Raw genomic sequence first — 144,179 nt, forward strand, 5'->3', positions numbered from 1 at the left:
TTTTGTTGAACATTGTTTTCGTTATTTGAGTATTTTTTATTCAACAAAGACCGCGAGATTGAGCCGAACAATTTTATGTCAAACATGTGAATATTGATTTGGGATTTTTAGTTTTTTATTAAAGTTATTGTTGTTGGATTTTTTTTTGTTTTGTGAATAATCTTGCCAATTATTTGCTTTCTTGTTAATTGATTCTGAGTCGACCTATTAGGAATTGATTTTGATCACCCCAACAATTGACATATGGTTAAACCGACTAAAAATAGTATTCGGTTTCAGTATGCGGTTTTAGGTGAAAACTGAATTCTCATATTTTATAATGCATTTGAGTTTGATTAGAATTATGGAATTTAATCTGTCATAACTCGAATAAGTTTAATAAATTCTACACGTAGAATTTTAACAGATTAGGAGAATTCGCCGTGATTTAGATTAAAATTGGATCTGATATTTGCCACTTGTTTGCATGATTTGTTCGGTACCTTCGTGTGTCTTGGTTGTCTCTATTTAATTGAATTTGTTCCTTACGCTTAGTTCTTAGCTATTTTTTTATAATTATTTATTTTTCTTATTTTTATTCAACTCGTCGCACTTTTTTTATTATTTTGTCTAGATTAAGTTAAATAATTAAATCTTGAGAATTAACTATAGTCTCTGTGTGATCGATACTTGGACTCTCTTTCAACTTACTATAACTTGATCTGGTACGCTTGCGAGTAATTTGTTTAATACCGATTTAAGCGGTCAGTTATCATCAAATTCAGGTTAAAACCAAAGACACTCACAAAAAAGCTTTTCGTACACATGAAAGGCATTATGAATATTTAGTGATGCATTTTGTTCTTACCAACGCTCTACCTAAATTCCAGGAAGCAACATATTTTGTCTTTTTTTGCAAAAATTTGTCTTGGTTTTTTATGCTATCTTGGTTTATAGTAGCAATTGGTCAGATCACTTGACTTATTTGCGTTTGGTTTTTCAGTGTCTCCTAGATCATCACTGCTTTGCTAAGAAATCCAAGTGCCACTTTGGTCGCCGCTATATTGAGTACTTGGGAATTTTTATATTTGCAACAGGAATTCAGGTATATAATTCCAAGATTAAAGCTATGACTGATTGGTCAGTACCTCAAACATGGAAAGCTTTGCGAGGCTTTCTTGGTCTCACGGGGTTTTATCGACGATTTATCTGAGGATATGCTTCTATTGCAAGACCTCGCACGGATCTTTTAAAAAAAATATCTTTTCTGGACTTCCAAGGCCGAAGCATCTTTCAATCAACTCAAGCACACTATGTCGTCTGCCCCTATGTTGTAATTACCAAATTTTGCTAATTTCACTAGTTCCACATTTTCTGCTCTTTTTGTGAAAGAAATTATACGGCTTAATGGTCTTCCTCGTTCTATAGTAAGTGATAGAGATATAAATTTTCTTAGTTCTTTCTTGCGTGAAATTTTTAAGCTACACGGAACCAAATTGTGTTATGGATTATACCGAAGCGATCATGACGATGATAAAATTGCGGAATAAAACAATCAACAAGAACACCAAGATTTACGTGGTTCACCCAAAATAGGCTACGTCCACGGAGCTGCTGCAAATATTTTATAACCGGAGAAATATTACAAGTGTGTACAAAACACTTTATTTCACCCTATCCCACACCCCGAGTATAACCGAGAAAGAATTTTTTCAACTCTCAAAACTCACTCAAGAAAACTCTTAGTGTTTTCTTTGTATTGCTCTTGAAGAAAAGAAAAGAGCTTGATGGGATGATTTTTCAAGGCAAATGACACAACCTATTTATAGGAAAAGTTTGGGGTACACAACAAAAATTAATACCTCATTGCTTACATAATATCAACTCAATAATTATGTCCAACTCAACCATGTGTGTTGTCCAACTCAATTATGAGTTTGATATTTGTTTTACCCAACATTTCTCCCACTTGAAGATTTGATGCCAATCATGTCTTCACATCAGTCAATGCAGCAACTCATACCTCCTCGCTTATACATGCAGTCCAACTGAAGTCGAACATAACTTCAGTTTGTCAGTGGTCACCGCCTTTGTGAACATATCAGCTGGATTTTTGCTTCCAGGAATCTTCTCAAGCATCAAGATTCCATCCTCCAAAACTGATCTGATGAAATGGTACCGTACCTGTATATGCTTCGTCCTAGCATGATAAACAGGATTCTTTGCCAAATGAATAGCACTCTGACTGTCACAGTGTAATGTGCTATCCTCAAGCTTCTGACCCAGTTCCTCAAGAAATGATCGCAACCAGATAATCTCTTTGCTAGCTTCCGTGACAGCAACGTACTCAGCTTCAGCAGTCGAAAGTGCAAAAATCTTTTGCATCTTGGATACCCAACTTACTGCCGTACCACCCAATGTAAACACATATCCAGTAGTACTCTTTCTGCCGTCTAAGTAACCACCCATGTCGGCATCTACAAAACCTTGTAAGACTGAATTTGTTTTTCTGAAGCACAGAGATGAACTAACAGTACCTTTCAAATATCTGAGAATCCACTTCACTGCTTCCCAGTGTTGTTTCCCTGGATTTCTCATAAACCTGCTCACAACTCCCACTGCATCTGCTATATCTGGTCTGGTGCACACCATTGCATACATGAGGCTTCCGACAGCAGATGCATAAGGAATCTTATTCATATAAGCATTCTCCTGCTCTGTCGATGGTGATTGGGCTTTGGTTAGTTTGAAATGACTAGCCAAAGGAGTACTAACCGGTTTAGCTTCATCCATGCTGAATCTGCTAAGAACCTTTTTCATGTACTCTGCCTGAGATAACTTCAAGACTCCGTTCACCCTATCTCTCAAGATCCTCATACCAAGAATTTGTTTTGCAGCTCCCAAATCCTTCATTGCAAATTCTTTTGATAACTCTCTCTTGAGCTTATCAATCTCCTCCAGTCACGATCCTGCTATCAACATGTCATCGACATATAGCAGTAGAATGATATAGGAATCATCAATCTTCTTCACATAACAACAGTGATCCGCCTGGCACCTCAGGAAACCGTTGTTATTCATGAATCCATCAAACTTCTTGTACCACTGTCTTGGAGCTTGTTTGAGACCGTATAAGCTCTTCTGAAGTTTGCACACCATTTTCTCTTTCTCTCGTACTTCAAATCCCTGTGGATGCTTCATATTCTCCACCATTATCAGACCGTAAACACTTCACTTTCAAATTGGTCTCATTTTCAACCATGGCTTTCCATTTTTTAAAGGTCTCATAAACATCAGATTTATTTTTCAGAAAATAAACCCAGACCTTTCTGCTCGAATCGTCGATGAATGTGACGTAGTATCTTGAGCCTCCAAGGGATGTCATAGGAGATGGCCCCCACACGTCAGTATGAACCAACTCCAACTTTGCTGCTTTCGGTTCTCTACCACCTTTCGAAAAGCTCACCCTTTTCTGTTTTCCAAGAACACAACTTTCACACAGTTTGTGTTCGACAGTTTTTAAATCCGGTAGTTTCCCTTTTGACATCAGCATCTTCATTCCTTTCTCACTCATATGTCCAAGTCTACAGTGCCATAGACTTGAGTTAGCTCCAGCATCCACGGCTGCTAACATGTCTCTGCAACTGGAAGTCATGTAGAGGGTTTCAGTTTTCTGTCCTCGAGCAACAATCATGGCTCCTTTGCTCACTTCCCAAGAGCCATCACCAAAGTTCACTTTATGGCCTTCGTCATCGAGCTGTCCCACTGAGATCAGATTCCGGGTCAACTTTGGTACATGTCTCACTTTGCTGAGTTTCCAGATAGATCCATTTGACATTTTCAATTGGACATCACCCATACCAGCTATTTCCAGAGGTTTTCCATCAGCCAAGAAAACTTTTCCGTAATTACCAGCAATGTAATTACTGAATACCTCACGATCACCGGTGGTATGAAATGAAGCTCCTAAATCCCTCCTTCGAACTTCTTCGCCAAGAATTCGATCTCGAACATCATTGAATTGTAACTTTTCTTTTCCAGCAGAATTGCTAACCGCTGCCCGCATCGGCTCCCAAGCATTTGGTAAAGACGCCAAAAGAATAAGTGCTCGAATTTCATCATCAAACTTGATTTCAATCGATGTTAGCTGGGAAACAATCGTGTTGAATTCATTGATGTGTGCTGCCACCGAAGCACCTTCCTCCATCTTCAAGTTGAATAACTTTTTCATGAGGAACACTTTATTATTTGCTGATGGCTTCTCGTACATGTCCGACAAAATGGACATCATCTCCTCCGTGGTTTTGGCCTCCGCCACGTTGTGTGCTGATCGAGCAAATACTACCACGAAAAATCAACGTAAATATATCTATCAATTAAGCTCGAATAAATCGCAAGTGCACGAGTCAAGTAATAATATAGTGTACAAAGTACGAGTATCGTCCCACAGAGATTGATTTATGACAAGATTACCTCAAGTATTATTCTTTAATTAATTAAAACGAGAGATGGAGAATAAATAAAAAAACTGAAATAAAAGAATAAAACAAAAGAGAATAAATAAAAAATAAGTTCAGAAAATAAATAAACTACTGTTAGGATCTTGGTTCACCTACCCCTTCTCTTCTCTAATGATTGAATTTTATTTCTCAAGTCATGCTTTTGACGGAATTCCCTAATCTATCAATATACTCTCTCGAGCTTTATTAATCTAATTAACAAATTGTAATAACCAAGTCTCCTTGCGTTATTTAACAATTGCAATTGCATTAACGATTTGTGGAATCCTCTAGCTTTCGACCTGGTGGACTATGACTATCAACATGTATCCAACCTCATATCTCTATGTAAGTTGTAGATCCATGGATTATATTACCCTATCATGTCATAAAATCTCCTCTCGGTATCAATTATAACACATAAAATCAATAAGAAGTTGATCAATCTCCAAAATTGCAATAAACACAATAATATAATCAAGAACGCTTAAAAACCCAATTCAATCTTCAAGAAGAAATCAAAACAAAGTTTTGGGGGTAGGATCCCCTAAATCCCAACAAACAAAAGAAAAAGAAAAGAGAAAACTAGTTTGTGGTTCTTGAGTTCTTCACGTTCTTCTCCCTCTTTTCGTTCTTCTCCTTGGATGGCCGCCTTTCTCTACGTTTCTGACGTGTGGAACCCTTAAAACGTAAGATTTTTATCTATTTAAAGTGCCCAAGAGTTCCTTCTATGTAAAACACCCGAGAAAATAATTTTTCCAACTTACGCGGGAGCGCCCGAGCGGTAGAAAAGTGCAGCTCGGGCGCCCAGGTTCTGTTTTGGGGAAAAAGTTCAAAAGCAGGTGCGCCCCCGCGGTAATAAATGGCAGCCCCCGCGCCCACTGTTTTTTCCAGCGCGCAACAATTTTGTAAAATTCATAACTTGAGTTTTAGCCGTCGGATTGAGCTGAAATTTTGACAGTAGCTTTAATACATCTTAAATACAATCTGGACGATGGAGATTTGATTTAGAGCTTCCTAAAATTAATTTTGAATTTTTTACCAAGGCTGATCCGCAATTCATTCTTCAAAAACTCATTTTCCTACAAAATTAACCCGGAGAGTGAAATGCTCATGCATGAGATTAATTACAAATAAAACATATAATAACACACAAGAAACCATATGAATGCATGCCAAATAGACATAAAATAATGCACACAAAATGCACTTATCAACACCCCCAAACTTAACTCTTGTTCGCCCTCGAGCAAGACATGCAAAAATAAAATGCAAACAAAAACATAAGTAAGGATGATTCAATAATGTGCACAGCCTCCGAGAAGTTCAATCACAAAACAAAATCACCGACATGCTCTCAACTTTTCATAATACACCTTCGGTTTAACGTGAACGTGTGTGTGTGAAATGTCATTCCAGTTTCATACAACTTAGACCGAATTCGTTTCAAAACTGCTTAGCAACCTATGACAAATTAGTGCAAGTTTCACTCTTCAAGTGCTCATTCCTTTCAACAATCTCTAGACTAAACCCACCTCCCTTGAGATAATGAATTATACACCTCCGGATTTTGCACCCGGTATTGCTTTAGCCCCAATAATTACCCGCTGACTTAGCTATAACTGGCTAGGATACGAAAAATCATTCTATTTTTTCTTTGTAATCCCCTCGTCTATAGCCCGGATGGAGCATCAATCCCATTTCATCCGCATACTTAGCCTTAAATTTATTTTTATTTTTTTTAGGATTTTAATCCTTTCAAGGCCCGGATGGAATTGTATATACTTTTTTCTAGGTGCGCTCAAGATCATAAGTGTAAACTAGAGCCTCATCAAAATTCATAGAGCACAATCAAGATCCACAAACCACCTATTGCCGTGCAATGGTCAAACAGACAGAAACTTCATCAAATCTTTCGCTACAATTCACTGGTCTAACATTAGTGCTTAAAAATATTCACGGTTCAACCTACAATTTCTCATGTCCAGTCAAGAGCAAAAATTTTCAAAAAAACATTTTTTTTTTCAAAAAAAAAACTTCATCATCATTGGCTATTATGACTCATCCTACCCATAACAATGCAAACAACAACAAACACAAACTGTATGCAAACAAATACGAAACACGAAAGATGCAACACAAACACATAGACAATGCAATACTAGTCTACCCCCCCATACTTATCCAAAGCATTGCACTCAATGCTTCAGAACAATGAACAGAATGCAAAATGAACAAATGCAAAACAAAAATAAACACAATGAAAATAAAATAACACTCCCCTGGTCAATCATCGTGGTGTATATCCATCTGCCGCTGCTGCACCACATTTCTTAGGCCATCAATATTCCAAAATATTCACCTTGCAAATCAAAAATTTTGAGGGATTAAACATGATCAACTCAATATAAAGCAACAACTAGATAAAAACTAACACTAAAAAAAAATTGATGCAAAAATCTTGGGTTGCCTCCCAAGTAGCGCTTGATTTTCAGTCTTCGGCTCAACCCTCAGAAGCACTCATCAAAGAGCGGTTGATGTCCAAAGTAAGTGTCATATGACACCACCAATGGGTGTTTGTTCCATGTGCCCTCAAGCTTGGCTAGATGTAAGCAGTTTATGCTCGTCACCTCAACAACACTCCATAGCAGCTGATAAACATGGGAGGAGAACATCTCTGTAGGTTCTCGGAGAACAAATTCTTGTGAAATTTGTGTTGGCGGTGTATCTGCATAAATTTTCTCCTTCAGAACTTCTTCCGGCTGAGGTTCAATGGGAAGAGAAGACTCAAACACCTCTAGATCTTTAGAATGAATTGATTCACACTCCAAATCATGGTTCTCTAAGTCATCATCATCGAACCAAATTTGGGGAATCACTGTTTGAGTATCTTTCTTCACTTCATGTTCTCGGTGGTCATGGAAAATTGATCTATTCACATTCTCTATCTGCTCGACAAGGTGGCACCGAGAACTGATTTGATCTTCTATAGCTGTCTCAGTCAGTGCCACGTACTTGCTCACCATATCCTCTAGTGACTGCAAGATCAATTGAGAACAACTTACCTCCTCCTCTTGAAACTCAAATGGTTGGTCTGAAAACTCTGGGTAATGAGTATCTTGCGGGTATTGGTGACTCCAAATCTGTGGTGTAAGATCCCAATACCCGTGGTAGTCAAATTCTGTCATATCATCTAATATGTGTATTGCACTGTCCTCATCGCGGCAAAATAGTGAACAACCAGTTTGCAAAGCTCCATTAATTACCCATCTCCTTGTCACTGCATCCAAACCATTAAGAAAAAATTTAAGAGGAGAATAATTAGAAAAATCATGATACCGGAAAGTATTCTCCAGATAATTGAATCTCTCCCATGCTGCGTAGAATGGCTCTCCATGTTGCTGGGTAAAACTCGTGAATACTTGTCGATGGAACATCTCAAAGTATTACACCAGATGAATTCCTGCAAAAATAAAATATAAAAAAAACGGCAGATCAAGCAGGAATATAATAGAATATAAAAATAAAATAAAATAAAAAAATTAACTAAAGATAACAAGAAGTAGAAATTGACTATTCAATCCCCGGCAACGGCGCCAAAAACTTGATCGAGCAAATACTACCACGAAAAATCAACGTAAATATATCTATCAATTAAGCTCGAATAAATCGCAAGTGCACGAGTCAAGTAATAATATAGTGTACAAAGTACGAGTATCGTCCCACAGAGATTGATTTATGACAAGATTGATTCTTTAATTAATTAAAATGAGAGATGGAGAATAAATAAAAAAACTGAAATAAAAGAATAAAACAAAAGAGAATAAATAAAAAATAAGTTCAGAAAATAAATAAACTACTGTTAGGATCTTGGTTCACCTACCCCTTCTCTTCTCTAATGATTGAATTTTATTTCTCAAGTCATGCTTTTGACGGAATTCCCTAATCTATCAATATACTCTCTCGAGCTTTATTAATCTAATTAACAAATTGTAATAACCAAGTCTCCTTGCGTTATTTAACAATTGCAATTACATTAACGATTTGTGGAATCCTCTAGCTTTCGACCTGGTGGACTATGACTATCAACATGTATCCAACCTCATATCTCTATGTAAGTTGTAGATCCATGGATTATATTACCCTATCATGTCATAAAATCTCCTCTCGGTATCAATTATAACACATAAAATCAATAAGAAGTTGATCAATCTCCAAAATTGCAATAAACACAATAATATAATCAAGAACGCTTAAAAACCCAATTCAATCTTCAAGAAGAAATCAAAACAAAGTTTTGGGAGTAGGATCCCCTAAATCCCAACAAACAAAAGAAAAAAAAAAAGAGAAAACTAGTTTGTGGTTCTTGAGTTCTTCACGTTCTTCTCTCTCTTTTCGTTCTTCTCCTTGGATGGCCGCCTTTCTCTACGTTTCTGATGTGTGGAACCCTTAAAACGTAATATTTTTATCTATTTAAAGTGCCCAAGAGTTCCTTCTATGTAAAACACCCGAGAAAATAATTTTTCCAACTTACGCGGGAGCGCCCGAGCGGTAGAAAAGTGCAGCTCGGGCGCCCAGGTTCTGTTTTGGGGAAAAATTTCAAAAGCAGGTGCGCCCCCGCGGTAATAAATGGCAGCCCCCACGCCCACTGTTTTTTCCAGCGCGCAACAATTTTGTAAAATTCATAACTTGAGTTCTAGCCGTCGGATTGAGCTGAAATTTTGACAGTAGCTTTAACACATCTTAAACTACAATCTGGACGGTGGAGATTTGATTTGGAGCTTCATAAAATTAATTTTGAATTTTTTACCAAGGATGCTCCGCAATTCATTCTTCAAAAACCCATTTTCCTACAAAATTAACCCGGAGAGTGAAATGCTCATGCATGAGATTAATTACAAATAAAACATATAATAACACACAAGAAACCATATGAATGCATGCCAAATAGACATAAAATAATGCACACAAAATGCACTTATCATGTGTCACGTTCTTTGTTAGGGTCAATCGTATTACCCTTAACACCTGTCGGTCAAGAAGCTCCCACTCATCATCCTCCATCTTTTCTGGCTTCATTCCGGATAGAGGTTGATGCAACTTCTTGCTATACAGATAATCTTTAATCTGTAACCGCCAGAAAGTGAAATCTGTATCGTCGAACTTATTGATTCCAGGTCCCGATCCGTCATTTTCGGCCATCGCTTCTCTTGCCTTAAAAATTAAAAATCGTTTCTGATGTGGAAGATCAGTCAAGGCTGCAACCACAGAGCATACTAAGAATTTTTAATCTTGACAAAATTTCAAAAAATCTTTTCTGATGTGGAAGATCAGACAAAGCTGCAACCACAGAGCATACTCAGAATTTTAAGAAATTTTTCACCAAGGCTCCCGTACACAACATAGCTCTGATACCAGTTGTTATGGATTATACCGAAGCGATCATGACGATGATAAAATTGCGGAATAAAACAATCAACAAAAACACCAAGATTTACGTGGTTCACCCAAAATAGGCTACGTCCACGGAGCTGCTGCAAATATTTTATAACCGGAGAAATATTACTAATGTGTACAAAACACTTTATTTCACCCTATCCCACACCCCGAGTATAACCGAGAAAGAATTTCTCCAACTCTCAAAACTCACTTCTTTGTATTGCTCTTGAAGAAAAGAAAAGAGCTTGATGGGATGATTTTTCAAGGCAAATGACACAACCTATTTATAGGAAAAGTTTGGGGTACACAACAAAAATTAATACCTCATTGCTTACATAATATCAACTCAATAATTATGTCCAACTCAACCATGTGTGTTGTCCAACTCAATTATGAGTTTGATATTTGTTTTACCCAACAAATTGTCTATGAGCACTACCTATCATCCTCAAAGTGATGAGAAAACGGAAGTGGTGAATCGTAGCTTATAGATGTATTTGAGATATTTTACCATGGATCAGCCGTGTACGTGGATGCATTTCATGATTGGCCAAGTATTGGTACAATACGGCCTATCATACATCGATGGGAATTACACCCTTTGAAATAGTGTATGGAAAAATCCCACATAGCATTCCTCGCTATATTATGGAATCAATCAAGAATGATGTTCTTTACAGCAATTACGATATAATTTGGAAAAAAAAAACACAAAATCGTATGAAAAATATAGCTGATAAACATCGAACTGGTGGGGTGTTTGAGGTCGGAGAACTGGTTTGGGTACGTTGCAACCTTACATACAAGGTTCACCCATAGGAGGGCCCTAGCATAAACTTGATCAAGTATGATCTGTTGCATATCGGTTCAGCTTCCCAATGATTCCAAAATTCACCATGTTTTTCATGTTTCGCTAATTAAGAAATTTGTGGGAGATCCAAACTCGTCTCTCGATTATCTTCTGGAACTTTATGCAGATTCAAACCCAGTACTTAAGCCTCGACAAATATTGGCTTCATGGGAGGTTTGATAAATGACACTAAAGTATTGCATAAATTGGTTCAATGGGAAAGACTGCAACCTAAATAAGACATGTGGGAAGACATGGAATCCTTGTCTTCGGACATCTTTAACCTTGAGAACAAAACACAATTAAGGGATAATACAAAACACATGCCCACCCAATTAATCACCACACGTGTGAATAACCGCACAAGGGGGCCATCAAAGCACCTTGAAGATTTTGTGACAGTGCTAACGGTTTCAAGAATATATTAGCAAGTTTTGGATGCATCGGAGCTAGAGAATATTGCCGCTCATTAAATACTTTCTTTTCGTTGAAGATATTTCATTCTTCCTCAAGTTTTCTTCTGTAAGGCAATGCCAGAACATTGAATTTCTCATTGTTTCTGTAATTGAGTTGTTGTTGTTCAATCTACATATATATTTGATTTGTGTACATAGACCTGGACAAGGGCCGGTTTGGACCCGAAGCCGGCCCATGGTCAACCAGCCGGTTAACCGGGTCAACGGGCTAGACCCAAAACGGGGACCGGACCCGCAATTGTCCGGTCCGGTTCCGTTTTTCCTATGGAAAACCGACAACCACCCGCCGGGTTGGACACCTGGGGCACCCATGGGCGTCCAGATGATCCAACGGCCACTTGATTGAGGTCGTTGGATCTCTCAATGGCCACGATTTCATGGCCGTTAAAACCCGACATGTCGACCCGACGGGTCTGCCGGAATTTTTTTAAAAAAATCTACTTTTTATCTATAAATACCCTCTTCCCCTTTCATTTTGTTTACACAATTTTCTCTTCATTCTCTCTCTTCTAAATTTCTTTTAATTTATTGAATTATAAAAAAATATCAAGTCTCGATTATTGGTTTATTGTCAATTGTTGATTTATTTTCATATTTATACAAATGTCCCGAACGGGATCAAGTTGTAGGGGTGATAAAGGAAAAGGATAAGAGCATCATATCACCCGAGGTCGAGTATCCTCAATTCAATATCGATGGCTTTGATCTTGAATATTCCGATGATGAAATTCAATAACTTCGACAAGAGGCGCAACAAAAAGACAACAAGTTGAACAACCACGTCATCATGCAGGTCAAGAAAGTATGAACGATCTGGCGGCCTCTCAAAGACAAACTCGAGCGGTGCCTCGCCCGACATTCGATATCTTCACCAAACATTTCGAAAAGGTGACGCTTCCCTCTGGTGATTTGCAAGCCAATGCAAATATTGTTCAAAATGTTACAAATTTAAACTAGGAGGTGGTTATGGAACTTTGACGCGGCATATCGAGAAATATCATCCGGTGAAAATTGGGATTGATCATGCTCAAACTCAAATTTCGGTATTCTCTTCTCAATCGGGTAATGAATCTCAATTATTTAAATTTAAATAAGGTATATTTAGAGAAGAAATGGCTAAATTTTGTGCGGTTGAACAATTTTATTTTTAATTTTAGTGATAAATTATCTTTTAAAAATTGGCTTTTTACAAGTGCAAATCCTTCTACTAGACGTATTCCAAGAAATAGTCTCAAACGCACAATGAAAAGGTTAGTTCTCGATCAAAATAAAGAATTAATTAAGTAATTTTATAGTTTGAATAATAAAGTTTCTTTGTGTTCCGATATTTGGAGTGATCATTGACAAAGTTAATCATATGTGGGTATTATATGTCATTTGATTGATAATAATTGGAACATTCAAAAAAGGTTGTTTGCATATAGATGTTTCAACGAATCACACACGGCACAAAATATTTCTCAACTTAAATTTGTTATTTCAGAAGAATATGGTTTAACTACTAAAGTTTTTTCATTGTATTTTAATAATGCTAGTGCAAATACCTCTAGTATTAGTGAGCTTATTGAAGTATGTAAATCATCACTAGGTGGAAATTTTTTTCATATTAGATGCACATGTCATATTTTAAATTTGTGTGTTCAAGATGGGCTAAAAATTTTAGGCACACATATTCAACCAATTAGGAATGTTATTCATTATTTATGGACGCATCCTCAAGTTATGAAGCAATGTAAAAAAATTTGTAGAGTAAATTGTATGAAGCCTAAGCGGTTTGCACGAGGCGTTCCAACTCGGTGGAATTCAAGATATAAATTGTTATTATCCTCTTTTGAATATAAAGATTTATTATGTACATTTTTTCATCAATTTGTTCAAGCTCGTGATATTTATTTGTTTTCAAATCAATGGAACATATTTAGTTTTAACACATTGTTGCAACATTGCTTGTATTTCTCATGAACATGTTAAATCTAATGATAATATTTTATCTCAATGTATTCTAGTCATGAAAGCAAAATGGGAAAAATATTTTTTGCTAATTCCTGAAATTTTTTATGTGCTTTTGTTTTGGATCCTAGACTTAAATTAGATGGCTTAAGCGACATGTTAACATTATATTATGAATCTTTGGAGCCTATTGCGAAACCGATTCCTATTATCTCATTGATTTTTTTTAATATTAAAAATCATTTATTTGATATTTATAATGAACATAACATCAAATATGGTGAAAAAATTGTTTCATATGAAACCAATCCACTGCAACTAGTAATGTTAGTTATAAACTTACTAAAGCACAACTTTTATTAAGGGAACGGACGAAACGTCCACGAGGATCCTCAAGTTCGAGTCAGAAACTTGAGAATTATTTTACCACTACTTTTGATTTTAGTGCTACAGATGAGAAAAACTTCGATATTTTGATATGGTGGTTGCAAAAAACACAAATATATCTAATTTTGTCTATAATGGCAAAAGAAATTCTAGCTTGACCGATTTCAACAGTTGCAGTGAAGCAAACATTTAGTATTGGAGGAAATACATTGGACGAGAGACGTTCTAGCTTAAGGTCGGCAAATTTGGAAGCCCAATGTTTGCTCAATGGTTGGTCAAAATCCGTTACTCGAACACAACATATTCAAAGTGATGAAGAAGACCAAGATGATACCGAAGGAACATCCGGAACTACGACGAGAGAAAATGCGAGTGAAGTAGAATAAAATTTAATAGATTTGTAATATAAGATGTTGAAATTCTAATATATTGTTTATTTAATAAATGTAAAAGAATTTTATTATGGAGATATGAAATATTTGATTGAGTTTATTGAAAGAATATGTCTTATAAAATTTTTAAAAAAAATAAAAAAATTTTGAAGTTGTTTGCGCGGTTGCACAGAGCCCCAGCGCTGAAAAAGCAGCATTGGGGGCGCTGCACCTTCGAATTTAATTCGAAGGGTCCAACGCAAATTCGAAGGCCAGCGCTGCAAAATCAGCACGAGGGCGCTGCAATTTTTTATTTAAAAAAAATTGCAAGGGTTGGCTCGGACCCTGAAACTGCGGTTAACCGGATCAGGACCGGAACCACCTGTTCACCAACCCGAACCAAAACCGGCCATGGGCGGGCCGATTAAGGGTTGGTAAAACACCAACCCGGACCCGAAACATGGCTAGGTCTATGTACATAACAGACACTAAACACATGTTTTCAAAACCAGATCGAACCGACCGATTCAACCAGTTTGATTACGAAAACACTTTCAAAAATCGTTTTAATAATTAAACCAATCATAACAGGTCGAACCAATCAATAACCGACAAAAAAATAGATTCAAATTATTTTCGTTTTTTTATTTTTTGAAAAATTAATTTTTTTAAATTTTAAAACCTTAATTTAATATTTTTTATACATATAAATGATTCTTTTAGTATTATTGAATTTTTTAAATTTATTAATTTATTTTCAAAAAATATATATAACTATAATTAGTATTTTAAATATATTTATAAAATTATTTATTTTTCAAACTATGATAAATATATTTATTTCTCTATATACATACTTCTTTTTAATTTTTAATTTTTAAAATTTAAAATATATTATTAATTATATTATATTATATCAACAGTTTTCTGGTCCGAACGTCCGGTTAAAACCGTCCGGTTAAAACCGTCTGATTGGTTGGCCTGTTTTTTCAAGATAGCCCAGTTACAAAAACATTGCACTTGACTCTCCAGGAGTCCACTGTATCAGCAAATCAAAAGACTTGAAAATTCTTGGTTATTAATCAATACACTATTCAAAAGTTAAGACAGTCAGAGTTTTTACACCAAGGCATTTCACTGGTAGACTAGTCAGTCAGTTCATTCTGCATTGTACTTCAGCTAAATGGAAGTAACATCTATACATTGAGTATCCCTTAGTGTCCAGAGAAGTTCAACTTCTTTCTCAAGCTCAGGAACAACAAGCATCGTCCTCCAACCTATCAAAAGGCGAGAAAATCTTTATCTTTAATCATCATAAATACACATGAGATTACAGATTCAAAAATCACTACATGTTTATTACTGCGATAGAGATGAATTCTTAGCTTAATCTAGCTAAAAAGAAGGAAAAACCCCTCTACTTAGCTCCAGCTCCAATTTGACATAACGGGACTTTTGCCATTGATTTTCAATAGGGAATTTCTTCATAATTTGGAGCTGATACAGGTAGCTGGCGATTTCCATAAAAATTAAACTCTAAAAAACTGGAAAATGATGGTTCAAAAGAACTCCAGATCTAGAATCCTCTTCGACAGTGGACCATCCAAGTTTAACGCCGACCATTTGAAATCTCACTGGCATTACAGTCAAATGGTGGCTTGATAGAACAAGTTCAAGAACTGAGAATCATTGTTGGGGACCATTAATTCCGAGTAGAAATCCCAAATATGAGATCTTAAAGGCATTCAATGGTTTAATTTAAAAGTTGGAGATCTAAGCAAGCAACATGAGCCAATTTAAGGCACAAGATTTGATGTTTATCTTCTTAATTGAAGCCCTAGACGAGTTAATTATGATCCCAAATATGAGATCTTAAAGGCATTCAATGGTTTAATTTAAAAGTTGGAGATCTAAGCAAGCAACATGAGCCAATTTAAGGCACAAGATTTGATGTTTATCTTCTTAATTGAAGCCCTAGACGAGTTAATTATGAGCTTGTTTCACATTAGTAGTTATTGTTAAGGCTCTATTGATGTTGATGGACCTTAATTTATTTATTTTATTCACATCATTATACTTGGATAATTTTTATGGTATAAACAGTATTTCATGTTTAGATTGAATGACTAGATATAAGTCTTAGAGTGTGTTTGGTTTCAGAAGTTTTTTTATTTAAAAAAGTGTTTTATTAAGTTAACTTATAAAATCGTTCTTTTAAATAAAGTTGTAGTACTTTTGTGATTGGATAAACAAATGAAAAACACTTATTTAATTGATACATGTGTTTGGATGAATACCATTTGTAGAGCTTTTTTACTAATATTGGATGTTTAGGTTAATAGTATAAATAAAAATTAAAAAAGCACTTAAAAAGCCACATTTTTGTACTTTTAAAAAAGCTCCGATTTTAGCTTAATTAAGTGCTTTTGAAAGCACTTAAAAGCCCATTCAAACACTAAAATAATTACAGAAGTGTGTTTTTTTTATTTAAAAAAAAAATGCTTTTCCTAAACTATCTACGCATACATAGATATGAGTTCTAACATAATTATTTATCCTATTTTTTAGGTATATTACATCTTTTGTGAGAAAAATCCTAAAATGCTTGAAAGCAATACAAACTTATCGAGATTACTTTTAGTTGGCTATCAAAGCAGACTTATCTTCTTTGATCCACAAAGAAGGAATGTCCAAACAAATCTAAATCTCAAGAAAATTTTTAAGATTGTTCTATAATTTTTAGATCAATCTTCCTAGCTAGTTAAGTTGAACATGCGGCTTCGTTATTGTTGCGTCTCCATTAACATCTTGAAAAAAGTGCGTAGGTTCTCTTCGAAATATTATTGAGATTCTTTTATTTTCTTTTCTTTTCTTTTTTTGAAAATATATTATTAAGATTCTCATCACTATTTAATATGCTTAAATCATTAACTTGAAGATTACATAAAGTTCCCACCACACCAGAGTTCTTCTTTTTTAATATCATAACCAGCATATCGAATGAGCAAGTATAAAAAAGACAAATCTGTTGTAATGAACTTGAAAGAGGTGTCCTGCGTACCTAAAACTCTTTTACTGTGCAAGATATCTCCATAGATGTGACCTCCAACGTAAAGTACCTAACGAATCAAATGTCCTTTTACGTAGTAAAATTATAAAAGCTGTAATAGAGCAAGCTGGTGAATATAACAAAAACTGCATCAATCCCACGCCAGAATTCAACAATATCACTCCCTCTGCACGTATATCACATTCATGCAGCAAACATTTCTCTTGGATAATTCCTTTGTAGCGTTTCCGAGCTTTGCAAATTTACTATTGAAGCATCATATCAGAAGAGTGACTTTGTAGATTTATCATTCATAAGTTGAAAGTGACTTCGTAGATTTATCATTCTTAAGTTGTTTGGTTGTTCTCAATCAGGATATTATTGGGAAAAAAAAATTTGTGATGAGAAACGATATTATATTAAATACACAAGAACTTTTAATTAAAAGAGGCGGACAAGCAATCCAGGCAAGACAAAAGGATTAATAGAGTAATAGACCATCATAGTTATATTACCAACAGTTGCAGTGAACTACGAATATCCAAAAATTCTTCCACTCTTACCAAGAAGATATCCATTATTTGTAGCGAATAAATTTTGCGTGGATCATGGAACTACCCAAACTAGTCTCATTTCCTTGAATGCTCGAACACACAAACAACTCATGAAAGCACTAGTCTCATTATTGGAATGTTGGGAACAAATCGCTCGTATTTTTATCTTAATGCTTGAGTTGTCTGAAATGAAAGTACCGCGTAAAAATAGGGAACATGGGATACTAACAACTTCTATACTTGGTATGACCATATTTTTTAAGAGATAAATCAGGACCCCAAAAAAAACACTATCCACAACCTATGTACATTGCAACATCAAGCAGATCGTCAAGACACAATCAATTATAACCCAGCAAGTCAAATATCAGAAAAAAAGGTGAATAGAACAAACATGGTCTGACTCTTGCACCTAAGTCCTGTTAGAATGGCATTTCATATTAACTCAGTTCAACAAGGCATTTATGATTTACCCTTTTACCAAGACAATAGTTTACTTTTTTTAAAAAAAAAAGCCTAATCCATTTTAGCTTCTTAAAAATTGCAAGGCATGCCTCTGTCAAGGAGATCTGTACAGTGCTTTTATCCTCAAGTTTACTAGAAATCATGGAAAAAGATATTCTCACTCCATGCATATGTTTATCCTCTTAAATATAAACAAGGTGAAGAACGATACGATTTACATTAACAATAAAATGTTTATTGCTTCACAAAAAGAATCAATGTACTCCCAATTAATAATTACAGAACAATGTGGTCTTGGTCTCTATAAAAACGTATGAGAATGCAGAAGTCAAAATCAACCCAATTCATATCCAAATCTTAAGACAACAAACCAAATAAAAAACAAAGTAAAATAATCCATAGATGAAAGAAGTGAAACCTGTGACTTCAGAGAAACATAGGCCAGATTCTGGAGTCATGCTTCAGAAAGTAGCTTGATCTTCACAGGGATCTCGAATTTTTCTAGTCGAGCTGCCTTTGCTTCCTGCACAGAAGATTAATGTTGCAAAACAATCTTAATCCACCAGAAAGGGAGAGAGGTGATTTGCAATTGATGCCCTCGAGCTCAAGTAATCAAATTGTTATCAAGAAAAGGTCGAGTTTGCACCATATTGAATAAACTCATTAATGCTGAAAATCGATCAGAATGATTAGTACCTTTTGTACTGAACTGGAGACTTCCTTCAAAGTCTCCTCCTCGCACAAGTCCAAAAAGTTAGAATACACGATCCCTTGGTTCGAAACCCAGGCTTCCAGAGTGGCCTGCGAAGCCACCACTAACGCTACATAAACACTATGGAAAGAGTTGGCACGCACCATTATGTTGTCGATATATGGGCTAATACTCACAGCAGCTTCGACCTGCATAGAAATTTTTTGAAATCTGAAATGAGACTAATCTTACCAAAACACAAATATAAATATAAAGCACTTTCAGCAGCAGAGCCAAGAGTAACAGCGAAACTAAGACTCGGTATTTTAAAGGCGGCCAAAATCAAATTTTTGGGGAACTTTACGAGACGATGGAGAGACCACCCATGACTACTACTCTGGCTCTGTCATGTTCTTCATTCGTACTTACCTTCCCTAAGGAAACATATTCCCCGTGTTGGAGTTTAACAATGTCCTTTTTACAATCCACGACATCAAGGCAACCATCGCCATGGAATTGACCAATGCCACCGGTGTAGAACCACCTCATCCCTCTCTCGTCCACCTTTGAGCAACAGAAATAAAACTTGACTGGTAAAACCATATGCTTAAAAGACATGACCTAAGAATAAGCAACAAACACAAATGATTACCTTGTATACTTCCTTTGATCTCTCCTCATTTTTTAAGTATCCAAGTGTAACGTTTGGCCCACCAACAACAATTTCTCCCCGTGGTTTTGGAGAATCGGTTATTAAATATCCTCCCTCAGGCCAATCAACCAACTAAAAAAATTTATATTTACTGTAAAAAACAAATTTAAAAAAATGTGTCCAGAAAAACAATTATAGAATATTGCAAACACGTATCCAGTATAAAGAAGACTTCATGCGGTGATTCCAGAATTCGTACACATGAATGCTGTGATTATTTTTTACATGAAGAAGATAACATCAAAGATGACTTTTAACCCGAAAAAGATACACACATGAACTGTTTTTTCTATCTCTTCAACAATTTAGGGGAAATAATTAACATTAAAATACGATTTTTCAAAAAAAAAAAATTTAAATACAATATTGAAGACCCAAGTTGTTTAAAGCTACGAATATTTTGTATCATAGATGGGAACTGACGCTAAATTTATTATACCTTGACAGGGCAAGGTAGAGGGACACCAACACAGCCAAATCACTTATCAATCTCTCTTGATTGCAAGCACATTACCAACCCAACATATCGACGAGATAAATCATAGAGATTCAAAAGGGACCAAATCTATTAACTAAAACATTAATAAAAACTGAACCAATTATTTACATGACATATTATTATTTTAACAGTGATTCTCATAAATAAAAATAAATTTTCTGACAGTCTTCACTGCTTTATCTTAAGTCACTGTGAGATGATCATGTGGTGCAATATGAGCAGCTGACATTTTCAGGTATTGAGTTTGCTGAGAATAGCATAGGTAGATGAAAGAAAAACTAGAAATAGAGTGAGAAAAGTTCATACCAGTGTTGTTGATAAGTTCTGAATGAACCCCACTCTCTGACTTAGAAGCAATTCCTTCTCGTTCAACTAAAGAAAAGATTAGAAACACTTATTCTGTAAACAGAAAAACTAAAGCCAAAATCTCCACTGTATAACACGCTCAACAAGAACAATAAAATTTAAAGCACGAAATCAGAACCACAACTCTATTTCAACTATTCGATCATAAAACTAAGTGCTCCACCAATCTACCAGAGACTTCACCACATATTCATTCAAGAATATATTCAAACACCAAGAGATCAATTTGCAGAATAAAGAAAACACAACAAAACAGCAACATAATTCTTTAAGCAAAGATATAGTCCAACACTATACTGTGTCTGAAACATTGAATACTTGTGACATCATTCACAACTCCCATGTACCTTATCCTCTGGATGAACCTGGAACGAGGCTTTCCAGTCAGAATTGGAGTCGTCGGGAGATTTGAATTTGAAAAATTCAACGGGTTTGATCTTCCTACACAAGTTAATTATCACAAATTACAAATAACATAAAAATGAAAGCACAAGTAGAAGACAGAAAATACATACTTGATTTTTTTGTGCTGTCGATCAGTAAGGACCGGCAAACAGAATGCATAGGGCAGATCAAAAGGAACGAGCACAAATCCGTGAAATCTAAACCTCTTTCCGTTACTACCTTGCAATATCAAATATCTGTGAATGTGCCCATCTCTCTGGATGGAGGTCGTCCCAACAGCTACCATCGCATGGAGAATTGGCAGTCCCTCTTCTACTTCGAGTGACCCCGGGCCCTCGTAAATGATTTCATTACCAACAGAAAAAGAGGGATAAACCCTAAGGCATACCACTACTGGGTAATGCCCAACGACACAGAAAGCTTCGTCGGCGTCAAGATGTGAGTAGGCTGGAATATGTATCCTCCATGCCATAGCAGAGAATTCTGCCAAAAGATCTCTGGGCACAGGACTTCTGAATTCTGTGGTCAGCACCAACCCTTTTTTACAAGCATATCTAAGAAAGTGAAATAGTGATGTGCCGACCCCCAGTCTGTCCCCCGCCGCAATTTTATCCTCATAGATCTTATCTATGTTTTCGAATGCTTCTTGTATGTCTATGTGCAGGTGAAACCCTTCCCCACCGTAAACACACAGTTTCCTATAAAGCATTTCCACGCATGTAGCCATGGCAACCAACATACAAGTCTTTGTCTTACCTTGGTTTCGCACACAAGATAGATTGTCTAATACATGCAGATCGATTATATGGTAGTCACATTTTTTCTCCCTAAAATAATCACCAACTGCATCATCGAAAATCGTCTTCATCGCTATATCGACCATCTTCTTCTTCAACCTCAACCTCGACCTCAATCCTAATCCTGCAGAATAGAGATTCAATCCTCCATATGCATTTCTACAAACAATATTCAATCTTCTAAAAGAACACGAAACTTACCAACAAAACAAGGAAATTGGACTTCTGAAATATAGCATAAAAAATAGTTTAATCGATGTTAGAAACAATGTTACTCAAACTAACTATGTCACACCTAAAACTTTCAAACTATATCGTACATTCGTACCAAGCAAATATGAAATTCGGTAGCAGTTTTACATAAAAAATTGGAACCATATCATAGCAAGAATATTACTCGAAACAGATTTGTGCCTACAATCTAAATTAGTATAAGAAAGTGACAGAAGCTACTGCCATATTTTTGTTTTGAAGTCGATATTGGTAACCCACCAGTTTGATATATCACACCTCTTTTATGTAAACTACATATAAGAGAAGTATTAGTTCGGTACATATAATCTAATCTCTGTGTAAACGCAAATGAATTGAAAAAAAAAATTACAGGCCAAGGAAGGACGAAGGACGCAGAACACGGCCTTGGTCAACACCTCGTCTCCACCGCACTACACTAGACCTGCATAAATCCAAAAACCTCCATTACAAAACGGCAGTCGATCAACAGAAACAGTGAATATGGCTAGCAATTACAAATATCATGGTCTAGGTGACGACGAAGAAAATAACAAAGAAAATATCGGAAATTGAAAACTTACCAACAAAATAATGAAATTGGACTTTTGAAATATAGCATAAAAAATAGTTTAATCGATGTTAGAAACAATGTTACTCAAACCAACTATGTCGCACCTAAAAATTTCAAACTATATCGTAGCAAGAAAATATGAAATTCGATAGCACTTTAACGTTAAAAAAATTGGAAACATATCATAGCAAGAGTAATAACCATATCATAGCAAGAATATTACTCGAAACAGATTTGTGCTTTGAATCTAAATTAGTAAAAGAAAGTGGCATAAGTTATTGCTATTTTTGTTTTGAAATCAATATTGGTAACCCACCAGTTTGATATATTACACCTCTACTATCTAAACTACACATAAGAGAAGTATTAGTTCGGTACAGATAATCTAATCTCTGTGTAAACGCGAATGAATTGAAAAAAAAATTACAGACCAAGGAAGGACGCAGAACACGGCCTTGATGAACACCTCGTCTCCACTGCACTACACTAGACCTGCATAGATCCAAAAACCTCCATTACAAAATGGTAGTCGGTTAACAGAAACAGTGAATATGGCTCGCAATTACAAATATGATGGTCTAGGTCACGAAGGAGAAAATATCGGAAATTGAAAACTTTCCAACAAAACAATGAAATTGAACTTTTGAAATATAGCATAAAAAATACTTTAATCAATGTTTGAAACAATGTTACTCAAACCAACTATGACGCACCTAAAACTTTCAAACTATATCGTAGCAAGAAAATATGAAATTCGATAGCAGTTTTAAGTTAAAAAAATTAGAATCATATAATAGCAAGAGTAATAACCATATCATAGCAAGAATATTACTCAAAACAGATTTGTGCCTACAATCTAAATTAGTAGAAGAAAGTGACAGAAGTTATTGCCCTATTTTTGTTTTGAAATCAATATTGGTAACCCATCAGTTTGATATATTACACCTCTTTTATGTAAACTACATATAAGAGAAGTATTAGTTCGGTACAGATAATCTAATCTCTGTGTAAACGCGAATGAATTGAAAAAAAAAATTACAGACCAAGGAAGGACAAAGGACGCAGAACACAACCTTGATCAACACCTCGTCTCCAACGCACTACACTAGACCTGCCTAGATCCAAAAACCTCCATTACAAAATGGTAGTCGATTAACAGAAACAGTGAATATGGCTCGCAATTACAAATATCATGGTCTAGGTGACGAAGGAGAAAATAACAACGAAAATATCGGAAATTGAAAACGCGGCGGAAATTGAAAAGATCTACCATGGACGGCCGATGCTTTAGAAACGAAAGGGAAGGAGAAAATAACAGCGAAAAGTAATTCGTTTGTTACACGTTTTCGTTTTCGTATACACGATAAAATAAATTATTTACTCAAAAATCCAAAAATACATTAATTATGGTTTAAATGCTAAAATAAATTTAAACCATGCATATAATTTACATAATAACACATAAATATCATTTAACTCAAAATGCTAACTTTTAAATAATTATTTTTCCTAATTATGCATGCGGATTTACGTAATCAAATTTCCGGGCGTTACAATTTTGCTTTTGTACAACATTATTGAAAACCTTGTATCTTTTTGACAATAACTTCAAATCCAAATTGGCCTAAAATAAATGATCTATGTTTACCTTCCGATGAAATACAAAACAAGCCAGATTTGATTGCAAGAATAGCCCTTGTATGAAAAATGGATCTTGTAAATTTAATTACCCCAAAGTATTCTCAGATAAAACTAAATATGGAGCCAATTCGTACCCAATATATCAACGTAAAAATAACAATAATGCTATTACTATTAGGGGCTCAAGGCTTAACAATCGATGAGTTGTACCTTATAATCAATGTCTTCTTGCTAAATTTAATTGTCATATTAATGTTGAAATATGTTCCACCATTCAAGCTATAAAATATATTTATAAGGGGCATGAAAAATTTTGTACACATTAGTCGGAGATGAAAAAGAATTCACTGTTGATGAAATTAAAAACTTTCAAAGAGCTAGATGGATCTCACCTCCTGAAGCAGTTAGGAGAATTTTTAAATTTGATCTTAACAAACACATCCTTCTGTAATTTGTTTACCCATCCACTTGGAAAACGAACAAACTAAAAATTTCTTTGCTAATCAATCCTTGACAAACATTACTAATAATCCTACAAATAAAAAAAAAACAATGTTGACACAATTTTTTTACATTAATAAATACAACAATTATGCTAAAAAAATGAATTGCTTATATGTTGAGTTTCCTGAATATTTTACTTGGCACAATGACTCAAAAGAATGGGAACCACGTAAAAAACAAGAAGTAATAGGTCGAATTTTCAACTGCCACTCATCAGATGGTGAGAAATTTTATCTAAAGTTATTGCTAATGCACATTATAAAACCAACTTCTTTTAGAGATTTACGAATAGTCAAAGGGAAGTATTTTACTACATATAGAGAAGCTGCACATACCTTGGGAATAATGGAGGATGATAGTATTGTTGAAATGTGTATTGAAGAGGCTGATGCTTACTTAATGTCTGCTACTCTACGACAATTATTTGCTACAATCCTTGTTTACTGTATCCCAAAAATCCCAAACTACTATGGTTAAATTTCCAGAATTTTTTATCACAAGATTTTGAACATAACAAAACTTTAACTCCATCTGTTATTGAACATACTACAGTCTTACAAATTATTGCTTCTTACCTCGATTCAATGGGATAAAAATTTAAGGACTACTTTTTTGTGAATGATAAATCGGTGATAAGTTATGGACATGGTGACAGCTTAACTAAAGAAATAGAAATTGAACGAGACATCATAATTCCGGTCGAAGATCTTTTAGCATCCCAACAACTCAATGAAGAACAAAAATTTGCCTACGATCAAATCTTATATCATGTTAACAACAACTTACCAAGAATATTTTTCGTTGACGGTCCTGGTGGTACTGGGAAAACATTTTTATATAAAGCACTTCTTGCTACAATTCGTTCAGCTGGACATATAGCACTTGCTACAGCCACTTTAGGAGTAGCTCCTTTATTACTTCCAGGAGGACGCACATCACATTCAAGATTTAAAATTCATGTTGATGAAAATTATTCTAAACCTTGCAACATTAGTAAACAAAGCACTTTAGCTAATCTAATAAAATCAACGAAATTAATTACTTGGGATGAAGCTACCATGGCTAAACGCTATATTATCTAAAAATTTGATGAAATGTTGAGAGATATAATGAGTTCAAATATTATTTTCAGTGGTAAAACTATTGTTTTTTGTGGTTATTTTCGACAAACTTTGCCAGTAATTCTAAAAGGTACAAAAGACGATATTATAGATTATTCAATTGTCATGTCTCCTTTATGGAACAAATTTCATAAACTAAAACTCAAGAAAAATATGCGAGCAGCCCTTGATCCTCATTTTTCTTCCTACTTGCTTAAAATTGGGAACATAATTGAAATTACTAATGAGAAAGATGAAATCCAGATACCTCCTCAAATAAACGTACCTTTCATAGATGATATGACATCTTTGAATACATTCATAGACATGGTTTTTCCAAATATTCAGGATAACAGTCTAGATTTCTCTTTATTTGTTAATCGAGTCATACTTACTATAAGAAATGATTTTGTCCATGAAATAAATGAAGTTTTAATTAACAGATTCCCTGGAGAAGAAACTACATATTTTAGTTATGACGAAAACACAAATACTTATGTCATACCAGACCAGGAAGAATTATTCCACTCTTTTAACTCCTCAAGGACTTTCTCCTCATAAACTAACTTTAAAATTAAATGCACCAATCATATTGCTAAGAAATATTAATCCAAACGAAGGACTTTGTAATGGTACAAGGCTTCTTTTCAAAGGTTTTGGTACGAATGTTATTTATGCTGAAATTTTAATTGGCGTCCATAAAAAAAAAACTGTATTTATTCTTCGTATTACACTGGATGCTCCACATGATCATTTTTCATCTAATCCATTTAAAAGAAAACAATTTTCGATACGGTTATGTTATGCAATGACAATCAATAAAGCACAAGGCCAAACCTTAAATTTTGTCGGGGTTTATCTAAAAGAACATGTTTTCACACATGGTCAACTTTATGTTGCATTGTTAAGAGCAATAAATATTGATCAACTAAAAGTTCTTATTAGACCATCGACTCCATTACTTCACAGTACTTCCTACACAAAAAATATTGTATATCACGAGGTTCTACAAGCTGCAGACACATTAACATAGGTAAGTCCCTGTCTTACAATGATATTTATGTATTTGTTATTATTCTTTCAGTAGTTTAATTGTGTTGAGGATATTTTCAAATGTAATTTTTATTCTCATTTTAATACTTTATATCAGCAGTCCTAATATTCGATTTTCGAACGCCTTTTTCTATATACCACAACTCAATATATTTAGTTGCATTCAGTTTCAAAATGGTATGAAATAACCTTATTATAAAAATTGATACAATTAATCAACATCAGTGTTCATTTGTTTCTTTTGGTAGACAAAAGTAAAGTTTAGGCATGTAGATGATGTGCAATTTATAGCGTTCTTTCAAAATTGTAATTAAGTTCAACAAGTATTGTGTTTCAAAAATAACCATGAAAATTTGCTGTCACTTATTCTTTAAAGTTTCCAAACAGTTGAGTCTTTACTCTTTACAATACAAGATATATGTTCTCTTATTAACGATTCAACCTTTTCCAGGATTAAATCGAGCAACGAATATGTTGAAACCATTTTATCTCAGAAAAAAAACTATGTGAAAAGCATCCAATACCATGGACCAACTCACTAATATTCTTTTCAAAAAAATCAGTCAAATCCTATGCTTGACTGGAACGGTTACTACTTACTATGCATGTACTTGTATCTTACTTAGCAACGAATTTGACAAATAACTATAACTTTGTTTGAATGCACATGTTAAATCATTCTAGATTAAAGCAAAGTTAAAATTACAAACCGAGGACATTTATTGTATTTTTTAGCTTGCCCAGGTTGTTCCAAACCTTCTACCGCTGCTTATGGATATGAATCACTTGTTTCTACTCCAACAATGATTTCACAAGTCCGAAAGCATTGTAAGTTAGCCTCAAAACCTAATCTAACTATAAACATAGGTACCGTTTGATTCGGTTGATAGGATAAATAGTATCTGGATAAGTAATGTAATGTAATAAAAAATAAATAAATAATGATAGTTAATATAATATTTGATTTGATTGATTAAATTTTATATAAAAATGATAAATTACCATTTTGTCATTTTAACAATAAATAAAATATGAATAATATTATTTATAAGGGGTAATATAGTAATTTAAATTCGATGATTTAATTGATGTGAAATAAATAATTAATGATTTGATTGATTTATAATAAATAGTTAATAGATGGATAAATAATACGACGAGAAGAACGCGAGATTGAACAAGATAACTATTACCAAGAATATTAGTAAAGTAACCAAACGAGCCCCATCGTATACTATTGTTTTTGTACTGGGTATAGCAATGTCATGTTATTACTTGTTACATTTGTCTAGGTTTCGTTTCCAGGAATAATTATGTGATGGAACTGGAAATTTATTTCCTTATGTAGAACATTGGGTGAAACATCCTAAAACTTCTACTGAATTTTTTTTTTAAATAATACTAAGTAAAATAAATGTACATACATGCTCATACATATATGCACAACAATAAACAGATTAAAAAAATAACTTAAAAAAAATGCAACATTTCATACTTAAATATCTGAGTCAAACTTAAATAAAATACTGTCAAAACAATTTACTTAAAAGTTTGCATGCAATAAAATTACTTAATAAAAATAGTATTAAAATTTGCTATTGAAAAGACTTAAAAGAAATAAATAAATAACAACGTTTAAAATTCTTAAAAATATTCATAATGACTCAGACGACGGCCGCGGGGGATCACTGTCTGTCTTCTCATACGTCCTCGCCGCCGGTAGGTACTACATCTTTCTCTACATACTCACCTGCACCATATAAGTGTAGTGAGCCTAGAGGCCGAACATGCTAACATAACAAGATTTTAAAATAATTTAAATCACTGAAATACTAATACATAACATATACATGAATGGGCATGCTTAAAAATCATGAATCATAACTTAAAATCTTGCTTCAACTTGATCTTAAATATAATCATATAATACATACTTAAACATTGTTGAGCATAACATTTTTTTTTACATCGCATGGTCGTATCCATAGTGTAACCTTAAACTTAAATGGTTCGACTGATCAGTCTCTTAAAACCAACGTACGCGGCGGTGACGAATCACCTCTTGCTGGTAGTAAACTACCCTTAAATTGACAGTAAACTGCCCTTAACATGTGGGGACTTGTCCCCCTTAAATTGTCACACTACTTCAACTTCCAACATAAAATTATTTTCTTGCTCAACCTTAAACATTAAATCATGCCATAAAATTATTTCATTAATGCATGTACTTAAATAAAAACGTGTGTCCTTCATATATATTTAATTTAATTTTTTTATACTAACATATAAATACTAAAATAACTTTCATGCATAAAATAATTAAATATATAATTAGGACACATGCAATTTCTCATGGTTTGTACTGAACTGCTGACCCTAACACTCAAGCCCATTTTCTTAAATTCTGGCCCATTAACGTTGAGACTGGCCCATTAACATACTTAAGCCCATTAACACATTTCTAAGCTCAACAAATCATTTAAATTCAACCCAAATAATTAAATAGAACCCAATTAAATTTTGGGATTTAATTAGGCCCATTTAACACTTAATTAAACTTAAAACTTAAAAATAAAAATACCCGAGCCCGACTAACTTAACCCGGACCCGGACCCAACTAACATAACCCATGACTTTTCTGACCCAACCCGGACCCAACAACCCGACCCGGATCCACTCTAAACCCTAAACCCGAACCCCCCTCTCTACAGCTCTTGGCCGCGAGCAGCAGCTACTCCATGGCTGCTGCCGGCCTGCTTCGGCCGCCCCTGGCCGGAGCGTCGCCGCCCAGACGTAGCCCACGTCTGGGCGGTCCTAACCTGACCCCAACTCTAGCCCCATGCAGCCCTAGCCACCTAGCCAATCCCCCTTCCTCTGAACCCTAATCTGCGCACAAAGGAGGCCGATCCTTGCACCAGCCCTTACCTGGGCTCGTTTGGCTCAAACCACTCGAGCCACTCGAGTCTAGGCCACCCTCACACAGCCTAGGAACCCTTGGCCAGCAGCTGGATGCACCCATGGCAATAAAGTTTGAGCATGATTCACAAATACATGAACAAGTGCATACATCCAACAAATCTCGATTATTTTCTGAAAATCCTTGAATAAAACTGATGCATACACACACACGCATGAACACTTATATGGCACAATAAAAACGAAAAGAAACATGCCTAGCACCGAAGGTTGAAGAGAAGTAGGCGTAGATGGCGATTCTGGGACGACGGGACGATGATCAACCACCTTGGAAGCTTAAAAATCAATCTCCTATGGAGTTTTCTGGCTAGCACGATGAAGAAGATGAAGAACAAGGGAGGGGGTGACGGCTGAAAACTTAGAGGCGTGGGTTTGGGTAGATTTAGGGTGTAACTTAAATAAAATAAGGTTTTGGGATAATTAAAATATTAATAAGAGTTTTAAATATATAAAATATATAACTTAAAAACTCTAAATAATAAGTAAAATCTGATAACTAATTTAAAATCCCGAAATATAAATTTTAGGGAATTTTAAAGGTAATTAAAAGTCAATATTTTGGCTAAATTTTGATAAAAAGGGGCTCCTAAAATTATATAAATTCAAATACTGAAAATTTTGAGGAAATTAAACTCAAAATAATATTTTTGGGCTCTAAAAAGACTCATAAAATAATTTGGATAGAAAGTTGTCATCTCGTCCGTCCACGGTCCCGTCTACGCGATAAAATAACTAAATTTCCATAAATCATGAAAACAAATCTCTAATTATGGGTTAAATGCTTAAAAATAACTTAAAACATGCACAATTAGTTTCACATAATTATTTAACCCAAAATCTAAAATTCTAAATAAATAAAATCCCTAATTATGCATGCGAATTTACGTACTAAAAATACTGGGTGCTACAATTCTCCCCCCCCCCCCCCTTAATTTGAATTTCGTCCTCGAAATTAAAGTACTTACCCGAATAGCTCTGGGTAGCAAGTTCTCATGTCTGCCTCGGTCTCCCAGGTGGCTTCCTCTTCGGAGTGATTCAACCACTGGACTTTGACCATCGGTATGACCCGCGTCCTCAATCTGCGCTCCTCCCTAGCCAAGATCCGTACAGGCCTCTCCTCGAATGCTAACTCCGGTGTCAACTGAAGAGGCTCAAAATCCAACACATGCGACGGGTTCGAGATGTATCTCCGAAGCATGGATACATGGAATACATCGTGCACTGCCGCTAGCCGTGGTGGTAGTGCTAATCGGTATGTCAAAGTGGAAACCCTCTCCAAGATCTCAAATGGCCCAATATATCTCGGATTCAACTTGCCTCTGCGTCCAAATCTCATCACCCCTTTCATAGGTGATACTTTCAGAAACACATGATCACCTACTACGAACTCAAGATCTCGTCGTCGAGTATCAGCATAACTCTTCTGACGACTCTGAGCTGTCCTCATACGATCCCGAATCTGAATCACAATGTCTGCTGTCTGCTGTACGATCTCGAGACCAAGTAGAATCCTCTCACCGACCTCATCCCAATGCACATGAGATCTGCATATCCTCCCGTAAAGAGCTGCGTAAGGAGCCATACCTATAGACGACTGAAAACTGTTGTTATAGGTAAACTCCACTAATGGCAGTCTAGTCTCCCAAGAGCCCTGAAAATCGATGACGCAAGCTCTCAATAGATCCTCAAGAATCTGGATCACTCTCTCTGACTGACCATCTGTCTGGGGATGGAACGCTGTACTGAACAATAATCTGGTCCCCAATGCTGTATGCAGACTCTTCCAAAACGCGGATGTGAATCTCGGATCTCTATCGGATACAATAGACACTGGTATGCGCAGTCTAACAATCTCCTTGATGTAAAGCTCTGTATACTGTGTCAAGGAGTAGGTAGTCCTTACCGACAAGAAATGAGCTGACTTGGTGAGTCTATCCACGATCACCCAAATAGCTGTACACCCTCTAGTACTCCTCGGAAGGCCAACTACAAAATCCATCGTGATGTTCTCCCACTTCCATACCGGAATGCGTAGAGGATTAAGCAACCCTGATGGACGCTGATGCTCTGCCTTGACCTGCTGACAAGTCAAGCACTCAGATACGAATCGTGCGATATCACTCTTCATGTCGGGCCACCAATACAATGTCTGCAAATCTTTATACATCTTCGTAATTCCTGGATGAATGGAATACGGAGATGTGTGAGCCTCTGTCAGGATCTCAGTCCTCAACTGATCAATGTTCGGTACACACACACGACCACGGTACTGAATAATGCCATCCACAACTGTAAAAAGAAAACCACCCTTGGCCTCATCTCTCTGCCTCCAACGCTGTAACTACTCATCAGTAGGTTGTCCATCTTTGATCCGATCTCGTAGAATCGGTTGCACCGTCAACACTAACAAGCTCGGTGCATGACCACTCGAGTAAAACTCCAAATCAAACCTCTGAATCTCGCTCTGCAGTGGTAACTGCACTGTCAAACACGATACCACTGACGACTTCCGACTCAAAGCATCGGCCACTACATTAGCTTTACCTGGATGGTAGCTAATGTCAAAGTCGTAATCCTTCACCAACTCCAACCATCTCCGTTGCCTCATGTTCAACTCCTTCTGAGTGAAGAAGTACTTGAGGCTCTTATGAATGAAAATCTTGCACTTCTCGCCATACAGATAGTGCCTCCAGATTTTCAAAGCGAAGACCACTGCTGCTAACTCCAAGTCATGTGTCGGGTAGTTCAGCTCATGAATCTTCAACTGCCTCGATGCATAAGCAATAACTTTACCACTCTGCATAAGTACTGCGCCTAAACCTAGCTTAGACGCGTCGGTGTACACCACTAACTCCTCGTGTGGTACTGTCATCGCTAAAACCGGTGCAGTAGTGAGTGCTTCCTTCAGCTAATCGAAGCTCTTCTGACAGTCTGAACTCCAAATAAACTTCGCATTCTTCTTGGTTAAGGAAGTCAAGGGTACTGCAATAGAGGAAAAACCCTTGATGAATTTCCTATAATATCCTGCCAAACCCAAAAAACTGCGAATCTCCGAAGCATTCCTCGGAATACCCCATTTCTGCACTGCCTCAACCTTTGACTGATCCACTGCAATCCCATCTCTCGAAATAATGTGGCCAAGAAATGCCACCTGCTCAAGCCAAAACTCGCACTTGCTGAACTCGGCATACAAACGATGCTCCCTCAAAGTCTGCAAGGCTGTCTGTAGATGCTGTCTATGCTCCTCAATGCTCCTAGAGTAGATCAAGATATCATCAATGAAGACTATGATGAACTGATCAAGATACGACTGAAATACCCGCTTCATGAGATCCATGAAGACCGCTTGAGCATTAGTCAGCCCAAATGGCATCACTAAGAACTCGTAATGCCCATAACGTGTCCGGAAAGCAGTCTTGGACACATCTGCATCTTTAACTCGCAGCTGATGATAACCCGATCGCAGGTCGATCTTGGAGAACACTGAAGCTCCCTGCAACTGATCAAATAAGTCATCTATCCTCGGCAGTGGGTACTTATTCTTCACTGTGACCCTATTGAGCTCTCGATAATCGATGTACAGTCTCATACTGCCATCCTTCTTCTTCACAAATAACACTGAAGCTCCCCATGGAGAAAAGCTAGGACGAACAAAGCCTTTCTCTAATAACTCCTGAATCTGCTCCTTCAACTCTTTCATCTCGGTAGGAACAAGTCGGTACGGTGCCTTTGAGATAGGCACGGTGTCTGGCACTAAGTCGATACTGAACTCCACATCTCTCACTGGTGGAATTCCTGCAACATCCTCCGGAAAGACGTCCGGAAAATCACGAACCATCTCTATCTCTGATAATGATCTGCTAGATGGTTCTGAGGCTGTGAAAATACTTGCTAGAAAACCTCGGCAACCCCGTCTCAATAGCTTCCTCGCCTGAATATAAGATATCACCTGAGGAATATCACTGCTCTGAGATGCATGGAAAGTTAACGGGTCGCCTTCCGACGGTTTCACTGATACTGTCCTCCGACGAAAATCAATCGAAGCTCCATTGACTGTCAACCAGTCCATACCCAATATCAAATCAAATCCGCTCAACGGCAAAACCACTACATCTGCGCGAATGGAGTGCCCCTGTAGCTCCAACTCCAGCTCTCTAATGACACTAGAGGTAGTAATAATCTGTCCTGACGGCATAGTGACATCATAACCACTGTCGGCAATCTCAGGTGTGATGCCTATCCGTCTGATAAACTCCAGGGAGATAAACGAATGCGTAGCCCCTGAATCTAGCAACGCAAACGTGGAGTTTCCTCCAACTAGAATTCTCCCTGTACGCAGAAGAATCCCAACAATTTCATACCACTACTAAACTTTCCCCCAAAAATGAGTCACTAATAACCCTTAATTCTAATCACAAGTAAAACATGCTTCTTATTCTAACATGCAGATAGGTAACCCAAATAACAAATTATTCCACAAAAAAAATCGAAATTCTTAACCAAAAGAAGAAATCATAAAATACTAGGGGTAAGATATACCGGTGATCAAGGAGGTATCTGGGTCTGCCTCCTCAGCATGCATCACGAACACTCTCCCTGTAGTGTTCTTATTCCTCGGGCAATTGGCCATCTGGTGCCCTGGCTCTTTACAATGAAAACAGATGCCTGCTCCTAGAAGACATGGTCCCGGATGCATCTTTTGGCACTTCAGGCAAGTAGGATGTCCTCCAGTATTAGGGGCCCCGCCCCTAGGCTGCTGTGGCTTCTGCTAGTTCGGGCCCTTAGACGGCCCAGTAAACTGCTTCTTCGCAGGAGGCTGCGAAGATGATCGCTGAAACCCAGACTGAAACTGCCTCTTACTCTGTTGTTCCCTATGAATCTCCTTTCTGCCCTCCTCAGAACGCAACCCTCTGCTAACTGACGCCTCATATGTAGTGACGTCCATCATCCGAACGTCATGCTTTACTTTCGTCCGCAATCCCTCAACGAACTGCCTAAGCTTCTCTGGTGCACTGTTCGCAATCAAGGGCACAAAGTGACAGCCCCTCTCAAACTGATTCACGTACTCCATCACTGATTTGTCCCTCTGAAGGAGACTCATAAACTCTCGGATCATGCGACTGCGCACATCCTCCGTGAAGTACTTGGCGTAGAAGATACACCTGAACTCTGCCCAAGTTAAGGTAGGAAGCTGTACTCCCCTGGCAGCTCCCTCCCACCATAGAGCTGCATCTCCCTTCATCATATAGGTCGTACACTTGACCCAGTCAGCATCAGTAATCCCCATGTAATCGAAGATGGTCTCGAGGGATCGAATCCATCCCTCAGCAACTAGCGGATCTGTAGTGCCCGAAAACTCCTTCGGTCCCTTCTTCTGGAACCGCTCAGCCACGCCCTCCTCATGGGAAAGCCTAGGACGCGCCGTCTGCTGCTCCAACAGAGCAGTAATCCCAGCCATCATGTTTGCATTGGCCTGCTCCAATGCTTCAAGAGGGTTCTGCGGAGGTGGCGGTGGAGGTGGAAGTCCTCCGCATCTATTCATCTGTCTGGGAGGCATTCTGCACCACCACGTTATTTTTTACGTAAATCGCAATGCATAACTAAGTACTTAAAAATTTTTTGCTAACATAAATGCTTAAGTCTTAAACATGCTACTACTAAATCATACTAAAAGCAATTAAAACTTACAGACCAGTAGCGTGGATTTCTGAGCTCGCATAGCAGTGATGACCCCTCCAAGAACGCGGCTTTGATACCAATTGAAACATCCTAAAACTTCTACTGGAAATATTTTTTTTAAATAATACTAAGTAAAATAAATGTACATACATGCCCATACATATATGCACAACAATAAACAGATTAAAAAAATAACTTAAATAAAATGCAACATTTCATACTTAAATATATGAGTCAAACTTAAATAAAATACTGTCAAAACAATTTACTTAAAAGTTTGCATGCAATAAAATTACTTAATAAAAATAGTATTAAAATTTGCCACTGAAAAAACTTAAAAGAAATAAATAAATAACAACGTTTAAAATTCTTAAAAATATTCATAATGACTCAGACGACGGTCGCGGGGGATCACTGCCTGTCTGCTCATACGTCCTCGCCGTCGGTAGGTACTACATCTTCTTCTACATACTCATCTGCACCATATAAGTGTAGTGAGCCTAGAGGCCAAACATTCTAACATAAAAAGGTTTTAAAATAATTTAAATCACTGAAATACTAATACATAACATATGCATGAATGAGCATGCTTAAAAATCATGAATCATAACTTAAAATCTTGCTTAAATTTGATCTTAAATATTATCATATAATACATACTTAAACATTGTTGAGCATAACATTTTTTTTACATCGCATGGTCGTATCCATAGTGTAACCTTAAACTTAAATGATTTGACTGATCAGTCTCTTAAAACCAACGTACGCGGCAGTGACGAATCACCTCTTGCTGGTAGTAAATTACTCTTAAATTGACAGTAAACTGCCCTTAACATGTGGGGACTTGTCCCCCTTAAATTGTCACACTACTTCAACTTCCAACATAAAATTATTTTCTTGTTCAACCTTAAACATTAAATCATGCCATAAAATTATTTCATGAATGCATGTACTTAAATAAAAATGTGTGTCCTTCATATATATTTAATTTAATTTTTTTTATACTAACATATAAATACTAAAATAACTTTCATGCATAAAATAATTAAATATATAATTAGAACACATGCAATTTCTCATGGTTTGTACTGAACTGCTGGCCCTAACACTCAAGCCCATTTTCTTAAATTCTGGCCCATTAACACTGAGACTGACCCATTAACATACTTAAGCCCATTAACACATTTCTAAGCCCAATAAATAAATTAAATTCAACCCAAATAATTAAATAGAACCCAATTAAATTTTGGGATTTAATTAGGCCCATTTAACACTTAATTAAACTTAAAACTTAAAAATAAAAATACCCAAGCCCGACTCACTTAACCCGGACCCAGACCCAACTAACATAACCCATGACTTTCCAGACCCGACCCGGACCCAACAACCCGACCCGGATCCACTCTAAACCCTAAACCCGAACCCCCCTCTCTACAGCTCTCGGCCGCGAGCAGCAGCCACTCCATGGCTGCTGCCGGCCTGCTCCAGCCGCCCCTGGCCGGAGCGTCGCCGTCCTAACCTGACCCCAACCCCAGCCCCATGCAGCCCTAGACACCTAGCCGATCCCCCTTTCTCTGAACCCTAATCTGCGCACAAAGGAGGCCGATCCTTGCACCAGCCCTTACCTGGGCTCGTTTTGCTCTAACCACTCGAGCCACTCGAGTCCAGACCACCCTCACACAGCCTAGGAACCCTTGGCCAGAAGCTGGACGCACCCATGGAAATAAAACGTGAGCATGATTCACAAATACATGAACAAGTGCATACATCCAACAAATCTCGATTATTTTCTAAAAATCCTTGAATAAAACTGATGCATACACACACACGCATGAACACTGATATGGCACAATAAAAATGAAAAGAAACATGCCTAGCACCGAAGGTTGAAGAGAAGTAGGCGTAGATGACGATTTCGGGACGACGGGACGATGATCAACCACCTTGGATGTAACACCCGGTATTTTAAATACGTAAATCCGCATGCATAATTAGGATATTTAATTATTTAAATTTTAGATTTATGGGTTAAATAATTATGTGAATTATTTGTGCATGATTTAATTTAGTTTTAAGCTTTTAACCCATAATTAGTGATTTTTATGATTTTTAGTATTTTAATTATTTTATCGCGTAGACGGGACCGTGGACGGACGAGATGACAACTTTCTAGCCAATTAATTTCATGAGCCTTTTTAGAGCCCAAAAATATTATTTTGAGTTTTATTATCTCAAAATTTTTAGTATTTAATTTTATATAATTTTAGGAGTCCATTTTTATTCAAAATAAGCCAAAATAATGACTTTTTAGTATTTTTAAAATTTCCTTAATTATGTATTTCGGGATTGTTAAATTTATTATCAGATTTTAATTGTTAGTTAGAGTTTTAAGTTATATATTTTGAATTTAAAAACCCTTATTTATATATTTTAACTATCCTAAAAACCTATTTAATTAAAATAAAACTCTAACCTAATCTACCCCAAAACCCATCGACCAAAAGCTCTTAGCCGCCTCCCTCTCCTCCATCTTCATCTTCTTCCTCGAACCAAAGCCAAGGTGACTCCATAGCTCGAAAGGCATGATTTCTTCTCTATTTTTAGTACAATATCAGTGTTATAATGTGTGTGTGTATGCATCGATTTTTTTATTTATGTTTCTTTAAGAAATTCTATCGGTTTTGAGGTATGCATATGGTGCTTGAAATTGTTGATCATGTTCACGTTTTTTTTTTTACAAGCCATGGATCGTTCTAGATGCTGGTCAAGGTTGGTAGGATGTCTAAGGTGGGTCTAGGCTCAAGGGGCTCGAGGGGCTCGAGCCAAATGAGCCTAGAATCAAGCCAAGAGGTGATCGGCTCCATGGTAGACGCAGGCTAGGGTTTCGGATGAAGAGGCTTCGGGTTCGTAGGTCTGGGTGCATGGGGCTCGAGCCAGCGTATGGTTCGAACCGGCAGGACCCTGGGAAGGTCCTGCCGGTGGCGCTCCGGTCGGTCATAGCCGGAGCGGGGCGGCAGCAGGCTATGAAGGCCTGCTGCCCGTGCGGCGCGGCAAGGGAAGAGGGTTGGGGTGGTGAGTTCGGGTTTAGGGTTAGGGCTGGGTCCGGGTCGGGTTCTTGGGTCAGGGTCAAGTCAGTGGGTCGTGGGTCGGGTTAAGTGAGTTCGGGTCCGGGTTTGGTGGGACGGGCTCGAGTTTTTTTATTTTTAAAACATTTTATGAATTAATGGGTTTTTGGGTCAATTAATTTGAAATAAAATTATTTGGACTCCCGAATAATTTTATTTGGACTTTTAAAATTTTAATTAAGTTAGTCCATAAATTTTATGGGCTTTTGAGCCATAAAAGTTATTGGGCCAGTCTTTGGGCTTTTGGGCCCATTGGGCCAGTTTAAGTTGTTTTTGGGCCTAGAATGTTTTATGGGCTTTAAATTATTTTAATTGGGCTTAGAACAATTTTATTGGGCTTAAGTATTTTAATGGGCCAGATTTAAGTAATTGGGCTTGAGTGTTAGGGTCAGCAGTCCAAGACCATCCATGAGAAAATTGCACGTGTCCTGATTATATATTTAATTATTTTTATGCATTGAAGTTATTTTAATATTTATATGTTAGTAAGATATTTAAATTAAATATATATGAAGGACACACATTTTAATTAAGTACATGCATTCATGAAATAATTTTATGCATAATTAAATATTTAAGGTTGAGCAATAATAAAATATTTTATGTTGGAAGTTGAAGTAGTGTGACAATTTAAGGGGAATTCGTCCCCATATGTGAACTATTGAAGGGCAGTTTACTGCCAATTTAAGAGGTGATTCGTCACCGCCACGTACGTTGGTTTCCACGCTGATCAGTATTTAATGTATGATTTAAGGTTACACTACGGATACAACCATGCGATGTTAGAAAATTACCTTGCTCAACAATGTTATGTATTATGTATGTCTATGTTATTTAAGTTAATTTAAGTTATGTTTATGCCAGGATATTTTTAAGCATGCTCATTCATGTATATGTTATGTATTAATATTTAAGTGTTTTAAATTATTTTAAACCCTTGTTATGTTAGCATGTTGGGTCTCTAGGCTCACTACACTGGTATGGTGCAGGTGAGTACGTTGAGGCTGAGGTTGTACCCACCGGAGGCGAGGATGTATGAGCGGACATGCATTGACCCCGTGACCGTGATAGTTGTCTGAGTCACATTGCATGTTTTATTTATGTCAGCATGTTACATTTATTTTTAGTATTTTTCAGTGGTTGGGTTTTGGAATGTTACTTTTAAATATTTTTAGTGCATGCAGTTTTTAATTATTTTCTCATGACAGTATTTTAATTAAATGTAGACTCAGATATTTATTTTATTAAAGAATGCATTTTGATTTAAGTATTTATTTATTTATTTATTTTTAAATCTTTTTATTCTGTGCATATATGTATGGGCATATATGTACATCTTTTATTTAGTAAGTATAAAAAAAAAAAAGAATTTCCGCATATTTATTTATTTAATAATTATAGAGTTAGGGTCGTTTCATTGGAAGCTTAAAAATCAATCTCCTATGGAGTTTTCTGGCTAGCACGATGAAGAAGATGAAGAACAAGGGAGAGGGTGACGGCTGAAAACTTAGAGGCGTCGGTTTGGGTAGATTTAGGGTGTAACTTAAATAAAATAAGGTTTTGGGATAATTAAAATATTAATAAGGGTTTTAAATATATAAAATGTATAACTTAAAAACTCTAAATAATAAGTAAAATCTGATAACTAATTTAAAATCCCGAAATATAAATTTTAGGGAATTTAAAGATAATTAAAAGTCATATTTTGGCTAAATTTGGATAAAAATGGGCTCCTAAAATTATATAAATTCAAATACTAAAAATTTTGAGGATATTAAACTCAAAATAATATTTTTGGGCTCTAAAAAAACTCATAAAATAATTTGGGTAGAAAGTTGTCATCTCGTCCGTCCACGGTTCCGTCTACGCGATAAAATAACTAAATTTCCATAAATCATGAAAAAAAATCCTCTAATTATGGGTTAAATGCTTAAAAATAACTTAAAACATGCACAATTAGTTTCACATAATTATTTAACTCAAAATCTAAAATTTTAAATAAATAAAATCCCTAATTATGCATGCGAATTTACGTACTAAAAATACTGGGTGCTACAATTGAGGAGGCGGGAGTGATCACCGGTGCCAAGAGGTTGCACGGACAATGAGCGGCTTCTGGTAGGCTTCTAGGCGGAGGGAGACATGAATGAACCAATCCTGCCGGAATGAGAGGGATTCTGAGACTGTGTAGGTATGGGACTACATAGTTGAGGAGAGCTTAAAAGATTTCATATGTACTACTCATATCAAGAAGGTGCATCTTCTTTTCGGGAGCTCATCACATAAGAACTCTAAAGTTAAGCGTGCTTGACTTGGGGCAATTATAGGATGGGTGACCCCCTGGGAAGTTTTTCAGGGTGCGTGTGAGTGAGGACATAAGCACGTTGAAAAGATCCGTCTTGATACAGTGGGTCGTTACAAATGGTATCAGAGCCGACCTCTCTTAGTACGGTATGGTTCGGGGACGAACCAAGCGGAAGTTGGGGGGCATGTGACGCCCGGGCCTGAGGAGGCGGGAGTGATCGCCGGTGCCAAGAGGTTGCACGGACAATGAGCGGCTTCTGGTAGGCTTCTAGGCGGAGGGAGACATGAATGAACCGATCCTGCCGGAATGAGAGGGATTTTGAGACTGTGTAGGTATGGGACTACATAGTTGAGGAGAGCTTAAAAGATTTCATATGTACTACTCATATCAAGAAGGTGCATCTTCTTTTCGGGAGTCATCACATAAGAACTCGAAAGTTAAGCGTGCTTGACTTGGGGCAATTATAGGATGGGTGACCCCCTGGGAAGTTTTTCAGGGTGCGTGTGAGTGAGGACATAAGCATGCTGAAAAGACCCGTCTTGATACAATGGGTCGTTACATTAGGTGTCAAAAGTGTTATGCGTCTTGTGCTTCTCACTCCACGGCTGTTGTGAAAAACACGCATCAAATGGAATGGGTTAGGGCAAGAGCTTCTCACCTCTTCTCCCATTCTTGGATTCTCACCGCATCTTCATCCTCTTAAAATTCATTCGCCTTTCTATCCTCTTGATGTTCCCTCTCATGGGATTGAAAATCTTCGACTGGGTTAGTTGTGTCTTCGCATTTTTGAATCATTTTTTTGGGTTTTCGAATATTCTATGTGTTCTGTTTCTCCACGTCGCTCTTCTTTAATTTTTTGTTGTTCTCAAGGAAACAAATTTGTATAAATTCAGAGGAAAGCTTGATTTTTTTGGAGTTTTCTTTCTTGTGTCTTTTCATCAACTTTACGTGCATAGAACCCAGGGTTTTATCACAGTATATTAGCCAATTTTGTTGCATTTTTATTATGTTATTATTTTTTAGGATTTTTAGAGTATGATTGGAAGGCATAATATTTTGTTACATCAACTCAGCAATGCTTTGAAGATTGTGTTGTTACTCACAGGGGCAGATCCAGAATGTAAAATTTGGGGGGACCGCATATTAAGTGACGGTAATATGCGGCGGTATTAAAGATACCAATTTTCAACGATGACTATTAATTTCGCTCTTTGACTTATGGTTCATGTGGTATTTTCCTAAAACTTTTTCTTTGAAGATGAGATATAAAGAAAAAAAAAATTGAGAAACTTTATGTTCGAGGGCCACATAGATTTGTCATTATTAACGAAATCAAATTTTAAATTAATAAAAATCCTAATTTTATTCACTTTATATTTAATTTTTTAATTTTAATTTAAAGTTCAGAAGTATTTTTTAAAAATAATTTTTTAGACATTTTTTAATACGAAAAAAGTGAGGATAAAATAAAATTTTAAAAGTAAAGTTTTAATTTTATAAGAAATGCTCACCCTTAACGTCTATACATGAAAAAAAATCTAATTTAATTTAATAAAGACTAAATGATAGACATTAAAATGATCTCAATTAAAAAAGATAAAATATGGGTCCAAGACAAATAAATTAAAAAATTAAAAACCAAAACAAATATAAAAAAAATTAATACATGTGTCCAAATAAAATAAAATAATTAAAAATTAAAAAGCAAAGGAAATGCGGGGGAGGAGGTCGAACGGGGCACATTGCCCAAAATGGAGAGTGTATGCCATCTAGGCTAGGACCAAATTGTTATATTAAATAGTTATTAAGATATATATACGCATTTTATAAAAATATTCATATATAATACTAAAAAATTTTACTTTATTGTGAAGTTAATAAAACTGAGTCCAGACAGCCTTTAATTATTGAGGAGTTGCGTAGTAGATTCTATAATCAACCCAACGTCAAATGTGGATGAACAAGTCTTTTATGGCAGTTATTACTTTACTTACTTTTATTATAAAATGATGTTTTGATTTCCTCTTTCTGCTGGCATTGTACATACAAGACGAATCGATCATTCCTGTGGGTCTTGTTTGTCAACACATTGGTGAAGCTATTCCTACAGATGATTTAACACTGAGAGTGGCGTTAGACGAACATGATTATATTTTATCTTGGCATTATAGTTTATTTTAGCTGATACAAACAAACCTCATTCCTTAACTACTCAGGCCGGTTATGTGGATACGTCTTTCTCTGTTCAAAATTAAAACTCGGTGAATCGAAACTAATTTAGTTATGATTAGTAACTTTGTCACAAGTTCTAAAATAACCTTACATTTTATTCGAGTATGTGGTGATTGATGTTAAATATGGATTAACCATCTTAAATTTTGGTCCTAATCCCATGCTCAATTGCTGCAACCCTACCTTTGCTACTACATGGTCATTTTTTTTATATTTATGATCCTCTCTGAATTGCACTGAAGTGACATAAAAAACATGTAAATAAATGCTTGGTGAAATATACTTTTAGGCTCAGTTTGGTACATGTGATGAGATAAATAATATATAGATAAGTAATGTAATGTAATAAAAAAATAAATAAGAAAGGATAGTGGATATTTAATTTGATTGATATATTATAGTTTATTTGATTTGATTGATTAAATTTTATATAAAAATGGTAAATTACCATATTATCATTTTAATAATAATAAAAAATATAAATAATATTATTTATAAGGGATAATATAGTAATTTCAATTCAATGATTTGATTGATGTAAGATAAATAATTAATGATTTGATTGATGTAAAATTATGATTAATAGATGGATAAATAATATGATGAGAAGAACGTGTGATTATATAGGATAATTTTATACATAGATTATTAATAACGGTACCAAACGAAGCCTTACATGATAATGTTTTTACTTGTTTTCTGTGAAAACAAACACACATATATTTACTAGAGCACTTTGAAATACAAGTTCATAGCTTATTTATTGGATATCTCAAACTGCAGGTAAAGCTCAAGGAATTCTCTTTGAAGACGAAGGTGACAGGTATGAATACACAAGTTGAGGATATCTCTTGACGACATACGTTGCTGAACAACAGTTTTCTGTTGTCACTGTTAAGGTTTCCCAGACTGAAGAATCTTGGAAGAGACCAAATCATTGTTTGCCTGTGCAATTGTTGCTTGGAAAAGGTGCAATGGTATGTAATTGTCAGTTTCACTTGTTTGGAAATCGAGATTTTTATCAACTCAGCATTTATGCTATTATTATATCCATTGGATTGAGTTAATATGTTGTTGCCTTTTGGGATTTGTTACATGACCCTATAGATCAAATCTTGGGGTACTCATGGAAAAATTCTGCAAATTCCAATGCCTTCAGAAACTGAAGTGTCTGATTTAGTGTCAGCCAGTGACAAATGCTTCAAATTTCGAATAGCTGACTTTATTGGTTCTTCTATCATAAGTTCTCATCTTTTGGTTCAATTGTTGTCACTATCATTTTAAGTCTAATTCTTGATTTTTTGTCATTTTTCCAAGAAATTTTTATGTATTCTGACCACTTTTCTCTGACAAGAGAAGGTATTTGGCACGAGTTAGGGACATATACACTGAAATTTGGATCTCTCGAAGGAGCTAAACACTTCCATTTATACAAAAAAGAACACATTGATTTTGCATCTGGCTTCAGAAAAAGCTATAAGTATTCCAGTTTCTGATATCGCATCTTGTGGAAAGGGAACAGAACTTTCTCGAACTCCCGTGGAAATGAGAAGCAAGGGGTGGTTTTTTAAAGGTGGTACCATGGGTTGGCGGTAGAATAATTTCCATTGAGCACCTTTCTTCAGGTAAACTAATGCCTATAACATGCATGTCTCTTGATGTATTGTTCATGGTATGATTTCAACTTGCTAATATTTTTGTACTGATACTGTAATTCTACTTGTTTTTGTGACAGGAATTCAATGGCTTCATAGTCAAGTTTAAATAAATGGGTATGAATAATATACTGACTTGGTGTACAGATCTGCTGGTTGATTTGAAGAATATTCTGTCATTAAGTACGGGAAAATCCTACTTTACGAAAATGCAATTCCTCTCCAGCACACACAGACCAATGCAACCAGTTGAAGTATCGATTTTCTTGAATTAATAAGTACTGATGAACGAAAATCCAATTACAACTAATTATGAAGAATGGTGTATTTTGCTGATATGATATTAGCTTAAATCTGATATTATACTTATGTAAATAATGCGAAAAATGACAAAATGATCTAACCTAGGACAAATTCTATTTCTTTTTCCTTTTTTTAATCAAAATAATAAATTAACGGGTTTCTCTGTTTTTCCATCAAACATGGCCAAAAAAATTGATAGATGAAAGAATATATAAGATCCAAACTTTCAATTGTGTGTACATTTGAACATGGAAAAATTCTGCGGGCAGCTACTATGGAGGTTGGGTACAACAACAGCTGATTCTAGCACACCCTTTCGTCGGATGCTTCGTCACCCATTGCGGGTCGGGTTGGTTATCGGAGGCGATGGTGAACGAATGCCAGTTGGTGCTGATGCCCCATGTGGGTGACCAAGTGATCAATGCAAGATTCATGGCTGGAGATTTGAGGGGAGGAAGATGGGATGTTCACGAAAGATGGTGTGATGAATAGCATAAAATTGGTTATGGACGAAGAGAGTGAGATTGGGAAAGAATTAAGGGGGACTCATGGCAAGTGGAGGGATTTCTTAATGACAAAAGGACTCGAGAGTTCTTACATGGATGATTTTGTTGGCAACATGCGAAGCCTTTTGGAGTGAGACTTGAAAAACGTAACAACCGGTTTCAATCTTTATATACTTCTTTATGAAAAATGATTTTGTATTATGAAAAATGATTTTTTTTAAAAAATTATCCGAGGATAAAAAATTAATTGATGAATAACTTAGAGAGATTCGGTTATTATATTTGAAAAAAAAAAAATGTAATCATCCTACCTATTTTCGAATAACTCCGAATTCCAAATTGAATTCCAAATGCTAATTGATAATATATATATATATATATATATATAAATATAAATATAAAGAAAGACTCGTAAACAAAAAAGAAAACAAACAAAGAAAGACCCGGCCGTATGAAAGATAGGTTACGAAATCTGTTCAAATATGATCGATCGTCTTGAAGTGCATAGTTTGGGATCAAGAAAATAAGAATAGAGAGAGAAAAAAAAAAAAAGGAAGAAGAAGACCGCTGAAGCTTTAAAAGTTGAAACTAATATAAAAATTAAAATATGAATAAACGAGAAAGTGAAAATCCTACCCCGATTTCTTAAGAATTTAGGGTTATTACTTATTAGTTGATTTTTGGAGATTATGTAATAAAATACTTATAATTCATGCAATAATCGATTCAATATGATTTTTAATTGGATATTTGTTGAAATTTTCTTTAAAATTATAGTAAAACCTATTAAGTAATTAATAACAAATATATTAAACTTTATTTACTGTATAAAATAAAATAATATTAATTTTTATTAATTCAGTTGAACAGTCTTACTGGCCGACCAGTCCGATTATTGCATTTTCTCGAAAATTTGAGTGTGATCTGTGAAAATTGGTGGAATTTCTATAAAAACCTGGGTGAACACCTCAATTGTGTTCTTTACCTAGTAAAACATAAACCCGAGAAGTAAAACAGGACGAAACATATTAAACTTCATGCTCAGCTCAGAACACACCATTCACTTCCTTTCTCTCTTCTTTTGCAGTCATAAAAATTTCTGGCAAAAAAAAAGAAAAAGGATAAGGGTTTAGGGTTTTGCCCGTTTGACAAATTTCCCCAGAATGGGAGGTTCTAGATTTCAATTAAACAAACATCATAAATCCCGATTTGCTTCTAAATCTTCACGGAATGTTCACAAAGTTTCTTCAAAAGGTGAAGATGTTGGTTTTCGAATTGTTTTTATCTATCTACAAATAGTCTCAATTTCGATGGTTTTTTTTTTTTTTTGTTTTCTTTCTGTCAGATAAAATCAACAAGTCAAAACCCGAACTTAATGTTGTCAAAGGAGCGAAAGCTGCTCGACTTCAGCGCAACAAGATGATATCATTTACATTTATGTAGATTACTGCATGCTTTTTACTAGATTTTCTATGTCCATAGGTGTAAGTGCACTGGTTTATATCACAAATTACTGGTAAATCGAGTCAAGTAGCGTTAGTTGTTGAAGTGTACTGAATCGTTCCACTAAATTCTAGTTAACAAACATGCCTCTGCAGATAAGGGAACAGAAGAAGGTCGCGGTATTGAAAGAGAAGATGGCATTATCTGGAAACAAGATTTTCGACTATATCACTTGTGTTAAGGAGAATCTCCTTATAAAAAATCAACACAAGTGGGGTATCGCGTTTTTGTATGCACTCCTTTTAAGCAACTACCCTGATAAAGTTTCCGCTTGTTTGAGTTATTTTTTTAATTTATTTTTAATTACGTTGCGTGTATGTATCTTAGGTGTTATTTGGCCTTTCGGCCTCTGTGAACTTGAACTCACTTGAAGAAGACATCCTAGCTCTGTTGTCTGGAGAGAGAAATGGAGAAAAATTTCCTGCTGTTGCATCACCTGATTACAAGATGAGAGCCACAGTATGTTCGCAATATGGTCTATATCCCCGAACTTTTGTGTGTATGTCAAGGATGGATTTTATTGACAGCCCACTTTCTTCTATAATATTAATGTGTATGGTAGCTTAAAAGTTTACTGTTTACCTTTTCGTGGTTGCTTTTGTGCTAGAAATATGTAATTTTGTGGGCATGGTTCGGTTTTTTAATTTGAGTTTGGTCTTTAATTGAAAGTTGAGAGCTTCAGTGGGGTTATGGCTGAAACTTTGGACTTTTATTCCATCAAATTCACCACGGATAGAATATATATTAACTTAAGTACCAATTTAAGTTCGGAGCTTGTGCCTGTTCGTTACCAGAAAATATGTGAACCGTGATGAAGAATAACAAATAATTTCCTTGGTAATGTTGTTTGAAATCGATAATGTTAGCGTGCAAGTTGAAGGGTATTAATTTCATGTGTTTGCATTAGGTCTTGAAAGCACCTCCTGGTGATTTGCTAGCGTGTATGGAAATGGCCAAGGTAATTACTGGTTCATTTTTTAATTTGCAGATCTAATACTTGTTACTATCGAATTATATGTAGTTTTTATGCTGACACGTTTTTTTTCGTAGATTGCTGATTTGATTGCATTTGTAGCATCCCCGAATGCATTTTCTGAAGAGAGTGACTCTGGTTTTTTAATTGATCCATTTGTATCTCAATGTCTCTCTGCATTCAGAACACTTGGTCTCCCAAGCACCATGGTGCTAATTCGGGTATATGATTTTTTCCATTACCATCTCTCTATGCCCAGCCAGCCGCTCATACTGTTAGTTGTAGAATATTGGAAGGAAATTATGTGTTGAAACCTCAGAGGTGTCTGTAGGATCTTCCTGATGACTTGAAAGGGGAAAATGAGCTGAAGAAGATGTGCATGTCTGAGCTTGCTTCTGAGTTTCCAGAAGATTGCAAGTGTTATTCCGCAGATAAAAAGGATGAATTGCATAAGGTCTGTAAATTGTTAACTAATTACCCTTTTTCATCGCAATGTCATTACCAAACTGAGGCAACTAAAGCTGTCCGACAATCCTCAGTTTTTCTTGGCTCCTGATACTTGTACTCTTTACTTCGTTTGTGGTCATAGATCCTTGAAAAGGAACAAAGGCTTAAGGTGCCGCATTGGCGAAACCAAAGGCCTTACCTTGTGGCTCAAAAGGTACATTATGGCAAACTTTTAGGCTGTCTTGTAGAATTTTCAGTTCCTTTTAGTTGCTTGAATTGCTTGTATCATAGTTTTCCCATTTGATTTACTAATCTTCATTTAATTTATTTTGCACTTGAATAGAGTTCTGTTTAAATCCCCCTGAAGCCCCCTTGTGATGCTGCTAACGAGTTTGAGATGCATGGATGTGGTGAAGCCGACTTACTTTTCTCTATTAACATCGAGATTATTGTTTTTAACTCTTATTTAATTTACATTAAAAAATGAATTACTATTACTTTATAATTGTTTCGGGTGAATCCATGTCCTATTGAGTAATTCTTGATGACAAATTGTAAGGTGGTGTTCGTGTCAAATTGTTGAACTTAGTTTTTAAATGTGACAGCGTTGGGAGCTTTTTTTTGGTAGCAATTTGTGGGAGATATATTTGAATGTGATAAACTTCCACAAGGGAAGGGTACTAGGCCAATATCTTCCGTGAAATCAAATGACATAAAGCAAAGACAACCATAAAAAATAAAAGTTACAATTAAACTTTGACCAAGAACCCACCCAAGGACGGGCTTCCTTGTATTTTAGCTCGACTTCAAGTGAGCATGTTAGAATTGCCAGAACCACCCGGAATGGTTATATCTTTGAAGATTATCCATAGAGCCAACTTTGTCATCTTTGAAGTGGATATTAAATATTTTAAATCTTCCAAATCTTTATGACTCATCTCAAAATTTTGTGACCCTATAATTGAGGACGGGAACATCATTGGTGGCATATCATGGTATAGGGAGATGGCAATTTGCATGCATGGGTGAGGAGTTATGTCAGGGACCCAATAGTAGAGGCCAGAGGGCCCAATTACTAACAATGAAAATCCCATTATTAAAATAAACAACAAGAAGAATATACTAGAAGAGAGTAGAAAGGGGGTCACATGGAAAGAAGGGGTTGTTCTCTTGTAGAGAGTGTTAACTCTGAGATTATATTTCTTTCAGTGCCATTACATTTGAGTATTTCATCTTGAATCTTGTTCTTCATTTCTGTTAGAATTGTAGAATTTCTTGGGTTGGGTTGCAACAAGTTATACGTAAGATGTTAGGCTGGTTCACTGATTACCAACAATAGCAATAACAAAGAAGAGATGGAACAATAATGGAAGTAATTATATTAAAATATAATGATTCTGAAGAACAAAGAACTCCCAGATTTGGAATCTGTAACCCCCTAGCCAAGCTAGTACATATCAAAATATTTCATAACTAACTCAACGCCATCCTCATGCTGACTTTTATATTTCCCCCTATACACGTGTTAACTAAATGGGCTTTTTATGCCTTCTAGTATAAACAAACTTGATATTGGGCTTGGGTTGGTCCTCCAGGCCCCTAACAATACCCTCTCCCTTCAAATTAGCCTTGTCCTCAAGGCTAAAGTGAGGAAACTGAATTGCCATTTCTTCTGCATCCTCCCATGTTGCGTCGTCTGCAGCTTTATCTTTCCATTCAACGAGTACTTGCAACTTGTCTTCAGCGCCCACTTTCTTAGTCCTTGTGGACAATACTTTGTGGGGTTCAAAACCCATAATGAAATCTGTCTCCAACCCCCGCGGAAGTTCCTGCAGTGTATGCCCCGTCCCAACTGCTTGTTTTAACAACGACACATGGAACACCGGATGAACCTTGGACTCCACCGGTAGCTGCAGCTTGTAAGCCATACTGCCCACCTTTGCCAATACTTTAAAAGGTCCATAATACCGGGGAGCTAATTTCTGAAACACCCTCTTACACACCGATTGCTGCCTATGAGGTCTCAGCTTCAAATAAACCAAGTCACCTACCTGGAATGTCATATTTGTCCTTCGAGCATTGGCATATTTGGTCATACTGTTTTGAGCCCGCTGTAGATTATATTTGAGGTGCCGTAAAACCTCATCTCGATCACGCAACTCTTGCCCCACCGCTGCCACCTTCGTCTCCCCAGATAGAAACTGTGTGAGCACAGGGGGTTGTCTCCCATACACTGCCATAAAGGGTGTCATTCCGGCCGAAATATGATAGGTAGTATTATACCAATACTCTGCCCAGGGCACCCAGAGAGCCCATGCTTTGGGTTGCTCAGATGAGAAGCATCTTAAGTATGTCTCAAGGCACCGGTTCAACACTTCCGTTTGGCCATCCGATTCTGGGTGGTAGGCCGAACTCATCGCCAATTTCGTGCCATACAATCTGAATAATTCTGTCCAAAAAGAGCTCATGAAAATAGGATCTCGATCACTCACAATAGATCGAGGGACCCCATGTAAACGAACAATTTCCTTGATAAAATGTTCTGCCACTCCTTTAGCATTGAAGGGGTGTTTGAGCAAGATGAAGTGGCTGTATTTGGATAACCTGTCCACCACCACCATTATCACATCAAAGCCCCGCGATTTTGGTAACCCAACTATAAAATCCATGGATACATCTTCCCACACCGCCCTTGGAATAGGAAGGGGTTGTAGCAAGCCGAAAGGTTTCATTGCTTGGTATTTTTGTCTCTGACAAATGTCACATTCCGCCATCATTTTAAGAACATCTGCCTTCATTCCCTCCCAATAGAAATTTCCTGCCACCCGTTTTAGTGTACGCAACCCACCAGAATGGCCCCCCGATGGTGTCGTATGACACTCTTCCAAGATCTTCTGGACCCAAATAGACCCCTTAGGTAGCACCATTCTTTCTTTGTGGAGCAAATTTCCATTGACCAGCGTATAGGGTCCAATGGCATCGGTGGTTGAACCCACCCTCTTCATCACCTGCTGTAACACGGGATCCTGATGTACTGCCTGGCGCAGCCCCTCAAACTCCACCCAGAATGGCAGTGACACATTACATAACTCCGTCGTCTCTTCTCTCCTAGACAATGCATCCGCTGCCCCATTGTGCACTCCCGCCTTGTACTTAATCTCAAATTCATAGCCCATCAATTTGGCCAACCAATGTTGTTGGTTAGGTGTGGTGATTCGTTGATGAAGCAAGGATCGTAATGACTTATGGTCGGTCATCACCACGAACTTGCGACCCAACAAATAAGGACGCCAATGTTGAATAGCCAAGACCAGGGCCATCAATTCTTTTTCATACGTGGATTTGGCCAATGCTCGTTCTGCCAACGCTTTGCTGTAAAAAGCCAAAGGTTTTCCATCTTGAGAAAGAACAGCCCCAATGCCCCTTCCTGAAGCATCACATTCAATTACAAAATCTTTCTCAAAGTTGGGCAGCTGTAGCACAGGGGTGGCACTAAGCACTTATTTTAGCTCTTCAAAAGCCCGCTCCGCTTCGTCGCTCCATCCGAAATTATTCTTTTTGAGTAAGTCCGTTAGAGGTTTCGCTATCTTCCCATAATTCCTGATGAATTTGCGGTAATACCCTGTTAAACCCAAAAATCCTCGCACCCCCTTCACATTTAGAGGTCGCGGCCACGTGTGGATACTGTCGACTTTGCGTCGATCAACTGCTACGCCCAACGCAGAAATGATATGGCCTAGGTACTCCACTTCCTGAAGCCCGAACCCACACTTTTTCTTATTCAACAGTAGCTTCTCCTCCAACATTACATTCAATACCGTTTCAAGATGAATCAAATGTTCATCCCATCCTTTGCTGTAAATCAAAATATCATCAAAGAAAACCAATACGAACTTCCTCAAATAAGGTTGCAATACCTCATTCATTGTGGCTTGGAATGTTGAGGGGGCGTTTTGGGGCGTTTTTCAGCCCGAAGGGCATTACAAGGAATTCGTAATGTCCCATATGAGTGCGAAATGCTGTTTTAGGTATGTCAGCGGGCTTGACCCTGATTTGATGGTAACCCGATCGTAAGTCCAGTTTTGAAAAATACACCGCCCCATGCAATTCATCCATTAGCTCATCAATCACCGGAATAGGAAATTTGTCGGAAATGGTGATTTCATTTAATGCCCTGTAATCTACACAAAACCTCCAACTCCCATCTTTCTTTTTGACGAGGATTACTGGGCTAGAATAAGGACTTTGGCTTGGTTGTATAACGCCAGCTGCAAGCATCTCTGCCACCAACCTTTCAATCTCATCTTTCTGGCAGTGAGCGTATCTATAAGGTCGTACCTGGGTAGGCCCGCAGCCCTCCTTAATTTGGATGGTATGGTTGTGCCTCCTCTCCGGGGGTAAGCCCTTAGGTTCGACAAACACTTTGGCATACTGCTGTAATAGATGTTGGACCACAGCTGATTGAACCGTCTCAGACTCCACTGCTAAACCAGCAGCCCCCTGGTGGTGCATGGAGTACAAAGCAACACAAAATGCAACATCTGTGGTCTTAGTAATGGAACGAAGAGAGACCACAGAACGTTGAAGTGTCGGATCCCCTTGTAATATCACCTCCTGCCCTCCTTGCTGAAACTGCATTCTCATCTGTCCCCAATTCACCATAACATCTCCCAAAGTTCGTAACCAATCGATCCCGAGAATCACATCCACGCCACCCAACTCAAACAAATACCCGAGGACTGTCAGTTTGCACGCCTCAAGATCCACCCCTAACTGAGGACAAACCCCTTGACAATCTACACGGCACCCGTTACCCAGTAGAACCCCAAAACGCACTGAATCATCAATGGGAAGCCCCATTTTCTCAACCAATTTTCTGGAGACAAAATTGTGGCTAGCACCACTGTCGATCATCACCACTACTCCTTCAGTGGCTACCGTTCCTCGTAACTTCATAGTCTGGGGGTGGGAGAATCCACCCACCGAAAATAATGGTAATTCCAGAGTTCCATACTCTTTGTGACGTTCGATTTCAGCCTCACTCCCCGTCGTACCTGTCATCTGCTGCGCTTCGTCCAACTCGGTTTCTTCTTCATCCTCGGCCAAAAGTGTTACGCGTAGGGCTTTGTGAGCGCATTTATGTAGAGGATGAAACGGCTCGCCACATCTGAAACACAACCCTTTATCACGGCGATGTATATATTCTTGGTGTGAAACAATTTTGCCTTCTCGTGGTTTTAGATTCTCACCCTTGACTACGCTGCCACGATCACCAAACGTTGCTCCGCCCCCGGTAGATGATTGTCGAGGGACACCGACAGAGTAATGGGTCTGGGTTTTCTGATTCAGCGATCCTCCTCCTTTCTCATATTTTGGGTTGTGGCCCAAATTAGTATTGGGCCTATATTTGTCTCTGTCCCATGGTGGAGGACGGCCCGAAAGCCCATCCCATAGATCTCCCCCTCTGTTTGATCGGACACCCATGGTTGCCGGCCCAATGCGATACTGCCCCTGGTTCCCAAATACCTCTTCTTCAATGGCCCGAGCCAAATCCATCGCCTTCAAGATAGTGCGAGGATCGTGGATGCCCATCCGCCGATTGATTTCCTCACGCAATCCCGACAGAAAATATCCCAAACACTGATCCTCCGGTAGATCACCCACCTGAGCCAGTAATATCTCAAACTGTTCAATGTACGCTTCGACCGACTGGGTATCTTGCTTGAGGGAAGAAAGTAAAACAAAAGGGTTCGCCGCTTTCCTCCCTCCATAACGGCGAATCAACTCCTGTGAAAATCTGTCCCAAGTGAGGTTCGGGATCTTCATGCGAAGCCACTGGAACCAGTGATATGCTGGTCCCTCCATGTGCATGAGGGCAAGCTTGAGGCGATTATGCAACGGCGTATCATGAAGCTCGAAATATAACTCCGCTCGGCCGAGCCAAGCCCGAGGATCGACCCCATCGAAACCCGGAATGTCCACCCTTCGTAACGCTAGACGCATTTCATAGTCTGCACCGCCCCCAATATCGTAACAAGAGCCACCACCTTCCTCTTCGTGCACCCCTCCATCGTTTTCCCCCCGTTTCCGTTGTTTCTCATGGATGAGGGAGAGGTCGCGATCCTCTGTAGTCTTTCCCAATACCCACTGCTCCAAACGGGCATGAGAGTCGGCCATTTTCGCTTGTGCTTCCGCGATCGTGGCTACTGCCTTGGTAAGTGAACCAATATTCTCCTGCATCTCGATCATCGATTTCTCCAGAGCTTCCATCTTAGCTTCAGAACGAGTGAGAGCCATCTCTTCCAGGGCAGGTCGGACCAATTGTTAGGCTGGTTCACTGATTACCAACAATAGCAATAACAAAGAAGAGATGGAACAATAATGGAAGTAATTATATTAAAATATAATGATTCTGAAGAACAAAGAACTCCCAGATTTGGAATCTGTAACCCCCTAGCCAAGCTAGTACATATCAAAATATTTCATAACTAACTCAACGCCATCCTCATGCTGACTTTTATATTTCCCCCTATACACGTGTTAACTAAATGGGCTTTTTATGCCTTCTAGTATAAACAAACTTGATATTGGGCTTGGGTTGGTCCTCCAGGCCCCTAACATAAGATTGCCAAGTTACAAGGCCACCTATAGTTTATCACTAACAAAATAGTAGATTGCATGTGAATTGGCTTCTAACTTGTGGGAAGAATTAGATGCAGCAGAACTCAGAGTCTCAGATTCAAGGAATCTCGCTTTTCTTATATCGAAAGCTTCAATGTTGTCTCAGGTTGACCTTGTGGCCAATGATTGCAGCTCAAAGCATTGTACCATTGTCCTTACGGGTTATCTTCGTGCTCGTGGTCTATCAATAAATCAGCTGGTGACACCCTCAGCCTCAGTAGTTGATTTACTGCTATGATATCTGTTAGTGTCTTGAGTTTTTCTGGATCAGGTACATGTAACTGGTGCAGGGGATTTCCAGTTGCACAAAATTGAACTTCTCAAGGATCCGTGTACTCTGAATGTACAAAAAGGAGGGGACTTAATGGATTCAGAGGGAGTAAATGATGTACAGGTATGCCATTAGTTTAAACTTTAATGCAGATTTTTCAGATGGATCACATATATGATGTGATTACTTGCAGTTGCTGTAACTGACCCTCTTCCATGGACCAAAGGACGTACTATGTCCAATCAATGCCCAGGCCCATAGTTACACAACATGATATACGATAGAATTTGGTTATCTTTGGGGCTCCATGTCAACATGTTTGGTGGTTATTTATGTATCTGTTTTATCTTAAGGAGGATTTGGATGGTCATCGAAGGAGTAATCCATGCTATTATACTTTATTTACGTGAGTTTCAGTCCGGTTCCTTTCGAATGTAGCGTAGAAAAGACAAATCTAGGATAGACCAACTCTATGGATTTTCAATGTGAATTGGCTGTCAGAAACTTAGCGAACAATTTTGTAGGGTAACATGCTACTGTTATGGGATCTTTAGTCGCACTTTAAGTTGTTTAATATGTCATGATTAGAACTTGGGTCTTTCCACAGGTGGAGGGTGTTTTATCTTCATACTTCATTTGACATTGAGCACTTGTCCTCGTGTATCCAGTTGTATTCAGTTTGTTATTTTTCTTGCATATTACAGGTTGTGAGGAGCCTTACCCCTGATCCTATGAAGCAAGAACCTTTAGTCGTTGAAAATATCCCAGATCTATTGGCAGGAAAACAGGTTGATATCTTGTGATTGGTGCTCCATGCATTTTCAGCTTCTGGATAATTGATTCTGTTCTATATCTTTTGCTTCTATTTGGACCTCACATCAGGAACCTTGACTTCAATTTCATGGAATGCTGTCCTCAATAAAATTATAAGTTGATTTCTTACCTATGCATCTTGTGTGACAGTTGTTTGCTATGTCGGCAGGTATCTGAGATAACTTGTTGTACACTTGAAAAGCACGATTCTAATATTCGTTAAATTTTCTTCTGATACGTATCTCTTTCCGTCATCTTTATATTATCTCTACCAAGTACCTGTTGATATTTTCTTAATTCAGACATGGCCAACAGAGGCAGAAATGGCTGAAGCTGACAAGTATGAAGAGGAGATAAGGGTGAAATAGAAAAGGCTTCCTAAAGGCACATCTGAGTATCAGGTGTGGCCATGCTTGTTTCCTTGTTTAATCTACGCTTTTCTTAAATGTAAATTTTTTTAAAGGGGAGATTGGTAAACACACTAGGTCACTTCCTATGCATTGTTATTAAATGCTATTACTGTTGTAAAAAAATTTACAGGCTGCATGGATTATGGATGATTCTGGCGATTATTATCCAGCCAGTGATGAAGATGGAGCTGATGATATGGTGGTGGAAGATGGCGAGGCCTGCTCTTCTGATCAGAAAGTCGAGAATGGCTTTGAGTTAGACGATGATCAGGCTTCACTGAATTTGAGAGATTTTGATGAAGAAACTGACTTAGATTCTTCAATGATGGTAATAGTTGATCTTATCGGCCCTAAAACCAATGTCATTAACCTCTAACAGCACTATAAGCAGGAGGCATACCCCTAAATGCATTACAATGAAGTGATACTTGGCATGAGTTCCCTTCACTGAATTTGAGAGATTATGATGAAGAAACTGACTTAGATTCTTCAATGATGGTAAATATGTGATCTTGTCGGCCGTGAAGCCAATGTCAATAACCTCTACAAGCACTATAAGCAGGAGGCATATGTCAAATGCGTTACAACAAAGTGAGAGGATATCCATTCCAACTTCCAAGGATTTAAAACTATACCATAATCACTCTAATCATGCCAATTTAAATCCAAATCAACCAAGAAAAAACGAATCAAGATAGAACAGATGAAACCATTATCCAGAATCCAAATATAAACCCAAAATTAAAAAGAGACAAGGGGTTCAGTGCAAGAACTCCCTGATTACCTGCAGTTGCTTATTTCATTCTTGCCAATGAACCCAAAGAAGGGACCTTGATCAGCCTCCTCAAGCTTCTTCTCCTTGAAATATTCTTGAAGTTCTTTAGCCCTCTGCCTTTGAAACTCCAAAGTGATCACATTCTTGCCCTCCACACCACCGTCGTCCGCCTTCTTGGGAGCAGCACTCGGCGGCTGATAGAAGCTTGTTCGAGAAGCTACTCTCCTAAGAACAGGAAAAGAAAGATTGCAGAAGAAATGGGACAATTGAGAATTTCTATTTCCAAAAACATAACCGTTCATACAAGGAGTCAATGTATTTATATGCTTTGCTATCTTCCACACGTGTCTCTCTACCCTACCACTAACTTGGCTACATTCTTTTGCACTTACTCATTTATTTATTTTTAATTGACTACTTTGCAGTGGTGATATAGTCCACTAACTTTCTTGGAACACTTTTCATCCTTGTGCCCTGAATCTCCTTCTCTTCCTTGCCTTTAATCGTATCATTACCCCCTGTATTGGAAAGCACCTTGTCCTCAAGGTGAAAGTGAGGATAAGCTTGTTGAAATGAATTGAGGTCCACCCATGAAGTTTCCTCCAACGGTAAGCCATCCCACTGAACCAATACTTGAGAACTCCAAGACTGATCCTTCCGAATTCGTCGAGCATCCAGATTGCTAAAGGAGTAACCAATGGTTGGTTGTACACTGAAGTGGAAGGCAACTGCAACACGGTGACATCTTCTGGATTGGGACACCATTTAAGAACAGAAACATGGAATATAGGATGAATCCTGCTGTGAGCTGGAAGGGCGAGTTTGTAAGCAACAGAACCCACTCGCTTCAAAATTTGATAAGGCCCATAAAATCTTTTACTGAGTTTAGTAAATTTCTGGCCAGAAACCGAACGTTGACGATGAGGTTGCAACCGCACATAGCACCACTGTCCCTCCTCCATAATAACGTCTCGGCGATGCTTATCAGCTTGCACCTTCATCCTGAACTGAGCTTTCTGCAAATTGTCACGTAGAGAAAGCAAGATGCGATCCCTATCCCTCAACCAATGATCAGCAGCCTCAACGGTAGAAGAATCCAGAATATACAAAGGTAAGGAAGGCGGAGGTTTCCCAAACACTGCTTCGAAAGGAGACATCAATATGGCCGAATGGAAGCTAGTGTTATAACAGAGTTTTGCCCAAGGCAACAAGATAAACCATCTAGTAGGAGTGTCAGAGACAAAACTGCGAAGATATTGCTCCAAACAGCGATTTAAGACCTCCGTTTGACCATCAGATTGAGGATGGTAGACACTTGACATTTGTAAAGAAGTACCACTGTTTTAAAACAAATCTTGCCAGAAGTTGCTTAAGAAAAGTGGATCACGATCCGAAACAATGAACTTCGGAAAGGAGTTATGTTTAACAACAATATCAATGAATAAAGAAGCCACTTGTGTTGCCGTAAAACGCTCCTTTAAAGCACCAAAATGAGCATACTTGGAAAGACGATCAACAACCACCAAGATGACAGAAAATCCTTGAGACAGGGGTAACCCAGTAATGAAATCCATGGATACATCCTCCCAAATATTTTGCGGAATTGGAAGTGGTTGCAATAACCCAGCAGCTTTATCTGTACTGTACTTAGTTTGTTGACAAACATGGCAACTAGCATCATAATTCCGCACATCCTTCTGCATTTTAGGCCAATAGAATACATGCAGCCAATCACAAAAGAGTTTTCTTAACTCCACCATGACCTGCCAAAGGAGTATTGTGGAACTCGAAAAGCACTTTGGGTTTTAAAGGAGATATGGGATTTAAACATAATCGGTGCTGTTTGTAAAGGAGACCATATCGAAGTTGGAAAGAGACCGAAGAAGAGCTAGAAGATGAAGTGGAGTTGAGAAGAGACTGATAAAATGGGTCACTACTTACCTCAGCTCGCAAGTCATCAAGGAATGGAAAAAGAGGGCCTGTGAAAGCAAGAGTCGAAGAAGGATCAGGATTGGATTCTGGGAGAACGTCGAATTGACGGGACAAGGCATCAACAACCACATTTTGTTTCCCCGACTTATACAACACATCGAAGTCATACCCCATAAGCTTAACAAGGTATTTTTGTTGATCTGGTGTATGTATAGATTGGGTAAGGATGCCCCGAAGGCTTTGGTGGTCAGTGATGATTGTAAAGTGGTGACCAAGAAGGTATTGTCGCCACTTAGTAACAGCGTGAGTCACGGCCAACAGCTCACGAACATAGGTGGAGGATTTGGCTAAACGGGAATGGAGCTTTTTGTTGTAATAGGCTATAGGATGATGAGCTTGCAAGAGAACAACACCAATTCCTGTCCCCCAAAGCATCGGTTTGGACTTGAAATGGTAGTGAAAAATCTGGAAGAGCTAAAACAAGAGGATGAGTTAAGGAAAGTTTTAGGGAGTTAAAAGAATTTTAGGCCTCTGGAGACCACCCAAAGTGATCCTTTTTCAGAAGGTCAGTAAGAGGGGCTGCCAAGGAAGCACGTAAGGATTTAATTGTGTTTGGTTGAGGCCAATCCTGGATAGCGATATGCTTGACGGGATCAGGTGACACACCTTGAGCAGAGACAACATGACCCAAATAGTCAATTGAGTGTTTCCCAAAAGAGCACTTAGACCACTTGGCAAAAAAAGAATTTTGCTGAATGCATTGCAAAACTGTGGCTAAATGCTCCAGATGAAGACTCCAAGTTTGGCTGAAAATTAAGATATCGTCAAAAAATACAGTAACAAATTTTCGAAGGTAAGGTTTAAAAAGGTTGTTCATGGAAGCTTGAAAAGTGGAAGGAGCATTTGTAAGCCCAAAGGGCATGACGACGAACTCATAGTGACCCTCATGAGTTCGAAAAGCTGTTTTAGGGATATCACGTGGATGAATACGAATTTGGTGATATCTCGCTCGCAAATCAATTTTGGATAACACAGTAGCCCCATGAAGTTTATCTAATAACTCATCGACAGTCGGGATAGGAAATTTATCCTTAACAGTAACATGGTTTAAAGCACGGTAATCGACGCAAAAACGCCAAGTGTCATCCTTCTTTTTTACTAATAGAACTGGAGAAGAAAAGGGGCTTTGACTAGGGCGGATCAACCCTGACCTTCCATGAGGCCAAAGAGGCCTCCGCCTCAGGTCCCGACCCTGGAAGGGGCCCAAATTTGTTTTTTATATATATATATATATATATATATATATATATATATGCTAAATTGGTGTTCACTGAAATTCCAAAAAAAAAAAAAAAACTAACCAATCTTTAATAAAAATAATAACAACTTTAATTTATTTTTTTAAATAACTGATTAAGCATGATTTTCTTTTAAAATTCTGTTTGAATAATTTAAGCAATATCAAGAAACTTTAATTTGAGTTTTTTTAATTTTTTTTTTTGGAGAAATTAACAAATAAAAATTGAAATTGAAGGAGTCTTGTATGAATCTTTAAATATTTTTTAGTAACAATGGATGAGAAAATTAATGGTGGCGAGTTGTGTTTGATGTTGATTGTTGTAAAATGCTATTAAACAAATGAAAAAGAGTAACTGACATGCTCCAATATTAAACAAAACTAAATAATTTATTTCTAAATACTGATATTGGCTATCAAATTTTTTAATCACCAAGAACAGTTGTATCAGAAAAAAAATTCTCAAGTTGAAGTAATCAAGAATTATTTTTGATAAAAAATGTTATAGGGTATTCTAAAAAGCTAGTTATGTTGTATATTGACAAATAAATAGTTTGTGAACTAGATTACACGGATTTTAAAAATATTATTGCATCTAAAACATCTATACATGAGTAGTATTTATGTAATTATTTCAAATATTTTTTGACATATGTAACATATTTTTTTATGGTGTATTTATGTATTGTTTATAATTTGTTATTTGCGAATCGAACTTTACAGTTATTGTAACAAGAAGACTCATATTTTATTTCTCGCCTCAGGCCCCATCGAACTCAGGTACGGCTCTGCCCTGACTGCAGCATTTCTGCCACGAGTTTTTCAATCTCGGATTTTTGAAAGTGTGGGTACCTATAAGGCTTGACATTTACAGGTTTAGTGCTTGGGAATAGATGTATGTGGTGATCAATGACACGGTGGGGAGGAAGTGCTTTTGGTTCTTCGAACACATCCTTGTACAAGTCAAGCAAAGTACAAAGCTCCTTCATGTTGTGGCTAACCGGTGTATTGGACCTGCAGCTGCTGCAAAAGAGAGCAAGTGAAAGCACTCAGAAATACCATCAGCTTTGACCAACTTACGGACTTGATGCAAGTGAAGTTGATCCCACTGTAATAAAGGTTCTCCTTGCAGCCGAACCAATCGATTCTCCCACAAAAATTCCATATATAGTTGCTGGTAATCAACAATGATGCGGCCCAACAACTTCAACCATTGCACTCCAAGAACTATATCAGCTCCTTGAATATTTAGAACATAAAAATCGATACAAAATAACTCGGACCCCAATTGAATGCTCACTTGAGAACAGTAACCTTCACAAGATAAAGCTTGACCATTACCAACCAAGACTTGAAAATGCGGAGAAGGGCAGACATGTAATCGCAAGAAATTTGCAACACGTTCTTGAATGAAATTATGGGTGCTTCCACTGTCAATCAAAGTCTGAAACCCCAGAAATTAGCGCTTGAATTCACAAAGTCTGAGGTGATAAGTGCCCTTCCATTGCATGAAGACTAATTTCTGGAACATTGAATACATCCCCCTGAGTCTCCCCTGGAGGCAAGGGCTCCTCTTCAAAAATTTCGTCCTCCTCCATGACGAAGAACGAAAGACGTCCTTTACATTTGTGGCCCATCGAAAACTTCTCGTCACAGTTATAGCAAAGACCTTTCTCGCGTCGTGCGACCATTTTGGAGGGAGACAATTTTCTGATGATCCCAGGGAGTTTTGGTTTCGGAACTGAAGGTAATAGTATAGAACTCGGAGTCGGTAATAATGGTGGTAGAGGTGGAATCCGAGAAGAACCAGTGAAAGGATCCGATCTAGCCACCTTGCCCCACGGTTTGGGACTCCATTTCATATCCAAGGACTTATCATCAAACAGTTTAGCAAGTCCCATAGCTTGAACAAGTGATTGAGGTTTATAAACCTGAATTTCTTTCCGTAACTCGGTTCGAAGCCCAGACACAAAACAACTAACTAGGGCATGCTCTGGAACTCCTGGAATCTTATTGGCAAGCTGTTCGAACCGATGTTGATATGTTGCCAATGTTCCTGTTTTCACCAATTTAGTCAATTTGCCGAATGAATCCTCATACTCCGATGGACCAAAACGCTTTTCAACCGCAATCAAAAAGTCACTCCAACTATCGCACAACTTATTTTTACTCATCCAATCGAACCAATCCAAGGCGGCGCCATCGAGATGAAAGGACGCAATCAATAGACGTTGCGGATCCAGTGTGTTATAAAAATCAAAGTACCTCTGTATCCTGGAGATCCATGCTAATACATTTTCACCCGAGAATCGAGGAACCTCCAAACGCATTGTGCGGAGCTGATTGCCGAGTCGATAATTGTGTTGTTGCCCGGTGATATCAGATTTGAGTTATCAGATCCGAAATTGACTGGATCATCAGATACTGCCGCCGATTTGCGAAGATGTTGCTCTACCTTCGCATCCAAAGTCTGTAAGCCGATCGCGAGATCCTTCAATGAATTCGAAAGAATTTCCATATTGTTGTTTTGTTTATCATGGGTTGCTGTAATTTTGGACAAAATTTCTTCAAATTTAGCAAGTCTCGTGCCTTCTGCCATCGAAGAATCGACGAAAACGAGAGCACCAAAATGATAGAAGCTTGTTCGAGAAGCTACTCTCCTAAGAACAGGGAAAGAAATATTGCAGAAGAAATGGGACAATTGAGAATTTTTCTATTTCCAAAAACATAACCGTTCATACAAGGAGTCAATGTATTTATATGCTTTGCTATCTTCCACACGTGTCTCTCTACCCTACCACTAACTTGGCTACATTCTTTTGCACTTACTCGTTTATTTATTTTTTAATTGGCTACTTTGCAGTGGTGATATAGTCCACTAACTTTCTTGGAACACTTTTCATCCTTGTGCCCTGAATCTCCTTCTCTTCCTTGCCTTTAATCGTATCAGCGGCGGAGCGGCTGCCGGAGGAGACGGTGGGACAGGCTTTACGGGTGCAGGAACCACTGGTCTTCTCAAAGGACCCTCGGACTGGGAGCTCTTTACGGTAAATTTCACAGTTGATGTCGAAGAAGAAGAAGAAGAAGAAGAAGAAGAAGACAATGAGTTGGGAGATGAGGGTTGCGGAGCTTGATGCATGAAAATGGAGGTGGCGATGCTAGTGACCTTTTTCCCTGCCACAGATTGAAATTCTCTGTACAATTTGACTGTTTTTCTTGTTATTTGTTATTTGTTATTATTTTCTAGTTTTGTGTGGTTAATAAGTTCGGAGAAGATCGTGCAGTCGTGATGGTTTCGGAGGATTTGGATAAGTTGACATGGCTATATTATTATTTTTTTTTTTTTTTGTAACGCGGGAACTCGCAGCTGCTACCCTTAGATGCGCTCTGGGTAAACCCCGAACTAACGCAATAGCCTGAAAACTAGGCTAACTAGGCTAGTCAGGTAAACCACACTGGGCAAACCCTGTGTGACAGACTAGCCCAAGAAAGTGTTGGCAGGGGGGAATCAAACTCCTGACCTCTTGCCAAAATTTCACCTGCTCCACCAATTTGAACACCTCATTGGGGCTGGCTATATTATTGCATGCAACGTACATCTATGATTATCATTAATAAATTTCGGATAATTTTATAATTTAGGAAACGTGTAACTGTATGTCTATGTATATATAACATGATTCGCATTATGTATGTCGGTACTCCTGAGTAGGGATGTAAACGAGTCGAGCTACTCGTGAGCAACTCGCGAGTAGCTCGATTTGACCGAGCTCGAGCTCGAGCACGAGTAGCTCGAGCATACAATCGAGCTCGAGTCGAGCTTTGAAACTATGTGATCGAGTAGCTCGCGAGCTACTCGATAAGCCACATATATATATTAAAAAATAATATAAATATATATAAATATAATATAATATAATATAATATAATATTTATATATTAATTTATTTAAAATATTTATATATTTATTTATAATATTTAATTTAATTTATTTAATTTATTTAATTTATATATTTATTTATTTTATAATATATATAATATTATATTTATTTATTAATATATTTTTAATTTATATATATATATAATATAAAAACTCGAGCTCGAGTACTGGAACTACAACCGAGCTCGAGCTCATATTTTATTACTCGATCGAGCTCGAGCTCGAATAGTGAAATATGAGCTCGAGCTCAAGCTCGAGTAGTGTGTTACTCGAGCTCGGCTCGGCTCGATAACACTCTGCTCCTCCTGAGTTGTTAATGTAAAAAGCTTTAAAAAAATAATGTTTTTTAAAAATATAATTATCGAAAACTGATAATAGATGCACGTCAATTTCACAAATATGATTTTTTGTAAATAAAAACTTTAAATTAAAAAAAAAAAAAAAAAAGGAAATCAATAGCACCGTACCAATCCCCAAAGCTAAATATAATATTTTATATATATAGTATAGATATAATATAAAGAGATCTAGAGAGCAATAATAGTTCCATAGATTAATAATAAACTACAAAATATGAGACTTATTTATCCAATGACACATAAAATATTTATAGGCGTTTAGTAGCATATAAGACTAGATTTTACAGGACTACAAAAGAAGTACCACAGCTCACAACAATAATAAGTGAGTAAAAGATCACATCCAAAATCATATTAACACCAACATAATGCAAGCTAATAACAATTCTATCTTTCATCCTCGTGGTAGAAGATTCATCCCAGACTGATCCGAATCGAAATGATCAAACAGGAAACTAGATAAGAGAGTTATTACTGCGCAAACAGGAAACTAGATAAGAGAGCTATTACTGCGCCAACATGAGCGTCGACTGTGGCGAAAGGAAAAGGAATACAGCAAGAGTAGACACACCTCTCGCATAGACTCAAAATTTCCTTCTTCCATGAAGCTCAATGCATCTTTTGCAGTGATTCATTGGATCAGGAAAAAAAACCTCAGACTACATTATATTGCAAGAACAAGCCTTTTTGTTGCAATCATAAAATTCATCGTCCGATTCATTTTCACTGCAATCACATTGAATGTTTGATCGTTAAACTGGCTGGCAATGTTATCCAAAGAACAAATTCAACAAGTACAAAACGCACTCGTGCGTAATGGCACACAACAAGATTGTGAAGCATCAAATGGATTAAATGTGATGCACAAAGTACAATTGTTTGCGGACACCCAAAGATTAGAAACAAGGGCAGACAGGTTTATGCAACACGATGAATCCAAGAACAAACCCAACTCTTATGTGGATCTATGGCAATGAAGTCAGGTTTTTTTATGTCGTTCAAAGGTAAAACTATAGCAATAGAATGGACCAGCTCTCAATCCTTTTTCACAACTCCAAACTCAATCATTCTTTTCAATTCACATGTTCCTCACTTTAAAAACAACTATATTATTATGGTTTATGATATGATACTAATAACTCACCCCAACATCTTTTCAGATTTTAAAATATTCCACACATTACAAGAAATTATACATTACCTTATAATATATAAACAAAACGGAGTATATCCTGTTATTTTTTGGGGTGGTACTGCCAATTAGAACAAGCCTCAAGGGAAAATGAGGTGAAGGAATGCCCAAGATTGAGTTTTTCCCCCTTCACTTTCTGCTACCATAAATCCTAATGATATCTGAGGTTTATGCGAATTGTCCATGAACAACCAACATTGCTTCACTCTCACACACGAGTTTCAGAGATACGAAAGTTTACATGATCAACATTTTTAAATGTGATGCCAAACGTTGTAAAAGTATACATTAATTTACAAGATTCCAAAAACATGCAAGGCTGTGGTACCATTTTGAGATATACAGTTCCTGCATTTCCATATACACGATTATTTAAGTTCAAAATAAAATCCAATAAGAAATTAATAAGAAATTGATGGAAATTAGTGACACGATTAGGTTTCCGAGTTAATAAAGTTACAACTACTCTATCGAGACAACCGAAATAGGCCAGTGTTTGCAACCTCTAACAATAATTGATTATGGATTTTTTTTCTTTAACATATTTATCAAGAAAAAAAAATATAATCACTTATTTTAAGATGTTGCAAACACTAACAAGAGAGTTTCGCCGAGTATGAGAATCTACAACACAAGGTCCACAGATTGCGGTAGACCAGATGTGGCATTTCAGACCCTCAGTCACATGATGTCATTCAACAACTCCAAGCAAAAACAAGAAAACAGAGAACAATACAAAAAAAAAGGTAATTGCTGGTAGTTGGCGAGTAGCCAGTGTACTCATAGCAAACAACATAAATGACGCGAAAGAAAAGTGAAAGTGGAGCTAATTGGTTCGAATATCCATTGACAGGAACATAAAAAAATCAATGCACCAAAGTTTTCTTACCTCATCTCAAATTCCCGAACCTGAAAAAGCTCTCCTCCGGAAGTATCTGTCCACTGCACTTTCCTCCTCTCCATTTGACAAGCAGGATCGCCATTCTTTATGCAAAATGCCATGTGATCCTTGGTACGGCCACCACCACCTGTGGCAGCAACTGAAAGATCTATTGGTTTCTTCAAACTACTCTTAAGACTTATAATCTTTCTAACGCTGCTATCATCACCATCACCATCATCAGAGTGTGGTAGATCTTTGTTCTCACAAAAAACAGCAGGTCCCGGCAAGACTTCCTGGCTTTGCACAGGTCCAACTTTCAAATGACATGGGCTCTCAAGTCTGGCAGATGGACGACCAAAGCACACAAAGAATGTGCACCTGCAGACAAGCCCCTTCTTTCCTGAAGCCAGCTGGATATCAGGATCAACCTCTTTATCCACCAATTGGTACTGATTCCACGGAGTCACTCTCATGGGTCTTTCCAATATTCTACGAACCTTAAGCAGTATAATCAAAATCGTACTGTATAACTGTACTTAGAAGCTAAAGAGGGGAAAATTTTGTTCCTACTACTACAGCCAATAACAACACCTATTCTCATCCGATCACCACCCAGCTGCTTGCATTTTTCAGTCTAATTTTCATCTAAAATGCATAATTCACCTGCTACATCCAATCGTACAGTAGTTAAGGTATATACAAAATATGAATAGTAATTCTGAAAGGTTCAATAAAAAGATCAACTTTCTGGTTAAGTTGGTTCCTCCATGAAATAATGAATGGAGTGATCCTCTCTTAATTGCTGGCATTAGTTCTTGAAGAAGTGTTTGTGATAGAAAACAAGCAAAAATGCATTGATACCTAAGATTTAATAAACATACAGGCATCTCCAAATATTCGAGAAAGTAACAAGCCAACAAGATTCTCAGATTCAACTAAAAGGATAAAACTTATGCATTACTACCTGAAATTTTAAAGATGAGCTAAAAGCCTAAAACAATAATTCCTTCGATCACAGTCGCTTAAAAGCAAATTGTTGGAAAGTGATTAACTTGTCTCTAAAACTTGCAGCATTTTAACAATTGAGAAGTCAATGATCTGACACATGCTCCAGAGCAAGTAAAACAACACACACACGCACAGACATATTCCTGCTGTTCAACAATTACATAACCCAAAATGGAAATCTTGGTATTCTATTTCTTAACATAAATTTCGTCCCAGCAAATACGCCAGGCCGCCACTCGCCCAAGCCACATACCAAGAAAAAGACACGACTGTCTATATGGAAAAAAGCAAAGGGACATACAGATCTGAGCGCGATGTCCCTTGACATTTCACCTCTCTTAAAACTGCATCTGGGAATGCCCCACAAATTCTTGCAGAGTACAGATTGAAGCATTGGAGTTCATCATGCAGATTATAGGTCGATAACTCTCAGAATCAAGTGCAAAATTGAATCTTTTTCAGGTTATTTGTATATTCTTTGCAAAGAGAGGAGATTCAATGAACTTTTGAGAATGCAGGAGATGAAACGGACCTGAATAATGATTGTAACAAGACAAGAATTGAAGGGGGGGAGTGCACAAACAATGTGGCGCATGATAGTATGGGTCCCTGCGAAGATTTTCTGTGTAATGTTCGAATATTTATCTTGCAACATTTACACGCAGAAGATGTTGGCAAACGTGAGGGAAGAAAGGGTGAATTTGGGGAAATTCTTAGCCGGCAGATCGGGACATCATAGTGACGTGTCAACGCCCGGGCCATTGGATTGCCCTCCAGGCACTATCCTGGAGGCCAGCATAGACATTCCGGTGAATTTCATAGGATTAACGTGATAGATATAAATATATATCTCGATAATTCATTTTTTTAAAAAAAATATGATTTTAAGAAAACTTTTTATTTTTAGCATACTTTGAAACGCAAGAATTCTTGTCTTTTTTAACTCACATTAATTATGAAATTTAATTATATATATTATTTAAACTCTATTATTATTATTATTAAAATAAATTAATTAACTATCTATGCAAAAATCAAAGACATCCATTTATTTTGTATAAGAATATGTGTCAAATAGGGATTATTGAAGGAGTATTTTGGTGGAGACTTTTTCATGATATTCTCTCGACTACGTCTAATCTTCGGAGACATCATGTTCCGGTTTTAGGCTTTTGTAAGATGTGTAAGTATGAAGAGGAGACGACGTGCCACGCTATATTTGAGTGTCGAGCTTTAAACATTTTTGGAGTACCAGTGTGGTGTGGAGGAAGTTGAAGGAGTACAAATTCCGAGATTCGATTGACCTTTGTTTGAGATTACGCCATATTTTCGAGAAAGATTGGGTCGAGGAGTTTGTGGTTCAAGCTTGGCAGATTTGGAATGAAAGGTGTAGGGCAGTACATTGTACAGAAAGTCAAGAGGTGAGGCAATCTTTACCAAGCCCAAACAAGTTACTGCAGGAGTATAAGAGAGCAATCTCAGTCTTTCCAAACCAGGTTTCGTCTGGTCCAATATTATCTCCAAATCTGTGGCTAGCCCCTCCAGTAAACTGTCTATGCTTGGATGTTGATGCTAGTTGTTTCTAGCGTGTACTTCAAATTCTGAATAAGAGTGCGTCAACAGCAGCAATAGCAGCAACAAATACGAACAAAGTCGAGGCGAGAGAAACTCTCTATCCGCAAGACGAAATTGCCCGTTAACAGTGCTAAACGTTGGCGGCAATCGTCTCTAAGATACAACGACTTCTTAACGAGATATGGCAGCACAACGAATATCTCGAACTTCAACGAACGAAAATATGTTTTAACTTTTCTTTGAGAAAGTGAGGGAGAGATCTTTCAGAAATCTGAAATCTGAAATATATGTTATCTGATGTTTCTCTGTCTTTCTTCTGTGTTATAACCACCATATATATAGTCTTATACACGAAACAACACGTTTGAAGGTGTAAGAATGCAACCCATGATAGAAAAAGGCCAGAAACAATCGTGACTTTTCAGTCTGCAGAAGGTGCGCTCGGGCGGTAATTTTCTACCGCTCGAGCGGCCAACTTTAAGCCAACCTACTGTCTCGCTATTTTGGTACCGCGCCCGCGCGGCAAAATTTTACCGCGCGGGCGCAAGTCGCTTTGAACTTACTGTCTCGCATGTGAGGTGCTGCGCCCGCTCGGTAATAATTTACCGCTCGGGCCTACTCAATAAAATAATAAAATATTATTTTAAATAAATTTTATTCAAAAAGAATAATCGGATCAGAAGACCACACCACGCCACACCACGCCACGCCTCGTCGCGCCGGCCGGCCGCGCGCGTGTGTTTGTTGCATCGATTAGCGTCTTGCCCCTTTACAAAACATCGGTGCCCTAAGGGCCCAATCCCATAGTTCAATGTTGGACTATATAAGGTGAGCAACAAATTGGAGTTGTTCCAATGTGGGACAACCAATTCCCCATTTCCATCCAATTTATTTCACCAAATTCAAATTATTTGTAACACTTTGGGACAAACTTTTCAAGCCTTTTTGGACAAGTTTTTCAAGCCCATTACTTCCACAATTCATTCAATAACAATTTCCAACAATCCCCCACATGAATGAATTTCACGTATATTAGCATTCTCACTAGAAAAATCATTTTGAGTTATTGTTACATCAGGATAGGTAGCTTGTGGCTTTGAACCTACCTTAGTAAAATACTATCGGATTTACTAGTTGCATAGTGACGCGATGTCTTGAACTAGTCAACCGTTTGTGTAAATCAAGACAATATTACTTACATAATAATACTCTTACATATTTTTTTGTTCTCACGTTGTGTCCATTTTGGCCCTGGACCATATCTTAGATTCATAAGTGTTGCAATCAAAGCGGCCAATACTTTGCACTTATATAGGTGATCTCCTATCAAGAGTATCATGCGTTACTCCACCTCATAGGTATATGAATCATTAAAAAAAAACTTAACATCGCCACATTTTGCAGGTCATTTAGACTTGGATATTTCAGGAATGAGCAAGTAACAATTCCAAGCTTTCAAACTAATATTTATAACTTAGTTGTCCCATTGAACCAAGGTTTTGGGATCTCCAATTCTCAAGGTTGGGTTACCGCTATAAATATTTTAATTTTTGGATTTTAAACCCATTCCTCCAAGTAGTTTGTACATTTGATCTCTATTTATACTTTTTGTAAGCGGATCCGCAAGGTTTTCCTTTGACTTCACATAGTCAACCGAAATAACCCCATTCGAGATCAATTGTCTTATGGTATTGTGTCTCCGACGAATATGTCGAGATTTATCATTGTACATACTACTTTGTGCTCTTCATATTGCTGACTGACTGTCACAATGAATCGTAATGGAAGACACCGGTTTATTCCAACATGGAATATCTTCTAGAAAGTTTCGAAGCCACTCGGCTTCTTCTCCAGCTTTATCTAGAGCAATGAACTCGGACTCCATTGTCGATCGAGCTATACAAGTTTGTTTAGAGGATCTTCATGACACTGCTTCTCCACCGATAGTGAACACATATCCACTCGTAGACTTGGAATCTTTCGTGTCAGAAATCCAATTTGCATCACAATATCCTTCTAGGACTGCAGGATATTTTGTATACACTATTCCATAAGTAGAAGTGTATTTCAAATATCCAAGCACTCTCATTAGTGCTTTCCAATGATCCTCACTTGGATTACTTGTGAATCGACTAAGTTTGTTTACAGTATATGCAAGATCAGGACGGGTACAGTTAGTTAAGTACATTAAACTTCCTATCACCCTTGCATATTCCACTTGTGAAACAGGTTCTGAAACGACCCTAACTCTCTAAATATAAATAAATATGCGGAAATTTTTTTTCTTTTTTATACACTTACTAAGTGAAAATATGTACATACATGCTCATACATATATGCACAGAATAAATAGATTTAAAAATAAATAACTTAATTAAAAATGCAACCTTTAATAAATTAAATATTTGAGTCAAACATTTAATAAAATACTGACAGAAGCAAAATAAATAAAATTTGCATGCACTGAAAATATTTAAATAAAATGTATGACATGATAAAAATATTCGACATGACGTAGACTCAGACAACGGTCACGGGGTCACTGCATGTCCGCTCATGGGTCCTCGCCGCCGGTGGGTACTACGTCCTCCTCTACGTACTCACCTACACCATACCAGTGTAGTGAGCCTAGAGGCCCAACATGCTAACATAACAAGGGTTTAAAATAATTTAAATTACTTTAATACTAATACATAACATATACATGAATGAGCATGCTTAAAAATATCATGAACATAACATAAACTTAAATTAAACTTAAATATCATAATAATACATAAACATTGTTGAGCAAAGTATTTTCTAACATCGCATGGTTGTATCCATAGTGTAACCTTAAATACATACATTAAATACTGATCAGCGTGGAAACCAACGTACGCGGCGGTGATGAATCACCTTTTAAATTGGCAGTAAACTGTCTTTCAATAGTTCACATATGGGGACGAATCCCCCTTAAATTGTCACACTACTTCAACTTCCAACATAAAATATTTTTTTTTGCTCAACCTTAAACATTAAATCATGCATAAAAAAATTATTTCATGAATGCATGTACTTAAATAAAATGTGTGTCCTTCATATATATTTAATTTAATTTCATACTAACATGTAAATATTAAAAATAACTTCCATGCATAAAAATAATTAAATATATATTCAGGACACATGCAATTTCTCATGGGTTGTATTGAACTGCTGGCCCTAACACTCAAGCCCATTTACTTAAATCTGGCACATTAATACTGAGACTGGCCCATTAACATACTTAAGCCCAACATTACATTTCTAAGCCCAATTAATTAATTAAAACCCATTAAAACATTTCTGGCCCAATAACAACCTATTCTGGCCCAATGGGCCCAAAAGCCCAAAGATAATTAAATTTAACCCAAAATAATTAAATGGAGCCCAAATAAATTTTGAGATTTAATTAGGCCAATTAAACACTTAATTAAACTTAAAACTTAAAAATAAAAATACCCGAGCCCGACTAACTTGACCCGAACCCGGACCCAACTAACATAACCCCGGACCCACTGACTTGACCCGGACCACCAACCCGACTCGGACCCACCTAGAAACACTAAACCCGACGCCCCCTCCCTTGCTTCCTCTCGGCCGCGAGCAGCAGCCCTTCTAGGGCTGCTGCCGCCCTGCTCCGGCCGTCCCAGCCGGAGCCCCGCCGCCCAGACGTAGCCCACGTCTGGGCGGTCCAAACTAGCCCATGGCCCCAGCCCCATGCAGCCTAGACCACCATCACCGAACCCCCTTCTCAGAACCCTAATCTGCGCACAAAGGGAGGCCGATCCTTGCACCAGCCCTTACCTGGGCTCGTTTGGCTCGAACCACTCGAGCCACTCGAGTCCAGACCACCCTCACACGACCTAAAGAACCCTGACCAGCAGCTGGACGCACCATGGATGAAGAAAACGTGAGCATGATCAAGCAACATACATGAACAAGATACAAGCGTCCAAAACCGCTACCTTTTCTGAAAATTTTTGAAGAAATTCGATGCACACACAACACCCACATATAACACTAATATGGTATGAGAAAGGAGAAAGAAAAACATGTCTTGCACCGTAGAATTATTAGGGCAAAGTGCGTAGAACGTTTCCGGGACGACGAACGGACCAAAAACTCGATAAATCTTCAAAAGAATTTGAGGTTGATCGGTTAGGGGTTGAATTTCTGGAAAAGAACGTGAAGAAAGGCTGATGAAGATTATAGGAGGCGGCTGATGAGGTTTAGAATAAGTTTAGGGAGTGATTTAGGTTTAAATTTTTGGTAGATAATGTGTTAATAATAGATATTACTCAATATAAATAATTTATACCTTAACTTAATCTTTAAAACTCTTAAAAGTAATAATAACAATCTGATATCAAAGTATAAATCCCGAAATATAAAATTAAGGGAATTTTAAAGATAATAAAAGTCAATATTTTGGCTAAATTTGAATAAAAATGGACTCCTAAAATTATATAAAATTAAACATTGATAATTTTGAGGAAATAAAACTCAAAATAATATTTTTTGGCTCTTAAAAGGCTCATGAAATAAATTGGATAGAAAGTTGTCATCTCGTCCGTCCACGGTCCCGTCTACGCGATAAAATATTTAAATTCCATAAATCATGAAAAATCACTAATTATGGGTTAAATGCTTAAAAATAACTTAAAACATGCACAAATAATTTCACATAATTTAACCCATAAATCTAAAATTTTAAATAAATAAATTTCCTAATTATGCATGCGAATTTACGTATTAAAAATACCGGGTCGGGGACATCCGATAAAATTGGAACGATACAGAGAAGATTAGCATGGCCCCTGCGCAAGGATGACACGCATAAATCGAGAAATGGTATCAGAGACGACCTCTCTTAGTACGGTATGGTTCGGGGACGAACCAAGCGGAAGCTGGTGGGCATGTGACGCCCGGGGCTGAAGAGGCAGGGAGTGATCGCCGGTGTCAAGAGGTTGCACGGACAATGAGCGGCTCCTGATAGGCTTCTAGGCGGAGGGAGACATGAATGAACCGATCCCGTGCCGGAATGAGAGGGGATTCTGAGACTGTGTAGGTATGGGACTACATAGTTGAGGAGACATTAAAAGATTTCATATGTACTGCTCATATCAAGAATGTGCATCTTCTTTTCGAAAGCTCATCACATAAGAACTCCAAAGTTAAGCGTGCTTGACTTGGGAAAATTATAGGATGGGTGACCCCCTGGGAAGTTTCTCATGGTGCGTGTGAGTGAGGACAAAAGCACGCTGAAAAGATTCGTCTTGATATAGTGGGTCGTTACAGGTTCTCCTCTATTTTTGGCTAAATGTGTACCCAATTCCATAGGTGTTCTAGCCGGAGGACGATTTGTGGCATTAAATCGTTCAAGAACCTTTTCTACATAATGAGTTTGGGATAACATAATTCCAGCATGAAGTCTAGAGACTTTAATCCCTATAATTATATCACACAATCCCAAATCCTTCATATCAAAATGTTTTCTCAACATTTTCTTGGTTTTCACAATCAATTCATGGTTGCTTCCCATGATTAACATGTCATCTACATAAAGACAAACAATTACATATGCATTTGTAGTACCTTTAATATAGAAACATTTGTCACATTCATTTATTGTGAAACCATTTGACAACATAGCAGTGTCAAACTTTTGATGCCACTGTTTAAGTGCTTGTTTGAGTCCATACAACGACTTGACAAGTTTACACACCTTTCCTTCTTTTCCGGGTACAATAAACCCTTCTGGTTGTTTTATATATATTTCTTCTTCCAACTCTCCATTCAAAAATATTGTTTTAACATTCATTTGATGTATCTCAAGATCATGCAATGCTGCAATAGCTATGAGAACCCGAATGGATGTTATTCTAGAAACCGGAGAGTAGGTATCGAAGAAATCATATCCCTCCTTTTGTCTAAAACCTTGAACCACTAGTCGAGCTTTATATTTATCTATAGATCCATCTTCTTTGTATTTCCTTTTAAGAATCCACTTGGATCCCAAAGATTTACATCCTGGAGGGAGATCAACCAACTCCCACGTATGATTGTGCATGATGGAATCTATTTTATTTTGTATAGTTTCCTTCCAAAAAGGAGCCTCAGGATTTGATAAAGCCTCTTGAATAGTTCTTGGTTCATTATCTAACATGTATGTTAGAAAATCAGGACCAAACGACTTTTCAACTCTTACACGCTTGCTGCGTCATGGTTCCTCGTTGTTTAGTGGAGTTTCAGTTGTGTTATCATGAGTTCGCTTGTTCGAACTAATTTCTTTCCTTTCTTTACATGGAAAGATATTTTCAAAGAATACAACATTCCTTGACTCCATAATTGTGTCTTCATGTACATCAGAAATCGTTGACTTATGTACTAAAAATCAATATGCACTACTTTTTTATGCATAACCAATAAATATACAGTCAACCGTTTTAGGCCCAATTTTTATTTGTTTTGGCTTAGGTACTTCTACTTTAGCCAAACACCCCCACACTTTGAGGTATTGGTAAGAAGGTTTACGACCTTTCCACTGTTCATACGGTGTTACGTCTTTTCCTTTGACTGGAATTTTGTTTAGAATGTGAGTTGCTGAGAGAATCGCTTCACCCCACATATTTTGAGGTAAGCCAGAATTTATTAACAACACGTTCATCATTTCCTTTAATGTTCGATTTTTGCGTTCTGCAACGCCATTGGATTGAGGTGAGTAAGGGGCTGTCGTTTGATGAATGATGCCCGAAGTTGAGCAAAATTTTTCAAAAGGAGCCACATACTCTCCACCTCGATCACTTCGAATCATTTTAATTTTCGAACTTCGTTGATTTTCAATCTCAGTCTTATATTTCTTGAAAGTTTCAATTGCTTCATCTTTGCTTTTCAATAAATATACGTAACAAAATCTGGTGCAATCATCAATAAATGTTATAAAGTACTTATTTCCACCTCGTGTTTGTACCATTTTAAATCACATACACCAGTATGTATTAATTCAAGTGACGTAGTACTTCTCGTGACATTATGAAATAGAGCTTTAACCATTTTAGCTTCAACACAAATCTCACATTTGTTTTGTGGATTTCTTTTAAACGTATGTATTACATTTAAGTTTGCAAGTCGTTTCAACGTATTGAAGTTAACATGTCCTAATCGTTCATGCCATAATTCATAGCTTTCAAGCAAGTAAGCAGAACCAACAACTTTATTCTTCGCCTCAGGGCGGATAACATTCATTACATTCAATTTAAAGAGACCACTATCTTGGTACCCTTTGCCAACAAATACACCAGATTTAGTTAATACAAATTTATCAGATTCAAAAACCATTCTAAATCCAGCCTTGCTCAAAAGTGAACCAGAAACTAAGTTCTTCCGAATGTCTGGCACATGCAGCACATTCTTGAGCGTCACCTCTTTGCTCAAGGTCATTTTCAACACCACATTTCCTACTCCCACAACTTCAGACATTGCGGAGTTTCCCATGAACAACTTTCGATCCCCAACGGTGGCATAGGTGGAATACATGTCTTTCTCGGCACACACGTGACTCGTAGAGCCGATATCAATCCACCATCCTCTTGGATCATCCACCATGTTGGTCTCACATATAACAACACTAAGATCAATATCAAAAAGTGCTAAAGGTACATACCTTTCTTGAACCATATTCACTTGCCTTGGTTTCTGATTTTTGTTATTTTTCTTTGGAAGTCGGCAGTCCCTTGCCATATGATTCGGTTTGCCACAGTTGTAGCAACATCCTTGGAATTTCTTCGCTTTCCCCTTTTGCTTTCCATCATGGGGGCGCTTCCTCTTTTGACTCGTACTAGATTCCACCAGATTTGCTTTGGCCTCGGTTTCCATCATCTTTTTACTTGACTTGGCCTCAGTATTCCTGTTGTTCTCCTCAATGCGAAGTCGCACTATAAGATCTTCAAGTTTTAACTCATTACATTTGTGCTTCAGGTAGTTTTTGAAGTCTTTCCACATAGGAGGCAATTTCTCAATGATAGACGCGACTTGGAATGGTTCATTGATTTCCATCCCTTCGGCCAATAAGTCATGCAAGATGATTTGTATCTCTTGCACTTGACTCATTACAGTTTTTGAGTCTATCATTTTGAAGTCCAGAAATTTGCCAACCACGAAATTCTTTATACCGGCATCTTCAGTTTTGTATTTCTTTTCCAAGGAATCCCAGAGTTCCTTGGTCGTCTTGACTGATGAATAGACACTATAGAGAGTGTCATCAAGGCCATTCAGAATATAGTTTCTGCACAGAAAATCGCTGTGGTTCCATGCATCAACAGCGATCCTCCTTTGGGTGTCAGAATCGCCTTCAACGACGACGGGGGGATCCTTCTTCAGGAATCTAGACAGATTCAATGTTGTAAGATAGAAGAGCATTTTCTGCTGCCAACGTTTGAAGTCGGCACCAGAAAACTTTGGCGGCTTTTCTCCATGTGCAGGGGCGGAAGCGAGTGGAGTGAATGAAACGGTAGACATCTTCAGAATCCGAGAAATACAAAATTTCGTCGTGCGATTGTTTCTAGGGTGTACTTCAAATTCTGAATAAGAGTGCGTCAACAGCAGCAATAGCAGCAACAAATACGAACAAAGTTGAGGCGAGAAAAACTCTATATCCGCAAGACAAAATTGCCCGTTAACAGTGCTAAACGTTGGCGGCAATCGTCTCTAAGATACAACGACTTCTGAACAAGATATGGCATCACAACGAATATCTCGAACTTCAACGAACGAAAATATGTTTTAACTTTTCTTTGAGAGAGTGAGGGAGAGATCTTTCAGAAATCAGAAATCTGAAATATATGTTATCTGATGTTTCTATGTCTTTCTTCTGTGTTATAACCACCATATATATAGTCTTATACACGAAACAACACGTTTGAAGGTGTAAGGATGCAACCCATGACAGAAAAGGCCAGAAACAATCGTGACTTTTCAGTTTGCAGAAGGTGCGCTCGGGCGGTAATTTTCTACCGCTCGAGCGGCCAACTTTAATCCAACCTACTGTCTCGCTATTTTGGTACCGCGCCCGCGCGGCAAAATTTTACCACGCGGGCGCAAGTCGCTTTGAACTTACTGTCTCGCATGTGAGGTGCTGCGCCCGCTCGGTAATAATTTACCGCTCGGGCCTATTCAATAAAATAATAAAATATTATTTTAAATAAATTTTATTCAAAAAGAATAATCGGATCAGAAGACCACACCACGCCTCGCCGCGCCGAGCCGGCCGGCCGCGCGCGTGTGTTTGTTGCATCGATTAGCGTCTTGCCCCTTTACAAAACATCGGTGCCCTAAGGGCCCAATCCCATAGTTCAATGTTGGACTATATAAGGTGAGCAACAAATTGGAGTTGTTCCAATGTGGGACAACCAATTTCCCATTTCCCTCCAATTTATTTCACCAAATTCAAATTATTTGTAACACTTTGGGACAAACTTTTCAAGCATTTTTGGACAAGTTTTTCAAGCCCATTACTTCCACAATTCATTCAATAACAATTTCCAACACTAGTTTTCATGAGTTGACCAACCGTTGTGGGGTTACAGGTGTTTTGCGAAACCATCTGGGGATTGTTATGGCTGCTTTTGGTAAGCCGATGAGTAATCCAGGTTTGGTGTTGCTAGGGGAACTGCTAGCTTTAAAGGAAGGCTTGAAGTGGGTTAAAGATCGTGAGTTTTCAAATATTTTAATTTTTTCTGATTCACTTTTGGCAGTGCAAGCAGTCACGATGCCAAATTGTGATTTGAGTTATGCTGGACTATGTGCAATGGAAGTGAAAGCTTTATTGTCGGAGCTCAATATTACATCTCTCTCTCATGTGCGGAGAACGGCAAATATTGTAGCGCATTCTCTTTCTAAGTTTGCTTGTTAATTTCCAGAACCATTTTCTTGGTTTCCTGGGAATTTTCCTTATTGGCTTATTAATCTTGTAATGTCCGATTACTCTATTTGAAATAAAATTACAAGGTTTGTCTGTCAAAAAAGGGTGAAAATTAATCAATATACGTGGGGTCCACTGAAAAAATGATGGACCCCGCATGTATTGATAAATCTGCGCCATTAGATGCTCTTTGGGGCTACCTATACATGTAAGATCTCATTTACCGTCAAATAGTTGTCAGTAATTAATGTTCTCCACAATAATTTATTATTATTTTGTCTATAATTAATTGGTATTTCTATTTTTAGTATGAATGTTTAGGCGAAAAAACATGAAGTAACTATTTTTAGAGACTTGTTTGCTTTATATATATATATATATATATATATATATAGATAGATCGTTAAAAAATTTAATTTAAGTAATACATCTGGTTTAATAATTAATTTTGTATGCAAAGATAAATTAGTTTTTTACTTTAAAAATTTCAAATTATTTAAACTAAATTATATTGAAAATAGATTGTAAGTGTTCAGATTGAATTTTTTAAAGGATTGCACGATAATCAAAGAGTTTTAATTATGAGGTTGTCTTATTACTTTTCTATAAAGTTTAGAATCTAAATTTTTTCAAGGTAATTGCACGCATGTACAGATAGGGGTGACAAATTTTATATAAATCCCGACCTGTCCCGATTTCCAATCTGATCCCGTCTCGAAATTTTCCCGATCCGATTAATTTCGGGATCGGGATCGGGATAGGCTACTCTTCCCGACGGGATTTCCGACCCGACCCAAATATAAAAATAATATTTTTTTAATAATATTTTTTAATTAAAAAAATATTTTTTTTTAAAATTTTATATTTTAATATTAATGTTTTTATAATTATATACCATATAATTTTTATATTTATCTTTTTTAATATTAAAATTGAGTTATAAATTTTTATTTTGTTTTTTTATTATTAGGATTCCCGATTCGAATATAAAAATAATATTTTTAATAATATATTTTTAATTAAAAAAATAATTTTTTTTAAAAATTTTATGTTTTAATATTAATGTTTTTATAATTATATATCATATAATTTTTTTATATTTATCTTTTTTAATATTAATATTGAGTTATAAATTTTTATTTTGTTTTTTTTATTATTATGAATAATTATATATTTTTTTATTAATTAATCAGTTGTTTAAGTTTATTTGTAATGTACTAAAAAATGTTTTAGTTTTTTAATGATTATATATAAAGAAATTTTAATTTATTTATAATTTATTAAAAAATTGTTTGTTTTTTTTCATAATTTTTTTTAAAAATATTTTCATAGAATTTTTTTTTTTAAAAAAATATTATTCGGGATTACCCTCTCCCGACTCGACGGGACCCCGAATGTTCGGGATCCCGAACATTCGGGTCCCGACACTTTTCGGGTGCGGGATCGGGAGAAAAAAAAATCTTAATTCCTATCGGGACGAGAATCGTGTAAGGGGTTACGGTACGGGTCCCGACCCGATTCCACCCCTATGTACAGAGAAGTAATGATCATTTATTAATAAATAATTTTCAAAGATATAAAACCCTTTGTTTTAACTTTGCACATAGAAGTAATGATCATTTATTAATAAATAGTTTTCAAAGATGTAAACTTTTTATTTTAATTTAAGTTATTAAAGAATATTCTATTTTTAGTAAGAATTTTAAGCGGAAAAGTAGCAAGTTTTTTTTTATGTAGACTTGTCTTGCTTTTTATATATATATATATCTACATACTATAAAGCCCCAATAATCTAAAATGGGCCAGTTTTCTCCCGGTGCCCGGTTAACACAAATACACGCGTCATTTCGATAATCTCCACCGACTACCACACAACACACGCGTACAAAAAAAAATGGTTGAGGACTTCGGTTCCACGCTCTTTCCTTTTTTTCTCTTCTTTTATCTTCTTCCGCTTTTGTAATCAATCAGGTGCTTGTCGTCGTCTTCTTCTCCGAGTACATTGTGTCTTCCTGCTTTTCATTCAGCCTTCAAAACGTCGTACGACTAACGGGTTTTCTCTCCGTATCTTTCTATTTCTTCCTTGTTTTGATCAAATGCTGTACTTAGATCTGTTCCTTCTGTTTTTATATCCGAGTTTTTGCCTGCTTGCAATATCTTCTAATTTTATTTTTGTCGGACTAAGTTGTCTCTTTTGTTCTCGTTTTTCTTTTTTGTTCCTTTTCCTTTTCTCACAGTCTCGGTGTTCACTCTTTTTAATTTTATCTTCTATGGTTCTTGTTTTAGTTTTTTGATTTATTGATATGCTAATTTTATTTCAATCATTTTTTTGCAGCCTCTTGTTGTGGTTAATTTGCATTTTCTGGTTTTGATTCTCCGAGAATTACAGGAGTTTCTATGAGTTTCTATGCCGCATGATTTACTTATTTTAATTTCTGAAATGATTCGAAGACAAGAATTTACTTTAGATTCGTATGTCGTAACTGTGCTTGCTGTTGTTACATACGCTTGTTTAACTTTGGATTTCAAAGTTTCGGGCCAGTGATAAGTAATAGTATTAGTTACTCAGTTTATTATTAAAAAAAATAAGATTAGTTACTGGAGAACACTAGAAACCCCGGCCATAACAAAAACACAGAAGAAAAATACTAAAACCCCGTTTTTTTTACTGCTGATTCGATGAAGGCTGAAATTTTTAATTTTTTTTGCTTTCCTACTGATTAAATCAGATATTTCCAGCTTGAATCAACTTTGAGAAGATTTTTATGTCGAGAAAACAAAAAAAAAACAGGTCTATAAGGTACACTTCGAAAATCATCTTAAACTGTGATATATCTCAGTATCTATCAATGCAGTTAAAATCATCTTACTTCTGATTTCAATTTTCATTCCTCAAATTCTTTTAAATACGTGAGCTTCCATTTTGAAAGGATTATTACGATTAAAAACTGAAATTCACCTCATTCACTGTTTATATTACTTTTTTGGTACAAATAATTGGATTTCGTTGTAACAGATTATACATGCTACACTTGCCAAAGGTCAACAAATAAATAATCTTCAGTTATTCGACTCTGCTGTCGTATAGGTTTGTTTTTGGCCTACAGTTTTATTACAAACAACTTTTTTTCTCTATATGCATGTTCTCTTCCTCAGTTCCCTGCTCAATTTTATTAAGTATTAAACTATTACAGTTAGGTTTTTCAAACAGAGTGTTGTTCTGTAGTCTCTAAGAGCATTAAACAGACGAATATTTAGGTTACCTGTTTTACCCAGTAGCTTTTTTCTCACCTTAAATAAGTAGTCTACTAAATTAAAGAGTATTTTATTCGGTGTTTTTCACCAAAATTAAACTTACGTATATTTAGGATTTAATAATTGAATATATTTACTTGTTTAGTTTAATAATTGAACTGATAATAATGTCACAAAGTGGAGGACATGTCGTAGATGTTAATAAGCAAATTAAATCTCACAAAAGAAAATATTGTTGCTTAGAAAACCGTAGAGTAGCAAAAAATACTAGAAGAAGGGAACAAAGGCAAATGGAAATCCTAAATACAAACAATGAAAATCTAAAAAATGACCCATTAAGCTATATAGTTAGCAGCCCCGATTTACTGCCTGATGTTCCAAACTGTAAATTTTGTGATGCAAAACGCATTTACCTAGAACCACCAATGGTTTGTTGTTCACTAGGAGAAATAAATCTTTTACCCACAGAAATGCCTTCTGAATTTGTTCAGTTGTATGTTGGGAATAGTGAAGATGCTAAAGAATTCAATAATTGTGTTCGTAGTTACAACAACATGTTCGCATTCACATCAATGGGTGTACATTGTGACAAATCTTTAGCTACAAGAAATGCTGGAATTTATACATTTCGTGTTCAAGGCCAAGTTTACCATTTCATAGATCAATTAATACCATCAAATAACGAAAAACCTAAAAATCTTCAACTGTATTTTTTTGATACTGAACATGAGATCTTCAATCGGATGTGTATTACTTCAAAATTCAAGGAAACTCTTGTACATAAAATAACCCATATTTTAACAATAAATCCATATGCAAATTTCTTTCGGAATCTCAATCGTATTGAAAACTTAAATGACTATAAAATTGCTTTACAAGCTGATCCTATGATTGATCAACGCATTTTTAACAAGCCCACAGTGCCTCAAATTGCTGGAATATGGCTAGAATCTAATGAAGACGAGCAATATACAACTCAACACATACAAGTATATCCAAAAGATAGTCATCCTCAAATAATTAAACATTATTATGCTTGTTATGATCCTATGCAATATCCTCTTATATTCCCAAATGAAGAACATGGTTGGCATCGACAAATTGAAAAATTAGATCAAAGACAAAAAAAATGATTCCTACACCAAAATGTGATGGTCAAACTATCTACGACATCCGAAATTCCACAAATACAGATTACTTCATACACACCCAAAACCAAGGTAACTTCAAGAAAAAAAAACAAAGGGAAACGGTGTCGTGTCGTGAGTATTATTGTTATAAACTACAAATAAGAGATAATGACAAATCTTTCTTATTGCATATTGGTAGGCTTTTGCAGCAATATATTGTAGACATGTACATAAAAATCAAAACTTCGAGGTTAGATTTTTTCAAAACTAATGACATGCAAAATCGTTTACGAAATGAAGTATACCATGGATTAATAGGCAGTATTACACAAGGGTGTCAAATGGGTATTGATGTTGGAAAACGCATAATATTACCTTCGTCATTTATTGGAGGACCTAGAGATATGCGTAAAAGGTATATGGATGCTATAACTTTAGTACAACGTTATGGAAAACCTGATATTTTTTTAACAATGACTTCAAATCCAAATTGGTCTGAAATAAAAGCTTTGTGTATACATTCTGATGAAATACAAAGTAGACCTGATTTAATTGCTAGAATATTTCGTGCGAAGCTCCAAATTTTAAAAAATGAATTGTTCAAGAATCACATTTTTGGTCACGTTATTGCTTATACGTACGTAATAGAATTTCAAAAAAGAGGTTTACCATGCTCATTTCTTACTTATTTTAAACCATGCATCAAAGATGTTTAACCCTGAAGCATTTGATAGAATTGTTTGTGCAGAATTATCTAATCAACATATTGATCCGTATTTATTTTCTTTGGTGATTAAACATATGATACATGGACCTTGTGGTTTACTTAGTCCAACATGTCCTTGTATGAAAAGAGGTACCTGTAAATTTAATTACCCTAAGGAATTCTCAGAAAATACTAAATATGGAACAAACTCATATCCAATATATCGGCGTCGAAACAATAATCATGTTGTTATTATAAGGGGTTCTCAGCTTGACAATCGATGGGTTGTGCCTTATAATAAATATCTATTGGCTAAATTTAATCGTCACATTAACGTGGAAATATGTTCAACTATTCAAGCTATAAAATATATATATAAATATATTTACAAAGGACATGATAAGATTTTATATACATTAGTTGCGAGCGATAAAGACTTCGTACTTGATGAAATCAAAAATTTTCAAAGTGCAAGATGGATTTCACCTCCTGAAGCAATTTGGCGAATTTTCAAATTTCATCTTAATAAAGTGCATCCATCTGTAATATGTTTACCAATCCACTTAGAAAATGAACAATTAGTAACTTTTCATGCTAATCAATCATTATGCAGCATTGCTAATAACCCTACAATTAAAAAAACTATGTTAACACAATTTTTTTACATGAACAAATACAATGAATATGCCAAAGAATTGAACTGTTTATATGTCGAATTTCCTGAACATTTTACCTGGCACAGTGAATCAAAAGAATGGGAACCACATAAAAAACATGAAGTCATAGGCCGAATTTTTAGCTGCCACCCATCAGATGGCGAAAAGTTTTATCTCAAATTGTTGCTAATGCATGTTAGAAAACCAACTTCCTTCAAAGACTTGAGAACAATCAATGGGAAATCTTTTACTTCATTTAGAGAAGCTGCACAAATGTTAGGATTAATGGAAAATGATAGTACTTCTGATATGTGCATTCAAGAAGCTGCTGCTTACCTAATGCCTGCCGCTTTACGCCAATTATTTGCGACTGTCCTTATTTATTGTAATCCACAAAATCCAAAACAGCTATGGTTAAAATATGAATCTTTCTTATCACAAGATTTTGAGCAATACACAACTCTTAATCCTTATGTAATTAAATCTAAAGTTTTAAACGCTATTGCTTATTATGTTTATTCAATGGGAAAAAGATTAGAGGACTTTTTCATAAATGATGATGTAATTATAAGTTCTCATAATAGTTTTACAAAAGAATTACAATCTGAACAAGATGTAATTATACCAGATGAAGATCTTTTGGCCGTCAACCAATTAAATGAAGAACAAAAAATTGCTTACAACAAAATACTATTCCATGTTAACAATAATTTGCCAAATGTATTTTTCGTCGATGGTCCTGGAGGTACTGGAAAAACGTTCTTATATAAAGCATTGCTTGCTACAATTTGCTCAACTGGTCATATAGCTCTTGCTACAGCCACTTCCGGGGTAGCGGCATCTTTACTTCCAGGAGGACGCACTTCACATTCAAGATTTAAAATTCCTTTAGATGATAATGATCCTAAACCTTGTAGCATCAACAAACAAAGCAGCTTATCTCATCTAATAAAGCTTGCAAAATTAATTATTTGGGATGAAGCAACAATGGCTAAACGTAGTACTATTGAAAAATTAGACGATATGTTGAAAGATATAATGAATTCAAAAATAATATTTGGTGGTAAAATTATTGTATTTGGTGGAGATTTTCGTCAAACATTACCAGTGATTGTCAAAGGTACCAAAAATGATATTATAGATTCTTCAATTGTCATGTCACATTTATGGAACCAATTTGATAAAATAAATCTTAAGCAAAATATGCGAGCTTTACTTGATCAAAATTTTACGAATTACTTGCTTAAAATTGGTGATGGAATCGAAGATACTAATGAGAATGATGAAATTCAAATACTTCCTACAGCAAATATTCCATTTATGGATGATATAACATCCTTAAATACATTAGTAGACATGGTATTCCCAAATATTGATGAGTACAATTTGGATTTCTCTTTATTTGTTAATAGAGCCATACTTACCACAAGAAATGAGTTCGTTCATGTAATAAATGATGTCTTAATTAGTCGATTTCCTGGAGAAGAGACCACATATTTTAGTTGCGATGAAAACACAAGTACTTGTTTTAAACCAGACCAAGAACTGTTTCACTCTTCAACTCCTCAAGGACTACCTCCTCATAAACTAACTTTGAAAATAAATGCACCAATAATATTGCTAAGAAATATTAATCCAACCGAAGGACTTTGTAATGGTACACGTCTACTTTGCAAAGGTTTTAATGTGAATATTATTTATGCTGAAATTTCAGTGGGCGTCCATGCTGGAAAACCTGTTTTTATTCCTCGAATAACATTAGAATCTCCACATGATAATTTCTCATCAATTCCATTCAAAAGAAAGCAATTTTCAGTACGATTATGTTTTGCAATGACATTTAACAAAGCACAAGACCAAACTTTAGATTTTGTTGGTGTATATTTGAGAGAACTTTATGTTGCACTGTCAAGAGCGAAAAGTATAGATCAATTGAAACTGCTTATTAGACCATCAACTCCATTAATCCAAAATACTAACTATTCAAAAAATGTTGTGTACCACGATGTTCTAAAGGCCGCAAGAACTCATTAATATTGGTAAGTCTTAATCGATTACCAAAGTTTACTCTCCAAATTTCCAGTATAACTAGATTTATTCCTTTATTTTCTTCTCATTAAGGTCAATGGAAGACAAATGTACTCTTCAAAATCTAAAACCAGATATGAAAAACTGGTTTGTTGACGTATTAGTTGCAAAGAAGACTCCAATTCGTATCACAAATTGGGGAAGGCAACATAAAATAGTTTTTGTTGATAAAGAGGTAAGATCCATTCAATTCAAACAATAAAATTATTTATATCTCACTCTTTTTCTCCTCTACTCTTTGTAATTAAAAATATAATGTTTTTGCTTATTTTACTCCTGATCTTTTTTTTTTCTCCAGATTTACTTTCTGTTGTTATACATGTGTTTCCACCACGATTTGTTGAATAAACTAAAAGAAACTTGCAAAATTTCGTGGTTGTACGCCTGTTTTGGATTCTGATCTGATTGAAGTTTTTTTATTTTGGAGATCAAAATGTGGGTCAGGTATGTATTGCAAAAATGAATACCTTTGCGTATGTGCAGATTAAGATGTTCAACTAACCATTATTTCAAATATAGGTATTAAGATTAGGCCAATCTCAAAACAGAAGGAAAAAGATGGTGTTGATGCAACATTCGATTGACATTTGTTTGATCACATTATCACATAGGTGTTCTTTCTCATGGGTTTTGTGGCCTTCTGCACTTGCAACATATCCAGTATGATACCTAACAATGGAAAATGCTATTGCTCAAATTCCAAATGTATAATCATTTTCGCCCGTTCTTAAAAATCTTCCATGCCCATAAAGAAATTTTATCTAAATCTGATTTACGTACTTTTTATATTTCACATAATTTATCTTTGACTACCAATAACTTTCTCTCCCTTGCTTTTAATCAGATATATGTTTCTTCTTATGTTTTTGTCTATTAGTTTTGTCAGAGGAGCAAAACCAGAACATCACACAGGTTATGATATTGATGATTCTTATCTTCTTCAGATGGAATTATATCAAGGAATTGTTGTTGCATCGCCAATATTTGGTACAGGCCAATCTAAATATTGTTTTCCTTCGCTCATAAATCATCTTTTATAAATGTAAAAATACATCTTTATCAGGGAACTTTGATATAATACATCAGCCAAAAAATAGGAGTAAATATTCTAAAATCAATCTGCTTCTATATGTTTGTAGACGAAGAAACAGAAGTTTTTCTCAAAAATTCGATTGAGCTTAGCAAAACAATAAGAAAGTTGGGCAAAGGAAAATTAATGTTGTTTAAAAACTATCATACTTGGACCCAAAACGAAACGGAAAGTTAAATGCTCCGAAAGTAAGCTCGTTTGATTTGGGCTGACAAGGCATTTGTCATAAGAAAGTTTTCTACCCCAACTAATTTCTTAACTCAGTCTTTAATCTTTGAAATAACAAGAATCAGTACAATCAAACAAACCAATTGATCGATAATGAACTAAGAGTTATGACTTGTAGAGGCTATTGGTTTTTGCCTGGATATCTTCATCATTCATTCGACTCGCTCTTTTGTATTTGATCTACCCATTTTTTTTCAACTCAATTTATTATCCTCTTTGGTTTTTCATTAGGCTTTCTATGGAGAAGCAGGTCATGGCCAAGTTTGTGCGCATATTAAGAACCAGTAAAACTGTGATTGTTTCAGTCATGATCCAAAACCTTAAAAATGAACATGCAATATGTAAGAGATCATAATATTATTCCAATTTTAACAACCAAATTTTTCAAGCTCTTTTTTTTTAAAATTTCTCCTGTTAATTATTTCTTTGATCAATTTTCCAGATTATATGTTTAGCAATGAACGTGTGAAGTACCTTATCAAGCATCCATTTGACTTCCAAGATGAGCAGCTATTATCGTATTACATATTTTTTTAAGGTTTGCTTCATAATTCATTTTTGGCTTTTTCCTTTTGGTGTCAATTATTTAATTCAATACGTTGTAATTTCACAGGGCAAGTGGAAAGTTGAATAAGGACACCATTTCTCTTCTTGTCAAAATGAATCATGAATGATGTAAGTTCAGTTAACCTATCCTATCACCATCATTGGACTCTCTGTTTTTATTCCTTTGTGTTTAATTGTTTTGGAACATTTAAAAGGTAACGAGGGAGTTTGGTTTATCTTTAGTCCTTGGACCTCTGAACAGAATTGTGTTCGAGGAAAATATAATTTGAATTCCCAGACTTTATATGTATAAAAAATGAAATTGAGGAAATCATAAGCTTCAAAAATGAAAACTAGCAGGCTTGAAAAAGTGATAAAATGCTACTTCAACAATAAAGGTTTTATTTTTAATGAAACTTACTACACGATGTTTCTTTGTTTAAAATGGAAAAGATAATTAACTTCTTGTTATGCTTTTCTTTCAATCGCATTTTTTTTAAATTTTGAATTTTGAATAAGATTTTCTCTTCCCCACTCTATGTTGACGGGATACGTTCTGCTTCCTACGAAGAAAGCATGATTTGAACTGCTGTGCTTGCATTAACTCTTAAATATTTATCATGATGAGTTTATTCTCTTTGGCCGTTGTGGCTTCCAAATCAGTAGAACATGACCCTAAACTACATAAACCATATATTTTTTTGATTTCAGTTACAGATGATGTTGTTAATAGGTTTATATCAAAATAGGTTTATATCAAGGGCTCCTCACGAGATTTATTTCTTGAACTTAATCAAATTTTTAAGAGATGAATACAACAATTTGAATCATTTGGTTTCAGATGCTTCTAAGTAACCGTTTCATATCAAGGTTTATATTTCATTATTAACGGCAATATTTATTTTCAGAAATATAAAAATATGGGCCCAGAATCAAGAACTTCTATTCTTTCTGCAGTTGCTGAGATTGAAGACAATCTCTATTAGTTCAGTGATGTTGTCTCTGCTGGGATTCTGATGTTGGGAGGTTAATAATGAACAACATTTTGTAGCAATTCTCCTCCACTAAGACTCGATTTCGTCCTCGAAATCTTAAGTACGAACATCAACAGACCATATAAGATATAGTAGATAACAGAAACTAAAGGAGACTCACATCAAGAAAATAAATCTGGAAATCTTTGTCGCATATTTGATTCAGTCTCCCAAGTAGCTTCTTCAATACCATGACGACTCCACTGAACTTTCACAAGCGGAATAGTCTTCGTTCGAAGTTGCTTCTCTTTACGATCAAGAATCTGAATAGGCTTTTCGAAATAACTCAAAGTCTCGTCGAGTTCAGCCTCATCAGATTGAAGCACATGAGATCCATCAGCAAGATATTTTCGAAGCATCGATTCATGAAAAACATCATGTATTCCAGATAAAGATGGAGGTAAAGCCAATCGATAGGCAAGATTGCCTATTTTCTCCAGAATTTCATAAGGACCGATGTAGCGTGGAGACAACTTCCCTCGCTTGCCAAATCTGACTGTGCCTCTGAACGGAGAAATCTTCAAAAATACACGATCCCCCTGTTCAAAAGACAAAGGTCGACGTTGAATGTTGGCATATTTCGTCTGTCTATCTTGAGCTGTCTTCATTTGTTTCTGAATAAGCTTTACCTGGTCATTCATATTACGTATCATATCAGGACCAATATCAGGTACTTCAGAAATATCATCCCAATACAAAGGAGATCGACATTTTCTTTCGTATAAAGCTTCAAAAGGAGCCATTCCTATACTCGATTGATAGCTGTTGTTGTACGAGAATTCACAAAGAGGTAGTGATTCTTGCCAACTAGTGCCAAAATCAAGCACTACAGCTCTCAACATGTCCTCCAATGTTTGAATAGTACGCTCTGACTGTCCGTCAGTTTGTGGATGATAAGCTGTGCTCAAGTGTAACTGAGTACCCATAAGCTGTGCCAAAAATGTGATGTGAATCGAGGATCACGATCCGATACAATAGATTTCGGCACTCCGTGCAATCTGACAACTTCACGGATATAAATCGCTGCCATCTGGTCGTGTCTATACGTCATGCGATACGGAATAAAACACGCTGATTTCGTCAATCTGTCAATAATTACCCAGATAGCATCACAGCCTTTAGCAGATCGAGGTAATCTAGTCACAAAGTCCATGGAAATATGATCCCATTTCCATTCCGGTACAGACAAACTCTGTAACAAACCAGGCGATCTCTTCCTCTCAGCCTTCACCTGTTGGCAATTCAAACATCGAGCTACAAAATCAGTGATATCAGTCTTCATTTGCTTCCACCAATACTGAGCTTTCAGATCATTATACATCTTCCTACCACCAGGATGAATACTGTAACGACTACAATGTGCCTCTTTCAGTAGTTGTTGACGTACATCAGAAATATCAGGCACTACTAGGCGATTGTGAATGTAAAGAAGATCATCTCTAACCCGGTATTCAGATACATGCCCTGATCTAACTTTCTCAATCGAGTTCTGCACATTCTGATCAAGTTTCTGAGCATCTCGAATTCTTACCAATAAAGCTGGTTCAACTTGAATTAGATAGAGTCGTAATGGTTGATAGTTTGTATCAAATACTAATCCAGATAAACAACAGTTTTCGATCAAATTCGATACACCAATCGTCGATAAGGATAAAGAACATACCTTTCGACTCAATGCATCTGCTGCTGCATTCGATTTTCCTGGATAATATTTAATCTCGCAGTCAAAGTCTTTCAGCAAATCCAGCCATCTTCGCTGTCTCATATTCAGTTCTGACTGAGAGAAGAGATATTTCAGACTCTTGTGATAAGAATAAATATCAAACTGTTCCCCGTACAGATAATGTCGCCAAATCTTCAAAGCAAATACAATGGCGGCCAATTCAAGATCATGAATCGGATATCTGGTCTCATGAGGCTTCAATTGTCTCGAGGCATAAGCAATCACATGACCTCGTTGCATTAGAACACAACCTAAACCTTGGTGAGATGCATCACAATAAACAGTGAAACCACCAGTACCTGAAGGAATCGTCAAGACTGGTGCACTGGTCAATCGTTTCTTCAACTCCAGAAAACTGGATTCACAAGCATCAGACCAGACAAATGGAGTATTCTTCTGAGTTAACTGAGTAATCGGCTTCGCAATATTGGAATAATCTTTAATGAATCGACGATAATACCCAGTCAATCCCATAAAACTTCGGATCTCAGGAACAGATGTCGGTCTCGACCAACTGATCACTGCTTCAACTTTACTTGGATCCACAGAAATACCATTTCCAGATATAATATGTCCAAGAAAGACAACCTGTTTCAGCCAAAACTCGCATTTCGACAGTTTAGCATACAATTTCTCAGCTCTTAAAATCTTCAATACTGTTCTCAGATGTTCAGAATGATCAATCAAATTCTTTGAATATATCAGAATATCATCAATAAAAATAATCACAAAATCATCGAGATATTTTTGAAATACACGGTTCATCAAAGCCATAAACACAGCTGGAGCATTCGTCAAACCAAACGGCATAACTATGAACTCATAATGGCCATACCTGGTTCTGAACGCAATCTTAGGAATATCAGAATCCCTAACTCTCAGCTGATGGTATCCAGATCTCAGATCGATCTTGGAATACACAGAAGAACCCTGCAACTGATCAAATAAGTCATCAATACGAGGCAAAGGGTATTTGTTCTTTACCATAGCCTTGTTCAGTTGCCGGTAGTCAATGCACAATCTCATTGAACCGTCTTTCTTTCCAACAAATAGTACTGGAGCTCCCCAAGGAAAAACACTAGGTCGAATGTATCCCTTGGCCAGTAAATCTTCTAACTGTTCCTTCAATTCTTTCAGTTCAACTGGTGCCATTCGATAAGGTGCTTTCGAAATCGGTGCAGTTCCTGGCACCAGTTCTATGTTGAAATCAATCTCTCGATACGGAGGTAGTCCTGGAATCTCATCAGGGAAAACGTCCGCAAACTCACTAGCCACTGGCAAATCAACCAGGTTCGGGCTAGTTTTCAACACATCAACTGCCTAAACAAGAAATCCCTCTGCTCCTTTCTGCAAAAATCGGGTCATAGATAATACAGAAATAAGAGGAATTTTGGCACGTGAACCCTTACCATAGAACTTCCATTCTCCAGCCATTTCAGGTCTGAATTTTACTATCTTCTGGAAACAGTCTACGGTAGCTCTGTACTTATTCAGCATGTCAATTCCCATAATACAGTCGAAATCAGACATACCAAGTACGAAGCAATCTATCTCAATTTCATTACCTTCATACTGTAGTAAACAATTCGTAACTATCTGAATCGAGATAAGACCCCTTCCCAAAGGAGAAGAAACAGATACTACAACAGGTAATGTTTCAACAGACAAAGCATGCAATGCAACAAATTTGGCAGATATAAACATATGGGATGCACCTGTATCATCAATCAAGACATATGCGGGATAACCATAAAGAGAACAGTTACCTGCTATCACGTCATCTGGTGCTCCCTGAGCCTGTTCCTCCGTCAATGCATAGACATGAGCCTGCTGTCTCTGTGGCTGACTGCCTGCCTGACTTCCTCCTGGCCTCGACTGTTGCTGAGGTGGTGATGGTTGAAAGGAATGGACAGAGGAGGCTTGCCTCGCGGGTTGAGCCACTGATCGTGATGACTCTGCACCTCGTGCCTGTCCAGCACTTCTCTGAGGACATACTCTCGCAAAATGGCCAGTCTGATGGCATATATGGCATCTCCCATATACACCTCGACACTGATCAGTTGGATGTCCTCCACCACAAGTGTTACAGAATACCCCAGACTTCTGTTTCGTACCACTGGAACTTGAAGAACTGCTTCCAGATTTCTTAAATTGTTTTCCTTTAGCTTGCAAATATCCCTTCTTGCCACTGCTACTGCCACCACTGTCAAATCGAGACGACTGTTGCTGTGTTGAAGCTGAAGGTTGTGACTGTCTCGGAGGCTGTGCAATATACGAAGCTCCTCGCTGCTGTATCAAGCCAGCTTCTGCTCCTTTGGCACTGTTCAAGGCATCAGCAAAATTATTCGGTCGCCTTGTATTCACCAGTGTAAAAACATCAGGATTCAGTCCATTAATGAACCGATCAGCCATAGCTTCGTCACTATCTGCAACATGTGGAGCAAAACGTAGCAATGTAGTGAATTTTGCAACATAGTCTTCAATATTCAAGTTTCCCTGCCTCAAGTTAGCAAATTCGGCACCCTTGTCTTTACGATAAGATACCGGAAAGAAACGTTGATAAAACTCTGTCTTGAAGACATTCCAGGTCAAAACAGTTCCTCTACGCTCCAGAGATTTCTTTGTTGTGAACCACCAGCTTTTAGCAACCTCATGCAACTGATGACCAACAAGTCTGACTCTTCGTTCATCACCGTAGTCAAGTGAATCAAATAACATTTCCATGTCATCAAGCCATCCTTCACATTCAATTGCATTCTCAGTACCTTTCAGAGTTGGCGGATTGTAGGATTGAAAACGTTTCAGTAGTGTTTCCATAGGAGTTGCAGTCATATCTGTCATATCTCGTGATGTACTGCCCTGTTCATTACTCGGAACTGCAGTTGCAGGCACTATCGGTGTGACAACTGTCGGTGGAGTATGAACTGTCTGTTCTGGTAGAGAAATAGGAACATGGGGTCTCAGAGGAGGTCGGCCTGGTCTTCGAGACATATCTGATTATCAAAATGGTTAGGATACCAAATCATCAAATTATCTCAGTCCTCCTCTGATCATCTTACCTCTGATAAAGTCTCGGTTCTGATTCAATCTTAAATAAATAATCAAAGTATTCAACAAGACATGCTTCCAATCAATTCAGATAATCAGATAGCATATCATAATTCATCAGGATACATGCCTCTATCAGTTCAGATATTCCAAGAAGCATGCATCTTTAATCATCGTAATCATACTTTCAAATAAAATAAATACATCATCTTGTAATAAAATACTTGAAAGTAAATCATGCTAGCATTTAAAACATGTAATTCAATCACGTAATTAACTCATAACATGATAAAAACAAAACATAAATAAGTAAGGCAGAAGACTCGATCTACCCCACTCACTGTCTATCTAAGTCCAGAATGTTCTTGCTCTGATACCACCTGTTGTGACGACCCGAGTTCTAATCTCTCAATAAACATTAATCAACAATAATAAACAAGTATCAATGTCTAAACAAAAGAATAAATTTTTTTTTTTTTTTTTAAAATAGATTGCCCTGCGCGCGAGGGGTGATGTCCGCGCGTGCGCAGGGCAATCTATTTAAAAATTTGCGCGAGGGGTGATGTCCGCGCGTGCGCAGGGCAATCTATTTAAAAATTTTTTTTTTTTTTTATTCTTTTGTTTAGACATTGATACTTGTCTATTATTGTTGATTAATGTTTATTGAGAGATTAGAACTCGGGTCGTCACAACATTGATATTTCCATTGGTTCTTCCTTCGTTGAGGGTTGAAATTGTCAATGCATATGTTTCTCATTTTTTATTCTTTTTTCCTCAATGGTCATGTTATCAGTTTTTCGACCTTTGTCTAATTGTAAACATGCTTATTATAGTTATCTCAATGTAATTCAGGATACAAGAACTGGTGCTGTTACTTCTTTGTATTTACTTCTTGTATTTTCCGAAAATGTATTAAATATTTATTTATTTAAATTACTTTTTAAATTCTTCCATACCCAAGTATCCGCATTTAAATTTTTTTTATTTTACTGATTCATCGAACACTACATTACACGTTCAAATACGCATGCTAGACAAAATAAAAAGTGTGAAGGCTTTTTCTTAAATTTAACCAGTCGGACACGGATGGAACACGGTTGCGACACATTTCAATATACATTTGGGCTCAATTGTAAAAGAATGAAAAGTTTCATCGAAATCATCTCATGTTATGCTGCAAACCCGGGTAAACACCTCAATTCATTGAGGTCACCTTACCTAGTATATATAAATAGATAGATATATATATAGATATAGATTATCCATTAATTTTATTATTATTAATTATATTTTTTATTTATTTTATCATTAAGACACATGAATAACTTGCGGGACACCCGAACCTAGAAAACGACGCGTAGAAGGATTGGGGAAAGAAATAGGGTTCATAACTCATCCTTGTTTCTCATTGATTCATCGAAACTTTATCTTCCTGGGCCGAGTTTCATTTACTAGGTAAGGATCTAATGACCCTCGTCTGATTTTGAATTTTTTACGGCTTTGTTATATTCTTTTGTTACATGTTCTGCGAGTTGCTGGGATTCTTAGGGAGAAACCGAATTGGAAATTGGGAAATGATGCTATAAAAGCTTCCCTGTATACGTATGAAGATTTGAGATTGTTCTGGGGGCTGGCTGTTTTGGACTTATGTTGCCCTATCGATTATTTTAGTAGGTAAGGACCCGTCTAATTTTAAATTTTTTACGGGTTTGTTCTATTCTTTTGTAACATGTTCTGCGAGTTGCTGGGATTCTTAGGGAGAAACCGAATTGGAAATTGGGGGCTGTTGAAATGATGCTATAAAAGCTTCCCTTTAGATGTATGAAGATTTGAGATTGTGCTGGGGGCTGTTTTGGACTTATGTTGCCCGATATCCTCATATCGATTATTTTAGCTGTGATTTGTATCGAGTTGAATTGTTGACATGAAACTGTTCTTTTTCAATTACATATGTAAGGCTGGTTTGAGATTGAACAAGTAACTGAATATTTTAACACAGCAAATTTACCTGCACATAATATGATTCTAAGAATTTCTGGTTGATTTTCTAAAACTTTAGTTATAGATCTATTTACTTCATTTGGATTTTGTACAAGGGGAATATGACTATTTTACTATGATGATGTGCACAATATGGAAATTTGCTTAAAGTCGCTGAAGGTGGGAAAAAAAAAAGAGTTTTGCCCCTTTAATGTTCTGGAATGGGGCTTTCTTATTTTCCTCTGTGGCTGCGAAATGTAAATCAGACCCACTGAGAGAACTAACAGCCTTGTCGAGTCCAAGTATGTTTATCCACCATCGATAGACTTGAATCATCACCTAGGGCGATCTAGCAGGGCGCTGTTCCCCCTAATTTGTTTGGTAGAAGTGAGTAGTTGGAACTGATATCTAAGGCTCGATGGCTAGGTTGTTGTTTATTATTATATCCTATAAAAAGAAATACAGTCCTTGCCCCTAATAACACTTATATCTCAACTCGCATTCCAAGTTCACCACTGTCGCTTCTAATCGCAGGACATATCGTGAATATCCTTCTTACCAGAAAGCAGCTATGTTTTTTACCAGGTACGCCTCTCCTTTTGTAATCATTATGGTGACTTCTTTGCTGTCAAAAATCACTAATTCATCGTTTTCTAGGATTATTACTATTCATCGGGTTTTATTTGGACAGCAAAACGTTAACGGAGTTCTTCGAGAGCATGGACGGTAGTTGTTAATTTGTTTACATGTCAATGCTTATTTCATATTTAGGCAATAAAACTGTCTTTATTATGCGACTTGTTGATTGGTGGTTGTGTGTTTATAGAGATTGGAAGAAGAAGCAGTTATATTATGATGCTTTTGGTAAGAAAAAATCTTCTCCCTTCCCTCCCTACATACAAGGACGACAATTCTTTTGATGAGTAACAGCTCATTTTATCCTCTTCTATGTAATAATGTAATGGATGAGCTCTTAATATTTTTACACTTAAAGCAATATATCCAATTTTAAATTGGATTTGGGCAAGGGACAGAAAGAGACCGGTATGTGTTTTTGTCGGTAATTTGATTTCAAGAATGCCATAATGCAAATGCTAAAAAAGTTTCCTCAACTTGCTAATATAACTAACAACATTGCTGAGAACAATGAATGGAAGCTTAAATATTGTAATTAAAAATTGAGACAAGATGAAAGCTTCATGTCAATAAACTTCCAGCTGTTATAATGTCCACTGCCAATTATTACACAACATTTTCATGTTTTATGGTTTTCATGTGTTTTTCTGGGTTGCAATATTTTCTGTCTTCAACTTTCTTTTATCCACTACAGGATCTTGTCTCGGTAGCTTGACTACTGCTGCAGGTCTTAATTACTATGAAACTGAGAGGTACAGGAAACTGTGAATTCTTTTTTTTTTTGGTTTCTGTTATGACTCACAGTAAATACCAATTCGAAGGTAGAAATTGATGCGCACAATGAGATGAAAATGAAGATTATATATTAAGAACAGGATAAACCCAGAGGCAAACCTCCGTACAATATGTAACTCCCTAGCTAAGTGCTAGTTACTCTCTCTACAAGAAATCAAATCTCTGATGCCCTCTCATACCGACTAACTGCTATTATATATTCTCTTTCCCTTCACGTGTGTTTCGTTTGTTTCTCCTAACATACACTTTGATTGTCTTGGGCTTTTCATCATCAGTCTCACTTGGGCCCTTTGAATTTGATGTTCCTGGGCCCAATGGGTCAAGATCTTGCATATTTGAATCTGGGCTCATAACAGTACCGGCCTCCTCAAAAATCGCCTTGTCCTCAAGGCGAAATTCAGGAAATTGTCTCTGGAAATCTCCCAGGTTCTCCCATGTTGCTTCCTCATCAGTTCGTCCTTTCCATCGTATTAGGATCTGTTGATAAGGCTGCGCTGCTATGTGTTTAATCCGCCCTGCTAACACTTCATCAGGTTCAAATGTCATGAATAAATATCAGTATCCAGTTCATTTGGTAATCTGATCTCGACATCATGGTTACCCACTGCTCGTTTCAAACATGAGACATGAAAGACCGGGTGTACCCTAGACCCCTCAGGTAACTGTAACCTGTAAGCCACTGTCCCCACCTTCTTCTCAATCTTAAAAGGCCCATAAAATCTGGCGGCTAGCTTCTGAAAAACTCTTGTGCAAATCGAGTTTTGTCGATGTGGTCGCAACTTCAAATACACCATATCACCTTCCTGAAAATCAACATCTCTCCGCTTTTTGTTAGCCTGCTTCATCATATGTTGTTGAGCTCGTTGAAGATTATATTTCAGCTGCCTTAATAGCTCGTCTCTATCCCACAAGGCCTGCGATACAGCTGCTACCACTGTCTCTCCCTGAAGAAATCGAATCATGGCAGGTGGTTTGCGTCCATATACCACTTCGAAAGGACTCATTCCTGCGGATGTGTGATAGGAGGTATTGTACCAATACTCGGCCCAATGCAGCCACTGAGCCCAATTCTTGGGTTGCTCCGAACAGAAGCAACGTAAATAAGTCTCAACGCACTTATTCAATGCCTCACTCTGTCCATCGGTTTCCGGGTGATATGAAGTACTCATTTTCAGTTGAGTCCCCTGTGCCCTGAAGAGTTCGGACCAAAAAAGACTCATAAATACAGCATCCCTATCACTCACAATCGTCTTTGGAACCCCATGCAATTTCACCACATTTTTTATAAACATATCCGCCACTGTACTAGCTTTGTAGGGATGTTTCAATAAAAGAAAGTGTCCATACTTGGACAACCTGTCGATCACAACGAAGATAACATCATATCCTTTTGACTTTGGAAGCCCAGTAATAAAATCCATTGCTAAATCCTCCCAAATCATTACTGGAATCGTCAAAGGTTGTAGCAAACCCGCTGGTTTGGTGGCTTCATACTTTTGTTGCTGGCAAATTACGCATTCAGCCACAAACTGACGGACATCCTTTTTCATTCCTTTCCAAAAGAAATTACTCGCCACTCTTTTATACGTTCGTAATGCTCCGGAATGGCCTCCAACGGGTGTGGTATGAAATTCATTTAACAACTTGGAAACCCACTGCGACGAACGGGGAACTACCAATCTGCCTTTGTGCAACAAACACTCGTTGACTAAACGGTAATGTATGCAGCCCTCATTCTCCTCACGGAGCTTATCAATAATTTTCCGCAGTTCTGGATCTTCCCACACTGCCTTCTTAACTTCATTTATCTCAACCCATTCTGCTTTTGTTAAAACAGCCAAGCCGCCTCTGTCCTCTCTCCGTGACAAAGCATCTGCTGCTCCATTATCCATACCAGCCTTATGCTTGATTTCAAACTCATAGCCGAGCAGTTTGGCCAACCAATATTGTTGGTCTGGAGTGGTTATGCGTTGCTGAAGGAGGCTTCGTAATGGTTTATGGTCTGTGAGCACTATAAACTTGTGTCCCAAAAGGTAATGACGCCAATGTTGAACTGCCAAAACTAAAGCCATTAGCTCTCTTTCATAGGTTGATTTTGTTAAAGCTCGATCGGCCAGTGCCTTGCTGTAGTAGGCAACCGGTCTGCCTTCTTGTGTCAATACAGCCCCTAGACCAACTCCCGATGCATCACACTCAACCACAAACTCCTTATCAAAATGAGGCATTCTCAGAACCGGAGCAGTAATAAGTGTATTTTTAAGCTTAACAAATGCATCCTCTGCCAAATCGTTCCAGCAAAAATTGTTTTTCTTTAGCTGGTCGGTGAGAGGTCTTGCAATCTTTCCATAGTCTCGAATGAACTTCCTGTAGTAACCAGTCAACCCAAGAAATCCTCTCAAAGCCTTTGTGTTGTGTGGTCTCGGCCAACGATTAACGCTTTCGATTTTGTTCGGATCCACCATCACCCCCTGGCCAGTGATAATATGTCCCAAGTATTCAACTTGACACAACCCAAATTGACACTTTTTTTGATTCAAGACAAGCTTGTTACGCACCAACACATCCAACACCGTTTTCACATGCATCAAATGTTCCTCCCATCCTTCACTATAAATCAATATGTCATCAAAAAATACCAGCACAAATTTCCTCAGATAAAGCCGAAATACCTCATTCATCGTGGCTTGGAATGTTGCTGGAGCGTTTTTCAGTCCAAAGGGCATTACTATAAATTCATAATGCCCTTCGTGCGTTCGAAACGCTGTTTTAGGAATGTCCTGAGGTTGAACGCGAATCTGATGATATCCCGACTTGAGATCCAACTTTGAAAAGTATTTAGCCCCATGCAATTCATCAAACAACTCCTCAACCACCGGAATTGGGTATTTGTCGGAGATCGTAATATCGTTTAAGGCCCTGTAATCAACACAGAAACGCCAGCTGCCATCCTTCTTTTTCACCAAAATAACAGGACTGGAGTATGGGCTGCCACTGGGTTGTATGACACCCGATTTGAGCATGTCTCGCACCATGCGTTCTATCTCGTCCTTTTGGTGGTGGGCGTAGCGATATGGCCTCACAGATACCGGTCCACATCCCTCTTTGATGTTAATAGCATGATCATGTATTCGTCGAGGTGGCAAGTCGATAAGTTCTTGAAACACCCCTTCATATTTAGCGAGGAGACTGGCCATATCCCCATGTAAATTTCCTTGCTCTGCCTCCAGTTTGCTTCCCCCACTGTCATTCCACTTTACTGATACTGCTCCACAAAATTCCACCTCCCGTACTTTAGCAATTGACTTGAGAGATACCACGGATCTACTAAGTGTCGGATCCCCCCGTAGAAGCACCGTCTGCCCTTTCCAAGTGAATCTCATCTGCATATTGGCCCAGTTCAGCATGACATCGCCTAATGTGCGGAGCCAATCAACTCCTAAAATGAGATCAAGCCCACCCAATTCAAATAAATACCCTTCGATTTGTATCTGGCAAAGACCCAAATCGACTTCCAAATCTTTACACATCCCTTGACCTGCTACGCGAGCCCCATCGCCAAGACACACGCCAAATCGCACTTCCTCATCCACCTTAATCCCCAAATCAGTGATCAAGCTTCTCGAGATGAAGTTGTGGCTAGCGCCACTATCCACCATTGCCACCACATCTCGGCCCGCCACTTTTGCTTTCATTTTCAACGTCTGTGGTTGATTAATTCCACTGACAGAATACAATGGTAATTCCAAAGTGTTGTACTCGGTGGTAGGTCCTCCCACGTTTCAATCTCGCCCTGTTGATGACCAATTTCTTCATCAGCTGCCCCATGTTCGAGCTCGCCTGTTTCCCCATCTTCCTCGGCCAGAATGGTTACCTTTAAACTCTTATTCACACAGCGATGCATAGGATGGTATGGTTCCCCACATTTAAAACACAACCCCTTCTCCCTCCTGTGCAAATACTCTTCGTGTGATACTATTCGTCCCTCACGGTTCCTTTGTATCGGAGTCTTAGATATTCCGCCATTGTTTCCACCAAGATTTGATCGCGATCCCCCACTGTAAGCTGTCGGAACTAGCGGCCGACGTTGATACCCCTCTCCTGGACTCGCCGCCTTCGCGATAATCTGTGGTTGTGGATGATTAAATGGCCGATCCTTATCAGTGATGTGGGCTGGATTAGCCCAACCCATATTCATGGGCCTTCTCTGTTCAAAACCCATACTCAGCCCATTTCGACTTTTTCCTCGATCCAACACCTTCCCAAACAACTCCACCTCCAATCCTCTGGCCAACATCATCGCGCGATCCACCGTTCGCGGATTATGAACGATCATGCGCCGACGAATCTCATCCCTCAATCCACTCAGAAAATACCCCAGACACTGCTCTTCTTGAACGTCACCAAGCTGCGCGACCAACACCTCAAAGTGTTCGATATAAGTTTCGATCGGTTGATGTCCCTGTTTCAGCGATGCCATCAATTCAAATGGGTTAGCATCATACCCCCCGTATCGTTTAATTACTTCTTCAGCAAATCGGTCCCAATTCATGTTGGGAATCCTCGCCTTCATCCAGCGGAACCAATGGACGGTGGATCCCTGCATACAAACGTAAGCCAACTTGAGTCGACATTCGATCGGAGTTTCATGAACGTCGAAGTATTGCTCCACCTTCCCCAGCCAGCCCATCGGATCCTCGCCGTCAAAACCCGGTAATTCAATCCTCTTTAACGCCCTTCTCATCTCCTCCTTCTCCTGTCTACCATCATCTCCTCCTGGTCCCTCTTCCTTTCGATTGTCAGTAAGTGTAACACCACCCTGTCCCTTGAGCAACTGCTCCATCAACACCTTCAGATCATTAAAACCTCCGAGAGTTTGATCAAGTTTATCTAGCCTGCCTTGCACCTGTAGCATACTCTCCTGCAACCCATTCACTGATCGTTCCATCGTTTCAAACTTCGCATCGTTTCGTGTGCTGGCCATTGCCGTCGACCGTTCTTCGTATCCGGCAGGTCGGACCAATGTTATGACTCACAGTAAATACCAATTCGAAGGTAGAAATTGATGCGCACAATGAGATGAAAATGAAGATTATATATTAAGAACAGGATAAACCCAGAGGCAAACCTCCGTACAATATGTAACTCCCTAGCTAAGTGCTAGTTACTCTCTCTACAAGAAATCAAATCTCTGATGCCCTCTCATACCGACTAACTGCTATTATATATTCTCTTTCCCTTCACGTGTGTTTCGTTTGTTTCTCCTAACATACACTTTGATTGTCTTGGGCTTTTCATCATCAGTCTCACTTGGGCCCTTTGAATTTGATGTTCCTGGGCCCAATGGGTCAAGATCTTGCATATTTGAATCTGGGCACATAACAGTTTCCCATCAAGGTTCAAAAATTTGCTAGGCGCTCGTCGGGCGCCCGACCAGCGCCTAGCGCCTAGGCGGGGACTAGGCGCCGCTAGGCGGATTCCGCGGTATAACAAAAAAAATCACATTATATAACTCCAACACAAAAAAAACATCAAATTTAAAAATGATTTCAAGTATATAGCTTCTTTTCTTTGTTCAGAAATCAGAAGTACAGCAAATGAAGATGAAGATTGGTCTGGATAGAAACCTTTTCTATTTTCTCGACTCTGGCCGTTTCGTTGGATTCCTCTCAAATGAGGATGAAGATGGTTGGGGCAAGCCAACAAGTGATTTTGGCTTGTTGGACTTTAGTTTGAGGCCTCATAGGCTTTCATTTTTTTATTGGGCTTTTAATTAAAAGCCCAATAAAAAACTTAAAAGCAAAACAAAAACCTAAAAGCCCAAAAAAAACCTGAACGTGCATCTTCCCTTCCCCAACGCCTAGCCGCCTAGGACGCACAACCCGATTAGGCGCCGCCTACTGCCGCCGACGACTAGGGCGGCCGATTATCACTTTTCCGGTGCGGCCAGGGGCCGCCTAGCGCTTAGGCGGCGCCTAGGCCAAATTTTCGAACACTGTTTCCCATTATTTCTATGTGATTACGGTTGGAATATGCATGTGGATTATTAGGGATAATTAAATCAATAGTTTTTCTGTAGAATCTAATTTGGTTGAAGGTACATGGTAGTGTTGTCTTTTATAGTATTTATGGATGCAGTGATTTTACAACGGGATTGTTATTTCAAGGAATTTGATGGGATTTGTGATAACTAAATGAAATCTCTAAAACTGAATGGATTTCATGGGATTTGGATTTCAATTTTTGATAAAAATAAATGTCTATAGACTATTCACAAAATCTTTATTTTACTTTTCAAATTTTATAAAATATTATTTTTATAAAAATGCAATTTGCCATATATTTTGATGATTTTAATTTAAAAATTAAAAATATTTTATTTTATATAAAAAAGTCTATAAAATATTTATTCCTCCTGAAAACTCCATTATTTTTAATACCAAAGCCTAATTTATCATAATCTGGCAATTTTTTTTCCACAAGTTCCTCTTACCGAATTTTATTATTTTTATATATTTTTTCTAAAAATGAGGACTATTTTCTTAAATGTGAAGTTGACGGGGATTATATATATAACATATCTAGATTTTTCTTGAATATATATCTGATTCTTCTGAAGGAGTTGCTTAATGTAATATGATTATTGGTTTTTTTTGGGTTTATATCTGCAACGGAAGGCATGAGGAGATCATGAAATCTATGAGGTTTGTGATTACTATTTTAATGTTTCGCTATTGTTATATGTTGTTTAACATTTGATAATTGACTCTTTCATTAGTATGTCCTTGTATTTATTACCTTTTTGACTCCTCAATTAATAATAAAAATATAATCAATTAAAACTTCAGTTATTGAGATTTTGGAATGCTAGGTTTAGAATAATAAAGCTGAATTTGGCACTTAACCATAAATCTATATCCCACCCCTTCTTCAGCTCTATAATGTGCTGAAAATTGTGGTAGCTTGTCATGTGTTTTTGCATAGGGATTTCTTATGCCTGTGGGTTTAACCATAGTTGTCAAAAGCGGGAGGCGCAAAAAAGCGCTCAAGTGTCTTGGGGCTTAAAGCGCAAAGCGAAGCGGAAAAAAGTGCAATAAACAAAATATTATCAAAATAATAAAAAATAATGTAAATAATCTTTGCAAATGTGATAGATAAACATCAAATAGCATAGTAGTCAGCATCTTCATCAGCCCCATCGCTTGATTTGTATCCATCGGTATCTTCTTGTTTTCAGTTTCATCACCAATGTTCATCTCTTCTTCTTCAACAAGTCTAGTTCGAGCTAAAGATTACTTTATTTTTGCTAAAGTGGATGATGATGCTCCTTTTGAAGTAGATGCATTTATAGATCGAGAGCCATATGCACTTTCACCAATCCTAGCGGTTTGTGCTACATCATCTTCATAGACAAAATCATAATCCTCATTGTCTTTATCACCATCATCCAACTTTCCCAACAACCATTCATTACTATCATCTATTTTTGCAAAGAAATAGTATCGATCTTATCTCGCATGGCATATAACCGCCTCAATGCTCTGTAGTATTTGATATATACCAAATCATTAAATCGTTGTTGAGACAATCTATTTTTTTTTTTTTAGAATGTATCTCCAACAAATTAGAATTAAGAAGTTAATGTTCATACTACATAATCTGAAGTTTAAGATCTATTAAATAATTAACAACACTTCAAACTTACATTTTCAAATACGCTCCAATTACGTTCGCAGCCTGAAGAAGAGCATTTGAGATACAAAATCTTCATTGCAAATGTTTACGCTAAGTTTATATATTATCTTATATAAGATAAGCAGATTTAACTCAGGTGTTGATGCACCATAACAAGACCACCAATCAGCTTGAAAGTTGAGACACAAAAACATATAAGATTAAATATGTTACCATACAAAGTTTGTAATGCTTGAGAAACAAAATCAAGTATTGCACTAAATGTTATTTACATGTTGATTTTGAAGCTCTGTCTGATAGCCATAGGTAAACAAAAAATTCCTTCATTTTTTGTATTTCTCTAATTGATTTGTGATCTTATCTTGTTAATCTTCACCTCTCACCAATCTAGCTATGCATTTGTGCAAACCAACACTTCATCATTTTGATTTGAGTAAAAAAAAAAATCAGGATTCAAGAAATATCCAGCCGCATCCAAAGGATGTTGGAGTTGAATGTTCCATCTTTTGTCGATGATTTCAAGAACACCACAATATTTTTCTTCGTTCTTATTAAATGACGGAGCGATAGCTTCTTTGGCTCTATTCATTGCCTCATATATGTAACCCATATGAGACCTTTTTTCACCTTCTACCAGCCTGAATACTTTCACCAATGGGACGCCAACTTTCAATGCAAAAACTGTAGATTTCCAAAAAGAAGGCATCATTATCATTTCTGCAACCTTTTTCCCAGTCGCCTTTTTAGAATATCGAGAAACAGGTTTGTATTTCTTTGTCAACTCATTCTTCAAATACTTAACCGTTACTTCATGATATGATGAAGGTTTCATTCTGACTCCAAAAGTCCCAATTGCATCAATACAAGACTGCAAAGAATCATATTTAACAACATTGAAAGGAATTCAGGCCATACGTTCATGTAACAAATTTCCGAACGGTATCTTCTCTTAATTTCTTCTTATTCTCATCATATTGGCCTTTATTTTTCCCATGCCCTTGTTTAACAATTTCTTCTGCATCTTTGGCAAAATAAAGGTAACAGGCCCGGTTTGTTTACTCTTTTTACCCTGCACTATAAGCCCAAGCCTAATTGAACCGGATATGGGTTGTTTCCTTTTTCGTTTAGTTTGAAGATCATCTCATCTTCATCATCTTCCAAATCAACAATATCATCTAAACGAGGAATATCATTCATTTGATTCTTCAAATTGCTCTTTTTTTATTAATTCTTTGATTTCTTCTCGGACACTCTTTCACATTTCTAGTGCCCCCAACTAAATGTAATTTGGATCGATAAATTCCACCATTTGTTACTTTACCACAAAAATAACAACACACATTGTTTGGATTTTTAGGATCCGGAAGACTTTCGATTCGATTGAATTGTTGTGTTTGATTGTGACATGGTCATGACAACTGAAAAAATAAATAACAATCACAAACAGATCACATTTGAATACAATTTACAGAAATTCATAAAATTAGGGTTTACCTATTTGGGAAAAAAGAGAAGGGAAGCGGCAAGTAAACACAGCAAGGACGGCGCGAGGCAGAGGCAAAGGCAGAGGCATGGCTGTGCGGCGGCGAGGCAGAGGCGCAGAGGTGAGGGCTTGAGGCAGAGAATTGCAGGGTGTGAGTGTCGTGAGTTTTGGGAAGTGTATACTGGATTTAATCTATTCTTTCAAGATTTAAAAAATTTGGGTCTCAAAAAACATAAAATTGCACTTTGAAGATGCGGTTTTAAAAGTCTTGTAGGGGGAAAAAAATTAAAAACTGTGCTCCTCGAATTGCTCTGTGCTTAAGCTACCGAAGCACACTTAAGCTACCGAAGCACACGCTTTTGACAACTATGGTTTTAACTAAATTAATTAATGTTTTAAAAAAATTAATGCTATAAGATCAATTTTTCCAAGCAAAGAGCATGCAGAATTGCATCATGATGTGGCTTTTCAAAAACCATTCCTTTTTAGTTATTTCTTATCAAGAGTTTTACACTGGTTATTTTTGCATAGTAATGCGTTACATTGTGACTCGGTTCTAATTTGTCGTACTTATCTTTTGATTTTGATTTACTTTTGAATCCATGTTATTCTGTTTGGCCATCATTTCATTAGCACCTTGTGCTGAAAAGCGAATCTTAAAAACTCCACGTAGACATCATGGGTATCATATATTTCATATTTGGCGGTGTACGATGTGTTGAGATGGAATGGTGGATGGCTTTATCCTTTGTTATTCTATATTATCCAATCTTCTTCTCTTAAATCCCAAGCACCCGCCCCGTCATTATATCATTAGCTTAGGTGACGTACGAGGGTGTATTCACAGGAGATAACTAATGATCCTTTTTCAATGTTCTACAGAATTCCACGTGGAAATAAAATATTTTCATGGACTCTTGCGGTCATATACTTTTTCAGAGTTTATTGATTTTGTATGCATAAGATAGCGAAAATGATCATAACAGAATGATTCCTAGAGTCTCCTCTCTACAAGTGCGCACTCCACTTCCCAAGCTAAGCTAGTAGCAAAAGAAAATGATCATAACAGATTGATTCCTCCCTCTCTCTTGTCTCCCACTTTTTAATTCCATTCTAGAATAAACATAATCAAATCAACCTTGGACTTTTCTCGTTTACTTTGGCCCATGTCATTATTCTGTTGGGATTGGTTTCTTGCTAAGGTATTCACACCTCTTTTGTGGATCATAGTTTGCTTCCACTAAAGGCACTTAATGTGTTTTTTTTTTCCGGTGCTTTGGAGTTTCATGTTTGACTCTGAAAGTAGTCTGTAGATGTTTGGTGTTAACAAGGAAATTTTTGTGGATTTCACATTATTTCATCATTCTTCCTTTCTTGGCTGTCTCGAAGGCGTTGTGGCTGTTGCATGAACGACTATTATCTGCAACATTTCCTCCCTTGTGTTTATACGATGAAGTGACCCAGGCCTCAAAAGTATTGAAGTGATTTCTTTACCATTAGCAGACAACAAAACATCTCTATGTCATAGCTGAATTTACTCGTTTTTTTTTCTTACATGTGTTGTACGTGATCTTGCCTACGATATACTTGGACTGAAGTTATCCTCAGAATTGAATGTTTAAAAACCATTTGTTTTTGTGACATGCATGATGCATGGGTTACTAATATTTAACGATTTGATTTTGTGACCCGTGTACATTACTCAAATATTCGAACATTTGTAATCTATAAGTCTGACAGTTGTATAAACTGTTTATTTCGATACGTCTGCATTATTTTTAGTTCTGGAAAGAGAGTTTAAAATGCATTCAATTTATATTTGAAATTGATTAAGGACATGTTATGAAAATCTAAGCTGGTGTGCTTGTTATGTTTTAGGGATTCGGAAACTCCAGGTGATGGTGGAGCTGCATGAAGATCATGACCGTTGCAAATGAGTTGCTGGGGGCTCTTGCTAGTATTTTGAGTTCTTTTTATGTTAAAATCTAAAGGAAACTAACTTGTCTCGTGTTTTGGTTTGTGGCTTTGGATCTAATGTAGTCAAAGCACCGTGATGACTCGTTTGTTTTGTGATTCGTCATTCGTTGATATGACAACCAAATTTAATTTACTATTACGATTTGATGTTCTACCATCATATCAACCAAATTTAATTTACTATTACGATTTGGTGTTCTACCATTTTACTTCTGATATGTCCATTTGTTTTAAAGAAAAAAGTATTCTAATCCATGCTTAAAAAGTTAAAAACACGTTGAAATGTCACACATCAACTTTCTGTTGAGGTGCTTTACTGTGTGAGATTTTTAAGTTGATATCAGTTTTAATTGATGTACACGTGAATATGGGTTTATGAGACGAAGAACAATGAAAAACACTAGAATTTTAATGCGATTCAATCAGGCATGGTTTACTTCTACGTGATAGACAAATCTATTAATATTTAATTATTACTTGAATTATTTATTCAAATAAATTACGTTTCTTTTCACAAAATTTGTTTTATAAGTTCGATATATGAACTTGATCTTGTTTTGTGAGCACTACTCAACTATATGGCTTTGCCGAATGAAACAATTGCCGAAATATGAACGATTCTCTTTCAAGGCAATGTCGACTTTTTCGTTCAATATATCTACTTGATTTTGTTTCATGAGCACAACTCAACTAGATGACTCTGGTGAATCAAATAATCACCGAAATATGATTGATTTTCTTTCGAGATAATGTATCTTTTTCTTAACCAAAAACTCTAAACTTATAAAATTGATATCCAATTTTAAATTAGATTTGGGTAAGGGATAGAAAGAGACCGGTATGCGTTTTTTTCGTTAGTTTACTTTCAGGAATGTCATAGCGCAAATGCATCCTTGTATGTGAGTCTAGAGGCTCTTCCCCTTGTACTATATTTTCACACAACAATACATCCAGTTTAGCATATTTAATGGTCAAATTTTATCATTTCAAATACTTTGTACTAATTTAAATATTAATATATGAAATGAATAAACAAATAATACAGAAGAATAATCAAACATACCAAGTTTGAAAGTATTAGTTTTCTATCAAATGTATTAATTCTAATATGCTAATTTGACATAAAAAATATTACTTTTATAACAAAAATATTATTAGTTCTGTTAAAAAAAATTAGTTTTTATGTGTAAAGTATTATTTCTAACGTCTGCTAGTTTGACATAAAAAAACATTATATTTTAAAGTCCCAAGTAGTACATTTTTTAAGTAAAAAATACTAGCTTTTATGCTAAAAATATTAGTTTTCTAGCAAAAGTATTAATTTTAACGTATGCTAATTTAATATAAAAAAATATTGGTAAATGGTATAAAATATTACTTTTTTTGAGACAAATGTATTAGTTTTTATGCTAAAAGTGTTATTTTTTTTTTGTCAAAAATATTACTGATAACGTAGCTAGATTGACATAAAAAATATTATTTTTTATGATAAAAATATTAGTTTTTCTGTTAAAAGTATTTGTTTTTATGGTAAAAGTATTACTTATAACGAATGCTAATTTGGCATAAATATTTCTATGCCAAAAATATTAGTTGTTTTTTAAAAGAATTATTTATTATGCTAAAAGTTTTAATTTTTCTATCAAAATAAATATTACATCTAACATATGCTAATTAGACATATAAAATATTAAGTTTTTGTTAAAAGGTATTAGGTATTACTTTTTAAGTAAACAATATTAGTTTTTGTTAATGATATTAGCTTTTATGTCAAAAATATTTCATCTAACGTATACTAGCTTGACATAAAAACAAATATTACTTATTATGCAAAAAAGTATTAGTTCTGCTGTTGAAAGTATTAGTTTTTGTTGGGGATCGGTTCTGTGTGTAGAGGAGAGGGGGTAAATATACACTTTTAAAATATTTTACTTGAAAAGCTAAGAGTTGAATGAATGTTAGTTCACGTAATCGCTTTTCTCATCTTCTTGAGTTGTGTGAGAAACTTAGAGAACAAGTGCGGAAAGAGCTTACAAACTTAGGTGATATCGACGTGAAATAACGTGCAAATTTGTAAGGTAAATAACACGGAAATTTATGAAAGTTCGAAGGTCATATTCTTCTACGTCTCCCTTTTTCCACACAAGAAGGGATTATTAGAAGACTTTGGTAGCCAACGTCTTGTAATTCACCTAATCCAATATCAGGACTTAAACATTACCCAATATGTAACTCTTAGATTTCACAAAGATAAGATTTTGAGTTCTTATCAAACTTCTTTCGACACTTGTGATTCTGAATGAGTTCTTCAAAATCAGATTCTCAAATTCCTTGAATCTACTGGTGTTCTTCAATCAATAGATGAATTTGAGCAACCCTGAAAGATCCTTATAAGTTTTCTTGATGAGCGAGGGTTGATGTGAGTAGTATGAGTAATATCGAAAAGAGGCTCAAAGAGATTGCTAAGAGTTTTGCAGATGATAAGCTTCTTTCAACTTCTCTTTGTTGATTACTTTTTTTTTTTTATAGTGTTCACACTTCCAACGTTTTTATTTTCTTCAATAAATGCAACCGTCTTTCGACTGTTGTCTTCGCATGAGATGTCCCATCTATTCTCCTGATTTATAATCTTTAGTAAATGCTAGATTGAGACACTTTCCTCATTTGGCGGAATTAAATACTGCTGGAGTTGAAACAAACTGCTTATAATACCATTATGATATAACTATGTTAATTATTCTTGTCTCTCTTCATAAATGCTTCAGACGACTAATAAATTCTTATGAATTTTGAATTAATGTGCCTTATCAAATAGACTTGATCAGATATATGTTAGATATGATAAACGGTTGACATGCCTTCAAATAGTTACTTATTAAGATCTATAGACATCTTTATGTGAGAGGTAGAAGGAGACTTGAATAAATGATAGGTTGAGATCTTTATACCATGATCGGTCGAGATGATTGGTGACTTGTAGCTTTGAACGGTCGTTACTCCTTTTGAATGTAAGCGATAGATATCTGTTGTACAAGGAATAAGGTGGCTGTTAGGAATCAACCAAAACAAACTTGATATCCCGAGAACTTTAACAAACACGCATACACAACAACAACGAGAACACAATCCCAGAAACAGATAAAACCCCACACACGCAGATCAATCACCAACTCACACGAAAGCAAATAAACGACACAAGTATTTACATGGTTCGTCAAGGAATTTTATTTTTATTAATCAAGAACAGAAGAAATCCAAGCTCAAACACCAGAGCTTATTACAATTCAAACCAAAAAACTCTAACGCTAGATACAGACACAATTCAAGATTTTTATACTTGAATTCTTCCCATCACAATTTGCGCCCCAGATCTCTCTTCTGAAATCTCTTTTTTCTTCTCTCTCAATATTTTTTGGAGATTGAAGAATTTGATTTTCTGTTATATTGGTTACAGCCAGCTTCCATCTGCTTATATAGAGAAAATACACAAACTTTTTTCTTGGGCTTTAGGTCAGCAACTTACGGCCCAATTATAAAGTTAACATGGTCCAACCCAATAAGTCTTCTCACATCAGTATGATCTGCTCTCGCACTTTGATCTGCCTTCAAACTTACAGCTTCATGGACAATTCATCTGACTTCTAACCAAGTCTCAGCACTCGAGCAATCGATCTGCCTGAACTCATCCGACCAAGACTTTGATGTGATCCCAGTATTCGATCTGACCATGAACTCATCTGATCACTGAAATCATCTGATCTGTATTATTCGATCTGATCTCTTCTATATTCTCATTCAATCTGACAGAAGCATACTTCAACAATCTCTACTTTGATTCTTTCAGGTTGAATGCTGCTCTCTGTTAGAACCTAATTGGGGGGGGGGGGGGATTTAGGTTCTATTGACAACTTTAGCAATTTAAAGTGATTATGCAAGTACGCAAGTGGAAGACTTAAGCAATCAAATAAATAAGTGCGGTAAATAAATACGTAATGTAAATAAAGCAGTAAAAGGGATAAGAGATGTTTATGGAAGTTCGACGATAAATCGTCTACGTCTCCCCTTCTTGGTTAAGTCGATTAACCAAGGATCCACTAGCACTTCGAACGTCTTGGCCTTGATGGCTCCAAGGATAGCCTTACAACTTGACACGATCACCGCGCCGATACAACTCAACACTCTTGGCCTTAAGGGCTCCAAGGATAGCCTCAACACAACACTTGGCTTCACACTCAAGTGCTTACAACGATAGCACAACACACTTGGCTTCACACTCAAGTGTTTACAACAATAGCACAACCAACTCACAAACTATTTTTTACAAACACTCTCAAATATATCACACAAACACTTTGATAGTGAGAAATTGCTTGCAAAGGAGAGAAGAGATGAGTTGGGATGATCCTAAATGGTCTTGGCAAGCCTCTATTTATAGTTGGCAAAGATTTGAATTTGAATTTGTGTGCTTGGAGCGTTTATTGGGAAGCCAAGGAGTAGAGACAAAGTGTAGGCGCCGCTGCCTTCTTTTTCCAGCACTGAGCAGCTTTTGTGGAAAAATCATATCTTCTAATCTAACCGTTGGATTAATTTGAAATTTAAACTGAAGCTTTAAAACATCTGGATCTTCAATCTGAACGGTGGAGATTTGATTCTAACGAGTCAAACATTTCCAGTAAATCTCGGAAGTCACAAAATCACGTTCTCGCTTTTGTTCTGAGCATTACTATTCAAAAATTCGAATCTCACAATTCATCCGTTGGATTGGCCTGAAATTAACACACAATCTTTGTAACATCCTGATATTGATCGTGATTGGTGGAGATTGGATTTGGATGCCTCCATCGATTCCAGTAGTCTTCTGAATCCAATACTTCAGCAGTTAGCTCCTTGCAGAAATAGCTACTGTTCAACATATTTGCAAAAATCATAACTCCATATCCAGCCGTTGGATTGATTTGAAATTTGGATACAAACTTTAAAACATCATAGAAATCCATGTGATCGGTGGAGATCGGATTTTAATAACCGAAGCATTCCCAGTTATTTTCTGAAGTTGAGTCTTCATAGTTCATTCCTTGCAGAAGTAAGTACTGTGCAGCTTTGTTAAAAAACTCATATCTCCATATCCAGCCGTTGGATTGCTATGAAATTTGGAGAGAAGCTTTAGAACATCCTGATCTTGATTTTCATTGTTGGAGATCTGATTTGGATGACCGGAAAGTGCCCGGTGAATTTTGCAAGTTTCTACTTTATAATATTGGCTTGTCCTTGTCCATTTCTTTTACAACTTCAAAGTAACTTCCAAGAATTTGATTGTTAATATGATCTAATCTGCAAAGTCTCACTTTAAATGGTTAGTAACAATTAACCGAGTTTTGTAATCATCAAAACATAATAATATGAGATTTGTTAATGCATTAAAAACATTAATCTCATAACACGAGATTTGTATGCGTTTAAGGCGTAACAATCTCCTCCTTTTTGATGATCACAAAACTTGGTTAAATAGGAGAAATAAATGTACAATATTAAATAAATAATTTAAATTTGCACAATATAATTGCATGAATAAAACTCCTCCTAAATTAAACAATTAGTTAAGAAGAGTTTGTTTATCAAATAACCAATTTTTTTTTATTCTCTATGCATTTAAGCAAACTAACTCTCCCCCTTAGTTAAAGTATTTAACCAAACTAATTCTCCCCCTTTTTGTGATAATCAAAAAGACTGGAAAAATAAATGCAAAACATGATAATTAAATATGATTTCTAAAAAGCAACACATAAATTTCACATAAAATGTGAGCTTTATAACTTTGAATAAATACAATTAATTTGTATTATCCAAAATTAAGTTGCTCAAATTTTATATTAAGCTCCCCCTTAATATGACATTAAATTTATTTATGTCCACAAGTGATTACAACTCAATCATGCCAAGTTCACCACGCAAACGAATAAAAGTATTTTCATCTAGTGGTTTTGTAAAAATATCGGCAATTTGATTTTTAGTGTCAACATATTGAAGTTCAACTTCATTTCGTTCGATGTGGTCACGAATAAAATGATGACGAATGTCAATATGTTTGGTGCGCGAATGTTGAATCGGATTCTTTGTAAGACATATGGCGCTAGTGTTGTCACAGAAAATAGGGATTTTTGAAAAAGAGACGCCATAGTCGAGCAATTGATGCTTCATCCAAAGAATTTGCGCACAACAACTACCGGCAGCCATATATTCGGCTTCGGTCGTTGATAACGCAACACAGTTTTGCTTTTTGGAAAACCAAGAAACCAAACAGTTTTCTAAAAAGAAACAGGTTCCACTAGTGCTTTTCCGGTCCACCTTATATCCACCAAAGTCGGCATCGCAATAAGCTTTTAAATCAAAGAAAGAATTTTTCGAATACCACAAGCCGAGATTTGGAGTATTTGAAAGATATTTGAAAATGCGTTTTAAGGCGAACAAATGTGATTCCTTTGGACATGATTGAAATCGTGCACACAAGCAAACACTAAACATAATGTCCGGTCTACTAGCAGTAGCATATAATAAGGAGCCAATCATACTACGAAAGGAAGATTGATCTACAGTTTTACCATTTTCATCCTTGTCGAGTCTGATTGCTGTGCTCATCGGTGTGGATGATGATTTTGTGTTCTCCATTCCAAACTTCTTTAGAATCTCCTTGATGTATTTGCTTTGGTTCACAAAGAACCCATCCTTGCACTGTTTGATTTGTAATCCGAGGAAATAGTTAAGTTCCCCCATCATACTCATCTCGAAGTGTTCCTGCATCAACTTAGAGAATTCTTGACAAAGAGTTTCATTAGTAGAACCAAAAATTATGTCATCAACATAAATTTGCACAATTAATAAATCATCTTTGTCATGTTTGGTAAACAAAGTAATATCAACAATTCCTCTAGTAAAGCCATTGGTAATAAGGAAAGAAGAGAGTTTTTCATACCAAGCTCGAGGAGCTTGTTTCAATCCATACAAAGCTTTGTTGAGTCTATATACGTGATCAGATAACAAATTATCAACAAAGCCATAAGGTTGTTCAATATAGACCTCTTCTTTCAAATCACCATTCAAAAAAGCACTTTTAACATCCATCTGAAATAATTTAAAATTTCTAGAGCATGCAAAAGCAAGTAACATACGAATGGATTCAAGACGGGCAACAGGAGCATAAGTCTCATCATAATCAATGCCTTCTTCTTGACTATATCCTTTAGCTACGAGCCTAGCCTTGTTTCTAGTGATGGTGCCATGCTCATCAAGTTTATTTCTAAACACCCATTTAGTACCTATCACAGGTCTATCATGCGGCCTAGAAACAAGATCCCAAACATTATTGCGTTTAAATTCATTTAACTCATCTTGCATAGCAATAATCCAGGAATCATCAAGTAAAGCATCATCAACACATTTTGGCTCAACATGAGAAACAAAAGCAAGATGATTACAAATATTATTGAGAGAAGAGCGAGTAGATACTCCCTTTGATGGACTTCCAATTATCAGATCTTTAGGATGATCTTTGTGATGTGTCCATTCCTTAGGAAGTGGTGTTTCCTCAACTGTAGCATCTATATCATTTAAGCTTGAGGAAACCATCTCTTCTTCAAGTATTTCTATATCATCATTGTTAGTGCGAGAAATATTTAACAAAGATTCATCAAATATAACATGCATTGATTCTTCAACAAGTAAGGTGCGCTTATTGAATACTCTATAAGCCTTACTTGTAGTAGAATACCCAAGAAAAATACCTTTATCGGATTTGGCATCAAATTTGCCAAGGTTGTCCTTACCATTGTTGTGAATGAAGCACTTAGAACCAAAATCCCGAAAGAATGAAATGTTAGGCTTTCTCTCCCTCCATAACTCGTATGGAGTTTTCTTGAGAATTGGCCTTATTGATACGCGATTGATGATGTAACAGGCAGTGTTCATTGCTTCAGCCCAAAAATATTTTGGTAGAGAATGCTCACATAACATGGTCCTTGCAATCTCTACTAGTGTCCTATTTTTCCTCTCAACGACCCCGTTTTGTTGAGGAGTCCTAGGACAAGAAAAATTGTGACCGATGCCTTTTTCTATACAAAAGTTTGAAAAATTCTCATTTTGAAATTCAGTTCCGTGGTCACTACGGATCTGTTTTATTGAAAGATTTTTCTCATTCTCAACTCGTTTAGCAAAAGTTTTAAAATACTCAAAGGCATCATTTTTGTGAGCTAAAAACAATGTCCACGTGTAACGTGAAAAATCATCTACAATGACAAACGCATAAAGCTTTCCTCCTAAACTAGCGTTCCTCGAGGGACCACATAGATCTAGGTGGAGAAGTTCAAGGGGCATAGAAGTGGATACAAAATTTTTGCTTTTAAAAGATTCCCTTGTATGTTTGCCAAATTGACACGCATCACAAACATAATCAAGTTTCAAATCAAGTTTTGGCATACCAACGACTAAGTCAAGTTTTAAAAGTTTTTCGATGGTACTAGGACCAACATGACCCAATCGTCTATGCCAAAGAATGTTGTCATCAACATTCACGGATACAAGGCTTTTTATATTTGATAAAGATAAATTATTTAAAGAGACCTTGTAAACGTTCTCACTTCTATATCCTTTGAAATTTATGGATTTGTCACTAATAAATGATACAGTGCAGTGTTGGGGAGTGAATTTGACTTCATAACCTCTATCGCACAATTGACTTATGCTTAGTAGATTATGCTTAAGTCCTTTCACTAGGAGTACATCATCAATTAGACAAGAATTAGATATACCTATTGAGCCGATGCCTTCAATTACTCCTTTGCTGTTGTCTTCAAAGGTGACAGTCCCCTTCTCCTTTGGTTTGATTGATTGAAGAAGATCCTTGTTCCCCGTCATATGTCTAGAACATCCACTGTCTAGATACCATATGCTAGGGAGAGCATTTTTCTTGTTTCCCTGAAAATAATTGATTTTGGTACCCTTTAGTTCTTTTGGGTCCACAATGTTAGAAAAGAGAGATACAAAATAGACTTCTAAGAGTTCAGTCTCTCATAGCAACATCATCGCCACTTTCCAAGAGTGCTCCCAGTAGTAGGTAGGGCATATGGCCACTTTAAAAACCTATTTCCTTGGACAGAGCAACGTTCAACAGGGAGACCAGCCGCAAGTCAAGGCATTTTTAAGCCGGTCTATATTGAACTCCCTTAGATTTTGATCTCATAATGCCGATTAATGAGTTGTTAAGTACTCTTAGGCCTCCATTTCATATAGCTCTTTTGAACATATTGATATTTCAATGATCTGCATTTATGTCTAACATGACCAGATTTGCAACAATAAGAACAAGTAGGGGTTGATCTCATTTTAGCTTTAGCTATTAGACTAGCAAAGTCTATAGACTTTTTACCATAGCCTATTCCTCCCTTATCAAAGCTACATTTCTGCATGCTAAGTAGGTTGTTCAATTTATTGCTACTCACATTGAATTTATCGAAAGATTTTTCTAAGTGATCTAAGTCATCCTTAAGTCTAAGGTTATCATGCTCCTTAGTTTCTAATTCTTTTTTAAGATTTCTATTCTCTTTTCTAAGAACCTTAACCATATCAAACATATCTTTATAAGCATGTAAGAGTTCATCGTAAGTAGGTACCTCGTCATCGTCGTCAGAGACGATGTCATCACTTTTAGCCATTAAGCAGAAGTTTGCTTCCTCGTCGTTGTCGTCGCTATCACTCCAGGTAGCTAGTAGGGCTTTCTTCTTTCCTTTGTCCACTTTCTTCTTGAGTGGGCATTCATTGGCGTAGTGACCTTGTTGTTGACAGTTGTAGCAGGTCACTTCTTTCTCAGGTTTCTTGTCCTTTTTGAATTTGTTTCCTCGCATGAATTTCTTGAATTTTCTTGCGAAGAGAGCCATGTCATCATCGTCATCTTCTTCGACTTGTGTAGTCAAGGCTATCCCTTTGTGCTTGACATCTTCTTTCTTTGATTCTTTTCTTGTGGACACTTCTAACTCATGGGTTGTTAGGGTCCCATGTAGTTGATCAAGATCATAGGCGGCAGTGTCCCCTTTGTTGGATTCGATGATGGCGGTTCTCTTTGCATCCCATTCTTTTGGTAGGGCACGAAGAGCTCTCCTCCAAACTTGCTTGGTAGGATATTGTTCTCCCAATTGTGCTAACTCATTGATGATTTGAGTAAGCCTTCGGAACATGGTGTCAACATCTTCGTTGGATTCCATCTCAAATGTTTTGTATTTGAGTTGGAGTAAGTCGATCTTTGTTTCTTTCACTTGGTTGGTGCCTTCGTGACATATCTCTAGCTTGTCCCATATCTCTTTAGCAGATGAGCACATCGATATCCGGTTGTACTCGTTCATATCTAAGGAACAATGCAAGATATTCATAGCTTTAGCATTTTGCGAAATTAATTTCATGTCCTCTTTTGAAAAGTCATCCATTCCCTTAGGAATTTCAACCCCATCAACTATTTTCATAGGTGTATAGGGACCTTTCACCGTCACTTTCCATAGGTCATAGTCTACGGATTGGATATATAGGGACATACGATTTTTCCAATACCCGTAGTTTATGCCATTAAAAAGAGGAGGACGATTAGTAGATTGCCCTTGAGCATAATCACTCGCTAGGTTTGCCATAAAAAGGATTTGAAAAGTATTTTCAAATGGCTCTGATACCACTTGTTAGAACCTAATGGGGGGGGGGGATTTAGGTTCTATTGGCAACTTTAGCAATTTAAAGTGATTATGCAAGTACGCAAGTGGAAGACTTAAGCAATCAAATAAATAAGTGCGGTAAATAAATATGTAATGTAAATAAAGCAGTAAAAGGGATAAGAGATGTTTATGGAAGTTCGACGATAAATCGTCTACGTCTCCCCTTCTTGGTTAAGTCGATTAACCAAGGATCCACTAGCACTTCGAACGTCTTGGCCTTGATGGCTCCAAGGATAGCCTTACAACTTGACACGATCACCGCGCCGATACAACTCAACACTCTTGGCCTTAAGGGCTCCAAGGATAGCCTCAACACAACACTTGGCTTCACACTCAAGTGCTTACAACGATAGCACAACACACTTGGCTTCACACTCAAGTGTTTACAACAATAGCACAACCAACTCACAAACTATTTTTTACAAACACTCTCAAATATATCACACAAACACTTTGATAGTGAGAAATTGCTTGCAAAGGAGAGAAGAGATGAGTTGGGATGATCCTAAATGGTCTTGGCAAGCCTCTATTTATAGTTGGCAAAGATTTGAATTTGAATTTGTGTGCTTGGAGCGTTTATTGGGAAGCCAAGGAGTAGAGACAAAGTGTAGGCGCCGCTGCCTTCTTTTTCCAGCACTGAGCAGCTTTTGTGGAAAAATCATATCTTCTAATCTAACCGTTGGATTAATTTGAAATTTAAACTGAAGCTTTAAAACATCTGGATCTTCAATCTGAACGGTGGAGATTTGATTCTAACGAGTCAAACATTTCCAGTAAATCTCGGAAGTCACAAAATCACGTTCTCGCTTTTGTTCTGAGCATTACTTTTCAAAAATTCGAATCTCACAATTCATCCGTTGGATTGGCCTGCAATTAACACACAATCTTTGTAACATCCTGATATTGATCGTGATTGGTGGAGATTGGATTTGGATGCCTCCATCGATTCCAGTAGTCTTCTGAATCCAATACTTCAGCAGTTAGCTCCTTGCAGAAATAGCTACTGTTCAACATATTTGCAAAAATCATAACTCCATATCCAGCCGTTGGATTGATTTGAAATTTGGATACAAACTTTAAAACATCATAGAAATCCATGTGATCGGTGGAGATCGGATTTTAATAACCGAAGCATTCCCAGTTATTTTCTGAAGTTGAGTCTTCATAGTTCATTCCTTGCAGAAGTAAGTACTGTGCAGCTTTGTTAAAAAACTCATATCTCCATATCCAGCCGTTGGATTGCTATGAAATTTGGAGAGAAGCTTTAGAACATCCTGATCTTGATTTTCATTGTTGGAGATCTGATTTGGATGATCGGAAAGTGCCCGGTGAATTTTGCAAGTTTCTGCTTTATAATATTGGCTTGTCCTTGTCCATTTCTTTTACAACTTCAAAGTAACTTCCAAGAATTTGATTGTTAATATGATCTAATCTGCAAAGTCTCACTTTAAATGGTTAGTAACAATTAACCGAGTTTTTTAATCATCAAAACATAATAATATGAGATTTGTTAATGCATTAAAAATATTAATCTCATAACACGAGATTTGTATGCGTTTAAGGCGTAACACTCTCCAATCTAGCCTCCATAGGCTAATTTCCAATCACCACATTAACTAAGTCCAAAAATTTCTTGAACTTAGCATACGCCAGTGACTTTTTCATAACATCTGGAGGGTTTTCTTCTGATGCTATCTTCTCAAGGATCACATCTCTGACGAAATGCATCTTCACATCTACGTGTTTCGAACGTTCATGACAGACTTGGTGTTTTGTCAAGTGTATTGCACTTTGATTGCCACAGTGTACTACAACTTGATCTTGTTTCATACCAAGCTCCGCTATCATACCTTTTAACCACAATTATTCTTTTATGGTCTCGGTGACAACTATGAATTCTGCCTCAGCGGTAGAAAGGGCAACCACTGACTGTAGATTAGACTTCCAGGTGATCGATGTGCCATAAAAGGTGAACACATATACATTCAATGACTTTCTCGTGTCTAAGTTCCCAACAAAATTTGAATCCACATATCCAACCACCGGATCAATTCCATCTCGCTGTCTCTCAAACTTCAACCCAAGCCCAGTCGTGTTTATGAGATATCTGAGAATCCATTTCAGAGCTTCCCAATGATATGTATCTGGATTAGCCATAAATCTTGACACAACACTGATTGCGTATGCCCGATCAGGCCTACTACACACCATTTCATATATGAGACTTCCCACTCCACTACATATGGAATACAAGTCATCTTCATCTTATCTTCCTCACTTTCAAGTGATTGATTCGCAAATAGCTTCAAATGTTGTTCCAGAGGGGTCAAGACAGATTTTGCTTGATTCATATTATACTTCAGAACTACCTTTCTCAAATAGTTCTTCTGACTCAGATGAATCTTGTAGTGACCCAACTCGGATCCACTACCTAATCAGAGTGATTAGCGCAAGCAATATAATTAAAGCGTTAATATAGCGGATAATTCCAAATTACAACAAATCTAATCGGCAAAATACAACCGACGATAGAAACAATGTATAATACTTATACAACCAAATCGAAATTAGGGTATTAGAATCCCTAACAAACTACCTCTGCACGGTAGCAAACTCAACCATACTGGGAACCACCCGGACCATCCAGCCTCAGACCTGACCCACCACAAGATGTCCCAAAACACGAAACATAAAGGGCGTGAGCGACTACGCTCAATACGGAAGCAATGATATAAATACAAATATGAGCATGCACATGACTTTAAAATCAGGGTTAAAGAATTTTACTTAAGGCGCCTGGAATACACAGTACCGGGATAAGAGAGCGACTCCGCGTGGTACTCGTATATTCCCAAGACATGAATCCATAAGGAGTAACTCATCACCGATGGAAACTGTCCTGACTCACATCATACTCGATGCAGTCTCCGTAAAATATATGCATGTGCTAAAACAGTAAAAGCATAGTCAATACAGCACATACATCATGCATCACACATATATGCATAAATATCATGCCGGCTATCTCGGTCAGTACTCACGTACCTCAAACACTGCAGGTCAACTCCTAGCACACCCGTCTAGGTCCAAGCCTACAAGTCTGCTCTACAGCGTCTACACATGCAAAAGTACATGCATCACTATAAATGCTCTAAAAGCCTTAACTAAGCTATTGCATACTTCTAAATATTTTTAGGAAGCCAAATTATACATTCGTCTGTCGTCAGCCCACTGGTGTAGAATTGCCTCAAAACTTAGGCACACCTCCGCTACGACGCCGGGATCGCTAGGCAACTTCCGGATTTCCAATAGGATGCCTAGAATTCCGTAGATCTAAGTAATAAGGTTCGAAAACCAGAGGAAAGGAGAGAAATCGGTGCACTGAAATGAGGATTCGGTCCCTCTATTTATAGACTACGTTCGGAGCCTCCGAACCCTGGTTCGGACCGTCCGAACATGATCGAAACCTCCGATCCCCTCTTCGGAGCGTCCGATCGCCCAATATTACGTCAGCCATGACGTCACCTTGCTGACGTAAGCGATGACACGTGCCCTGACTCTGATCGGATCGTTCGATCCTGCCGACGGAGCGTCCGATCACGATCGGAGCCTCCGATCCTTAGTTCGGAGCTTCCGATCCTCTTCGGATCCTCCGAACTCCACTTCGGATCGTCCGATATCTTTTGGATTAATTTCGGGTTACTACATTCTCCCCCACTTAAGAAATTTCGTCCTCGAAATTACATCTTAAGGAAAACATAGTACGCAAAAACAATGTTCTTTATTACTATTGAACAATATACATTCGATACAAATAAGTACAAAATCTCAAAACAACTCGGGGTGCTCGGCTAACATCCGACTCTCCTACTCCCAAGTAGCTTCCTCTGTACCTCTGCACTGCCACTGTACCATTACCAACGGTATGCGCTTGTTACGAAGCACCTTGTCCTTCCTGTCCAGAATCTGTAGGGGTTTCTCCACATACGATAGATCCTGATCTAACTGCACCTCAGTCTGATGCAAGATGTGCGACTCGTCTGCCACGTACTGCCTCAACAAGGACACGTGAAACACGTTATGGATCTTCGAAAGATCTGGTGGCAAAGCTAGACGATAAGCCACGTCCCCAACCTTCTCGAGAATTTCGAAAGGGCCAATGAATCTTGGTGACAACTTACCCTTGCGGCCAAACCTCATCACCTTCCGAAAAGGTGACACACGCAAGAATACATGCTCTCCTACTTTGAAATGAAGTGGTCTGCGATGAGTGTTCGCGTAGCTAGCCTGTCGATCCTGGGCTGTCTTAATCCTCTTACGGATCATTTCTACTGCATCAGTCATCTGTTGAATCATCAAGGACCCTCAACTTGAAGCTCGCCAACCTCGTCCCAAAACAAAGGTGTATGACAACGACGTCCATAAAGAGCCTCAAATGGTGTCATGCCAATGCTGCTGTGGTAGCTATTATTATAGGCAAACTCCACCAACGGTAAATGATCATGCCACGCTGGACCAAAATCCATCACTGCTGCGCGAAGCATATCCTCCAAGGTACGAATAGTACGCTCGGACTGACGGTCTGTCTCGGGATGATAAGCTGTACTCAAACTCAGAGTAGTGCCAAGATCCTGCTGGAAGCTACCCCAAAACCTAGAGGTAAACCTCGGGTCTCGGTCATTGACAATACTCGCTGGAATACCATGCAATCGAACAACCTCTTGCACATAGAGACGTGTCATCCGATCGAAAGTAAAGTCCCGATTGTAAGGCAAGAAATGCGCGGACTTCGACAATCGATCCACAACAACCCAAATAGCATCGCAGTTTCGGGTAGACATCGGTAAGTGGGTGACAAAATCCATCGTCACATGTTCCCACTTCCATTTCGGAATCTCTAAGCTGTGAAGCAACCCACTGGGTCGTCGAAATTCTGCCTTGACCTGCTGACATACAAGGCATCGCGATACAAACTGGTAAATGCTGCGCTTCATTCCTTTCCACCAAAATCTCGTACGTAGATCCTTGTACATTTTTATGCTACCTGGATGTACAGAAAATCTACTACAGTGAGCTTGAGATAAAATCTCCTCTCGCAATGCGGAATCATCAGGGATTACCACACGTCCAGAAAGACACAACAGACCATCATCCTGAAAATGAAAACCAGAAGTATCTCCATCCTGAGTAAAACGGGTTAATCTCTGCGTCTTCAGATCAACGGCCTGCGACTCTCGTATACGAGTATACAAGGCTGGTTCAGCAAGTATTGATGAAACACGAACTACCTGCTGTCCCTTCTTATGTCGAAAAGTGAAACCTAAGGAACAACATTCTCATACCACTCGCGCAATTGAGCTGGTATGAAGTGAACTAACGTACACTTTTCGGCTAAGAGCGTCCGCAACTGGATTAGAAGTGCCTGGATGATACTTGATCTCACAATCATAATCCTTCAGCAAGTCCATCCAACGGCGCTGTCGCATGTTCAACTCTGCCTGAGTGAACATATACTTTAAACTCTTATGATCAGTGAAAATCTGGAATCGCTCACCGTACAAATAATGCTCCATATCTTCAGAGCAAAGACAATGGCTGCAAGCTCTAGATCATGTACGGGGTAATTCCCCTCGTGAGTCTTCAGTGGTCTGGAGGCATAAGCAATTACATGCCCATTCTGAGTCAACACACACCCCAAACCTTGGAGAGAAGCATCTGTGTGGACTACAAAACCACCAGATCCAGTCGGCAAGAAAAGCATTGGAGCAGTCGTCAATCGACGTCTCAACTCACGAAAACTGTCTTCGCACTCGGAAGACCACTCGAAAGAAACATCCTTTCGCGTCAACTGTGTCAAAGGCCTGGCTATATGAGAAAATTTCTCCACGAATCGAAGGTAGTATCCGGCCAAACCCAAGAAACTACGAATCTCAGATGCTGTCGTCGGGCGCGATCAATTAAGAATGGCCTCTGTCTTGCTAGGATCCAATGATACCCCATCTCTAGAAATTACATGACCAAGGAACACAACTCGGTCAATCCAGAAGTCACACTTGCTGAGCTTAGCATACAACTGACGCTCTCGCAAGGTCTGCAAAACAGTACGAAGATGAAAGGCATGCTCATCCATGCTACGAGAATACACAAGGATGTCATCGATGAACACCACCACGAACTTATCTAGAAAGTCGCGGAACACTCTGTTCATCAAATCCATGAAAACAGCTGGAGCATTCGTCAGACCAAATGACATCACTAAGAACTCATAGTGTCCATATCGAGTACGAAATGCTGTCTTCGAAACATCCTCATATCTCACTCGCAACTGATGATACCCAGAACGCAAGTCGATCTTGGAATAAATAGAAGTACCCTGCAACTGATCAAACAGATCGTCAATCCGCGGAAGAGGATACTTGTTTTTCACTGTCACTTGGTTCAACTGACGATAGTCAATGCACAGACGCATCGAACCATCCTTCTTCTTGACGAATAGAACTGGGGCCCCCAAGGTGAAACACTGGGTCGAATATAGCCCTTATCCAGAAGATCCTGCAACTGCTGCTGCAACTCTTGCATCTCAGATGGAGCTAATCGGTACAGTGCTTGAGAAATCGGCGCTGTCCCTGGCAACAAGTCAATGTCAAACTCGATCTCTCGCACATGTGGTAACCCTGGAATCTCATCGGGAAACACATCCGGGAACTCACTGACTACTGGTATCTCCTCCATTTCCGGACCCTCTAAGGATGCATCAATCGCATAGATCAGGTAGCCTTCCCCGCCAGACTCTAAAGCACGTCGGGCTTTCAGAGCAGAAACCACTGGCATCGGGGGTCGCGCTCCCTCACCATAGAAATACCAAGCATCCTCAGCCTCGGGGCAAAATTGGACAAATCTCTGGTAGCAATCCACTACCGCTCGATACGTAGTCAAAAGATCAATCCCAATGATACCATCAAAGTCGTCCATCGCTAAAACCATCAGGTTAGCGCTCAACATATGTCCCTCAAATGAACCCAAAACAAGACGCTGAGCTAAGAATTCCTGACCCATCGGAGTCGAAACCGCTAACAAGACGTCTAAGGGAACAAAAGGTAACCTATGCCTCTTAACAAATCGTGCAGATATGAATGAATGAGAAGCACTAGTATCGATCAATATAAAACCAGGAAAACCGCACAAACTAAAGGTACATGCGATCATGTTCTCACTGTCTGCCTGAGCCTGCTCCTGGTTCAGCGCAAACACCTGCCCCTGAGTACGCGGGCGTGATGATGACTGTCCTCTCGAGGAAGACTGAGAATGATGTCGCTGCGATGGCTGCGACTGCTGACGCTTCTGCTGCGAAGGCTTCTGCTGATACTGTGGTGGCTGATAAATAGTGGTCTGAGAACCACCAACACTTCCCGAACCACTCACTGTACCGGCCAAAGTAGGACAATCTCTCTTCATGTGGCCCTCCTGACCACACTGAAAACAAACACCTGTGATATGAGGACAAGGTCCTGGGTGATGCTTCCGTCTGCACTGACGACAACGTCGATCATTACCAAAGCGATGAACACCGCCTGATCCGGAAGAAGAAGAAGAAGTACCACCCTGTTTCTTGAAAGACTGGGCCTTCGGACCCAAAGAACTAGATGTTCTGGATGCAGAAGATCCAAAAGTCTTGTTCCTCTGCAGACTGTCCTCTGCTTGGTGACAATTGTTCACCAAACTCTCGAAGTTCCTCTCTTTGCCCACGACAACCAGCTAATGAATGTCAGGGTTAAGACCCTGAAGAAATAGATCGTGCATCGTCTCTGAGCTACTCGCAATATGGGGACTGAAGGAAAGAAGCTCAAAGAATCTCTGCTGGTACTCATCGATGGTCATAGTACCCTGTCGTAAACTCAGCAACTCGCTCGCCTTCGTCTGACGCAAGGCTGGAGGAAAATAATGCTTCTCGAAAGAAGACTTAAACTCGGCCCAAGTAGCGATACCCCTGGCGGAAATAAAAGGAGTAGAAGTAGCTCTCCATGTAGCGACCCATCCCGGATCCACTACCTAATCAGAGTTAAGAGCATAATTAAGCATGCATTAAATAAAATCACTGCGGAAGACTTAAATACAACAAGACCGGCAGTATACAACCGACTAAACAAACTCTATTATACAACCCAATCGAATTTAAATAAAGACCTACAGCTAATCCTGCTGTCTTCAAGGTCACTAGCTACTCCAGGGTCCTGGTGCTCAATCCTGCACCTAAACCTGCCCCGTCGAATAGGGTATCCAGATATACAGAAAATACTGAACGTGAGCTCTAAGATCAATACGAAACATACAAATATGATGCATGCAAATGACAGGGTATCCATATCTGGGATAACTGTATACAAACTACTCAAATCCGGCGCTTGGGATATAAGCTCGTCACATCGGGGTAGCTAACCACTGTGTGCGACCACTCACTCCCGAATCATGGATGCGGACCACGGAGTCCTCCAGGTATCAGTACCTAAGGGTACTCGATATCAAACGTCCTAACAGGGCTGAGCAACCCTAACTGGCTCATCTCAAAAGATGTACAGACACAAGATGATATGCACATGCCGCATAACAATAATAACATGCAAACACATAAATGCAACATATAAGCATGCATATCCGCTGGCAATCTCAGTCAGTACTTACGTACCTTTCTAAGATAGTCCTAGTAGTCTCACTCTAGGTTCCAAGCCTATCAACAAATCTACAATGCAAATACCCATGCATCAATCAATAAGCTCTAAAAGCCTTAACTAAGATATTGCATACTTCTAAATAATTTAAGGAGACCATAGCTATACCTGCGTCCGTCATCAGCCCACTGATGGCGACTATCCTGCAATTAGGGGCACACCCCTGCTGCAGCTCCACAGCCTCGAGCACTGCTCCGCTATACGAGTACTGCTCAGCTACAATGTCAAACACTATCGGACTATACTACAACAAATATTCTACTCCAACTCTAAAATAAGAGTACCCAAAGCCCTAAAATAGAGCCACGAGGGCGAAGGAGAGAATTAGGAATTGGCACAAAATGAGGAGCTCGGACCTCATATTTATAGGCATCGATCGGAACCTCCGATCCCTGATCGGAACGTCCGATCCTGCCATCGGAGCTTTCGAACATCCTTATCTGCCACGTATCAAAATCTCACTGGTTGACTTCGGATAGGGGTGATCGGAACGTCCGATCAAGTTCGAAGCTTCCGATCAACCACACGTCATGGATGACGTAATTCTATCGGAGCTTCCGATCGCCTTCGGAGCTTCCGATCACCTTCGGAGCTTCCGATCTGCCTGACCCTCCGAACCATTTCTAATCATTTTGGGTCTATTCACGGGTTCCGTTAATCCATTTAGAATTTCCTTAATCATGTTTTACTTAATCCAAACATGATCCTATAATTAATTACTCATTAATTAATAGTTTTGGATACGGGCCACTACATTCCCACCACCTTAAAAGGATTTCGTCCCCGAAATCTAAGGTAAACCTCGGAATATAGTAAAAACCACTTGTCAAATTCATCAATAGTTCCGGTTCCAAATATTGGGTCGAATAACCTTCGACAGACCCAATCCTTGATAAAATAGTGTAACACTATTGACTACCGTCAGTTATCCATCGATACCCGCAACAACACGACACCTTCGGTCCAAATTGCCCATTGAATCAGTCACACTGCCTACAAATCTTAGCGATGACACTTTTGCTAAGATCGTAACAAATCAGCAGCTATCTATAGACATGTACGAACTCCATCGCAGCCCATCGAGAAAAAACAAGATACATCACATTCTATCTTACTGGTCTAACGGTAACATCGCATCCCTTGATGTTATCGAAAAGCTCTAAACAAATCGATCTAGATTCAACTCTCGGTCAAATCCTAGATATCCTTTTTCCAAGAACTCATATGAGTTACCCTTTATCACTAAGGATAAAATGTATCTTCCAAAACAGTACCTTATGCGAATAGAATGACAACTACCTGCCACCAGCTCGCAGAGCAATCGCACCACTGCACGCAACTCTAACCATCAGAAATCCTCAGACTGATTTCGATAAACCTTGATCCGAATCTTGCTATCGTAAATAGCATCTACTCGATTACATTAGTCATCCTTCCATGGATAACAACAAAATCTTGACAATTCCTGGCGTCATAGTACGTACTTTCAGTACTCACCCTGCCATTGGCCAACGAATGTTCCCAAAGAACAACTAGAAAACAGAGATTACTAACCCCAATTGTGATAAGATCCTTATACACAATTTCTTGTCTAAATGCATTTTTCGAGGTCGTCGTCTCGAAATTCACTACCATCCTGCTGAAACTCCCAGATGGACCAACACCATCCTCAGCAGTAGGATCCTATATCAGACGATTACTCCTATCTCGTAACTAGAGATAGTATCGAAGAAAACGATTCCGGTTAATCCTATTCCAGATAACCAAATCCTTGGCTCCCTAGCGGGGATAACCAAACTGATTCACTGCGATCCCGCACAGAATCATCAATACTAGTGGAAATTACGTTATGTAATCATTTCAATGACACAGCATATCAGAACGCACTGGGATATCAGTGACAACAATCCTGCCAGACTCAGAAACACAAGTCTCAGCTGCTGTCTCATCCCATGAAACAACTAATTCTAACATGCTAATGCTCATTGAAATCCATAAGCACTTGTCGAATTACCGCTCAAGAACAACTCTTGAGAAATCTGCTGGAAGCACCCAAGTTGATCATTCCGACTAACAGTCTCCAAAATTTGTCCACTGACAATCCTGGGACAATCACTGAATCCTATTTCCTCAAACTGGATAAATAATTGCTAAGACCAATCAATGTTCAGATCAAAATCCGTCAATGGTAATCAAAGCAACGTTTCCAACAAATACGATCTCAAAGCAAACTAATGACCACTTTCGTGATCCGTAAAATCCAAAAGTCTCGATTCTCGCATTCTTGGAGATCCCTTAGCGACTAAAGAATTTCCTAAATGCGCTTGAATCGCTATATCATAGCATACCATACTTAAGTACTATTCCCAGTACTTCTTGATTCACTATATCCCAATCAGTACCAATTGGAATAATCTGATCGATCAAGTTGATCTACTGTAGCTCTCGCTCTGCCTGACGATAACATCCGTAATCAGATCATCCCTGATCAATGAAAATCCCATGGCTGATCAATATCAATGATCTCATTGTCACACGTCCGCAGATCCCAAATACTCGAAATCAAAAGAATCACAACTGATTCAATCACTCATCTTTGACAGAGTCAGACAACAGTTACAAATAGCCACTAGTGCTAAACCTGCACCAGTCTAGACATACTATTCACTGTCTATCTTCATCCAAGATGACCATAAGGACTTGTTCAACCCAAGCCGCAATACAAGTCCGAAATATTTCAACTATCGTTGAACATGCTCCTGATAACTATATCTCTTGAGACTGAGGTTACTTACCGCGGTGTCCCACCTGAAATCACCACCAAGTGTACACTGGCATAAATCACGCTATCCCCACGCCTCAAATAGTCATGTACAATCCTTAGCATTGGATATAATCTATCACTGAAGGAAACCATCAATGCTAAAAAAAAATACTCATCCCCGAGTCAAATGTTACAGGAAGTTCACAACCCAAACTCCTAGTTAGCCCCTATCACAAGAGCATCCAAACACCGACTAGATCCACTAGTCTAGCAGTATCCAATAGTCTAAAACTATCTGCTCAGAGTACGCACTTGTCAAGGAAAATCCCTCCAAGACTGATCCTTATGACAAAATCCAAACCAATATCTCTGACGACAGTCCGACGATATCTAAACCACTGATACTTAACCATCCAATATCTCTGACGACAGCCAGACGATATCTACACCACTGATACCTAACCAGATATCTAATCCAAAGTCATACCCCGTCGTGACTGTTACCAAAACTCTAGACTAAGTAGCCTTCCCACCGCCAAATCCTGAAGCACGAAGGCTTTCGGGCATTCTCCGAAGTACGAAAGACTCCCAAAGTAACATTGGCATAGGGTCGCGCTCCATCATGTCTAGCCATGGTCATAGTCCACAACTCTCGGTATATACTAAACTGGTTCCTGATGAAATCCCATCATCACGAAGTCTCAACCTATGAAGGTCAATCAAGCTAGTGTTCTACGGAAACAACCTAGAACGAAACTCAAAATTCCAAACAAGATCAATGTTTCTATGCCCCCAGATGAATCACCTCATCAATGGCACTAACCCAGTCAAACGACTAAATAGGTCAATCCTAGGAAAACACCTAGACTAACCACATGTCAATTCGTTACCGCTGGCTTACTAAAAAATCCATGAGCTATCCTAGTTGATTACCAATCAACTAATTCCATGCCAAACTTTATAAAATTACTTGCAATCAATCACGAATTGCTGAATAAATAAAACATGTATCATTACTTCAAGTTATGTACAATTTCCTTTATTACAATCCCATGTAATACATATAGTATTCAAAATACATCAAAATGTACATCCAATAACTTGAACTGATACAACCAAATTCTGATGATTCATTACAACTGAAATACTGTTTACAACTAATACAGTATTTAAAATCATCGAATCCTGTCTTCGTCCTTTGAGCATGAAGCTTCCCATCGACACACGCATCGATACAAGCATACTCCCGTCCAAGTCTCTCTACATGTCCTCCCGCGAAGAACTCCGGAGAAATGGCACGTGATAGCTAACCAGCTATGCTCTGCGTCAGTGCATGTCGGTCGACTTCTTTTGCTCGCGATCTACTATCAGCTTTCTTCTTGTATCCGAATCATGCTTTTGAACATGAAGTTTCCCGTATGCCTAACAAAAGCATCTATGCAAGCATACCGGAAAAACCATGTTCTGCATGAGTTTACAGACCTTACGCTAGGAACCTGCCATGCCTTAGGCACTCGAAGCATTCCCTGGTAAAGGTCTATCTGACAATCTCTCCAACTACGAGTGGAGAATCTTCGAGGACTGGAACCACATGGATTACTAAACACCATTCGTTCCAAAAAGCCCTCAGAGGTAGCTGACGCGATATACTCGATCTTCTCTTCCAGTCTTCCTTGGCTGGAATCCATATATTCTTCGATCAGCATCCCAATGCATCGAATGATGAACTGTCCAGACCAGTCAGTCTATCTATCGATATGCTACTACTGGTGTTCTCATCAATGTTGCATTCCTTATAGTAAAAATTTATGCCGCAAATCTCGGCAATGAAGAACCAAAACTTCTTTTGCTAGGCCTCAATCAATCCTACAAAGATAATCAAGAAGTCTTAATATCAATTTCCTAACTCCCTTGCATGCAGTGCTCTGATACCAATAAATGTAGCGATCCATCCCGAATCCACTACCTAATCAGAGTTAAGAGCATAATTAAGCATTCATTAAATAAAATCACTGAGGAAGACTTAAATACAACAAGACCGGCAGTATACAACCGGCTAAACAAACTCGATTATACAACCCAATCGAATTTAAATAAAGACCTACAGCTAATCCTGCTGTCTTCAAGGTCACTGGCTACTCCAGGCTCCTGGTGCTCAATCCTGCACCTACACCTGCCCCGTCGAATAGGGTATCCAGATATATAGAAAAGACTGGACGTGAGCTCTAAGCTCAATACGAAAGCACGGATAAACATAAAAATATGATGCATGCAAATGACAGGGTATCCATATTTGGGATAACTGTATACAAACTACTCAAATCCGGCGCCTGGGATATAAGCTCGTCACATCGGGGTAGCTAACCACTGTGTGCGACCACTCACTCCCGAATCACGGACGCGGACCACAGAGTCCTCCAGGTATCATTACCTAAGGGTACTCGATGTAGTGACCCTTACCCGGATCACCTACTAAACAGAACTTAGGCATGCAATTAACTTAATAAAACAGATATCAGAATAAAACTGCGGAAACCAATAACATTATACAATCCCAAGAAAAGGAATCTGTAATTATCCAATAATATACAACCAAATCGAATAGCTGTATAAACCCAAACAACAGTAATAAAACCTAAGCGAAGCTCCAGCTGGCCAACCACTGACTAGCCCCTCCTGGATCCACCCTCCTCGTCCAATCGCAAACCTGCCCCATGGAATAGGGTGTCCAGAAAAATACAGAGTACGAGACGTGAGCATAAAACGCTCAGTGCGAGAGTATGAGTATACATGCATGCAAAGTGAACTCCCTATAGACTCGAGGTCAAGGATCAGATAACAGAGACAGACCGGGCCCTAGTATGTAGCACGCTGTGCCGTCGCTTCAGGAGGTGGCTCCCATACCGAGATAACCGTGGATACGCAGGACCCAAATCGATGGAAGTCCAATCCACTAACAGGATAGGGTACAACCCTACTAACAGATATCTCGAAGGAGATACAGCAAGATGCAAATGAATGCAGCATAATATCATGGCATATAAATCATGCAGTCACATAATACATGCATACTCAGTCAGGATATCTCGAACAGTACTTTCGTACCTCAATACAGTGAAAGCTCTACCAACTCTAGGTCCATGCCTATAGTCTGCTCTACACTGCCAAAAGATACTATTATCATTAAAGTGCTCTAAAAGCCTTAACTAAGCTATTGCATACTCCTAAATATTTATAGGAAGCAAAAGCTATACCTTCGTCCGTCGTTAGCCCTTTGATGTCGATGCCTCCAGAACTTGGGCACAACTCCGCTACGACTACCGAACGCCTCGCCGACCTCCGAACCAAGCCTAAGAAGACTAGAACAGCTCCAAAAGGACTAGAAAAGAAAGGAGAACTCGGAATTAGCAAAGAGAAATGAAGTCTCGGCCTTCTATTTATAGACAACGATCGGAACTTCCGATCCTTGATCGGAACGTCCGAACCTCGATCGGAACGTCCGATCCTGCCATCGGAGCTTCCGAAGATCCTGATCTGCCACGTGTCAAAATATCACTTGATGACTCCGGATAGGGGTGATCGGAGCTTCCGGTCCTGATCGGAGCTTCCGATCCAACCACACGTCATGCCTGACGTAATATCGATCGGAGCTTCCGATCCTGTTCGGAGCTTCCGATCCCGATCGGAGCTTCCGAACTCACCTTCGGAGCTTCCGAACTCTACCCAAGTAATTATGATTAATTCTTTTAATTACTCAATTAGGGTACGGGCTACTACATTCTCCCCCACTTAAGATATTTCGTCCTCGAAATCAGATCTTAAGTACCGAACGCAAATACAGAAATCAGAAACATTCTTTTATTCAAATCAAACGTTTACAGAGTTTGCAACTGAATACAACTTAAAGAATGAAATCAAAACAACTCAGGATGGTCTTTACGCATCCTGTCCTCAAGCTCCCAAGTAGCTTCCTTAGTGCCTCTGCGCTGCCACTGAACTAAAACCAAAGAAATGACTTTGTTCCGTAGAACCTTATCCTTATAATCAAGGATGCGAAGAGGTTTCTCAACATAAGTCAAATCCTTGTCTACCTGAACCTCAGATCGCTGCAGAATATGAGATTCATCTGCCACATACCGTCGCAACAGAGATACGTGGAACACGTCGTGAATGCTGGATAGATGCGGTGGCAATGCTAGCCGATAAGCCAAATCGCCAATACTCTCCAAGATCTCAAACGGACCGATAAATCTGGGAGACAACTTGCCCTTAAGGCCAAATCTGAGAATCTTGCGGAAAGGTGACACTCTCAGAAACACTTTCTCCCCGACCTCGAACTGCAAAGGCCTACGCTTGATATTAGCATAGCTGGCCTGACGATCCTGTGCAGTCTTAATTCGTTTCTTGATCTGATCAACAATGTCTATCGCCTGTTGGATAAACTCCGGTCCCTCAGCCTGTCTCTCCCCCACTTCTTCCCAGAAGAGTGGAGTACGGCAACGTCGCCCATACAACGCCTCAAAAGGTGCCATCCCAATACTAGTATGATAGCTGTTGTTGTAAGCGAACTCGATCAACGGTAAATGATCCTGCCAGGCTGAACCAAAATCCATGACGCACGCTCTAAGCATATCCTCTAACGTACGGATAGTGCGCTCTGACTGACCATCAGTCTCCGGATGATAGGCTGTACTCAAACTGAGAGTTGTACCCATCGCACGCTGAACACTCCCCCAGAATCTAGAAGTAAACCTGGGGTCCCGATCGCTGACAATGCTCACAGGCACTCCATGAAGTCGAACGATCTCCTGAATGTGCATCCGTGCCATGCGATCCACAGAGTACTCTCGGCTATAAGCAATGAAATGCGCTGACTTGGTGAGTCGGTCCACCACCACCCAGATAGCATCACAGTTCCTCGGGGATACCGGCAAATGGGTCACAAAGTCCATAGTGATAAACTCCCATTTCCATTCAGGAATAGGCAGACTGTGAAGCAATCCTCCAGGTCGTCGGTGCTCTGCCTTGACCTGTTGACACACCAAACATCTCGAAACAAACTGATAAACACTGCGTTTCATTCTCTTCCACCAGAAACGAGTACGTAGATCCTTGTACATCTTGCTGCTCCCAGGATGAATACTCAACTTAGTGCGATGTGCCTGAGATAAAATCTCCTCTCGCAACTCTTTATCCTGTGGAATCACAAGCCTACCAGACAAACACAGAAAGCCATCTGACTGATAATGAAATCCAGACGAGCTACCCTCGTTAGCTAGACGAGCTAAACGCAGGGTCTTTGAATCAGACATCTGAGCATCTCGGATCCGCGAATACAAGGCTGGCTCAGATAATATCGCAAACATCTGGATACTCTGCATACCTTTCTTATGCTTGAAGGTAAAACCTGAAGTACAACAGTCACTGATCGCACTAGACATCGAACAAGTCTGAAGTGCGGATAGTCGCACCTTGCGACTCAAAGCATCAGCGGTGAGATTAGCAGCTCCCGGATGGTACTTAATCTCGCAATCATAGTCCTTAAGCAAGTCCATCCAACGTCTCTGTCTCATGTTCAATTCTGTCTGAGTGAACAAATACTTGAGACTCTTATGGTCGGTGAAGATCTCAAATTTCTCGCCATACAGATAATGACGCCAGATCTTCAAAGCGAACACAATGGCTGCTAACTCCAAATCATGGACTGGGTAGTTGTCCTCGTGAAGCTTCAGCTGTCTAGAAGCGTATGCGATCACATGCCCATTCTGAGTCAGGACACAACCTAACCCCTGAAGAGAAGCATCCGTGTAAACTACATACCCTCCAGATCCTGACGGTAATGCTAACACCGGCGCAGAAGTCAACCGCCGTCGAAGCTCACGGAAATTCTCCTCACACTCGGAGGACCACTCAAAATCCACACCCTTACGGGTAAGCTGCGTCAACGGTCGAGCTAACTGAGAGAAGTTCAGAATGAAGCGACGATAATACCCTGCTAGACCCAGAAAACTACGGATCTCAGCAACTGTCGTCGGACGCGACCAATTAAGTACCGCTTCAATTTTGCTTGGATCAACAGAAATTCCCTCCCTGGATATGATATGGCCAAGAAAAACCACTCTATTCATCCAGAACTCACACTTGCTCAGCTTGGCGTACAATTGCTCATCTCGAAGAGTCTGCAGTACCAACCGCAAGTGAGAAACATGCTCTTCCGTATTACGCGAATAAACCAGGATGTCGTCAATGAAGACCACGACAAACTTGTCCAAATACTCCCTGAAGACAAGGTTCATCAGATCCATGAATATAGCCGGCGCATTAGTCAAACCAAATGGCATCACTAGGAACTCGTAATGACCATAGCGAGTACGGAATGCAGTCTTGGCTACGTCCTGATCACGGACTCTCAACTGATGATACCCAGATCTCAAGTCAATCTTGGAGTAAACTGACGTGCCCTGCAGCTGGTCAAACAAGTCATCAATACGAGGCAACGGATACTTGTTCTTCACAGTGACTCGATTCAGCTGCCGATAGTCAATGCACAGCCGCATCGACCCATCCTTCTTCTTCACGAAGAGAACAGGAGCTCCCCAAGGAGATACACTAGGACGAATGTACCCCTTGTCCAAAAGATCCTGTAGCTGATTCTTTAACTCACGCATCTCTGACGGAGCCAGACGATACGGTGCTCTAGAAATAGGCGAAGTATCCGGCATCAACTCTATGCCAAACTCGACTTCCCTAGCAGGAGGAAAACCCGGAATCTCATCAGGAAACACATCTGGAAATTCATCCACAACAGGAATGCTCTCTATCCCAATACTCTCAGCGGACAAATCAACTGCATAGATAAGGTAGCCTTCCCCGCCAGACTCCAGAGCTCGACAGGCTCTCAAAGCTGATACCAAAGGCATCGGGGGTCGCGCTCCCTCACCATAGAAAAACCAGCTCTCACTCCCTTCCGGATGAAAGCGTACTAATCTCTGATAGCAGTCCACTGAAGCTCGATAGGTAGTCAGCACATCTATTCCCAGAATGCAATCAAAGTCGTCCATCGCCAGGACCATGAGATTCGCCAACAGAATGTTCCCTTCGAACTCTAAAGGACAACCCATCACTAGACGCTTAGCCAAAGCAGATTGGCCCGTCGGAGTAGAAACAGACATCACTACGTCTAGTGCAATGCATGGTAACTTATGCCTCTTAACAAAACGTGCAGAAATGAAGGAATGAGATGCACCAGTGTCAATAAGTACAAGAGCAGGTATACCATAAAGCATAAATGTACCTGCGATGACTTTCTCATTCTCCTCCACAGCCTGATCATGTCTCAGGGCAAACACCTGGCCAGAAGCTCGTGGCCTCAAATGAGAACTCCCAGCAGACTGTCCCTGCGACCTCTGCTGTACGGTAGCCTGAGAACCCGATCCTGAACCAGAACCAGAACCGCCTCCCCCAGACTGTGGACAATCCCTCCGGATATGACCAGTCTCTCCACAATGGAAACAAGCTCCAGAAGCCCTGCGGCACTTGTCGGATGGATGGTTCTTCCCACAGTGATCACACTTGTCCTTCTTACCGAAACGGACAACACCCCCAGAACCAGAGGAAGAAGAAGATCCAGACTTCTTGAAAGTTTGGGCACGGGGACCCAAAGAACTAGCAGGTCTCGACTGAGAGAAAGACCTATTTCGCCGAATGCTGTCCTCTGCCTGGTGACAACGGCTCACCAAACCCTCGTAGGACATGTCGTCGCCAACCGCCACACGGTCATGGATCTCAGGGTTAAGGCCCTGAAGAAACAGATTATACTTCATCTCTGAGCTATCAGCAATCTCGGGGCAATAGGATAGCAGATCAAAGAACCTCTGCTGATATTCATCGATAGACATGGTTCCCTGTCGCAGACTCAGTAGCTCGCCTGCCTTCGACTGTCGGAGTGCAGGAGGAAAATACCGCTTTTGGAAAGCTGTGCGAAACTCGGCCCAGGTGGCCACTCCTCTCGCCGCAACAAAAGGTGTAGAAGTAAACCTCCACCACCTGCGCGCACGCCCATCCAGAAGATAGCCAAGGGTCTCCACCTTCTGCTCATCGGTGCATTGAAAAGTCTGAAAAGTTGTTTCCATGCGGTCTAACCAGTTCTCCGCATCCTCCGGAGACTCACCTCCAACTAAGGGCTTGGGACCCATAGCTAAGAATCGACGCACAGTGAAACGCTCGTCGTCATGGTGACGATGACGCCGTTCTCGACGAGGCTCCCGGTCGGCATCACCCCAACGCCCACCAACACTGCCATGAGAACTCTGGTCGTCACGATTTGACATCTACAAAAATACCTCAAGATGAGACTAAATCCCAAGAAATCTTTTGCATGCTCTGATACCATAAATGTAGTGACCCTTACCCGGATCACCTACTAAACAGAACTTAGGCATGCAATTAACTTAATAAAACAGATATCAGAATAAAACTGCGGAAACCAATAACATTATACAATCCCAAGAAAAGGAATCTGTAATTATCCAATAATATACAACCAAATCGAATAGCTGTATAAACCCAAACAACAGTAATAAAACCTAAGCGAAGCTCCAGCTGGCCAACCACTGACTAGCCCCTCCTGGATCCACCCTCCTCGTCCAATCGCAAACCTGCCCCATGGAATAGGGTGTCCAGAAAAATACAGAGTACGAGACGTGAGCATAAAATGCTCAGTGCGAGAGTATGAGTATACATGCATGCAAAGTGAACTCCCTATAGACTCGAGGTCAAGGATCAGATAACAGAGACAGACCGGGCCCTGGTATGTAGCACGCTGTGCCGTCGCTTCAGGAGGTGGCTCCCATACCGAGATAACCGTGGATACGCAGGACCCAAATCGATGGAAGTCCAATCCACTAACAGGATAGGGTACAACCCTACTAACAGACATCTCGAAGGAGATACAGCAAGATGCAAATGAATGCAGCATAATATCATGGCATATAAATCATGCAGTCACATAATACATGCATACTCAGTCAGGATATCTCGAACAGTACTTTCGTACCTCAATACAGTGAAAGCTCTACCAACTCTAGGTCCACGCCTATAGTCTGCTCTACACTGCCAAAAGATACTATTATCATTAAAGTGCTCTAAAAGCCTTAACTAAGCTATTGCATACTCCTAAATATTTATAGGAAGCAAAAGCTATACCTTCGTCCGTCGTTAGCCCTTTGATGTCGATGCCTCCAGAACTTGGGCACAACTCCGCTACGACTACCGAACGCCTCGCCGACCTCCGGACCAAGCCTAAGAAGACTAGAACAGCTCCAAAAGGACTAGAAAGGAAAGGAGAACTCGGAATTAGCAAAGAGAAATGAAGTCTCGGCCTTCTATTTATAGACAACGATCAGAACTTCCGATCCTTGATCGGAACGTCCGAACCTCGATCGGAACGTCCGATCCTGCCATCGGAGCTTCCGAAGATCCTGATCTGCCACGTGTCAAAATATCACTTGATGACTCCGGATAGGGGTGATCGGAGCTTCCGGTCCTGATCGGAGCTTCCGATCCAACCACACGTCATGCCTGACGTAATATCGATTGGAGCTTCCGATCCTGTTCGGAGCTTCCGATCCCGATCGGAGCTTCCGAACTCACCTTCGGAGCTTCCGAACTCTACCCAAGTAATTATGATTAATTCTTTTAATTACTCAATTAGGGTACGGGCTACTACACTCGATATCAAACGTTCTAACAGGGCTGAGCAACCCTAACTGGCTCATCTCAAAAGATGTACATGCACAAGATGATATGCACATGCCTCATAACAATAATAACATGCAAACACATAAATGCAACATATAAGCATGCATATCCGCTGGCAATCTCAGTCAGTACTTACGTACCTTTCTAAGGCAGTCCTAGTAGTCCCACTCTAGGTTCCAAACCTATCAACAAGTCTACAATGAAAATACCCATGCATCAATCAATAAGCTCTAAAATCCTTAACTAAGCTATTGCATACTCCTAAATAATTTAAGGATACCATAGCTATACCTGCGTCCGTCGTCAGCCCACTGATGGCGACTATCCTGCAACTAGGGGCACACCCCTGCTGCAGCTCCACAGCCTCGAGCACTACTCCGCTATAAGAGTACTGCTCAGCTACTATGTCAAACACTGTCTGACTATACTACAACAAATATTCTACTCCAACTCTAAAATAAGAGTACCCAAAGCCCTAAAATAGAGCCATGATGGCGAAGGAGAGAATTCGGAATTGACACCAAATGAGGAGCTCGGACCTCATATTTATAGGCATCGATCGGAACGTTCGATCCTCGATCGGAACTTCCGATCCCTGATCGAAACGTCCGATCCTGCCATCGGAGCTTCCAAACATCCTTATCTGCCACGTATCAAAATATCACTGGTTAACTTTGGATAGAGGTGATCGGAACGTCCGATCAAGTTCGGAGCTTCCGATCAACCACACGTCATGGATGACGTAATTCTATCGGAGCTTCCGATCGCCTTTGGAGCTTCCGATCACCTTCGGAGCTTCCGATCTGCCTGACCCTCTGGACCATTCTGATCATTTTGGGTCTATTCACGGGTTTCGTTAATCCATTTAGAATTTTTTTAATCATGTTTTACTTAATTCAAACATGATCCTATAATTAATTACTCATTAATTAATAGTTTTGGATACGGACCACTACACTCCACCACCTCTTCGCATTACCCTCTAGAACAAAAGCTAAAGTCTCCATCTTCTGGGCTTCAGTACACTGATACTCCCGAAAACAACTCTCCATACGCTCCAACCAGTCCTCAACAACTGCAGGAGCCTCGCCACCCACCAATGGCTTAGAAGCCATCTGAAGGAAATGGTTCATACTAAAACGCCTATGATCCTCATGACGATGGTGATGTCTACGGTGATGTCTCCTCGGTGGATCGCCCCAACGACCACTGCTAGCCTGACTCTCGTAATCATCATCTGCCATCTGTCAATAACAACAGACGTTTCTAAAATCCGCTTTACTAATTCTCAATTGCAATGCGCTCTGATACCAATAAATGTAGTGACCCAACCCGGATCCACTACCTAATCAGAGTGATTAGCGCAAGCAATATAATTAAAGCGTTAATATAGCGGATAATTCCAAATTACAACAAATCTAATCGGCAGAATACAACCGACGATAGAAACAGTGTATAATACTTATACAACCAAATCGAAATTAGGGTATCAGAATCCCTAACAAACTACCTCTGCATGGTAGCAAACTCAACCCTGCTGGGAACCACCCGGACCGTCCAGCCTCAGACCTGACCCACCACAAGATGTCCCAAAATACGAAACATAAAGGGCGTGAGCGACTACGCTCAATACGGAAGCAATGATATAAATACAAATATGAGCATGCACATGACTTTAAAATCAGGGTTAAAGCATTTTACTCAAGGCGCCTGGAATACACAGTACCGGGCTAAGAGAGCGACTCCGCGTGGTACTCGTATATTCCCAAGACATGAATCCATAAGGAGTAACTCATCACCAATGGAAACTGTCCTGACTCACATCATACTCGATGCAGTCTCCGTAAAATATATGCATGTGCTAAAACAGTAAAAGCATAGTCAATACAGCACATACATCATGCATCACACATATATGCATAAATATCATGCCGGCTATCTCGGTTAGTACTCACGTACCTCAAACACTGCATGTCAACTCCTAGCACACCCGTCTAGGTCCAAGCCTACAAGTCTGCTCTACAGCGTCTACACATGAAAAAGTCCATGCATCACTATAAACGCTCTAAAAGCCTTAACTAAGCTATTGCATACTTCTAAATATTTTTAGGAAGCCAAATTATACATTCGTCCGTCGTCAGCCCGCTGGTGTAGAATCGCCTCAAAACTTAGGCACACCTCCGCTACGACGCCGAGATCGCTAGGCAACTTCCGGATTCCCAATAGGATTCCTAGAACTCCGTAGATCTAAGTAAGAAGGTTCGAAAACCAGAGGAAAGGAGAGAAATCGGAGCACTAAAATGAGGATTCGGACCCTCTATTTATAGACTACGTTCGGAGCCTCCGAACCCTGGTTCGGACCGTCCGAACATGATCGGAACCTTCGATCCCCTCTTCGGAGCGTCCGATCGCCCAATATTACGTCAGCCATGACGTCACCTTGCTGACGTAAGCGATGACACATGCCCTGACTCTGATCGGATCGTCTGATCTTGCCGACGGAGCGTCTGATCACGATCGGAGCCTCTGATCCTTAGTTTGGAGCTTCCGATCCTCTTCGAATCCTCCGAACTCCACTTCGGATCGTCCGATCTCTTTTGGATTAATTTCGGGTTACTACAAATCTTCTGCCTTTTCCTGTTTCTCATTATGTCCATGCCCAAAATTCTTTTTGCTTCTCTCAGATCTTTCATCTCAAACTCTGAGTTGAGCTGTTATTTCAAAGATGATATCTCTGCCCTAC

General features: G+C 38.1%; 4 protein-coding genes, 1 long non-coding RNA gene and 1 other non-coding gene across 15 annotated transcripts; 3 read left to right on the forward strand and 3 right to left on the reverse strand.

Moving 5' to 3' along the window:
- Nucleotides 1-14,995: 14,995 nt before the first annotated feature.
- On the reverse strand, nucleotides 14,996-23,558 carry LOC140880791 (uncharacterized). Its single transcript, XM_073285558.1, has 12 exons — nucleotides 23,368-23,558; nucleotides 22,726-22,786; nucleotides 22,094-22,165; nucleotides 20,803-21,613; nucleotides 20,635-20,728; nucleotides 20,228-20,293; nucleotides 19,363-19,494; nucleotides 19,140-19,274; nucleotides 18,716-18,919; nucleotides 18,438-18,542; nucleotides 17,013-17,070; nucleotides 14,996-15,228 (listed from the first exon to the last, which is right to left on the reverse strand). The coding sequence occupies exons 4-10, from the start codon at nucleotides 21,573-21,575 to the stop codon at nucleotides 18,474-18,476; spliced, it is 1,473 nt and encodes a 490-aa protein (XP_073141659.1). The 5' UTR covers nucleotides 21,576-21,613; nucleotides 22,094-22,165; nucleotides 22,726-22,786; nucleotides 23,368-23,558; the 3' UTR covers nucleotides 14,996-15,228; nucleotides 17,013-17,070; nucleotides 18,438-18,473.
- Nucleotides 23,559-41,135: 17,577 nt separating this feature from the next.
- On the forward strand, nucleotides 41,136-62,992 carry LOC140880859 (uncharacterized). Its single transcript, XR_012149726.1, has 2 exons — nucleotides 41,136-41,243; nucleotides 61,522-62,992. It is a non-coding gene; the product is annotated as an uncharacterized lncRNA (long non-coding RNA).
- LOC140880858 (uncharacterized) lies at nucleotides 46,329-56,918 on the forward strand. Of its 8 annotated transcripts, XR_012149725.1 has the most exons (14): nucleotides 46,329-46,627; nucleotides 46,719-46,857; nucleotides 46,972-47,105; nucleotides 47,204-47,335; nucleotides 47,784-47,834; nucleotides 47,927-48,070; nucleotides 48,181-48,303; nucleotides 48,439-48,510; nucleotides 55,084-55,176; nucleotides 55,249-55,371; nucleotides 55,953-56,036; nucleotides 56,131-56,230; nucleotides 56,364-56,462; nucleotides 56,602-56,918. XR_012149725.1 is itself a non-coding variant. In XM_073285699.1 (13 exons), the coding sequence occupies exons 4-12, from the start codon at nucleotides 47,324-47,326 to the stop codon at nucleotides 56,427-56,429; spliced, it is 768 nt and encodes a 255-aa protein (XP_073141800.1). In that variant the 5' UTR covers nucleotides 46,329-46,627; nucleotides 46,719-46,889; nucleotides 46,972-47,105; nucleotides 47,204-47,323; the 3' UTR covers nucleotides 56,430-56,462; nucleotides 56,602-56,918. The 8 variants fall into 8 exon arrangements, 4 of the variants coding, with proteins under 4 accessions (XP_073141800.1, XP_073141798.1, XP_073141801.1 ...); XR_012149723.1 differs by having other exon boundaries at nucleotides 55,953-56,230; XR_012149724.1 differs by having other exon boundaries at nucleotides 56,131-56,462.
- Nucleotides 62,993-64,972: 1,980 nt separating the features above from the next.
- Nucleotides 64,973-68,639, reverse strand: LOC140883053 (uncharacterized). Of its 3 annotated transcripts, XR_012150314.1 has the most exons (4): nucleotides 68,159-68,639; nucleotides 66,856-67,512; nucleotides 65,346-65,500; nucleotides 64,973-65,248 (listed from the first exon to the last, which is right to left on the reverse strand). XR_012150314.1 is itself a non-coding variant. In XM_073289353.1 (3 exons), exons 2-3 carry the CDS (start codon nucleotides 67,320-67,322, stop codon nucleotides 65,434-65,436), a joined length of 534 nt encoding a protein of 177 aa, XP_073145454.1. In that variant the 5' UTR covers nucleotides 67,323-67,512; nucleotides 68,159-68,639; the 3' UTR covers nucleotides 64,973-65,433. The 3 variants fall into 3 exon arrangements, 2 of the variants coding, with proteins under 2 accessions (XP_073145454.1, XP_073145455.1); XM_073289353.1 differs by having other exon boundaries at nucleotides 64,973-65,500; XM_073289354.1 differs by having other exon boundaries at nucleotides 64,973-65,500; nucleotides 66,856-67,515.
- Nucleotides 68,640-74,214: 5,575 nt separating this feature from the next.
- On the forward strand, nucleotides 74,215-74,319 carry LOC140885658 (U6 spliceosomal RNA). Its single transcript, XR_012151078.1, has one exon. It is a non-coding gene; the product is annotated as a U6 spliceosomal RNA (small nuclear RNA).
- A 47,731-nt stretch (nucleotides 74,320-122,050) lies between these two features.
- LOC140878330 (secreted RxLR effector protein 161-like) lies at nucleotides 122,051-122,398 on the reverse strand. The gene has a single exon (XM_073281932.1). It carries the CDS (start codon nucleotides 122,396-122,398, stop codon nucleotides 122,051-122,053), a length of 348 nt encoding a protein of 115 aa, XP_073138033.1.
- Nucleotides 122,399-144,179: the final 21,781 nt, after the last annotated feature.

The sequence above is a fragment of the Henckelia pumila genome, chromosome 2 (genome assembly GCF_033568475.1).
Source record: "Henckelia pumila isolate YLH828 chromosome 2, ASM3356847v2, whole genome shotgun sequence".
NCBI classification, from domain to species: domain Eukaryota; kingdom Viridiplantae; phylum Streptophyta; class Magnoliopsida; order Lamiales; family Gesneriaceae; genus Henckelia; species Henckelia pumila.

Coding starts and splice junctions, on each gene's coding strand:
- LOC140880791 (XM_073285558.1), bottom strand. CDS start 21,575: ATGGTCGATATAGCGATGAAGACGATTTTCGATGATGCAGTTGGTGAT. Junction 20,294..20,634: donor AGGTTCATCCAGAGGATAAG/GTACATGGGAGT, acceptor TCTTTTCTTTAG/TTGAACGAGAAGGAATTGCT. Junction 19,495..20,227: donor AGAACTTATCAACAACACTG/GTATGAACTTTT, acceptor AAATTTTTTTAG/TTGGTTGATTGGCCTGAGGG.
- LOC140880858 (XM_073285699.1), top strand. Junction 47,835..47,926: donor CGTGTATGGAAATGGCCAAG/GTAATTACTGGT, acceptor TTTTTTTCGTAG/ATTGCTGATTTGATTGCATT. Junction 56,037..56,363: donor ATCTATTGGCAGGAAAACAG/GTTGATATCTTG, acceptor TTCTTAATTCAG/ACATGGCCAACAGAGGCAGA.
- LOC140883053 (XM_073289353.1), bottom strand. CDS start 67,322: ATGAGAGTGACTCCGTGGAATCAGTACCAATTGGTGGATAAAGAGGTT. Junction 65,501..66,855: donor GTTCGGGAATTTGAGATGAG/GTAAGAAAACTT, acceptor ATGTGATTGCAG/TGAAAATGAATCGGACGATG.
- LOC140878330 (XM_073281932.1), bottom strand. CDS start 122,398: ATGGTGTGTAGTAGGCCTGATCGGGCATACGCAATCAGTGTTGTGTCA.